This window comes from Dermacentor silvarum, chromosome 9 (assembly GCF_013339745.2).
Source record: "Dermacentor silvarum isolate Dsil-2018 chromosome 9, BIME_Dsil_1.4, whole genome shotgun sequence".
In the NCBI taxonomy this organism is placed as follows: Eukaryota; Metazoa; Arthropoda; class Arachnida; order Ixodida; family Ixodidae; genus Dermacentor; species Dermacentor silvarum.
In genome coordinates, this window is record NC_051162.1 from 72,915,029 (window position 1) to 73,017,939 (window position 102,911).

Genomic DNA, 102,911 nt, shown 5'->3' on the forward strand with positions numbered 1-102,911 from the left:
CTCTGTGTCGTGTACTAAACAGCGTCGCTCGTCATCCATCTTCCCAGAATGGAATGGCTTATGATTAAAAAAATTTGGAAAGAAAAGCACAGGTCTCTGTACAAAGCTCGTGTATAGTGACGAAATTGCGCTGGATATACTACCTGATACATAAAGTTTCAGGCGCAAGTTGGAATCAGCTAGCGCAAGGCAGGGGTAATTGGAGATCGCAGGGAGAGGCCTTCGTCCTGCAGTGGATATAAATATAGGCTGCTGCTGCTGCTGCTGCTGCTGCTGATAATAATAATATAGAGTGTCTGATGCACCGAATATATAAGTCCTGGGTAGATTTCGTGGAGACCTCTAGGACTTATCAAGCGTTTGAGAACTCCTTTGTAGAACTTCGCTGTTTTTCCTGTATGAGAGAGAGAGATAAATGAGATGTGAAAGGCAGGGAGGTTAACCGGAAGGTAAATATCCAGTTTGCTACCCTACACAGGGAAGGGGTAAGGGGAGACAGAAAGATAAAGAAAAATGCACACACTTAGAGAGGGAGATAAAAAAGAAAGAAAAAACACACACACAAAGGAACTCAGGAGCGTCACAGTCGTTCAAACAGGTCGCTTGACCGGAGGAACTTCAGTAGCGCCCTCGTCGCCTTCTCCTGTGAAGACCGTATCAGCCGGCATTCTAAAATCGTCTGCTCAGAAAGCGGCCGGTCGTCAAGGCGTGCCAACTCCGTTACGAGCGACTGTCTCTGGGAGCTGTAGTGGGGACAATGACATAGGATATGTTGGACTGTTTCCTCGCTGCCGCAAGTATCACAGGCAGCACTGTCAGCCATTCCGATGTGACAAGCAAAGGCATTCGTAAAGGATACTCCAAACCACAGTCGGCAGAGAGCAGTTGTCTCGATTCGAGGAAGTCCAGATGGAAGGCGTTAGTCGGAGGGATGGGTCCAGGCGGTGCAGTCGAGTATGTTGGAAACCAGGTGTGTTCCACATGGCTCGTGTGGAATCACGCGCGATTATGCGAAGCTTTGTTACTGCATCGGCTCTTGATAGCGGGATGGGTTCCTTCACAGCATTTTCGTGAGCCCTCCTCGCAGCTTCATCGGCCTGTTCGTTGCCCATGATGCCGCAGTGGCCTGGGAGCCAATGAAAAGTGATGTCATGTCCTTTTTCTGCTAGTTGGTGACAAAGGTGCCTTATTTACAGCATAAGTTGGTCTTTTGTCCACGACGTAGAGCGCATAGCAGTCAATGCAGGGCGGCCTTTGAATCTGTGAATATGCTGAGTGGTTCGGATGGGCATACACCTGCGATCGCTTTCGTTTCAGGAACAACTTTTATGGTGTAAAAATGTACTCTACCTGGTAGTCGAATTCAGTCACTCCATTTCGATTAAATGACGGGGATAATTCTTGCAGGATAGGTCGCAGTATGACGTCAGGTAATTAAGAAAGGTAAGTTGACGTTTTCATTGCTGGTTCTTATGGCAGTAGTCTCAATTACGTAATTGAAATACAGTGGAATCTCATTGATACGACCTTTACGGGAACCAGAAATCAAAGCGCATTATGCGAAAATCGTATCATCCAACGTACCATTCAACCAAGTAGTATTATCGGGAAAAGAAAAAGAAACGTATTATCTCGAAATAACCTATTATTCAGAATCGTATCAACACGATTCCTTTGTATCTCGCTTAGTAGCACTTCCGAGTAGTACTATCTGAACACCTTTGGGCAATGCACTAATCTAGCCGTTAACACTTGTCAACACATGCATTTTTTCACCCGACCTCCACTGTGAGGCCGCGTGGCTCGTAAGGCCAGAAAGCGATACGTGCATCGCTGCGCTTGCTGTTGTCGGCAGATCACAGTGAAGCGACGGTATAGTTTCTAAATGCAGCTCCGAACGCAGCGACAGCCCGAGTGTTCTGTCACCTTTCTGTCAATGCGATCAGCGTTCTTCGACTACTTCACGCCCTTTCCGGTGTCTGTCCGTATGCGCCTCTAACCTAAGCATTTTTCCCACCATCTAGGGTCACTAGGTAGTCCGTGGTCTAATGAGTAGAGCATTGGGCTGCTGTGCTCAAGGAACGGGGTTTGAAACCAACCGTCTGACCAACTCCGGTCACTGCGTACCTGCCACTGGGTATGTGCCGATCTACATTGAACTTTTTCGACGTCAACTTGGAACACTGGATATGTGCCACTGTTACGGTAGGTTAAACTCTTAAATGACAAAAGAAAATAATTACGATGTCCCCTGTGCAGGGCGAAATGGAACCCTCGTCTCGGATATTACGACACTCTCGTCTAAATATATATATACACACACACGCGCCACGCGCGAACTTCACTGCGGCACCGCAAGGAGGCGCAGAGTGCCCAGAAGGAAGCGAGAGTGAGAACACTACTTGCATATACGTCTGACACGTGAGGCGTCTCTGCGATGGCAATACGGCGTGTCGCTACATCGCTTCAATGCTAATCGAAATAACGTCGAAATTCATCTCGAAATTGGTCCTGCTGGAGGCATGTTTCGTTTGAAACCCTAATCCCAGTTCATTGTTCGCGTTAATTAAAGAACCCAACTTGCGTGCGCTTCACCTCTCCGCGTTTCCTGCATTTTTTCTTTCTTTCTATCTTTCACGCGCAGAGAGAATACATGCGAGCTGCGCGGTGAAAAGCATACGGGAGTAAATGACGGCCTCGTGTTCTCAATGACCGCGCACGCGGCGGCAAACAGGTGAATGGCTTTATTCCTTTCGCTTGCAGTCCGAGGAACGGCAGCGTCCGTGACAGCACCAGCCGGGTGTTCGCTTGTCCGGGTGCTAAAAATAGAGAAGTGGTGTGCCTCTGTTAGAATGAGGGTTCTTGCAGTTGAGCAGCCGAACACACAAAGACAGAAATAAGCCCTCAGTACTGTGCTAACTTCCAGATATTGCTTAAAACTCAGTGGTGATTTAGCGGTAAATGTCAGAGAAATGCGTTGGAATTACGTCGCACCTCTATATATACCTGACGAGTATAACAGGTATGACGAGAGTAAGAGCATGAAACTGAAATGGCGACGACGGAACGACCACAACGGCATCTCGACAAGGAGCAGATAAGCAAGTAGACCCCAAACACGTAGACAACTTCAGCCACTGTGTTGACGGTAGAGGCTAGATAGAGGATGGATAGGTAGGCTATAAACGGCTTGAAGAGGTAAAGAATGCTTGTTTGCAATGAAAAATCATATTCATATTAGAGTGCGGAAGCAACTATCCCGAATACATGCCCACTGGCTGAAAATTAAGCGAGTGCGAGTATTCAAAACTTTCGAATAACGAATCTTATAGTGTCCTGTTCGATTCGGTCTTCGAATGGAATAGTCACTATTCGGAAATGCGAATATTGTTCGAATACTTTTCGAATGTTTCAAAATACGTCAACTGCGCCAATTAAACGAAAAACTGCAGCAAACGTAAGTTAAATTCTCACTCTCCGTGGGCATAATATAGACGTAAAACATGAGAACTTGCGTAGTGGAGCTGGCTACGTCGCTTAGGTAGCCATACTTTACAGGCTATACAGCGATGTTTCCGACTCTCTGAAGAATCCTGCGCACGCAAATAAACTACTTGTTTGCTCCGAATGCTCCATTTGTGGTTTTAATAAACACAGCTTCATAACGTGCTATGTAACGACACAAACATGCTAAATTTAAGAACACATGCGGTGTGAACATTGTTTTATATTAGTTGTGACAACGGCTGTTCATTATTCGAAAACTATTCGATTCGATTCGCTTTGGCAGTATTTGATTCGCCTTCGATTCGGTCTCAAAAATCACTATTCACACACCGCTACTGAAAAACAAGCTGCACGCGGCCACTTGCCACTGACAGGGAACCGCATGACTGTTGCCGACGAAACTGATCTTCCCCAAGTAATAACAGTTCCTTGGATAAATAGGATAGTAGATCGGAAGAGAGTCATTCCAGAAGTGGAAACACAGCACGGCGACGATGTTGTGGCGCCACTGCCTCGCATTCCTTGCTCCAGAGACAAAAAGATCCCACAGCAATGAGAAAGCGTGCTAGGTGACCACGCGTGCTGTGACGACGGTAATGAAATCCAATGAAACTTATCTGACGCATAAATGCAAAAAATACATACATATGCTGCCATAAAAAAAGCCAGAAAGGCTTGACGGTGTCTGCACTCAGTTTATGAAACTTTGTAGCTTTCTTGATGAAAAAATTGTGCCGATCCAACGCATATGCTGGATTGGACGCCTTCACGGGCTGTCTTTAAAAAGAGTGCGTTAACTCTGCACTTTGTTTGGACGCAATCTTTGTCCGAAAGCGGAACTTTGAAATGTAAGCTTGGACATATGCGGGGGCCATATGATAACTGTAAAGCTGAAAAGGAGTTGCCTTTGTAACAGGCATTCCAAATATTTGGGTTTCATGTTACACTATGCCAGAATATTCGCTGCTTTTCGAGGCAAGGCATCGTTGAGGAAAATTAGCAACTGCAGCCCTGTGGCCGGCCTGTAGTAGGAACTTACATCTATGCAGCCGTCGTCTGTGCATTATTCCAACTCGGGGCTCAACGCTATCAACATCAAGTGCTATCAGCATAAGTCAGACGCTATCAACATTAATAGACGCCAGAAAATATGTACTTGAACATCTTCACTTCAGGAACAGTGCCGTTGCTTCCTGGCAATTCAAGGGTAATTCAAGACTGACCTTTGAATTATCACGCCCTAGAAAGTTCTGCAAGTAGCTGCTATACAAATTGATGCCACGCACAGCCTGCAGTTAATGACTTGCGACGTACGTTTTGTATTACAGCTACCCATTTGTGCTTTCATTTATTATAATGCTTGCACAGACCTTGTGGAAAGTACACAGGCTATACTAAGCATTCACGACATACGGGTGTGTGGTGCCATTCCTGTCGCGTTTCTGACACTACAGACCTCTTGATGGTATCTGGATAGTGCAGCAAAACACGGACACGAGAAGAGACGAAGACAAGTGCTTGTCTTCGTCTTCGTTTCTTCTCGTGTCCATGTTTTGCTGCGTTGTCCAGATACCTATCCATGATGACCGACCAACAAGCCCATATCGCCACCGTCTTGATGGTGATTGCATTTGGGCATTCTCTTCATTTCCTAGGACGTTCTAAGTTATGGCATACCACAGTAACTGCCAAGCACAGTATGTAGTCGTCCTGGTGGTCACGGGCAACGTAGCCCCTATACAGTTGACGAATAGTGTACTATTTCAACTATAGGCTTAGTCACGGGTTTGGCCACAGTGATATACGCGGCAATTTGTCTGGATCAGCCACACGCGAGTGGGGTTGAGTCGTCACCTACAAAGCCTAGCTTACCAAACATCTGCTGCTGTCTTCGAACACACCGTAGTACCATTCGCTGTTCCTCTTGCAGTAGTGGTGGCAATCCCAGAGATAATTCTTCTGCATAAAAAGAGAGATACACAAATGAGCGCACGAGCATAAGAAGTGAATATGCCCCCGTATTGCTTGCACCGGCCGCGGGCGCTCATTGGATATTGCTTTACGTTACTGATCACGAGGTCGCCTGGGTCGGAAGAGTGATTGTGGAGGACCGACCATTTGCGTTTTGTGCCATAGTGTTGCTCTAGTTCGCTCACAGGCTTATGTCATGGCCATAAGGGTTTCACGATGATGCATAACACGTGGCATCAAGGGGCACCTTCGTCAGATGTAAACAGTCATGTGTGAACGTTATCTTAGTGTTCCAAGGGCAGGTCCAGGAACGAGTGATATCATGATGGCATCACTCATTTATAAACACAGTAATAAGCTCGACGCAAGTGCCATCTGTGCCCGATGTGTAATTTTTACGACGCGAAGCGAAGCGTACCGTGCCCGCAGTTTGTCTTTCCAAACGGCATTCTCCGTGAAAGTTTGCGCTTGGAGTTTATTTCACAATTCCTATGTTCCTTTATTACTAATTGGCTATAGTCTGCTATTGCAGTTCAGCAGGAGCGGGATTTTATCTTGGTATCATTTAATTTAATGTCGCACTTAGAAGTTGGAATGATACGTTGAAAAGGGACAGAACGCAATAACGCACGCGTACCTAGATTTAGGGGCACGATAAGGAACCACAAGTGGTCGACATCGGTGTCTCCCCGATACCGCGTCTTTCACAGCTCGTGCGTAGCCTTAGGTCGTTCAACCTCATAATTTGAGGTACCTGGCGTAAGCTGGCGTAAACAACAGAGTTACAATATGTAAGGCTCCTGGCTCACGTTTGGTTCTATACAAGATGCAGCAAAGCTGTGTGAACACGTGCAATTGAACGCAGGCAGATGAAGCAGCCTGGTTTCTGCAGTGTGTAAAGAGGAAAGAGTAGCGACTGAGGCGAATACTAGAAGATAAAAAATTAGAAGGCTTCTTACCAGACCCAATCGAAAATTTTTGTTAGACACCTGGAGTTGTAAAGCGCCATCTGAGGAGCGTCTTACTACAATAATTATTCAAATTGGTCTGTTATTAGAAGGAAGAAGAAATTGAAATGCCGTGTAGTCCTACTGGCCAGGAGCGCAGCTCCACTTCAAACATAGACACTCTCTCTCTTGCCTCGACTAGCACTCGCAGATGGCATTACTTACATGCATTTTGTCATGCCAAGGCCGAGGGACTGCGTCCCATTTACGTGACGACCCCTACCGGTGAAGCATTTGTTTGACCTAGTCGGAGCCAATGTAAAACGCAACGCAGTCTAACGTCACAGAGTTTGTCACTGTTGCGCGCTAACATCCACGCGCCCGCTCACTGGCCGCTATTGGCTCGGCTTCTCTTTGCTCCACGTGCTTGTGCGCCCTCTCGCACCCGCCCAATCGCATGCCGTTACTCGCTTGGCGCCTCCTCTCCTTGCTCCACTCAACGGTAGAGCTGTGCGCATCAAAAATAGACGTGGCTCAATTGCGCTAGATGCGCTATGTTGCACGTGGGCCTCTACTTGCAGATGCAACAATAGACCCTGGAAAGCATTAAGTGGAAGAGGACCGTAAAAGTGCAAATTCTCTGAAGGGACTACAGCCGCATGTGGTGAAATAGGAGGCGAGGCGACGATCCGACTAGATACGCGGGGCGTGGAGCGCGAGCAACAAGAGAAGCGACGTGCTTCCGAAGAACAGTGGCGTGCCAAGCGGCGCTCATTGGAGGACGGCCACATGCTGGACGCAGACGCGTACTTTCAAAAGAATTTTGTCGAAGACGAATTTGGAAGACGAAATAATTTTGTGAAAGACGAAGACGAATAGAACCAGAGGCGGTCGCAACCGCCTCTGGTTGCATTCGTACGTCGTCAGGGTGTCATGGTCGTTGACTGAGCGTTTCCTCGGGAGGACGTGAATTACTTAAATCTGTCTGTCTGTCTGTCTGTCTGTCTGTCTGTCTGTCTGTCTGTCTGTCTGTCTGTCTGTCTGTCTGTCTGTCTGTCTGTCTGTCTGTCTGTCTGTCTGTCTGTCTGTCTGTCTGTCTGTCTGTCTGTCTGTCTGTCTGTCTGTCTGTCTGTCTGTCTGTCTGTCTGTCTGTCCGTCGTCCGTCCGTCCGTCCGTCCGTCCGTCCGTCCGTCCGTCCGTCCGTCCGTCCGTCCGTCCGTCCGTCCGTCCGTCCGTCCGTCGTCCGTCCGTCCGTCCGTCCGTCCGTCCGTCCGTCCGTCCGTCCGTCCGTCCGTCCGTCCGTCCGTCCGTCCGTCCGTCCGTCCGTCCGTCCGTCCGTCCGTCCGTCCGTCCGTCCGTCCGTCCGTCCGTCCGTCCGTCCGTCCGTCCGTCCGTCCGTCCGTCCGTCCGTCCGTCCGTCTGTCTGTCTGTCTGTCTGTCTGTCTGTCTGTCTGTCTGTCTGTCTGTCTGTCTGTCTGTGTCTGTCTGTCTGTCTGTCTGTCTGTCTGTCTGTCTGTCTGTCTGTCTGTCTGTCTGTCTGTCTGTCTGTCTGTCTGTCTGTCTGTCTGTCTGTTGTGTGTCTCTAACCATCTTCTCCGAGCCACGCCACTTTGGATCACTATTAGTCCGTAATCGAATGAACAGAGCATCGGGCTAGCTGTGCTGAGAGAACCGAGTTCGAAACCAACCGTCGGCCCAACTTAAGTCATTGGGTATATGACATTGGGTAAGTTCCGCTCTTTAATGAAACTCGCTGGCGCCAACTTGGGTCACGGGCATGCGCCAGTGGATATCTGCCACTTTCAGTTACCAAAACAAATCCGCAAAACTTTGTTCAGCACTGAATGGGAATCGAACCCACGTGACTTTTACTCAGGCAAACTTGTCAGATATATGCTTAAACACGCGCCACGCGCGGAATTCTCGGCGGCGTCCCTAGATGGCATAGCGTGTCGAGAGCAAAGCCCACGAGAGTGAAGGCTGGTGGCAGACACACCTCATACATGAAGGGTTTCGGCGGTGGCAATACTGTGGGTCGCGGCACTGCTGCAACGATAAACCCTGTCGAAATTCCTCGTGAGATGGGTTCTGACGAAATTTTTATTTCTCTTCCTTTTTCGTTGCGTGGTGCACTTCCAGTGGTGGTTTTGCGTTTTGCGCAATGAATCATTTGCCGAAATCGCGTGTCATGATCGGTGACGGATGACGAAGCGCCTCTGACGTAGAGGCGCTTATGCGTGTGATCTTGATTCTCCGACAGCTAGTGGGGCTTGGTCGAGAGGAGGAGCAGAATGGCTTTCGTTTGAAATTGCAGCTTTTTTTCTGACCGTGAAGTGGTTTGATACTTTGCAGACACGATAGTAAGATCGTGATCTAGCACTGTAGTTTTGTCTGTTTGCAAGCCCAAAACTGGCGAGGGGCCTTCGAGAGGTAAGGAAACTGAGGAGTGTGATGCTTCACGCCGAAAAATCAACGGTTTGGACAGCGGCGTAACATGGGGATGAGACTTAACTGATGGTGCAAGACTATGTCACTTACCGTGAGCTGTTTCTTGGCGAGACATCGGTGGTACTTGGACTGAAAAACTGTCGCTGTAACCCAACGGCTTCTCACCTCTGCATAGCAAGAAAAGAGACAGAGATAAACTGAACGTTTGTTGGAAGCAAACTTTTGAACACGTGTCACCCATCTGTACTTTCTGTTGTGCCATAGCGCGGTATGTGCGCCTGGGTTACGAGCGCAATAAAAATTGTTATAAGACAGCGCTCTTTCCTCTCACTTCTCTCACTTGCCATGTAGATAGTCGCGCTGCTAACCAAAGACGAAACTAAGATAACTCGTGCTTGTCGCAGTACGAGTTAAAACGCCGATGAAGCGTCGCATCCTAAGTAGTACCCACAAGCCATAATAATGATGGTCACATAGCATTTTGTGTAGCTCCTGAGTGCGGTGCGCTGACGACCACCGCGGAACCCGACCATTTCGGCGATTTCATTTTTTTTTATTTTGACATTTTGATAAATGCCATGAAGAGAGGCAAAATGAGGCTATCGCTCTCATGACTGATCTCTTTGCACAAGTTATACAATGCTTCTATAAAACAGCTAAAGAGCGACGCTGTATGTTTTCAGCTCGTTGGCAGCATTATGATAGGTATACTCGCATCACTCAAAGGAGGTGGCACGTTCAACTAATATCCTCCTGAGACCCGAAACCAGCTCAATGGTATAATCACTTCTCGAGTAAGTTCTTAGCACCGATTGGTATATGTTATGAACCTGAAAAAAACTATGTTTTATTTAAACACCTCAATTAGATGCGAGAAGCCGAACATCCAAATCCGTGGACAAAGTGGCCATCTCATCCTGTTTGATATAATAAAAATTGGTTTTGTTTCCATAAAGAGAGAGATAGAGATGCAACATGGCATGGTGGGTCGCGATGTTGGCGCTGCATCCTAGATTTTAATGCATTCGAAGCACAGTTCATGGTTTCGTTTCGTCATCTGTGACGTCACATTGTCCCATGTCCAATTAGTGTCAATGCTCTTGAAAGCTGGCGGCAAGAACATAACTAACCTACTTACACTTCAGCATGCATATGACTTCATATTCCATATGAATATTTTACGCAATCACTTCTGAAGTAACTTTTGAAGGACACTGGTCTAGACGGGCTTCGGCACTCCAGGCCTTGAGGGCTCTGGTGAAGTTCTTAAGGGCTTGTGAATTGCGCGACCGGCTTTGAACGTTGTAGCGCGTAGGGTGGCGTTATTGCGCGAATTTTCTTACTTCATTTTTTTATTTGTTTCTTCTATCACCTTTTATTCCCTTTACCCCTTTCTCCAGTACAGGGTAGCAAGCCGATATTTACACTGGCTAACCTTCTTGTCTTTCTTTCCCTTTCTTTCTCTCTCTCTGAAGTAACTTTGAAAAGGATTGAAGATGTTTAACATTATGTACGAAGGGCCGCAGAATGATACATCGAAAACTGCATAACTACCTTCTTACCAAGCCACTGGTTTGTTAGCGCTCAAATTTCTGAAATTTAGCAATTCGCGCTAGATTTAATTGCTACATTCGGAAGCAATACTTGCCTATTTGTTTAAAAATTAGGAGGGCATGTCGTCACCAATTTGAATGTGACGCCGTATGTGACTGTAATGGCCAAACCATGGCGCGAAGTGGTTCCTCTTGGCGATACCAGACGGCACCACCTCCCCATTCACCTACACAATTTTTTGTCCCGCATGTATTACCGCAAACGACGTGTAGTTTGGATTTGTCTGGGGCGAAAAAGGCAACAACTCTATCGAAGCGTGGTATTACACAAAACACACCGCGAAACACCCCATCAGCGTGAAATTTGGGTGCTAAGAAGCTAGCGCTTTGGGTGGAAGGACCATGTGCACGCTGTGTACCTATTTACGCGACATTTGGCATACGTAGGAATTTGGCAATTTGTATCAAAAGCAACACAGCGGAGAACTCGAGCAGAGAGCAATGAAAACTTTTATTTGTTGGCCAGAATGGGGTTGTTTCTGGGAAGCTTCACGTGATGAAAGTCTGGCTAAGTTAACAGGTCTCAGAAATCAGCTTGCGCTTATTCTCTTGTCGCAGACCCCCCTCCACCCCCTCCCCCTGAGCATCTGAATCACAACAGGTAATTTTACAGATTTGTTATAACTCACCCAGGTCATCGTGCTCAATGCATTCCCCAGCCTTGCAGACACCTGCAGCGCCAACAGGTTGTCCTTGCCGATTTATGTTCTGAAACCATGGGAAAACATAACAAACGTGACCCACACACTAGGAGTTATATCCGTCTGTTAGATTCTTGTTTAAACAGACATCAAGCGGTTGGTGGTGTCTGCGTCTCATCTGTGGTATCTGCGTCTACTCTTTTTGTCTAATTTTGCACTGGTAACGTGATTCAGGCTACAGACTGAGGGTTGCTGGTACTACTTTGGCTGAATCCATAATGAGTAAGCAGTTATCTGTCACCCTCTGATTCGCAATCCTTACCGGAATTCGTGCGAATCGCAAGCAAGAAGTATCACAGTTTCGCCATAAGGGCGAAGAAGTATGACGTAAACGTAAGCTGACGAAGCAATAAAGACCTGTTGTGCTAGGGGTCCTCGATATGAATCCTGCCATCGGGCAATTCCATTTATGTTAATTAATTAAAGCCAACATCTTTCTTAGCGACTTTACGGGCATTTTTCGGTGTCTGGTATGTTTTAAACCTCTTTCCTGGGCTGATTCCGGAGGTTGTGCACAGCCGCGACAATAAAATTACATTATTTTCAGGTTTGAGCTCCTTTATTGTTTCGAACTTTTAATATTTAAGTCTGAATAGATTTACGATAAAAGGCGTGCACTGTTGGGCTTTTGCTTCAGGACATTGGTTTGTGGGCTTCCATTCTCAAAATTCTGAGAAATACTTTTGTCAAGAATGCTAGACCTGTTATGAGCAATTAGTTATGAATGATGTGGCAATATAACCCCTATATAACGCATGTCATGTAGCGTGGTATGGCATATAGCATACATATACCTAAATATTGTCACGTGGTCATGACGTGGAAGCACGCAGAATCCTAGCTGCTAAAGATCAAACTCTTTATGGGGCGCGATCACGTGCCCAGCGAAGAAAATAACTCACGTTACAATAAGAGCGGCGAGCACAATCGTCGGTCGTCGACCAAAAACTGATCAACGGCGAAACGGGTCGGCTTTTATAGATGAGTCATCGAAGATTCCAGAGTAATCCCTGGTGACCCCGGGTCATCCGAGAAAGTACTACACGATTCGCGTCGCTCATGCAATCATATTACATAAGTGTCGGTGACAACAGACAACGGATAGAAGCATCGATAACGTTCGAGAAACTTCTGATACATGCACGCGCATCTTGCGCTGAGTGATAACGTTTAACATCGGTAAGCCGGTGGAAAGAGGTCCCTGGTGAAACAAGTACACGTGTCAGTATATACGAAACGTCACGGCTGACGCCGACGATGACGACTAGGGCAAAATTTGTTTTTAGTGTCCATATAATTGCTATCGCAATAATAAAGTTTAAAGCACGTTTCTTGCGACTCTCGTGTAGAGGCCTTCATACCGTGGAACGGTTTCTTAGATTTAGAACTTCGCTACAGCGAGGTTGGTACTAGTGTTTTGCTCCTGCACGCCAGGCAATAATAGCTCTCGCCTCCACGTAAACATTGCCTTGTCTGGCATATGATTCTTAGCTTACTGTTCTTTTCACAGGTTTATGCATCGTTTTCGCGCATCTCTGGTAGAAGTTTTGGAGACCATGGCAGCTCTCAGTCGTCGAGTACATTTGCCATTTTGCTGCGCCTGCCGGCCTTGAACAAGTGTGCTGCACCGAAACATCTGTATATGTACGTTTGCTAAGTTGTCGGCCTATTTTTTCACTTGTATTGCCTCGCAAGTGTCGGTGCCGTTGTAGGCGCGACCGCAAAAAAAAAAAAAAAATGCCGTCACGCGCGAGTAAAGGAAAACGGCAGGAAAGGCTAAGAATAGGCCGCTGGTGAAACACGTGAGGTGCGCGCCCGTAACACGTAACCCAATCAGGAGCGGGTACGCGCCGGGGGAAGGGCAAGGGAAGGAAAGGGCATCGCGCGCGTTGTGTCGGGTCTCCTTTTCAGTGCACGCTCGGCGAACGGATGGGTAGGCCTGTTCCACCGCCATTCTAGGTAGGCGGCGGAACAGGCCGCTTACCTCGAGAAACGCCGTCAACGTTGCCGGGAGCAGACTGGGGCTCGCCGTGCGCATCCTGCGTTCAAGGCAGCCCAAGCCCAGCTCGGTTACATCAGGAGGCAGCGGATCCCACGTTAAAAGCCCGTCTTACCGAAGCCCAGTATCAACGAATGCCAGCGAACCCCGAGGCCAGGGAACGCGACACCCAATTTTGAGGGTACGACAAGCTTCGCGTGGCCCCCGTGGTCCCGTTAGGGGAAGGGTCTTAAGTTTTTCGACAACAAGACTGACTATGTAATGGGAGTTCGATAACGCGTCTCGTGCGGCGGCGGCGATAAAGCTGGTGGCGGTAAAAGCCAACGGGGGCGTTCGTTGGCGTGGCCGGTATCAGTTGACAATCAAAGAAGAGCCAGCAACGCAGGCGGTGTTGGCGCCCCCAAGTGGGGTTGCTGTTCTGGACACTGAGAAATTCAGCCGTATTGTTAAATTCGCCATCTGGTAAGCTCTGATTGGCCAAAAGTGCTGCTATGGCCACTCTGATTGGTTTAAAATGCCACCATTACTGATTGCGACAGCAAGGCGAAATTTTAAGGTGTCCAAAATAGCGCCCCAGCGCACCGGCGTGAACGCGCAATAGTATGCGGCGTCGGGGGTCATTGACCAGCAATCACGTGCCAGCAACGCAGCCCTACCAGGAAGTAGGTAGGCTAAGCCAGACTCCTGGTCACTAGAGGCGGCGCAGCTTGCAGGAGCATGCGTCGGATATATTGCTTAGTATCTAACTACTGAGCTTGGGTATAGTGAAGCGATTGAAAATGCTCGAATGAACTTCAGAATGGTGGGGGAGCGCCGCATGGAGTGCTTACATTAAAAAATTTTAATAGAATGGGGTTTTACGTGCCAAAACCAGGATCTGATTATGAGGAACGCCGTAGTGGGGGACTCCGGAAATTTGAACCACCCGGGGTTCTTTAACGTGTACCCAAATCTAAGTACACGGGTGTTTTCGCATTTCGCGCCCCTCGAAATGCGGCCGCCGTGGCCGGGATTCGATCCCGCGACCTCGTGCTCAGCAGCCCAACACCAGTGCCTGCATTCCGTATATACTGTTCTGCAAGCAACCTGCAGACGGACATTTCAAAAACTGTAGTAGAGCAGAACGGCCGACCGAGTCAAGTTGACTTCACGCAGCGGAGTCTGCCCGCCTACGTAACGCGCAAGAGGGCGCCACTGAAAAATCCCGGCGCTAATACCGCTTCAATGTCTTTGGTGTGTCAGTTGGTGGGATTGGTATAAGTCTGCGAAAGTTCTTTTTATTGCTTTTATCGATTGTTTATTGTCCTAAAACCGTTGTTTTGCATCTCGATGTACATGAATTTTACACGTACTAGTCTGTTGCTACGGAGTAATTTTTTTCATCTTGCTGCGCTGTTCTGTACATCGCATTCTTTTTGTCAAGTTTCCAGTTTGCTAACATATCACGAGAAAGAGGTGTAAGAAATCTTGATTTTCGGAATAAATCTTGCTATGAGTCAGCGCTCGACATGTCAATTATTAATCTGCGCTCGTGAGTTTGCTTGTTTTTCTGTTCTTTTTTTATTTGCTGGGGAGGGCCAGTATGTCCTTTTTTTAGCATAACAAATGACGTTGTGAGTGCTCAGAAATGTAGTCTGAAAGATGAAAAAATACTTACAAGGCACGGTGTTCCGTCACGGTATGGCTTTAAGATGGGTGGCCCGTATGGATCAGCACAGTCGTAAGTACACGTAGGCGCGTATCCAGACTAAAAAAAAAGAAGAAAGCATGCTAAAGGGCAATAAATCATGGCTAAGCTCGAGCAGCCGTTACCTAAATACATGGACAACGTCCCCTTTCTCTCCTAAATGAATAGTTGTATTGATTTTAGTTATATCTACTGCATTTAATAAACGAGTAATGCTAGTTCAAGTCGGCAGCACATTTCTATGTGGACTGTGAGCACTGTTATGAGAAGTTTAGAGAAATTGCAATACAGAAAAGAAACAATTTTCGAGGCACCACGTTTCGAGCTTCCATACTCTGGAATGGAAACAAATATATTGGAACTGACTTAACAGCGAGTGATACGTCTACTAGAGGCGAAGAATCAGGCATGTTAACTTATTGGTCACCTAATGTATTTACTTCGCTGACGTTAGTGTTGCGAGGACTTCTATTCACAATATTCTCCTGCTTTGTTATCTGCATTGTTTTGGCCGCTTGGCCAAGGCGCTTGTGAATCAGCAAAGTGGATATCAAAAGCGCCGTATACAGGAAGGCGCCCGGATTAGTTTTGAACACCTGGGTTTTCAAACCAAAAGCTTTCCTTGTGAACGCTCTTAGACTTTGTTAGCCGCAGCTGCTACTGGTTGCTGCGGCTTTCTCGCCGAAGAGGTCATACACAGAAGACTTACATAACGAATCGGTGAGAGTGCCTTAGTGCGATGTCCAATCTCGCGTCGACACATCTCTGATGTCCCATCACGCGTCGCGAATATGCGGCAATAAAGTAGCGTAAGTGCCCGTTCTCTCGACGAAAAAAAAACAACAATGAAACAAATTTACTATTATCCTGATAGGAAATTTTGTTGTCACCGTTGTACGCGTTGCCTGTCGTCATCAATGTAACGTCGGTCGTAACAAAGCATTGCAGTGAGCGTCGACTTCTTATTACCACAGACGATTCGAAGTTGACGTAGTGGCAGGATTTTCGGTTGTCAGCCTGGTGTCTAGCTCTTAAATCGACGGGGCAAACTGCGAGTACCCTTGAAAAACGTTATTGTTACCATGAATTTTCCTGCCGCATTTGATGACGTGTCGGGCTATAGTTTCTTCGACTACATGCTCTTTTGATAATGTTCTCACTGTTCTGAGAAATAGAGGCTTTTAGAAAAAATGTTGAGCCTCGTTACCTTGTTACTATGGTAATTTTTTGTATTGGTAGAAGCTTGGCAGAGAAGCAGCTTCCGCTTCCCCGAGGTTGAACTTCGTTGAGCCTTTGTAATTTTTTTCCAAGCGTTCATTAAACCTTGTGGTAGAGTTGATGAGCCCTTCTAGCTCAATGTAGCACAATCACACCGATTGCAAGAATGGCGCATGCGTTCCCCATTGTTAAAATTGATCTTGAATTCTATACCATTGAGCGTCGCGTCGGTGCTTTCCCTTTGAGATCAGCATTGCTGTGTTCACACTGGTTAAGACATCAAACGTAACACATCTTCGAGGGAACGGCGTGTAAAGTTCAAGGCTATACAAATCTTTATTGATATTTTACGGCGACTATACGTTTTGGAGAAATATTCAGACAACTTCCACAATGACGTAGCCACAAAGGATTATTAAGGTAGATAGATTTAGGGCGCGGCCTACTTGTTGACACAGACTCGCACCAAACGTTCTAGGAGATTATAATCCTCGCTTGCCTTGCCTTCTTAGTAGAGTGTCGCGTGAGACGGCAATGTTGAATTGAATCCAATGCAACAAAAGGAACCTTGAAATGTTCAAACCTCGAATACCGACGTTTTCTTTATTTATAAGCAAAGGAAAATAACAAAGGTTGCGCGATATCTACGTGTCAAAAATGCTTAGTTACAATATTTGGTACATGCATAAGATCTCCGGTCATAACGAGCTTGTAAATGTGACTGATTTAAATATGATGAAAGTCGGCGTGCCAAAGCGACGACGTAAGTAAACACAAGAACAGAATTTATAGATTCACGTACAATGATGCGTTCAATGAAGGGTTTTAGTGAAATACTACAGCAGCATACATTTTTCAGCGAGATGGAAACGCGGTAAGACAGCTAAATACAAATTGTAACGTATAAATTGAGACAGATTCATAAGCTGCCTAAAAGCGAGGCATTCTTAGTGAATGTGTAGAAATTACTGCGCCGAAATTAGCGGCTGCCTCCTAAACTCTTGCCACTGCGTAGTAAATTTGGATCTCTTGCTGCAGAATCAATCGAAACAGTCATGATTTGCGTCAGTATTTCTCCCGCTAAATCTAAATTGTGGTGTCAGAATTTGTATTTGAACACCGTGCTCAAGAAAGTTGCGTTGGATATTGTCGGATCATATAGGAATCAAAGAGCACGAGAAGGACAGTTTGCTGGACGAGTTGCTATTTGAATAACAAGGTGTGAATGCAGGCCCATTAGCACTCTATAATAAACTTGCTAAAGTGCGTTACGCGCATGACTCGGTCGAAGAAACAGGTAAAACAAAGAACGCGCTACTTCGAACCGGCTTATACATCTCGCTTTTGTTTATCTGGCCATATTCTGTTAACCCGCCCATAAACGCCAGTTTGAAGAAGCGCCGTGTTTGTTTCACCTGCTTATTAGAGAAAATCGTGTCTGTAAGCGCTTTAGTAACTTTACTATGGTGTTAGAATCTTGAAGCAAACAGCGCGATAAAAATTCATGCGAGAGAAAGGCGGACACAGCGCCGACTAAAATCTATAGGACTTTAACGAAATCACACAAATATACACATTCGAAAATAAATTACGCGAATTCCACGCACTGTGGGAATCGATGTAAACGAAGCTTTATGTGCTGTTGGCGTTGATGGACGATAATTGGCGATAATGTTTACAACAAACGTATAAGTTCACCAGCATTCAGAGTTGGGAGTTGACGTTAAACGTTACTAGCGTGCACCCCATGTGTTTGTCTACGTAGTACGCAGAACACACAGCGAGACGTGTTTGCTTGATGCATTATTGTCGGCCATTGTTCACAGCCTGAGAGAAGGTTGGCCTTGTCATTGCCTCAGACGGCTCAACACATCGTGGCAGAAGTGTTAAACCAGAAATAAATTATGGTGCTTTGCGTTCCAAGTCCACAATCTAATTATGAGGCACGCTGCAATGGGGGACTACATTTCCATTTTGATCACCTGGGATTCCTTAACGTGCCCCTAAATCTGAGTACACGAGCATTTTTGCATTTCCCTCCCGTCGAAATGTGACTGCCACGGTAGGTGTCGAACCCGGGACCTCGAGTAACGCCACTGTCCCAAAATTACCGCGGCGGGTACTGAAGTGTTGATTTGATTGGCGGGCGCTTCCGAAGTGTCGCATAGACTCTGTGGTGTTTAATGTGGCTTTGCGTTTGCATGCCCTGCATCAGCTGTACGCATAGAAAATTTGCGCGGTGTGTATTTTTCACAAATAGTAGAAAAGTGCCGTAGCGTTCCGTTATTTTCAATTTATCGACTCTGTCCGCGATTGCTGCCTTGTCTAGTAGTAGCGTTTACTCGCCTTCTTAGGTCGCCTTGCCATTCTCCCGCCCTGCCCCCATGTATGCGAGCTGCGAGTGAAGAGGCCGGGGGCAAGGCTGCTATTCTCTCGTTTCGTGACTGCGTCGGTTCTGCCCATTCTCTGCATCCTCTCCCTACCTCCTCCCTGCCATTTTATCTACCTCCCATCTGAACTGTCGCACGTTAGTGCAAAGTAAGCGCTGCAGTTCTGCGATGCTTTTGTGGAGGGTACAGGATTCGAGAGGGTATCGTGGCGATGTGTAGGAATCTCCAGAGATCATTGTAGCGAAACAATAGGAAGCTCCAAACGAGGTTCTTGCGTCTGCTTTCCCCTCTGCCGGGCTTCTGCAATGTATACACACGATCTGAATCACCTCCCGATGCGGCCTGTAAGACAGCACGGAAAAACCGGCAGGAAGAACCAGCAGGATATATACAAGAAAGAACCAGCAGCAGGCAAGACCAAACTTACTCAACGAAGAACCACCACCACCACCAGCTGCAGGAGAAGAAGAAGACGAAGAAGAAGAAGAGCTGCTGTTGCTGCTGGTTTTTCCGCGAACCTCGCGAAGAATAAACGATTCAAATTGTTTGTTAAAGAAAATTTCCTCGATGCTGACGTTAGCGGGAATTTCTTCGTATGTAGTAATATTACACATCATTGGTGACTAATGAATTAAACTGGATTAGTAGTGAACTTACCCCTCGATAAACGCCATCGCATTCTCGTGGTGTTGGTCCTGGAAAAGAAATTAGTCTTGAACTGACAACTTTAATTTTTTATCTAACATGTATTAACGGCTGAGAAAAGATTTGCGTCTTTTAACACTGTCTGTAGTGTCTGATGCCGTGTAGAAGAGGAAATGGCCACTGCTTGTTATAGTTAAAGCCTACCAACTGAGCCATTCCCCAGAACAACTTTGCGTTTGCGTTACTTCTGAAGGATTTGTTTACAAGAAATACCGCACTTTAGTGTTTTGTGGGCTCCAAAATGCCTAGCTTTGGTCCCGGAAGTGTGAAAGTAGACATTTCGTTTGTATCTCTATGAACTATCGGTGCCAATGGTACTTACTATGTGGGCTGTGAGATCTACGAAAAAGCTAAATTTTTGGAAAACCCAGATATACATCTTCGAACTAGAGGTTGTTTTCCCCGGTTAAGACATGCTATTAACATAGTCCCCGCCCTTCTGATGTACTGCGCTAAAATGGAGCCCTGTTAAGGCAACCCACGCCCCGTGAACATTTGTCGCCAACGGCCACACATTCATAAAGACATCCTCAATGGTACGGTGGATAATTATTGACGAACGGGAACTGTGGCTGTAAGCTGTCGGTTGGAGTTGCTTTTTCGACTGCCTACACCGCCCTCATAAGAATGACCTGCCCCTTTTGTTGGCCTTTGTCGGTTCTGATATTACAATGTTCCGGTTTTCGTGTATTTTATGTGGTTATCTCTCTCCCCAGAATAACAACGGTGTCTTAGGGCAAACCTGGGCAAGACAGGGCCTGAGTATTGCAAGCTACGTTCCACCTGCTCCGTCCAGCCAATGAGCCCAACTCATAAGTTTATGAACTGCGTTGAAGACGCTGTTCCAGAGTTTCATATGCTAAATGCAGCACGAAAAATTGAAAAAAATAGGTAAAAATCTCTGCGAAAATCATTGATCCGGATACAATATTCTTCAGCACAGTAAACGAGCTCTACAATGTTCCAGCGTCTCAGGCATAACTCCAGGGAGAATAAAGGGAGGTTCTAAGGTAAAGCTTTGCCTTAGAACCCGTAACAAAATCCTAACTATATGTTGCCGATACTCGAATGACACTCTTGACGTTGTTTAATGTTATGTGAAATAGTCACATTATATATGCGCCCTTTTTGTAAAGAAACAGTTATTAGAGATTTATAGTGCCCGCGAAATCCGCAGCGCTATTGGCAATTTCTATAACAGTTTCATTTTCTCAATTTCATAGGTGTGTTTATAGGACTATTCACCATAGTCCACCACCGGAGCTGCCTAAGGTATAATATATAAAAGAACTATATGCGAAAGTGCAATAACAACTGTGGTTCACCAGACAGAAAATATGCACCGGGTTTGGACATTTACAGATCCTCGCTCTAACAAGAGCGGGAAAGAACGACAGTTCAGATCATTGTAAGTGACGTCATACTTACTGGAAACAGCGATGCACACTCCTCTGAGGCATCGTCCGGAACGACGGGGGAACGTTGGAAGCTGGAAGCGCAGGATTAAGCACAAAAGTGAGAAAACGAATTAAATTCTGAGATTCAGGTGCGAAAACTACGATGTGGTTATGAGACATGCCTTAATGGGAGACTGCGGACCGTGCACTTAAATCTAAGTACATTAGCGCTCTTGCATTTCGCCAACACAAAAGTAAATTGGTTCCAAGGACTTGAAAGTAACGCTTGCCTAAATACAACAGATGGAAACGTAGGGGACGCTATGGAACTAAACAGATACATGGCATGCTTGTAATTTTACACGGCATCCGGAGGTTACATGAAACGATGCTAGAAATGGGTCGCGTTATAACGATAGCAAAGACAAAGAGACTATTAGCAATGTGTCCCAGAGTCCAAAATTCTTCCAAAATTTTACACCAGAATGTTAGACGGTCGACCACATAGACAAAGATCCTGAGTACAGGTCCTAAACCACGATCACCCCAAGAAGTTACTTGTGCACTAACGACTGTCCTATAATTAACGGAACTAAGAAGACGCCTATAGACAGATACTCTAGGTTTACTGTTGTGCACGAGAACTGTTCCTTCTTTTAACCTTTGCCTTCTTTACGTTAATGTTTTATTCCGTTTTTCCCAGTGCAGCGTAGCGGACCGGACGTTCATATGGTAAACATCGCTACTTTTACTTGCTTTCTTTTCTCTCTCTCTTTGAAAACTTTATTTGCACTTGTTTGGCGAAAGGAGGAAGGAATAGTGATTGTCAGCTGGATAAATATAGGCCTAACTTTTGTATAGATGTGATTTATACGGTTGCTGATATCACTGGAAATTGACTAATGTCACACTATTTTTGTGCTTTCGTGCGGTCTCTGCGATCGCATTTTCTCCAAGTTGTGGAGCAGAGCTTTTTTCTTACCTAAAGGACAGCGTGGTCTTCATCGATTGCTAAACAGTAGATAACTAGCTTCAAACTGCCACTGTAAAAAGTCTTGACGTCACAACCGACAGCTGCGGGTACTTCAATGTAGTGCCGCCAGTTGCTGTTTTTTTTTTTTTGGGGGGGGGGGGAGAGAAATTTCAGGTTTGCCCATCTAGATCTCCACAATGAGACGGACCTCTTCGGTAGTTCAGAAGTACAGCCATTCAATATAGACTATCTTGCTATTTGTCTCTACTAGCTCTGTAATTAGCAAGACAGTAAGGGCCACACTGGATGCTTACTTGCTCATACTACGCAGATATGTTTTGGGAAGAGAAGCCTTTGCCTTTGTTGTGCCTTTACAAGCGGGCCGCTTCAAGAGATAAGACAATCAAGTGATGACCTGTGTGGACAGCGTGTATCTACGAAAACTGTAGGGCGTATACGAAGTATACCCATGGTTAACCAGGGCTCCAACTTCGCCCGTCAATAGCACCGCCATAACATAAAGCCTAGTTAGCAGAGGAAATAGTGTTCAGTAGCACTTGACGCAATTTCGCGGCAGGTAATTAACCGCTCATCTTGGTGCACATGTGTGCAGCTCCTTACCTGACGAGGCACCAGCGTGCTATAGAACGTAGGAGCGCTTGCGCTCTTCACAGTGCCCCTAACCATAGACAAAGCTTGGCTTGACAAAATGTAGAAAGGTATAAAATAGATACTTGAATATCCCGTTATGTGTGCTTCAGACGCTCCTATGAGCCGGCATGTGTATACTCGTATATACATTAAACAATATTGATAGGATTATAAGCGCTATGAAACAGTCAACGGGGACGATACTGCACAAAGCCATTATGCAAAACGTACATGACAATTGCTCTTTTTGTATAGAAGTGAGTGAACGATCAAAAATGAAAGAAACTTACGTTTCAGAGTAACTTTCTTACAGCTAATATTTAAAGGACTTATGCTTAATGTAACCGCAACCAAGTGTCACGTTGTCTTCTTAAGCTGCCTTAATAAAAGGCGTCATCTTAAATCCTCTTTCACTGTTGACTACGCTAGCCAATGACAAACAACGAAACCTCTTAATGACAAGTCGTTGCCAAGGCCGTTTTCGTCGCGTCAGGTTTGTCCTTTTTTTTGCAGAAGAATGGTCGACATTTGGCTCATTCATCGGCTGTTTGACCAAAGGTAAATCGTGATTGTCCAAAGCACCACAAGCAGCCAATCTTCAAGAAACTGGGACAGACATCATTGCATTGGTTTTTGCATTTATTTTTCTTTTCACGTGTCTCACAACGTGTTGCTTGTCTTCCTGTTTATCCGTACATTGTTCCTAAATACTGCAATTGTCCTGCAGGATTTTTTCTCACACTATGCGAACACCATTTAAAGATATTTCGGTGAACATGACTCTGTCTTATTTTACTAGCTTCACCTCTGATCTCTGCACTGTTCAGTGTTTAGTTGTGTCTGCATTTCATGATACACTTTTTTCGCAGGGACTCTTATTTGACCTCCTATTTGCTGACCCCTTCTGTAGCTACCGCGGCGCAGTACGGCTGCACTGAGGTAGGGTAAGGAGCTAAACAAATATGCGATTTGCTGTGAACTTACCGGGCAACGTGCACCATCTGGTAATGTCCCTTGGAATGAGCCATCATACGTATAACAGAAGTAGCCGCATGGAGACTCTAGTGTCGGCTGAAATAAAAAAAAAGTTCAGTTATTTTTGCTGTACAAAATATGTTGACACGGATCTTCAGCACAGCATCTTTACGTACTTATGTAAGCAACTGCATGCTAAATCTAGGCGAACACAACTTATACGATAAGATGAATGTTAATAAATATGGAAGATTGTGTGCCAAGTGCGCGCAATGGTTGCTTGTGGCTCGTTTATACTGATTTTGTCGCGAGGAATATTTTTGTGAGCCATTCTTGTATGTCGCATATAAAACCGTGCCACTGCCGCAAGATTTCGGGGTGGTGACGTGGCCCGAGCGTAAAATATTCTCATTCATTTCCGTAAATATTTATAGAAAAGGTTAAATCATGGGCCTGCAGTCGGAATAATGTTTACCAGAGTGATGCAGGTTGCAAAAAAAAAAAACTGACAAAATCACAAGAAAGACGTGCAACAGAGCACGCATGACCCAAGTAGGCAACATCATCGCATGTATTTTTAAGCCTTATATTTTGCTTCGCTTCTCTGTGTGAGGTCATTTCCAATAAACCTCTACCTGTACTAACGCTCTAGGTTCCTGAGCGGTTGGATTATTTCAGTGGGACCTAATCGAAATAATCGGACTGTTCAGGAATCTAGAGCGATATCCCCACAGTGCTCAAACTTTACGAAGAAATTCGTAAACTGGTATTTTTTAAAGTATCAATCGAATACCTACTTATAACGGTGTTTCTTTGAGAGATGCAATTTTCGTGACTGTGGTGCCCATTGAGTTAGGTAGCGCTGAGACGCCCACTGAGAGAGGGCGCCTCAAGCCGCCCGAAGTGAGTCACAGAAGTATTTTAGCCTAAATGGCTCGTACGGGTCCGTCGTGGATGGAATTACTTCCCCTATGGTAGCGTTGTTCACCCACGTCGACACACGATGCGGCCATTTGGTGATAGCTCAGGATAATCTTCTTGTAAGCTTTGCCGTATGTTCCAGACGTACTGAGAAACTTGAAGAATGACCTTCCTAATGCCATAGGGACTATTGGAGATCACGATCTTTCTTGCGAACGTTTATATGTACAGTATGCTTCTTCTTTGTGCAATGTTACGTTCATTTTTTTCTCGTATGTGTAAACTTATTTCTGTAATATATGTCGGTCACAGATTGTAATATGGTTGTAGTGCCTTATTTTTAGAAGTGTACTACTGATTAATGTATTACTGCATAACATGTATTTTGAATAGTATTCTATTTTGTTCAGTTTTTTCTTGTGTGCTTTCGTAATATGCTCTCTCTTACTCAAACTCCGTATGACGAATAAATAAAAAAAAGGCGAAAGCTTGCACTAGGCCGCGCAAAGGTCAAGACACAGCGAAGCTGGCCGATTTATTGCGTCTCTTGGTTGTAGCTAGGATGAACTTGGCTATGTCGAGGTTTAAATTTGGTTGTAGCTAGGCCTATACTCGTGTACGTCACCTGTGCTAGTACTGGAAAGGCTGCGGTAGTACTGGAAAGGTGCGCCGCGCCATCACGCCACCGCCACGCTATCGCCGCCGCCACATCTGGTATGGTATGACGTCATGCACCCCTGCACCGTCGCGTTACCGCCGCGCACCTTTCCAGTACTACCGCAGCCTTTCCAGTACTAGCACAGATGACGCACACGAGTATAGGCCTAGCTACAACAAAATTTAAACCTCGGCATAGCCAAGTTAAATCTGGCTACAACCAAGAGACGCAATCAATCAGCCAGCTTCGCTGTGTCTTGAGCTTTTCGCGGCGTAGTGAAAGCTTTCACCTTTTTTTCTCCTGGCTCATCGCGCCGCTGAGAAAGAGAGGCGGGGGTCGGGAAGGGAGGGAGCTGGCGAGGAGGAGACCACATGCGCATGCGCCGCGCCACTCTCCTGGGTGTCGCCGCCCTCCTGGTTGCCATGGCTACGGCGCTGCAGTTTCTTGATTCGAACCACACATTACGGCTGGCTTAAACAGCTTCGCTGTTAAATAATGGAGTCGTCCTTCTTCACGTGAAATAGGCAATGATAGCAATAACAGGCTACGAAATTTTAGTCTGACTTTGTCTTTAGCCGTCGAGGGGCACGAAAGTGGTTGGAATATGCGGAGGCAATAATAGGTGCACGGCTGGTCTTTCTCGTATCCTTATTCTCCTGGGCTTTGGCTAAAATTTCCTGAGCTGTAGTAAGCAAAACGACACGAAATGCATGCTTGCTTTGCCGCTGCTGATCGCAGAACGCTGAAACGCACTCACGCCAAAGAAGAATCCGCTGCACAGGTGTGGAGCGAAGTATTTTTGGGCCGCAACACAGGAGCTACCTGTCGGAGACAAGATGAAACATTGCTTTTTACTCACACTGGACGCATCCCGGCCCGATTATTGAAAGAAAGAAAGAAGAAAGAAAGAAAGAAATGTACTGAATGAGACAGAGAAATACAAACGCACTTGAGCTGGTGGTAAAACCCAACTGCGCAAGTGCTTTTCGTTTTCACGTTCGCTTAATTTCCCAAACCTATAAACGTCACGCAAGCAAAAGCACTGTAAAAGCATCCCTGTAACCACCTCCCTCCCTTGTGTCATGTCGAGAATTTTATTGCGATAGCAATTATATGGACACTTCCACCGGATTTCTGCCGTCGGCGTCGCCTTCATCGTGAGGTTCCGTATAGATAAAATCTTCGCCGCGCGCCGTATGCCCGAGCGGAAGCGTGCGGGTAAGCACGCTGTCACGGAGAGCGACCGCACTCAATCTTCAACGCGCAAGCAAGGAAGCGGGAAGCGAGCGCCGGAGGGAGCGGTTGGGGGGGGGGGGGCGCATTTCTACTCTGCCAACAACCACGCTCGTCGCTCGCTCGCACCGTCTCTTATCTCCACACGGCTCTGACCTTTATGCGCTGTGCATTCGCCGCTCAGTTTCCGTTGAAGCGATAGACCGCACGTACCTTCGCCCGCTGCGGCGTATATGCGCTTGCTGCCAGCATTTTGACAGTCGTTGTCTGCAGTCATTCAGTGTGATCTATTCATGTTTGTTTGTGCGCGCTCACACCACAGTAAGTAATAGTCGGGCCACATTTTCCAACGCGCGCTACACATGCAATGCTGCCCGGATCGGCAGTGCAGCGCTACAAGTGTGTCCCTTCGCACGCGCTGCCCACGGGCAGCGCTTCTCATCAACACCACCGTTTCACACGCGCCTTCTCGTGGTCATCGAGTCTCTCTTCATGTCGGTCTACTTACGCCGCAGCACACCTGCTTACTTCATCAGCTCATGTTTACTACAATTCATATTGCTACCAAAGCCGCTCACCTTACTTCGTATGACATTGCTGTGTTGCTATCGCATTCATTGCTTCGCCCTTAGGGCGAAACTGTGACATTTTTTATTGCGATAGCAATTATATGGACACTCAAAAGCAGATTTCTGCCGTCGCCGTCGCCGTCGCCGTCGCCGTGAGGTTCCGTATGACGTCAATGGAGATGAAATCGTGGCCGCGCGCCGCCGAACGCTGTATGTGCGAGTGAAAGGGCGCGAGGGACGCGCTCTTTCACGGGGAGTGAACGCACGGCGGAGAACAAACGCGCGTTCTGCGCCGTGCTTCCTTAAGGGCTGCAGAAGTAGGCGTCTCTTTCCTCCTTTACAATCACCATATATGTAGAGCAAACGCGCCTTCTTCCGATGTGCGAGAGGCCGTGGGGGAGGGGGGGAAGGGGGAGGGAAGGGAGGCGACGTTTAGCTGCGGCACCAAGTGCCTATTTATATCAGAGGCTCCGGCAACAGTCACCAACGCCGCACGCATTTTGAGCGAACGCGGGCAAAATGCCGACGGCGTCGACAACAGTTCGGCGCGTTGCCGGTGCTGCTGCATGTCCAAGTTTATACAGCTGATAAAGCTAATATCATTACTCCGTATATCTCTCTACAAATTTGCTATCGCAATTGATGCTTCACCTTTCAGGTGAAACTGCGACAACTTTTTTCTTCTGTGCTTATTTGACAAAATCTGCTACCGATTCCCTTCTCATGTCCTACCACTACATACATTGTTCCCGAATCTTATTGGAGTATATCGTTCGTTCCAAGAATATCCCTCAAGTGAAACCATCTTACAAGATCCGCATTTACCATTACCAAATATGATTTATTATTGCGATAGCATTTATTTGGACACTTCAAGCGGATTTCTGCCGTCGGCATCGTCGCTGTCGCCGTGAGGTTCCGTATAGAGTCCGACGGCGACGAAATCGTCGCCGCGTGCCGTATTCTGTATGTGTGAGTGAAAGCGCGAGAGGGACGCGCGCTTTCACGGGGAGCGAACGCACGGCGGAGCGCAAACGCGACGTCTTCCGTCGCGCGAAAGGCCGTGGGGGGACGGGAGGGCAGGGAGGGAGGGGAGGCGACGTTTAGCTGTGGCACCTAATGCGTATTTATATAAAAACGTTGCGAGGCGAGCAAGTGGTAAAGACTTCCAACGCTGCTCGACGAGTGTACCGTTCTGATCTCGTTGAAAACTTCCGAACCGCCCCCAGAGGCACCGGCCACCGTCATCAACGCCGCATGCGTTCGGTGCGAATGCGGGAAAAACGCCGACGGCGTCGACAACAGTTCTGCGCGTTGCGGATGCTGCTGCATGTCTAAGTTTATACAGCTGATAAAACTACTATCCTTACTCCGTATAGCTCTCTACTAATTTGCCATCGCAATTGATGCTTCGGCTTTCGGGTGAAACTGCGACATTTTTATGTGCCTGCTCTAGCTTGTATATTGTTAGATATTGAAGTGAATGTGATTGCTATCCTTCCTAATGCTCTCGGCCTTGGGGCATTACTGAAATTAAGGAAATAGGTCTAGGGGCAACGTAATACGGTATTTCGCTGGGGTAGTTAGTGCGTATATATTGATTGGTTCGGCCAGAATAACGTTACACGGAGATGACAGAAAGGAGACATGAGCACCGTGGGATAATAACTGAATTACCTTGTTTTTAGCGGTGTTCTTGTTCTTGACAAAGGGGCAAAAGGAGTAGTGTTCGTTTTCACCAAAGAAAACATGAAGGGTGGCTCTTGGCACATTCGGCGCCATAGCCTTAAGGGCTGCTGACTAAAAATCCCAGGATTGAGTACTGTACACATCCATAAATACTCAAGGATGTAGACCTAGGAACGCTGCCGCAGTTGCACAATTGGTAGTGCAACGTACGCGTAAAGCGGATGTTATAGATTCGGATCCTGCCGACGGCAAATTGTTTTTCAGCCACTTTCATACCTCTAGATTATCACTTGCACACTTCACTTAAAAGCTACCAAATAAATGTCACTATGTGAATATAAAATTAAGTTAAAGAATAAAAGAATAAAATTAGGTTGGAGTGCATACGGCAGGCATTGCCAAATCCTGACTGGGAGCTTACCACTGTCGTTGAAAAGAAAAGTGTACAATCATTGCATTCTACCGGTGCTAACATACGGGGCAGAAACTTGGAGGTTAACAAAGAAGCTCGAGAACAAGTTAAGGACCGCACAAAGAGCAATGGAACGAAAAATCTTAGGAGTAACGTTAAGAGACAGGAAGAGAGCGGTGTGGATCAGAGAACAAACGGGGGTAGACGATATTCTAGTTGACATTAAGCGGAAGAAATGGAGCTGGGCAGGCCATGTAATGCGTAGGATGGATAACCGGTGGACCATTAGGGTTACAGAATGGATACCAAGAGAAGGGAAGCGCAGTCGAGGACGGCAGAAAGTCAGGTGGGATGATGAGGTTAGGAAATTCGCAGGCGCAAGTTGGAATACGCTAGCGCAAGACAGGGGTAATTGGAGATCGCAGGGAGAGGCCTTCGTCCTGCAGTGGACATAAATATAGGCTGATGATGATGATGATGATGATGATGATGATGATGATGATGTTTTCCTTGGCTTCATGCTCGTACGTTTGTGATCGACAAAAATCCAGCCCCTCGGTTACTCAAGTTCTCGTTCATTCTCCCACTATCTATCTATCTATCTATCTATCTATCTATCTATCTATCTATCTATCTATCTATCTATCTATCTATCTATCTATCTATCTATCTATCTATCTATCTATCTATCTATCTATCTATCTATCTATCTGTCTGTCTGTCTGTGTCTGTCTGTCTGTCTGTCTGTCTGTCTGTCTGTCTGTCTGTCTGTCTGTCTGTCTGTCTGTCTGTCTGTCTGTCTGTCTGTCTGTCTGTCTGTCTGTCTATCTATCTATCTATCTATCTATCTATCTATCTATCTATCTATCTATCTATCTATTTATCTATCTAATGTGTGTGTGTGTGTGTGTGTGTGTGTGTGTGTGTGTGTGTGTGTGTGTGTGTGTGTGTGCAGAATTGGGGCCTCTGAGGTGGTTCAAATTGGGCCCATTTGTGGTTCAATTGGCCAGAATAAATGCGCCGCCTTGACGCAAGCCGTTTGTAGACTTAAATGTATTGAAGCGATTTTTTCGTTGTCTCTTCCAAAGGGCTTTGCATTAGTCATCGTTTCCTCTCCTAGTGGACCACGTGATCACAGAGAACAGCTGAACATTCTGCGTGAGGACTTTGTAGCGGGTTCACGCCATGAGACCGAAGCGCATTCTGACTGCCGAGGAAGTAGACTCCAAGAAGAGGCGCCTCGCTGAAAAGGCGCGTCAACCTTACGCCGCAAAACGAAATGTCAACTTGCGCGAGGTCAGCGAGCCAGCTTTGGAAGCGAACCCCGACGTGCAATTTGTGATGTTGGGAAGTGAAAACGGCCAATGTTCTTCTTGAGTGCCAACACCTAAAACAAACATCTAAACAACGCCTCACCAATCAGACGCAAACAAATTACTCGGACAACTCGTGAACTCCTTCCAGAAAGATGTGCAGCAACGTAAACGTGAATACCAGTAAGCTGACGCAGAAACATTTAGCAAAGCTTCTCTTCACATAGGCCCGAACATGCGCGTTCGATGTGCATAATACTTTTATTATGTTTCTCCGAGGTCCGAGCTTCGACTCTTTGCGATCCAGCGCTACATACGAACACCCGGCAACATCTGCGGGAACACCTATAGCGCAGTGCAGCAAAATGTGCTTCGAAAAAGACAAAGACTCTTCTTGCCGGGGCGATCGTACTCCACTGAAAGGCGCGGTTTCTCGGCCACCGCGCGTGAGATCATGGCCACACAGGTGTTCTATTATGTATGAGCCGTGCACACAAGGGCCAACAAGTGGCAGGTCTTGTAGCCTAGCCAGGCTGTTTGTTTTTTGTTTTTTGCTTTTGCCGCTGAACGTTGCTCTTGCTCAAACTACGTCTCGCGGGTACAAGAGCGGGGACGTCGTGGCAGCACTAGCAGCTAAAGCATCATCCATGGCTGGTCGATGTATGTGATGCAAACCAAGAGGAAGAACAACTTTACTGATGAATAAAAGAAAATTTTGCGACTTTGCCAAGGCACGAACAAATTGCACGCGTTGGTACCGTGCGCCGGTTCAAACATATATAGTTTCTGCAAACGCGAACACCAGAGGGAGCTGCGTGCTACGCTTTTGTTGTCTGGGGAGTCGGAGACCGCAAAGGGAAGTGGTAGAGCCTCTTGCTTAAGGAACCCCAAAGAAAAACTACCAAATCTGATTTAACTTGTCAGAGTAGTGTAAAATATTGGCCGTTTTTTTTTGCACAGGTCCTGCGTAAAAGAAATGATTATTCGAGGAAGAAAATAAAGTGACTTTCCAATATTGAAATAAATCCCATACTTCCACCCCCCCTCTCCCTTCGTCCCCAAAAAAGCTTACGTTCAGTTACGTTCAGTTAGCTCCGATTTTTTTAGCATTTAGTTAGCGTCGACAACAAGAGGGGGAAATTGATAAAGTCACTTGGAGTTCCAATAATAATACAATGTGGTGACGTCACTCTCTTTCGCTCACACTGACTTTCTACTATGCGGACCCCTTGCTTACAGCAGGTGGTACTTACTTGAAATTACACGCAACAAGTGCAAGTGCGAGCTACCACTCTATTCTAACTTGATATGCTCTTTCTACATCTCTGGGCCAAAAACCTGAGAAAAAAATTTAACCTTGACTAGGACGTTTATTGGCCCATGGCGCACCATATGCGATTTAAGAGATTACTGAATGCGTCGGCACCAATGGATACGTTCGGGCCACGATTTTACCTTCTCTTCCATGTCAAAACCTTCAAGCAGAGCATACTTAAGCACATACGCATTCACATGAACTTACAGGCACAGTAATAGCGCGGCCACTTAGCACTAGAGCGAGCCCTCAAATGGTGACCATTACCAGCAACGTGGCATTATATCAGTTGATGGAAGCATGAAGTGTTCTAGATGACAGATTGGAAATTTACGCCCAAAGCCTTATTTGGAGGTACGGTTTCTTTCCTGAGAAGAAGCAGAAAACATATAACGTTCTCGTTTAGTTCTAGCATGTTCAAGGGCTGCTTTTTATGCATATTTCGTGTTGGCTTCCTGTATCACATTGGTTGACGAGTGAGGAGAACTCTAACAACCGAAAGCGAACTCTCTTAGCAAAAAAAAAAAAAAGAAAAAACTAACGCGGAGAAAGTTTTATGTTGATAATACCTAGAGCACCACCTTGTCGCCTATGAGATACGGATTCTTAACCTCTTTTGGTGCCATTATAAAAAATTTGATTTTGCTCCTTGGACGACGCTACTAAATACTGATTGCAATAATATATATATATATATATATATATATATATATATATATATATAACAACGAATAAACTAGTGGAACCACAATGACGTACATAGCTAACGAACGCGTACTTACCAGCCAGCGCCAAAATGACAAATGCGAGGTAGCGCCCGACGTGCTCCATTTTCCGTCCGCAGCAGGCGTCGCACTGTGACTCGCACTTGCTCGAACCTTGAGCACTATTTTTCGCGCAGTGAGCTGCTCTAAAAAATAAGCATTGTTACGTGGGCCAACAAAAAAAAAGTCTCGCAGTGACTCTATGTCACAATACACAGCAAAAGGCGGTTATTTTCAAGTCGCGGATGACAAAAGTGCGTGCATAATTGATACGCTGCCTAGCCGACTTTCATTCTCGATGCTTGGGTTTCTTTAACGAGAGAAACTCTCCAAGATGTGTCCCGACACCAGATAGTTCAAAGAATAATTTGCTCCGAATATACGTTCTTTTGTCCTGTTATTTCTACAGATGAGGAGAAAAATACCAGACTAAAAAAAATGACTGTGGGATCTTGCTGGGAAGATGCGTAAGACTAGGCGATGTTGACCGTGTTTCTGTTTTAAAAAGCGAGTTTATGTTAGTGTTATTGTGCACGGTTTTTAACGTGATATTCTGGCTGAAACAACAGCAACCGAAATTTGTTGATTAGCGATTACAATCTGAATAAGTGGTTTCTGATTAGGGCTCAAGTATTTTAGCCCTTTCTAACCGATTGTTTCAATTTACCGATGTATCTGGCTTAGGCTCATATACTATTGAAACGGGGGCACATAAGCGAGAGAAAGCCAGATTTGAGCCATGTGCAGTTGCCCAGCAGATTGATGTCGGTGTGTCACTCAATGTCTGCGGCTTCGAGAACGAGGCACTGGGCGCGGAGTTTCCGAAAAGGAATAACTATGCCATGAAACTGGCGGCGCAGCTTCAGGTTGCACAACTGGCAGTCGTCATCCCTGCGATCGTTTTTATGCAGGCTACTCCAAGTTGTGAGGCGCTTAACCTTGCAAGTAAAAGGAAGAACACCAAGGAAGTGCGTGGATTAAAAGGCATCAAACAGCACTAAACGTCCATTTCAGGTGAGACGCTCGCAAATGTCACACTGCACGGTGACAAATGCTAAGACAGTTTTTTAGGATGTCCTTACTTTCTCTATATTTTAAGGGCAAATAAAACGTTCGTCTTCAACCAAAAAAGCTCAGGCAATAGCGAATCAGCCGGCATCTACCCGTAATATTGGGTATACGATGTTATCATTGCTCCCTTACAGGTCGTCGTTACTAATGATGCATCAAATACACATAGTTTTCTCGCTTCTCTCAGTCAGTACCGCATTTGCTCGATCATACCCAAGACTATTGTGCATTGCTCCGTCCAATATTTGTCGAATTGAGCGGAAACAACGCAAGAAAAAAAAAGAAATGACACGACGTGACAAAAGGAGAGGCAGAAGCTGCATAGCCTGTCCTTTTCTCACGTCCTGTTTTTTTTGCGCTGTTTCCGCTCACGTCACGAACCAACTAGACCAAATTGTAATAGTCAAACGTCACACCATTGCACCAGCACAACTCAATGGACCGCTTTAAAAAAATTGTGGCAGCTTCACACTAAGTGGTGCGAAGACTGGGCAAACAGCGAAGCTGGTGGCCCTTACCTAGCTTTAACATTGCTTTCCTTAGCTTAACTTGGTTTGGCTTGCCTTGTTCTTAGCATTGACGCGCGAGCGCGCTCGGCACGGGGACGTCACGCCAGCGAAAGCGCAGCACTCTCTAGTCCGGTGCGAGGCATGGCCGACGAGTAGTACGTAGTAGTAGAGGTTGAGGAAAAGAGAAAAGATGCATGTTTCTGCAGCCCTTATAGGGAGCACGGCTCAGCATCTGAGGGCGGGGAATGAGGAATAGAAAGTAGGAAAAGTGGAAGAAGGGGAGCGAGAGTGTAGTCGTCATCGTCTCGGGCAGGGTGTCCTTAGAGTCAGTCAGCCAGCATCGAATCGGCAAGGTAGCAGAGTACGACCCTGAATACCGTGCTAGGGCTGCGGGCTGGGAACAGCAGGTCCGTGCTGGAGGCTGAAGGTAGGCCCATGCGGCGTAGTTGAGCCACCATGGTGGCTCGGTGTTGGTTGAGTGCGGGGCAGAAACGTAGGAGGTGCTCCAGTGTTTCGTCTGCCCCGCACTGTGTGCAGCCTGGTGAGTCAGTTCTAGCCAGGCGGAAGCTCCGGGCGGCTGTCCAGCAGCAGCCAATCAGTAGGGGTAGCAGGAGGGATATCTCCCTCCTTGTCAGTCCCTGGTCCGGCAGCCGTGTCGGGGGACTCCGCCTCGCGACGCGTGCGTCGGGGTGGCAGCTCAGCAGCAGTCGCTGCAAGGTGCTCCTGGAGTAGTAGTCTGAGGCAACGACTGCCGGGCTGATCGCCGTGTCCATGCCGTTTGCTTCCTATGCCAAGGCATCTGCCTCTTCATTGCCCGGGATTGCCACGTGTGCAGGGATCCAGTGCAACGAGACATCGGTGCCACTGGCGCGGAGGGCGTGAAGCTTGGTTACCAAGAGGGCTGCACTAAGGCCAGCCCTCTCCGGGAGACACACGACCTGGAGAGCTGCTCTTGAGTCGCTGGCCACCACCACAGGTACTCCAGGAGGGTGTGCTGCAAGCAGGTCTGCGGCGAGGTGAAGGCCCGCCATCTCAGCAGCTGTGGAGCTGGCCGAGAAGGAGAGTCAGCAAGTCGATGCCCTGCCGAGCGCGGGGGCCACACAGGCTGCAGTGGCTGAGCCGGTGTCGGGGAGGACGGAGCCGTCCGTGAAGGCGAGCAGTCTCCCTGCCAGCTCTTCCTGCAGCTTAGAGGTGGCCACCTGCAGCAGGGTGGCCTACGAACGCCGGATACGTCGTCCGTGCTTCGCGCTCTGGCGAGGGCAACCTGGGAGAGGGTGGTAACCTCGGCGAGCAATGACGTCACGTGCATCGCCTAGCAACGCCTCGCACCAACTGTGCGAGGCGTTGCTAGGCAATGCGCGGTGACGTCATCGCCAGGCGCAGTTTTCGGCTAACGCTCCACGGCCCAACCAAAAGCATAAACAGCTCCGCTGTTAAAATTTAGAGCCTTTTCACTACTGTGAAGATGGAAGCCAGTGAAGCTGTGACTATGGTGGGTCTGCTATAGTGAGTATTGGTATAGTGAATTTATATATTATCATTATTGAATATCTTGAGCGTCTTCGGCATGTTTGGCAGAGAGCAAGGACACCAGCGTCCTGTTTCGCCCGGCGTGATGGCGAAGCAGTGTGTTTGCACTAAGTCCACCCCATCGTCATAGACTAGCGTATGAGGCGCAGCGTTCATAGCCGCGGAACACTGCGTGGCATCATCAGGCTCCTGACGTCAGGATCCTGGAAGATGTGGTGAAACTAGCGTCCGTCCTATAGCGAGTTCAAAGGGCAACTGCTGATAACAGCGCTAGCGCGATCTCTACGTCACGAGACAAAGGGGCACAACGATTGGTGGGACGTAACGCCGCCGAGTATCGCGACACTTGTGAAAGAGGCATTGGCGGGGAAATAACAATGGGCCATCCATAATCCGTTTTGACACCTATGCTAAGGCAGAACTGGCGGGAAACCGCCACGCACATGGAGCCAAACCCCCACGCACATGGATCCAATGCTGATGATGAGAATTTTTTTGTACACGCGGACAGTTTCGCTGTAAAAAACAATATTTCAAAAGCCTGCTCGAATTTCAACAACCTTTATTTAGTAACGTCAAGAGGGTAGAGACCCTTTTAATAACATGCCTATTTACGGCACGTATTCGTCATTTCGCTGCTGCGGTATAGCAGTGTTTTCATCCTGACCAATATGCTGCTATAGCCCCAAAAATTTGCGACTAAGTGCCGTAGGTAGGCATGCTAATGAAAGGACGTGCCATCTCGACGTTCCTAATTGATAGTCATTGAAATTTGGGTGACGAGCAATAGAATGAAAAAAGAGAACGATTAAAATTCGTAGATGCTGAGTGGAATCGAACCCACATCATAAGGGTTCCTGAAGGACAGCATCCCGACAACTTAGCAGGCTGCTCCACAAATGCAGTGCGCAGGTGCGACTTTTGAATTAACTTCTTTCACACCAGCGCTTTAGTGAGCTGCGCCATGAATGCACAGCTTATGTGCCGCTCGTCAATACACCTCTTGCCAGCTTGGGTTACTCAGTGTGCCACTGCGTGTGCCGCAAACAGGGGACGCACGCACTGGCACGCACTGGCACTGGCACGCACTGGCCGCCACGCTTCTCGTCTTGGAGGCCACGCGCGGACTTAAGTGCGGAAGAGGAACCCGGTTGCCGCATGAAGGCTGTTTCACATGATGCGATTTTCATCGCACCGGAAGTGCGATTTCCGTCGCATGCGACGAAAATCGCAGTCGCACTGTCGACCCCACGATTTTCGGCGGCGACCAACCGGTTGGTCTCAGCGTCCGAACGTCGCAGCTGTCGCTGCGATTTTTCGTAGAAATTGCGCCGACAGCTGTTTCGTGGTTTGTTTTGGGAAATGGCGTCGGTCGCTCAACACAACGTTTATAGATACTTTTTTTGTGTATAAATGTTGGCTCAACAAGCCTCGAACAGTGTACCTAATTGGGTGGAGCCGTGGATTGCGCAATCGGTACGTAAAATCAGCACCGACAGGCGAACAGTGCAGATAAAGTCTCGTAGGTCAGATTCGGTTCTGTGATTTCTATACGTTTGTTGACATTCTACGTTGCTAATCACGCGACGCTTTTTTACGTTGGCTTCAGATGCTGATAGTACGTACTTTTGCGTGCTTTTCCGTTATTCAAACGAGCTGCGAGTTGATAAATACTACGAGGTGTCCCTCACGGGAAGACATGGCCTTCGGATGTCCCAATTTTCTGGTTGTACAATTGCTCGCGATATACGAAAACGCCATAGTTGTAGTGCGGTATGCTTTTACGGACGGAACAATTCAACGAATGTGCAACTACGGACAAATACTGCGGTCAAATGGTCCCGCTATACGCGTGACCATTAAATTGCAGTCGGTTGGTTAGGGCTTTCAGGCGCATTTTCCCCAATGAATGATCTCATTTCATGGTTCTCTTAATTCCGCTGCGAGACCCGACTGCTTGTCAAGCTCGCAAATCGAACGTGCAAACTATATATCGTAACGAATGCTCTAAAATAGCATAATTAACGCTTTGACTGGGAATAAACAGCATCGTCAATTTGTTCTTCAAGCATTATTATAAAGAGTTTTATCTGATTTTTTTGATGTATCATTTTTCTCCTGCACAAAAACCAACAAACCTTCAGTGTGTTGCAGACTTTGTATCCTTATTGCATCTGTATTAACCCTCACATTAAAGGTAATTGCATATTTCATTAACTTCAGTGCATCGAGTTACTTTTGTTTATGCTGGTTGTGAACATATCGCCATACTCTAAGAAACTACTTCGCCATAAACATCCTTGCCTTTTCTTGCTTCTCTGTCTCTACTTCCAGTAAAAGACAGCAATAATGCGATAAAGGCAGACACCTTGTTTTCATAAGCAGTAGATAACTCATTAAACAAAACCAGATCAAAATTATGCAGTGAAGTCAGCCGGTTGCATCCCTTCCTGTGACTGATAGCATCTTTTCAAGTGTGGGTGGTTCTTGCATGTCCACAGCTCATAAAGTGTGCAGACGCATCACGAGGCAATGTTGCCAATGAGTTAGCAAAACATGTGTTACTGCATAAACTCGTATAACCACATTCCATCATTACTCAGCCGCACTTGCTCTTACTCCTATTAACCAAAATTATACTGAGCTGAGCTTGCTCTGACACATATTCATCAAAATTCTACTCAGCCGAGCTTGCTCCGGGACATATTCACCAAAATTCTGCTTAGCCGAGCTTACTTTGACTCATATTCACCAAAAACTATACTCATCCGAGCTTGCTCGGACTCATATTCACAAAGATTCTACTCAACTGAGCTTGCTCTGACTCATATTCACCAAAACTACGCTCAACTGAGCTTGCTCTGACTCATATTCACAAAGATTTTACTCAACTGAGCTTGCCCTGACTACCACGTGACAATATTGACCAAAAGTTTACTCAGCTTAGCTAGCTCTTACTGATATTCACCAAAATTCAACTCAGCCAGGCTCACACAAACTCGGCCTCATGGTTAGGTCCAAGTCTTAGTGAGCCAACGTTTCAGTGAGTTCACCGAGCTATGTATACATTACATTATGTGACTTGTGTGGTGCACAAGCAAACATTGCATGATAACGTGTGGCATGGGATGAAATAAGGACAACTGCACACATTGCAGTTAGTTTTATAGAATTTAATTGACCGTTGCGTGAAAGGTTCGCCTCATGTCGATTCCAGCAAGGGTATTGTATCTGCACCATATTTTTTTTTGCAAATGCTGCTGGTTATCTTGGCCATTACTGAGTGGCCACATTTTGTACATTTCAACACAAAGTTGAATAAATGACTGTGGTGCAATATATTAAAGAAAGATGCCTGTATCACTGCAAGTACAACAATCAGAACATGATACAAACACATGCACATAAGATGACACAAATGCTAAATACATAAACAGATGGAATCAGCTAGCCACCAGCTATTGAAAAAAAAGAAAGAAAAAACACAGGTCAATGCTGCAATGCGACCACGTATAACCATTCCCCTTGCCAGGTAGATGGGCTATAGGAGAAACACACGTGCCACCTAGCAGTTACCTCGAGGTAGCAGCTATGGACGCTGTTGCATTCACAGCTGGCCACTCAACCGCTCAAATGTGTTCAGTCTGTAAGTGTACTTAGGCACACTTTTTATTGTCGATATCTCAAAAATTTAATGTGGCTCCTCATACAGCGTAAGCTGTTATGGGTTCATTCCAATAACTGTTTCGGTTGGCACTCTTGCCCGCCAGGAGTCGCAGAGCTATCGCCAGGAATGAGGAAAAAAAAAAACTTTTTGCCGCCGGGATCGAACCGGGGCACTCTGTGCGGCAGCGAGCTACTCTGCCACTGCGCTACGCCAGCGCTTGCTAACTGCTGCGGAAACATGCCCCATACACGCGTCCTAGCGCGCGAGCAGTAACTTGCGATGTCAAATGCGAGCCGCGTAGCGTCGATACTTGCACACTTTGAATTGCAGGTGCATATTCTTGTACTAGGTGGCACGCCCTGTAGCAGTTGCATAGGCAGCGGTACAAGGTAGATAGAGAAGTTTCTAGGAAGAATAGGAAGATTAAGGAGATGCATATAAATATGCTAGAATGAAAATATGTATAGCATACCTGAATAAATCAAGCAGGCTAGGTGATTATTTGTCACCACCCCGCTTCAAGGCGATGCAAATAAATAATAATAATAATAATAATAATAATAATAATAATAATAATAATAATAATAATAATAATAATAATAATAATAATAATATTATTAATAATCAATTTATTTATTTGCCCAGGAACAACCATGAGGTCTAAGTGCTGGCGCACGCATACATAGAACAAGAAAAAAATACAGTAGGGTAATACCAGTAAAAGATGAATAAAAAGCAATGAATAAGGGAAGTTGAACAATATGTAAAACAAAAACACAACAACGGAAAGCTCGGAACAAAAGAATGACAGCGAGTTGTGAAAAATATCAAGGTCATGAAAGTGGGCGTTACAAAGACTCTGTATTCGGTGGAAGGTTGAGTGTTGGTGGTGACAGGCAGCAACATGGAAAGGGCTGTGTTCTCTCGTGATCTCCCGCGGAATACGAACATGATACAACTGAGGAGTTCGTGTCACATGAGGATACCGTGAAGGAGTCTGAAAAGCAACAGAAGGTCAGTGCGATTACGTCAGCAGCGAAGTAAGGACAATCGAAATAACCCAACAGTGCTAGAGCAAGGCCCAGCGTCCGTGTTAGCAAAGCGGTGATGATATATGTTTAGAAAAATTTTCTGGACTGATCTACAATGTCACTGTTGGATCTAGAAATGCCGTTCCAGACGACCAAAGCGTATTCGAGTTGAGGAAGACAGATGGTTGTGTACAACTTGCGGAACGGTGTAGGAGAATTGAGTTCTCTCGATAGTCGGCAAACATAGCCAACAGTGCACATACTCCGCATTGCAACGCGTTTAGTGTGAGCTTAAAAGTGTAAGGTTGTATAAAAAAAGTCGCAGTTTCGCCCGAAAGGCAAAGCATCAATTACGATAGCAAATTATTTGAGAGTTATATAGAGTAAGGATAGTAGTTTTATCGGCTGTATAAACTTGGACACATTCGCTTACTAATGAATTAACATGCATGGCGTCAGCGCGCACAAGCAAACATGAATAGGTCACACTCTATGACCGCACACAATCACTCTCAAAACGCTGGCGTGAGCAAGCGCGCCACAGCAGCGAGCGAAGGTTCGTGCGGCCTACCGCTTCAACGGAAACTGGGCGGTGAAAGCACAGCGCATACAAAGGTAGGAGACGTGTTGCAGATAACTTTCAAGATGCGGTGCGCGCGACCGCCTGCCGCCGCGCAAAGTACGCAGTGGCTCACAGGGCAGAAGCCGCAACCTCCTCCCTCTCACGCTGCCTTCCCGCTTTCCTCCTTTCGCCTGCGTGATTCCAGTTCCCCGTGCGCCCGCTCGCAACATACGCCATAGCCTCATATATATGGATACGCATTTGGTGCCGCAGCACAACGCCGCCCTCCCTCCCATCTCCCAACAGCCTTTCGCGCAACGAAAGACGTCTTGTTTGCTCTCCGCCGTGCGTTCGCTCCCCGTGAAAGCTCGCGTCCCTCGCGTGCTTTTACGCGCACATACAGCGCGCGGCGATAATTTTATCGCCCTTGGACTTTATACGGAACCATACGGCGACGGCGACGACGACGCCGACGACAGAAATCCGCTTGGAGTGTCCATATAATTGCTATCACATTAAAAGTAGACCGAGATCATTGGTCTCACGGACCTTACGCAATGTTACAGAATCTACTTAATGAGAAAAAGAAATGCTTGCTGTTTTATGGATGAAAGTCATGACTTTGGTCTCAGCAGCATTGAAGGTGAGGTTATTATCTGCGCACCATTTCGAAAAAGAAAACAGGTCAGACTGCAGGATGCGACAGTGATCAAGAGTATGAATTGCCTTAAACATCTTGATGGCATCAGCATATACAAGGAATGAAGAGCTCCGAATGGCGGAAAAAACGTCATTTATAAAGGAGTGGTCCTAAAACTGAGCCTTGAGGGACGCCGCTAGTTACTATGTAAGGAGAAGACGTTTGGCCGTTGACGTTAAGAAAACATGATCTATCAATGAGATAACTCCGCAAGAGATTTACAATTGACGAGTCAACACCAAAGAGCGTAAGCTTGATGAGAAGCAGTCAGTGGCTTACCACATCAAAAGCTTTGCTGAGATCACAATATATTGTGTCTACTTGCCCCCTTTGAAGTACCGGCGCGGAGATCTGTGTCATGAAGCTTGCGAGATTTGTGATAGTGAAGCAGCCGGTGATGAATCCATGCTGACTCGGAATCAATGTGTTCTTCACAGTAAAATACAATATCTTATAAAGGGCAAGCTCAAAAATCTTAGACGTGCGGCACAGAGAATAGATTGGGGCGATAAATTGAGGGATCGGTTTTACAGCCAGATTTAAATACAGGAAGAACACGAGCAGTTTTTGACATGCGAGGGAAAGTGGAAGTATTCAGAGAGGTATTAAATATAGATGTCAATACAGGGGCAAATATACCGCCGTCGGCTTTTAAAATTGTGGAAGGGATGCCATCAGGGTCGCAGGATAGGGAAGGTGTAAGCCTGTTGCTAAAAAGCGCAAGTTATTGCTTTAACTGTTGCTCGGAAAGCTTGCGAATTGTGTTTTCCTTCATCCTGGTTTCGCCGAACGGAACGGCTGCAAAGAGGGGGTAAAGAAACGGTCAGTGGTATGCGGCCACCGGTCCTTGGAATAACCCAATGGGAAAATTGATGGTCAGCGGCGGATGCCTGTCGCGGTGACGGCACCGAGATGAGGCAGGTTCGCGGCTCAGGACACTGCCAGATTATACCCGGCACGTGGAGGGGTGATTAGAGGCAGCAAGTCGTGACGCGTCAACTTGTCGGTTGAGGCGCACGGTTCCGAAATTCTTTCGGCGACACGCTTTCAAGTGGTGTCAAACGTGACGCGTACGCGATTACGGTTAACCAGATGTATACTTGCGAGCAGACTGGCTCTCAGCAAGGACGGGGGGCGCACGACGTCGCGATTAGTGCCCATTAGTGCACAAAGCTGATCTCAAGAAGAGCGAATATCGGTGCTTCGTCACGTACATCTCGTGCGGTCGTTCTGACAGCAAAAGCTGAGAGGTCCATGACTAGCGCTGGCTCCTAATGTGCGCGGGCCAGACGTGTCATCGGCACAGCACGCGTAAAAACCGTACCTACTATTCACCGCGCGCACCTTTCCCATCGTAACCGTTTTGGCAACCCGTTGCAAAGACTGTTGCCAATTGACCGTCGTGAAAAGCTTCTCTGAGCAAGCATTTACTGAACAGGGGCGCGCAAGCCTAATGTGTCGGTTGACAGCTTTCATTGACGCATGACCCGCAGCTACTACGCTGTCGGTTTTTCCAAAAGGTACGAGCGGGGAAGGAGCCACAGCATAGGTCAATCGCTTTACCTTGCAGGTGCTGCCTGTTGATTCGCAGTTTATCGTGCCCGTAGGGTTGGGCGCTGTGGCTTTGCGCGGGAGTAGGCGTGCTATGCATTTGCAGGAATCATACACGCCAACATAATCGCCCCGCTTGAAAGCAAAGCGAGAAGATTAATCAATGACAGTGGAGTAGCTCTGCCTCAACGCTGACACAGAAGTAGTTATCTTAAGTGAAGGGTGAAACTTATCGGGATGCACAAGGGAAATGTCAGAACGGGATACATTTATAACTAGAGCATCCGAGAGGTAAAGGTCTAAAACTTTTGCCATAGGAATTCGTGATCAAGTAGTGGTGCTGAAGGGAACAAAAGGACAGAAAGTCCAACAACAGGCTGCATTTATTCTCTGTATATATGTAATGATTATAATGGGAATAAGTAAGCGTGTTCAAATCAATTCCTGGTGTGGTAATATTACCAAGAAGGATTACTCTGTGCTTGATATGGGAGGATAAGACACTTTCAATAGAAGAGATGACCTCATCAAACAGGACAGGAGCAATATTCGGTGGAACGCAGAAGGTTCCGATAACCAAGTGTTCACAGCGCGCTAGGCTGACTTCAATCCAAATCGATTCCTGTACACTTTCCATGTCGCTGCGCCTAACACATCTCAGTGAACTGTCAACAGCAATAAGAACGCGTCCACCTTTGGGTTAACTCCACTGAAGTTCCGGTCACTGCGAAAGCCGTTGTAATGTGGTGGAAAAAATCTGAAGAGGAAATTTCGCTGCAGAGCCAAGTTTCAAAAATAGGAAAAGAAGTCCAAATTATATTGGCAAAAAATTCACGTGCTTTGGTGCGAAGTCCACGTACGTTTTGGCAGAAAATGTCCAGATTACACACCACTTTGATCTTTTGGGGCTTTCTCGGAGACATGAAGCATGCCGTCGCGTAGCACCCCACGAAACGGCTTGAACAGGCATCCCATTGGCCCATAGACGGGCCGTTCAGGTGCTTAAGCGCTTATAATCGAGGACTTCATTAGCGCAGACGAGAAAGGAGGCGTACGAATTATGCCTCGTCGTGGGGCGTTTGCAGGCAATTGGCGGGGCTCCAACGTTTGACAGGTGAGCAGTCAGACCAGCAGACGTGGTATTATGAGAGAGACTGGACACAGAAATGGCTTTCGGTCGTTCGCCACAGACATTCCGTTGCTCTCCGCAGCTCCAAAATAGGCAGGCCGACATTCACTCCGTGTTGCCTTGGAGAGATGGTTAACGATGGCAGCGCTCGACGAAGCAGTCCGTACGGTCGCAGCATACGTTTTCTTGGACGGGTGGAGCGGCAGCACAGTGGGAGAAATGGGCGTAGACGGCTTGCCAAGCGCATCACGCAAGGAACGCTCCTCGACCCGTAGCGCACCTATAGTCTCACCCTGTTCAGTGGATGCCAGTGCGTTTTCACTGTGCAGACGCTCGCGGTCACTCCGCAGCCGCGCCACCTCATCGCTGAGGAAGGACATTCCCTCGAGCGCCTGAAGGAGAAGGCCACGGAGGGCAGCCATGTCACCGACCGCCTCAAAACCGGTCCCGACGAGAGCGAGGCCCTGTGGAGGGGTCGCCGATGGGGAAGCAGCGGGCGTGTTGGCATCGCTAAGCCTAACCGCTGGAATGTCGGCGTGGTCGACGTTCTGGCACAGGTTACACTTTGCGTACTAAGGTTGCGTACTTTACGCCGAGCCCACCACACTGAGGGTAAGCAGAGGTTAACCTGGGGCATGGCCATTGGCTGCGCACATTTGGTATGCCCTCTTAAGTGCGCAAGCGCTTCAAGAAAGCAAACCCAGTTTCGCACTCCCGCGAAGCTGCCTATATCTTCTAATATAGCGCCACGCCTGCGCTGTATGGTATATAGAGCCCGTTCGACCAACCACCATCACCAGACGCGTGGTCAATTGCCACGACTTCCTTTGTCCACGTGCATGGGAGGTGGGTGTACATGAACCAAGGTGCGGGATGCATCACGAGACTTCAGTGCACTTACCGTTGGGGTTGTGTACTGTGCGCGAAGGTCCGAGTTGGCAGCTTGGAGCGAGCGCCGAGTTCGAACGATGTGCATTAGGGTAATTCCGGAATCTCGGGTTCGGGAGAGCTCTACACGACTCCAATACGGCTCCATATTTTGCACTCCTCGCTTGGACGCAGAGAGGAATGAAGGAAGGTAGTCAAGTGGCCTTTTGGCCCCGGTTGGCTACGCTACTGATCAATATAAAGCATTACTTTCCAGACAGGACATCTGAGGAAGCACACGTAGACAAAAAGTGCAGAACGAATAGCACACTTTGGAATTTATGTGGAGCCAAGCTTTATGGACACTGAAGTGGTTAATTACGTGCTAAACTAATGGCGATTCACGCAATCATTACTTTTTTAATGCGTTAGCATTCTTAGAGTACTTCACGCGCTTTACGTGCCAGTAGGTTCGTGCCAGTAGGACAGAAGTAGGTGCCAGTAGGACAGCAATCCGATGCAATTGCAGGCTGCCCAACAAATGCACCAGGTATGTGCCGCTTTTATTAAACGCATTTCACGCCAACAATTTACCAAGCTGCGCCATGAATACACAGGTTATATGCCACTCTTCAATCAACCTCTCGCCAATTACTTGGGTCACCGAGTATGCCGGAAATCGAAGGAGCAATTTTCAGCGTTCGCGGCCTCCACCACAACACGCTCCTGGTCTCGGAGGCAACGCGCGCACGTCTTGGTAGTGCCACTAGATGGCGCGGTGTGTCCAGAAAGAAGTGCAAGAGAGAAGCCTGGTTGCCGCGTAACCCGTTTCTTAGCGCTCGTACGCACGAGCGTGTCATGCATTTCAGAGTCCATGCGCAGGCAAGTATGTTCTTAGGGAACCGCGAAAGAGGAGTCCCTCTGCAGTGTATGCTTCATTCTAACTCTTTGCGACGGTGGCAATACGTTGTGTCGCCATATTGATTCAATGCGAAACATATTACCATTGACAGTCATCGTGAGATGGGCACTGCCGATCTTTTTCTCGTGCATTTTTGTAATATCACACCGTTTATAAGCCATGTGGAAATATAAACACTAAATCAAGTGTATACCCCGTGTGAGAGGTCCGCACGCACTGATGTCGCGAGCACAAAGGTGATGTAAAGTTCTTGCCGAGGCCAGAATGATGATGACTCGTGTATGCCCTGAGAAATGTTATGCATATTGTCACATGCTATATCGCCGCAGCGGGGCCAGGCCATGAAGACGACGCTGAAATAGCACGCGGGTGGGCAAACAGAGACGACAAAGACGTCGCGTTGTCTGCTCAGATTAAGTGCTGTTATCCTGGCTGTACACCGGGTTTGTCGTCTCCTACTAGGACGGGACACTGGTGGAGGTGCTTAGAGTACTGTCGTGGTAGGACTGCCTCATGCTTGGCACGCCTTCTCGGAGCCATACATCGAATGGTGAATCACCTTCGTTCGTCGAAACCCCTGTTCACGGATACAGTGGTCGCTTGCTAGGCCTGACACCCGAATTCCACCCCCTGGAGGACTCTGCAGGAACGCGTCTACCTATACTTCCGCCATGGCCACTGCAACTCCATCGCAGGCGACGCTGCAGAATCTAAAATTGCAGAAAGTTTTCATGGTGACACCATTAAGATGTCGAAGATTGGCGGGGAGCAGTGCGAGCATGTCACCAGTTATAATGACTGGGGCTCCCAGCAAGAACTTGATAATGCATATTTTGTCCTTCAAGATGGTGCCACTGGTTTCGTGTCCACTGATCGCTGAGTTGGCGCGCCACTTAATTAAGCCAATCGACGGCGGTGATGCGTCGGTCGATGCGCAGACTGGTCGACGACGAGCTGATTCAGTGAATCATAGTCCAGGTATGCCTGGAAGTAGGAATCGCCACAATTTGTCTTGGCCGATGGAAATTGTACGGTGCTGCAGGGAAGGAAGCCAGGCCACCACATGAAGCCGACAACCACGGGCCGATAAGCGCGAGCACAGCCTGCACGATAAAATAATGAAGCCTTTCAGCCGTACCTTTACCACTGGACCAGTGTCCACCGATCGCCCGAGTTGACGCGCCACGTATTTAAGCCATCCGACGGCGGTGATGCATCGGTCGATGCGCCAGACTGGCCGTAGATAGACGAGTTGTTTCAGTAAAGCAATGTCTAATTATGCCTGGAAGTAGGGATCACCACACTTATCTTCAGCGATGCTAGCATTGTACGGTGCTGCAGGGGAAGAAGCCGGGCCACCACATGAAGCCGATTACCATGGTACGATTAGCACCAGCGTTGCCTGCACGACGAAAAAATGAAGCCTTTCGGCCATGCTCTTAAATGGTCCTGTGTCCACGGGGCTCGTGGTAATAGAATCGCACGTCCAATATCAAATAAAAACACCACAAGACACGCACAAATACAACGACAAAAGGAACACATGTGACGCTATACTAACAAGTTAGAATTTCGTTGTACAGTCATAACACTATGCAACACTATACAGATTAATAACAGCTATACAACCTACAAACAAATTTATTAAAGAAAAAAACAAGAATCATCATAGAAGTATAAGGAATAAAACAAAAAACCAATGCACATCTAGATACCAGTTTACACAATGATTACGCTGTAGTACTAGCAGACAGTAGATTTAAAAATTTGTCGTGATCTGAGGTGGTAGCAACGCGAGGAGGCAAAGCGTTCCAGTCAGTTATGGTGCGCGGAATGAATGAATGTGCATAGTTAAATTAACGACATGACACGCGCTTGACATTTAAAGGATGGTCGAGTCTATCATAAATAGCAGATGGCAAACAAAAAGTCGTTATGAAGAGTTGAGTGATAATACAATTTATGAAAAAGTGATAAACGTGCAATTTTACGGCAGAGACACAGTTCTTGAAAGCCAGCACGTATCTTCAATGCTGTGATGTTGATATGACGTGAATAATCAAAATAGATGAAACGAACTACGCGGTTCTGCAGTGATTCAATGCTATTTATTAGATATGCTTGATGAGGGTCCCAAATTGCCAAAGCATATTCGATTTTAGGTCGGATTAGAGTGGTATAAGCACGTGATCGGAGGTGGGAAAGGGCATACTTTAGGTTATGTTTTAAAAGACCTAATGACCGATTAACGGATGCAACAGTAAGGTTAATATGATGGTTCCATGTTTAGTCGGAATAAATGTGAACACCGAGGTACTTATAAGTGTTTACCAACTCAAGTGGATTACTATTTAATGTATATGCGGTTGGAATTCGAGACTTACGGTTAGTAAAAGACATGGATTTTGTTTTAGAAGGGTTAAGTTGCATGAGCCAGGTAGAGCACCATGCTGTTACTGAGTCAATGTCGTATTGTTGGGCAAGGCGATCATTATTAGAATAAATGTTACGGTAAATTACACAATCGTCAGCGAAAAGTTTAATTTGGGACGAAACAGAGTTAGGTAAATCGTTAATAAATGTCAGGAAAAGTAAGGAACCAAGCACACTTCCTTGTGGGACACCAGAATGTACTTGCCTGAAAGAAGAATTATGGTTATTGACAGTGGTAAACTGAAACCTGGAAGAAGGAAAATATTTTACCCGTGCTAAAACAAGATGGTGAATATTAAGCAGTGCTAATTTGGTTAATAACCAATTTTGAGGTACCCTATCAGAAGCTTTTGAAAAATCGAGAAATATCGAGTCGACTTGAACACCAGCATCGACAGATGAATGTAGGTCTTGGATGAATCCAGCAAGTTGAGTTTCGCACGAGTAGCCTTTACGGAAACCATGTTGGTACTTAAAGATGATGTTATGTTCTTCTAAATAGTTAATTACCTGGGAGTGAATCACATGTTCAAGGAGTTTGCAAACTGTGCTAGTTAATGAAATGGGACGATAATTGAGAGGTAATGAACGATCCCCAGACTTGAAAATCTGCACAACCTTAGCTAACCGCCAGTTGCTTGGAATGAAACCAGATGAAACAGACTGTGAAAAAATAGCGGACAAGTTGCGATGAATACCTTCTGATGAATTCACGAGTATTTTGTTGTTGAAACCTAGGTGATCAGAGGCTGATGAAGTTTTAAGTTTCGTTAGTAAAGATAAGATACCGGTCTCACTAATAATTATTTCGGACATTGAGGTGTTGGAAATATTTATTGTGATAGGGCTAAAAAAGCCTCATCTCTGGTAAAAACTGATGTGAATGCTTTATTGAATACTTCAGTGCATTCAGCCGCAGGAATACTGCCTCCTACAGCATCGGTGAGGGTTATATTGGGTTTATTCGAAGGATTGATTGTCTGCCAGAACTTTCGAAGGTTGTTTGTTAACATTGATGGTAGATCGTGTGAGAAGAAATGGCGATGAGTAGATGTCAGCGGCGACTGATATTCCTTATCGCAGGCTTTGTAGCGTTGCCAGGAATCGGATTGCCTGTTTAAGGTATATGGACGTTATGTTACGCTAGACGACGTTGTTGTTTTTGCCCCTGACTTCACCACGCCCCTTCAACGCCTCCGGCATGTTTTGACGTGCCTAACAAACGCTGGCCTACAACTGATCGTAAAGAAGTGCCGATTTGTAGCACGGCAGCTCACGATACTGGGTTACGTCGTCTCGAAAGATGGAATCCTCCCCGATCCACCCAAACCTCGTGCCGTCGCCGAATTCCCGAAACCGACGTCCGTCAAAGAACTGCGCACTTTCGTAGGCTTGTGTTCCTACTTTAGGCGCTTCATTCGTAGTTTCGCCACCGTCATATCGCCCCTGACGAAGCTCCTTGGAAGCAACGGACCCCTTCATTCGTGGTCATCCGAGTGCGACGAAGCGTTTGCTGACGTCTCCTCCCATTTTGCGCCACTACGACCCAACGGCACCTATTGAGGTACACACGGATGCCAGCGGTGTTGGCCTCGGCGCTGTCCTAGCGCAACGCAAACAAGGGTTTCCTGAGTATGTTGTGGCATATGCAAGCCGTACGCTTGCTAAGGCCGAGACCAATTACACCGTCACGGAAAAGAATGCCTGGCGATCATCTGGGCACTTACTAAGTTCAGACCCTATTTATATGGTAGCCAATTTGATGTCGTCACGGACCACCATGCATTATGCTGGCTGTCGTCTTTTAAGGATCCCTCAGGCCGTCTCGCCCGCTGGGCACTTCGCTTGCAGGATTACGATATCCGCGTACTATACCGCAACGGATGCCAGCATGCTGACGCTGACGCCCTCTCACGTTCGCCCTTCCCCGACAACAATGCATTCTGCTCACTATCCCAGCTTGACGTTTCTTCCGTCGACATCGGGACCATCGCTTCCGAGCAGCGCAAGGACCCCTGGATTGCCTCCATCATAGACTTCCTTGCTGATCCGTCACCGCAGCCAACCACTCGTGCGTTGCGCCGTCAAGCTCGCCATTTCGCCATTCGCGGCGACCTGCGTCACCGACGCAATTACACCTCTGACGGCCGCCAGTGGTTATTAGTAGTACCTCGAAGCCTCCGTTTTGAGATCTGCGCATCGTTCCACTATGATCCACAGTGGGCACACTCGGGACTTTTCAAAACCTATCAGTGCCTCCAACAACGCTACTGCTGGCGAGGAATGTATAACTACGTTCGAAAGTTCATTTGCTCATGCCCCGACTGCCAGCGCCGAAAATCTTCACCCCAGCTCTCGCAAGCTGGTCCGCAGCCTCTAACCGGCCGTTCGGCCGCGTTGGAATCGATCTGTATGAACCACTTCCTTTGACATCAGCTGGTAACCGCTGGGCCATTGTTGCAGTCCATCACCTCACACAATACGCCGAAACGGCCGCCCTTCCGCCAGCTACAGCGCGCGACGTTGCCACATTCCTGTTTCGCCGATTCATTCTGCGGCATGGTCCACCTCAAGAACTGCTCAGCGATCGCGGACGCGTCTTCCTGTCGGAAGTAGTTGAAGCCCTTCTCAAAGAGTGCCACGTTGTTCATCGCACAACTACGGCGTACCACCCTCAAACGAATGGCCTCACGGAACGCTTCAACCGTACGCTCGGTGATATGCTTTCAATATACGTCGCCTCCAACCACACGAACTGGGACGCCCTCCTACCCTTCGTCACCTACGCGTATAGCACCGCTGCGCAGACAACCACTGGGTTTTTACCCTATTTCTTAAGGTATGGTCGGCACCCTTCGCACACCATCAACACAATTCTGCCGTACCGGCCGGATGCATCCGAATTCGTGCCTTTTTCTGCCACGGTCAGACATGCAGAAGAGTGCTGCGACCTCGCTCGGGCCTTTACTACCGAAGATCAAGAGCGCCAGAGGAGCACTCGCGGTGACGCCACTTTCACGGTCACCTTCAATCCGGGAGCGCTCGTGTGGCTCTCAGTCCCTCTCACTGCCCCTGGCCTCTCATCAAAACTGGTTCCGAAGTATGGCCCTTATCGTGTCATCGACCGCGTATCTCCTGTGAACTATGTAATAGAACCAGTAGAGCCATCTTCAGACATTCGCCGCCGTGGAAGAGACATTGTCCATGTCGACCGTATGGTGTGCGGTCCACCACCTAAAATAGGCACACGAACAGGCAGCCGCGAGAAGACGTTAGCTCTGTGAGGTGGTCCTATCCTGCTCGGTGCACACAGCATCCGAGTTGACGGCGCCCACCGTCCAAGATGGTGTCGGAGCGCAGGGTGCCAGGCCGCAATACCGGTCAGCCCGTAGCGGCATCCGTGGCCCGCGGCCACAGGGCTCCGGGAGCCACGAGTTCCAAAGTCAAAGAGAAATAAGAGGCTATTTACACAAGAAATTCGGACCACCGACGAGGTTTCCGTACTCATTCGCTTCAGGCTTGCCAATGCTTCGCGGGCGCTAGGCCTCGCTCTCCCAGGATGCAGACCACATGGCTCTCGTACCGACTAGGGATTTTCAAAGCACTCGCGAAAAGGCTTAGCATGTTGAAAAGTTCAAACACTAGAGCAACCGTCGCTTCCCACACCGCCGACACTAGCGATCAAAATCCACGCTAGGAATACGCTATGGTTCAAACAAAGGTCGTCTCGAACCGAGCAAAACTGTCAAAGTTATCGTCCGATGCCCCAAGAGGTCCACGTTGGGCAGCCAGATGTGGGGTCTCACACGTGTTATTGGGAAAAAGGAACGACAACACAGTAGTGCAAACAATCAATATGGTATTTATTGCACCTTTCATATACTAATGCATGCTAGCCGAATTACTACCCATAGAACATTCCCATGGACGCGCGACAAATCTAGGAAGTCGGACTCACCGCGACCAGATAGCGAGCGAATACGTTCGCCCCAAGCTAGACACCATCGCCTAGTCGTTTACGTGTACGGTCAAGCGAACGGTGGCGAGTTCGAACGATCCGTGTTCGTCCATTCCGGTGTCGTGCTCCTAAGCCTTCTAGGGACGGTCCCGCGACGCGGGCCGGCACACGCTCGAAGAGTCCGTGCGTGCTGCTCGCCGACACCACGCCGAAGAGGAAGCGCCTTCTCCCTTTTGCGCCCAAGTAACCCCGCCGTTAGGTGGCGCTAGCCGCGCAACACTATTAGGGTGCCTCGATGCCCAGCGCCGCCATCCAGGGTGGAGACAAACCCGCTGGCGCCGCCATATTGTGTCACACGAGCTGAGACTCAGCTACGCTTGCGTTCATAAAGTGTTACTCGCGGCGCGCTTCCAAGTGCTTTGCCTTGATGAGGATTTTTTTATCGGTGTCCCATCTGCATATCTTTATAACCAATAGCCGTTAACTCGTCGAAGGTCGAAGACGTAAATGTATGGCGCCGGGAACATGCCCCAAGTTGCCTAATTCAATCATATTTAATATGTCGTGTGTATGTTTAAAATACGCACAATTTTTTTTTGCGCTTCGATGCTTGGTATATAAGGTTTGCGACCCCCTGTGTGTGGAAGTTTTTCTTTTTCGCTGTTGTATTTTGGTTTACACGTCACGCCTCCTTTACCGTAGCCAGCCACTCGCGCACGGCGGTTAGTTTCCCTTGCGTTGCGCGTGCTCTTCGCGTTCGTTGCAATTATTTGACGATATCTACGCGCAATTTTTGCTTTTTTTGCCCACAAGACTGTGTGCTGACAGGATTAAGCTGGTGCAAAAATAACTTCGATGTGAAAATAAGGTTTAGTTAGTGCTGTAGAGAAAAATGTAACGTAACTTATCTGTGTCAATCTTGCGTAGTACACACAAGAAATCAAACGATGCACAAAATACATTTACTTACAATGTCTAGTACAATCAATCATGAAAGAGATATGTACATGAAAAATATGTACTGTGTGGAACCTGAAGGTTATGTTGAAAGACGAGATAAAAAAAATCGCAAGGTAGGCTCGACACACACAATTCGGGATAGGGAGAGTTTTTTTTTTAATTTATTCATTACATGGGGGGGGTTCAAGTGAGTACATCAACCTTATTACACACAATATAAATCGAAAACAAGAATACAAACAAGAAAACGCAACCGCGGGTAATATTAATCAAGATATCCAGCCAGAATACATCAGCTACCATCGAATACGTCGCATCAGCCAAACACATCTATGGCGAGTACAGAACATTTCTATAAATAACCATTAGAACACTGATAACTACATTGAAAAAATAAACAACACTGCATACATATCGCGTACAAAAACCGTAAATGAAACTAAGACAGTCAAATACCGATTAGCAATGTTTTTCACTTCGAAAATATAGCCCATGATGATGTAGGGCTGTTGACTTTAACAGACGGCGCCCATCCTGTCGATTTCCCTCGTACTGGTCCTCTTCAAAGTGTTTCTAAGTACAGGTAAAACAACAAAAGTGATTATTGATATGAAAAGTTGCCTTATAAATACAGAGAAGCCATTACAGTGCTTAAAAATAAATTTTAGCAGAAGCAATGCTGTATTACCTCGCTTCACACGTTTCGAAGAAATGCACAGGCTACAACAGACACCATGCCATAAAGCGCCGAAACATTTTGGTCCCATGATGCCCCTAACTCTACTACACCTGGGCATACCGTGCACAGGCATTTAAAGACCTTTACAGTACCCACTACGATCGGGAATGAGCACGAATGACCATCGGCTTACGATCACCACGCTAGAAATATGTACAAGTCTAAAAAATCAGCTATGTAACGTAACACCCTGAGGCCCGCAAGATATCTCCTGAGAAATCAGAGAAAATCACAATGTTTCGCTTACCACGTACAAAACAGCCGCTCTCCCCAGACGAAGCACTGCATTCTTTAGTCCCAAATAACCAGTACCGAAAAAAAAAAGAAACAAGAGACACACACGATGTGTGCTTCCCGTGAAAAAGGAAAATAGGTGGCTTACGTGACGATTCGTAGCTAATGTAAGACTATTTCGCGGCTAAGCATCTTCGTCAGTCCTTAAAATAAGGGTACAGACTGCGCCCATCAAAACGAAAAAAGCCTATGCGACGCGCGCTCGCAAACCATACGCTACTCAGACAGCATCGGTGCAGTGCTTACTTAGTTCGTGAGCGAACGTAGGTACGTGAGCGAGGATCAGAGAATACTTTCTTATTTAAATGAAAAACACGGTGCGGTAGTCTAAATATTCTTGACACTTACCTCGCAAATGCAGGAGTTATCCGTTGCCTTCCAGTGATCGCGCTTTACTTGGGCTTCCCATCTCTTCCGTCGCTCTGGGTCCCGGGGGAAGCGAAAACAACGCAGTCCTTTACGCGTCGATCCGGCGCACTTGGGAACACAACAGCCCGTCATGTCGACACGATGCACTTGATAACTTGTCAGTCATGCGGCTGAACACTGTCTAGCAAGTAGAAGCGTCCGCGAAGCATTCGCGCGCACTGTGCCTCAAACTCAGCACCGGCACCAAGCAATCGCAACGGCTCGCTGTGACACAATATGGCGTCGCAGCGAGAAAGCGGCGGCGCGGGGGCGGTCAAAGGTTGGCACCACCCTGAACGGCGGCGCTGGCATCGAGGCACCCTAAACACTATCGCCATCTCTCGCAATGCGCCACCGCCGTAAAGCCACGCGGCAAAGCTGGATTCCAGGAGACGGGAGCCATGCGGGGAAAACCATATGAGGGGACGCGTGAGAGTCGCTCATCACCACAATCTCCCACACGGGGTATACACTTGATTTGGTGTTTATATTTCCACATATCTTAATAACGGTGTGATAATACAAAAGATCGGCAGTGCCCATCTCACGATGGCTGTCAATGGTTATGTGTTTTGCATTGAATCAATATGGCGACACAATTTATTGCCCCCGTCGCAAAGAGTTAGAATGAAGCGTGTACTGCAGAGGAACTCCTCTTTCGCGGCTCCCTAATAACCTACTTGCCTGCGCATGGACTCTGAAATGCATGACATGCTCGTGCGTACGAGCGCTAAGAAACGGGTTACGCGGCAACCAGGCTTTCCTATCTTGCACTTCTTTCTATTCCATTCCTATCTTGCACTTCTTTCTGGACACACCGCGCCATCTACTGGCACTACCAAGACGTGCGCGCGTTGCCTCCGAGACCAGGAGCGTGTTGTGGTGGAGGCCGCGAACGCTAAGAATTGCTCCTTCGATTGCCGCATACTCGGTGACCCAAGTTGGAGAGTGTTGATTGAAGAGTAGCATATAACCTGTGTATTCATGGCGCAGCTTGGTATATCGTTGGCGTGAAATGCGTTTAATAAAAGCGGCACATACCTGGTGCATTTGTTGGGCAGCCTGCAATTGCATCGGATTGCTGTCCTACTGGCAGAAACCTACTGGCACCGAACCACTGACGCAAGTTAGCATCAAAGAGGTTCATTGTAGGCCAGCACACCCCGTGTGGCACATACCCAGTACTCTAAGTGGGCGTCAAACATATTCTTGGAACACCGGTACCTACCCAGTCCTGCGTCTACAGGGACCAATGTCGGCGTGAAGAGGTTCATCGAAGAGTGTAGCGTATGTGCAAATTGCCACATACTCACTGACGCAAGTTGGTCCGATGGTAGCTTTCTAACCCTGCTACCTGAGCATAGCAGCCCGATGAGCTACCATTCGATCACGAACGACCCAGGTAGGCTGCAAAACCGGCTTGATACAAACCTGCATAGATAGAAACGTAGATCGATAGATAGATAGACGGATAGATAGCCACCGTAAAGCGCGTTAAGTACTCTAAGAATGCTAACGTATTAAAAAAGTAATCATGATTGGGTGAATCGCCATTAGTTTAGCACGTAATTAACCACTTCACTAAAGCTTGGCTCCACATAAATTGCAAAAGTGTGCCATTCGTTCTGAATTTTTTTTGTCTACGTGTGCTTCCTCAGATGTCCTTTCTGGAAAATAATGCTTTATATTGATCAGTAGCGTAGCCAACCGGGGCCAAAAGGCCAGTTATCTACCTTCCTTCATTCCTATCTCCGTCTAAGCGAGGAGTGCAAAATATGGAGCCGTATTGGAGTCGTGTAGAGCTCTCCCGAACCCGAGATTCTGGAATTACCCTAATGCACATCGTTCGAACTCGGCGCTAGCTCCAAGCTGCCAACTCGGACCTTCGCGCACAGTACACAACCCCAACGGTAAGTGCACTGAAGTCTCGTGATGCATCCCGCACCTTGGTTCATGTACACCCACCTCCCATGCACGTGGACAAAGGAAGTCGTGGCAATTGACCACGCGTCTGGTGATGGTGGTTAGTCTAGCGGGCTCTATATACCATACAGCGCAGGAGTGGCCCTATATTAGAAGATATAGGCAGCTTCGCGGGAGTGCGAAACTGGGTTTGCTTTCTTGAAGCGCTTGGGCACTTAAGAGGGCATATTAAATGTGCGATGGCGATGGCTTTGCACCAGGTTAGCCTCTGTCGTCCTGTAGTGTGGTGGGCTCCGCGTACAGATAATGGCACATACTGACCGTTGCCTGTCGGGAACAATCGGGCGCTTGATCTGCCGCACGGCGCATGAATGCGCCAATTAAGAAATGGTAGCTGTTCAGCAGTGAATGTGGCCCTTCATGGACTAATTCGATGGTTGCTTTTGGAATTACTCGGGGAATATAATAATCATCATCAAAGAACAATGCTATCATCTCCCGATGTGTGCCCTCATAGAGAGTTGTAGAAGAGAGATGAAATGGAAAAGGACGGAAGATTTACGTTTGATTACCCTATAGCTTATCATTTATAAACTTCAATTAAACATCGCGACAGAACCCACCTCACGAAGAAGGGCGACGGTAATGCGTTAGCACTGAATCAACTTAGCGGCAGAACGTAATGCCACTATCGAAACCAGTTATGACCCGTGTACTGCATCGCAACTCCTCTGTCGCGCTTCGCGAAGAACATTCGACGACATCTATAGCGCTGTCGCCGCGAAGCGTGGGGTGGCACCTGCAATGCATGGCGCACCGCAGCGTGCGAACACTGAGAAACACGTCATGCGACCTGAGGGCTCTCTCTCTCGCGCGCTTCTTTCTGGACACGCGGCGCCACCTAGCGGTGCTGTCGTGAACTTAGCCCATTGCCTCCGAGACGAGAAGCGTGGCGCACCAGGTGCCTGCGATTGCTGAGAAGTGTTCCCTCGCACGCCGCACACTCAGTGGCAGATACTTAGCGACCCAAGTTGGCGAGACGTACAGCTGCGGCAGAAAAAGGTCAACGCAAATGGCCGATGACCCGAGCAGATAAATTGCGGCACGCGACGCTGTTGTTCCCTGGCACGCCTAAAACGAGAGTGCCAGGCACACCCTCTTCGAAGCATGAATCGTCTGGCACTTTAGATACCAGTGCGCACGGGAACAAGAGGGCCGCGTACTGCAATTTCCCCGCTTCGGTCATCGGTCACCTGTGCTAATATTTTCCCGCTGCAGCTGTACATTGTTTTCCGCTGCAGCTGTGCATACACATTGCATTTGTGGCGCAGCCTGCAAAATCCGTCGGGTTGCTGTCCTTGAGGATCCCTTGATACGTAGGTTCGATTCCGCTCAGCATCAGCTATTTAAGAGATCTTTTCACAGCGCAGCTGTTTAAGCCAGCCGTTTTTCTGTGGTGCGTAGCAAGACACTACCAAGGAAGAAAGAAAATAATTTTCTTGCCGAGGCGGGATTCAAGGCCGCGTACCCCCTAGTCCCAAAGCGAGCGTCGTAATCATTAGGCTATAGAGCCACGCTTGCAGAACGTGCATTTAAGCGAACCGTATGATTGCGTTCGAGCGTCGTCCACTTCTATGAATAATCCAGCGCAAGCGCTAGAATTATGTTTTCCACAACAGGCGATTTATACATTAACGAGAAGGCATTGAGCTACTAAGCCCGAGGGCACGGGATCGAATCCCGGCTGCGGCGGCTGCATTTCGATGGGGGTGAAATGCAAAAGTGCCCGCGTACCGTGCATTGGGTGCAAGAACCCCGGGTGGTCAAAATTATTACGGAGTCCTTCACTACGGCGTTCGTCATAATCAAATCGTGGTTTTGGCACCTAATACCCCCGAATTTACCTAGTTAATTAGGAGGATGTCAGTTTGACTATACTGTACGATGAAAGGAGGACGGCAAATATGAAGAAAGGAGATGGCGATATGCACAGCTGCCGACACAGGTTCTCTATAAGGTACGTTCACTTTAACAAAGTCATTAAACCATATTATTGGAAACAGCGCGACAACAGGACTTAGAATAAGGGACCACCCGATATGGGAGCGGATTTCCAAGGAGTTTCATTGCGCAGCGCCGAACACATAGCCATATAAATCCAATAAAAATGAAAAAAAAAACGATCACAGATCATCAAGTAAAGGTGTGAAAGACGAGATGATTCTAGATACTAAGTACGTGAAAAGGGGGAGGGGGAGTGTAATATCTTATTGTCCAATTAACAAATGGTCGCTGATGAAGACCTCAATGATCTCACGTTTGCCCTGATCACGGTGTGCCTCTTAAAGACCGTGACTTCAGTGAATTTTGTGACTTCACTGAATTAAAGCAAGTGTAGCTTAGTGAGGGTGATTAATTGGGTGCTTAATCTTTGCCTGTGTAGGGATCGACCATTGAATCATTTTACAGTGCTCCTCAGCTACTGTCGTTCGACGTCGAGACGAGTGCACCGGCTGTTGAAATTTTGTCATGCTGCTAGATATGGAGTTCTTGTCGTGCAACTGGATTCACCGCCGCTACCGGCACCGCTAATATTTCTCGTCAGCGCGTTGTGTAGAAATCGCTGCGTCATCTTTTTCCACTGTCCGGGGCTGTGCGCGGCTTCTGGTACAGCTACCATTGATTGATGTTGTCGCAGTCATTCAAGAAATCAGCCTCTGCTGGCCAAAGGCCATTGTTTTCTCCCAAGTCGCACGGGCGGTGGTGGTTCAGTAACGCCGTCGGTAATTGTGCGTGGCATAAGAAAACTGTACGTGCTTTCTACACGCAGTCCTGTGCTGTCGGCGAGTTACGGTTGGCTTAACTCGTCTCAACGGGGTTGCTTATGGAGTGTATTGACCCATATACTTGTTTATCTTTCACCGGTGATCAAATGTTAAACGTTATCGCTTGGCGCAGGAAGCACCTGCATGTATCGGAAGTTTCTCGAGTGTCATCTATGCTTCTATCCGCTGTCTGTTGTCACCGACGCTTATGTAGTCTGATTGTATGAAGGACGAGAATTATCAGGTACTTTCTGGACGACACGCGGGCACCAGGGATTACTCTGTAAGCGTCGATGACTCATGTATAATAGCCGACGCGTTTCGCCGCTTATCAGATTTCGACGATCGCCGACTGTCTTAACCGCTATCCTTGTGCTTTGAGTGCAACTTTCTTTTGTGTGCAGAGGTTCGCCCAATAAGGTCTTTCTTCATTCACAGTTTTGCGACTGTTTTCTTCACCGTCACTACTACGTGAAATATTCCGTCAATACATTATTTATTTTGTTTTGCCTACTCTTATCCCCGTCACATTCTTGGTGGAGTTGCGGGGCACCAACTCGATACAACGGAGCTCCGCAGCGGCCGACGCCTGGCTCTTTCCACAATGACCGAAGAAATGATTCCCAGGTCCAGGGGCGTAGACAGGGGGGTTAAGTTAGGGTTAGGCCCGTTTACTTAGATTTAGGTGCACCTTAAAGAGCCCAGGTGGTCGAAATTGCCGGTATACATTTCCGCCGCTTCCCTTCAGGTGCCGGTTAGGCCGCGCTCCCGCAGGATCTTATTGCGCGCGAAACGTCTCTTGTTTGCGATTGCGCCCCTACGGAAGGCTGGTAGTTACTGTTGCGTTGTTGAATCCCAAACCAGCAATTACTGGAAGGCTGCTGGTTGCTGTTGTGTTGTGGAATCCGAAACCAGCAATGTACTCACGAAGGGTTGATGACAGCAGTGAAATTCCACCGATTCGCAACAGAATGCACGAAACAGACAGCCGACAAGCATGGATTACTGCTGTGCGCAGTACAGCGTAAGTAAACTGTTGTTGCAGGCGCTGACAGTTCTCGTCGGAGTTCACGCGTCCTGAGAAATTGATTATGTGCACTATGCACTGAACAAGACCGGAGTTCATTCCTGCATCACTAGTACACCAATCAGTCGAGATTCTGTGAGGTAGAAGGCCGCTTCCTGTTTGCACCGGCGTAAGTGAAGCAGAAATTAGTTGCACGCACTACTTAAGCCATATCTATGCTGTGCAGTGAAATATTCTGTACAATTCTGAATCTGTTGACGTAAAGGCAAATGACGGCTGCACGCTCGCACACAGCGGAAGACACAGCGGCCCATGCTCTTGCCGCAGGAAATGCAACCCTCTCGTATAAGGAGCAGGGCGACGAAAGCTTCGAAAAAAAAAGCCTTACGCGTATTTGCGCGTATTTAAGCTTTCTAGCGCAAAGACGCAGCGAACAAGCTTATTCCTATGGGAGTAAGGATAGCCTGGTCACACGTGCATTTTCACGCGTATAGCCGTCGTTGACTTGTGAAACGCACTTCGCCCCGACGAGGACGACGCCATGTACGCTTAACGGAGATTTACAATTAATGATGTCTTCTGCGATCGGGCGGGTCGTCTCAATGATGCGTTTTCGAAGACTGGTCTATTCAGTGGCGCTATGAGAGACCGTTGCTCCAAACGCCCGCTGTACCTGTCGTACTTCATGTGTTTACTGAGCTTACTTTACTTCTTACTTAATTTCTTCAGAAGCACACGCACACGCGAGGGGGTGGGGGGAGGTCCCATGTCTGTGATATACATGTAGAGAGTCTGCTTAAACTACCGATAGTTATTATCGATCACGTCGCGTAGAGGAAAGCAGACGCTTGACCCCCCCCCCCCCCCCAGTCGGGCCGGCGACCCCCCCCCCCCCCCCCCCCCCGGAAGAAAATTGCTGGCTACGCCCCTGTTCCCACCGCAACTGTGGCAACGTCAATGGTTGGCGTTGCCCAGTAGAGATCTAGGCACGTTTTGTGGGACTCATGATGTCGACGTTGAAGAGTGGTTGGCGATCTACGAGCGCGCAAGAACAGCCGATGGGATGATACGGTCATGTTGGCCAACATCCTATTTTATCTGCGAGGAACAGCAAGGGTGTGGTTTCAGAATCACGAAGAGGAAATCGGAAGCTGGGATACCTGCAAAGATGCGTGCTTTGTTCGGCAAGTGTCCTAGTCGAAAGGTCGCGGCGAAGAAGGAGCTATCATCACGTGCCCAAACATCGAAGGAATCCTACCTATCTTACATACAGGATGTGCTGGCCCTTTGCCGCAAAGCTGATGACGGTATAGCCAAGTCTGAAAAAGTGGGACACGTCCTAAAAGGGATAGCATATGATGCGTTCAATCTGCTAATCTGCAATGACTGTGACTGAGTAGATGCCATCATTAAGGAGTGCAAGCGTTTTGAAAACGCTAAGAGCAGAGGCATTGCCTCATTTCCCGCGATTTACCCACACCGCAGCAACATCGTCGTGCGAAGACATACCTGCGCCACAGCTGCCGCTAACCGCTGAACACGTCACGAAGATCATACGTCGTGAACTTGAGGCTATGTCACCTGCTTCCCCGTGCTCCCATGCCCGTGAGTCTAGCCCTACCATGGTACCGCTTGTTCAAGCCATTATTCACCAGGAGCTATCCAATGCTGGTCTGGACTCGGTGTGCGCCGTCGCTTCCTCCCGCCCGACTGACCGTTTCCCAGCTTCGTATGCCCAATGCCAGAGGCTGCGTCCCCGCAATCGAGCCGAGTGGGGGACTGCTGACGACCGGCACATTTTCTTCGATTGCCATCGAATTGGTCACGTCGCCCGGTATTGCAGTAACCGGTGGTCTTGGCCTCATGTGCCCTATCAGGGGCGTAGCCAGCAATTTTTTTCGGGGGGGGGGGGTTCACCGGCCCGACTGTGGGGGGGGGGGGGGGGTCAAGCGTCTGCTTTCCTCTAAGCGACGTGATCGATAATAAATATCGGTAGTTTAAGCAGACTCTCTACATGTATATCAAAGACATGGGACCTCCCCCCCCCCCCCTCGCGTGTGCGTGTGCTTGTGAAGAAATTACGTAAGAAGTACAGTAAGCTCAGTAAATACATGAAGTACGACAGGTACAGCGGACGTTTGGAGCAACGGTCTCTCATCGCGCCACTGAATAGACCAGTCTTCGAAAACGCATCATTGAGACGACCCGCCCGATCGGAGAAGACATCATTAATTGTAAATCTCCGTTAAGCGTACATGGCGTCGTACTCATCGGGGCGAAGTGCGTTTCACAAGTCAAGGACGGATATACGCGTGAAAATGCACGTGTGACCAGGCCATGCTTACTCCCATAGGAATAAGCTTGTTGGCTGCGTCTTTGCGCTAGAAAACTTAAATACGCGCAAGAACGCGTAAGGCTTTTTTTTTTTTTCGAAGCTTTCGTCGCCCTGCTCCTTATACGAGAGGGTTGCATTTCCTGCGGCAAGAGCATGGGCCGCTGTGTCTTCCGCTGTGTGCGAGAGTGCAGCCGTCATTTGCCTTTACGTCAACAGATTCAGAATTGTACAGAATATTTTACTGCACAGCATAGATATGGCTTAAGTAGTGCGTGCAACTCATTTCTGCTTCACTTACGCCGGTGCAAACAGGAAGCGGCCTTCTACCTCACAGAATCTCGACTGACTGGTGTACTAGTGATGCAGGAATGAACTCCGGTCTTGTTCAGTGCATAGTGCACATAATCAATTTCTCAGGACGCGTGAACTCCGACGAGAACTGTCAGCACCTGCAACAAGAGTTTTCTTACGCTGTACTGCGCACAGCAGTAATCCATGCTTGTCGGCTGTCTGTTTCGTGCATTCTGTTGCGAATCGGTGGAATTTCACTGCTGTCATCAACCCTTCGTGAGTACATTGCTGGTTTGGGATTCCACAACACAACAGCAACTACCAGCCTTCCGTAATTGCTGGTTTGGGATTCAACAACACAACAGTAACTACCAGCCTTCCGTAGGGGCGAAATCGCAAACAAGAGACGTTTCGCGCGCAGTAAGATCCTGCGCGAGCGCGGCCTAACCGGCACCTGAAGGGAAGCGTCGGAAATGTATACCGGAAATTTCGACTACCTGGGCTCTTTAAGGTGCACCTAAATCTAAGTAAACGGGCCTCGAGCCTTTTCGCCTTCATCTAAAATGCGGCTGCAGCATTTGTTGCTTCATTTAATTGTTGCGCATTTGTTGCTTCAGAATGCGGCCGCCACATTCTCGCCCAAAACCTCACAGAGTGTCAAAGCCTTGACAAACACCGTGACAGTTTTTTTCCATATGCAGACATGATTCGCTGTAAATTACCAATCCAAACGGAAGCGCCCAGGAATGAAATTGTGATAGCAGCACCGGTTCCTTGAATTATGTCAGCGCGAAGCGACGAGAACAAAGGGTGGGTAAGTGGTGGGGTGGGTTTGAACCCCCCCAACCCCCTGGCTACGCCTCTGTGCCCTATGCTCATAACCGCCGCCCTCAGACCAATCCTGACCACTTCTAGCGTTACCGGGAGTCCCCTCAGGACCACTGTGATGACGCTCCAACCATGTCGTACCGTCGTTCACCATCTCCCCGTGGTCACCAGTCCCGTTCACCGTTACCTCGTCGCCCATCGTCTCGCTCCCCACAATACCGCTGCCTTCCATCGCGGGCTGGACGCCTGCCTCGGGAAAACTAGACGATGCAGCTCCCGGAGGTGAAGCTGCATTGACGACTCGCCCCCCAAATCCTCTGACCTCTTTGCCGACAATCGCAACTTAATAGACGTTCACGTGGACGGTGTACTCATCGCTGATCTCGTTGACACGGGCGCACAGATATCTGTTTTGTGTTCAGACCTTCGTCGTCGCTTGAAGAAAGTCCTCACACCGCAGCTGTTATCAACCATCCATGTCGCCGATAGTGGAACACTTCGTGCCCTTGGGATGTGCTCAGTGCGCATAAGTATCGCCGACCGCTCCATGACAGTGCTACTTGCCGTACTAGAGCAGTGCTCCCATGAACTAATCCTAGTCTAAAGGTGTTTATTTGTAAAAGCTTGGAGCAGCGCAACGTCGACGGGCAGGGCAGTTAGAGCTTCAAAGCACGAGAGCCGTTGCTGAGCGAGAGCGCTCGACCCACTAGCGTTTAGATCCAGTAGCGCTGAACCCTCTACAGTCTATCTTCTTCACTACAATCACCCCCGGAAGCAATAAGGGAGCCGTCCGGCGACCTTACAGCTCGTCACGATGAGCAGGTCGAAGTAGCGCTTTAGACGGTCGACATGGACAATGTCTCGCACCACGGCGGCGCATGTCTGAAGATGGCTCAACTGGTTCTATTACGTGGTTGACAGGAGGTGCGCGTTTGAGAACACGATAAGGGCCTTCATACTTCTGGACCAGTTTTGATGAGAGGCCAGGGGCAGTCAAAGGGATACTACTGAGAGCCACACGAGCGCTCCTGGATCGAAGGTGACCGTGGAAGTGGCGTCACCGCGAGTGCTCCTCTGGCGCTCTTGATCATCGGAAGTAAAGGCCCATGCAAGGTCGCGGCACTCTTCTGCATGCGTGACGGTGGCAGAAATAGGGACACACTCGGATGCATCCGGCCGGTACTGTAGAATGGTGTCGATGACGTGCAAAGGGTGTCGACCATAGAGTAAGAAATAGGGTGAAAATCTAGTGGCGCTCTGCGTAGCGGTATTATACGCGTAGGTCACAAAGAGCAGAATGGCGTCCCAGTTCGTGTGGTCGGAGGTGACTTACATTGAAAGCATGTCGCCGAGTGTACGGTTGAAGCGTTCTGTGAGGCCATTCGTTTGAGGGTGGTATGCCGTAGTCGTACGATGAACAATGTGACACTCCTTGAGAATCGCTTCAACAACTTCCGACAGGAAGACGCGTCCGCGATCGCTGAGCAGTTCTTGAGGCGGACCATGCCGCAGGATGAATCGGTGAAGCAGGAATGAGGCAACATCGCGTGCTGTAGCTTCTGGGAGAGCGGTGGTTTCGGCGTATCGTGTAAGGTGATCTACTGCCACAATGGCCCAGCGGTTACCAGCCGACGTCAAGGGAAGTGGCTACAAATCGATGCCAACGCGCCCGAACGGCCGGGTAGGGCAGGGTAGAGGCTGCAGACCAGCTGGCGAGAGCTGGGGTGAAGATTTCTGGCGCTGGTAGTCGGGCTATGAGCGAACGAACTTTTGAACGTAGTTGTACATTCCTCGCCAGTATAGTAGCGTTGTCGGAGGCGCTGGTAGGTTTTGAAAAATCCCGAGTGTGCACACTGTGGATCAGAGTGGAACGATGGGCAAATTTTAGAATGCAGGCTTCGAAGTACTACCTCCGGTGGCGGCCGTCAGGGGTGTAATTGCGTCGGTGAAGCAGGTCGTCACGAATGGCGAAATGGCGAGTTTGACGGCGCAACGCACGAGTGGTTGGCAGCGATGACATGTCAGTAAGGAAGTCTATGATGGAGGCAATCCAGGGGTCCTTGCGCTGCTCGGAAGCGATGGTCCCAATGTCGACGGAAGAAACGTCAAGCTGGGATAGTGAGCAGAATGCATTGTCGTCAGGGAAGGGCGAACGTGAGAGGGCGTCTGCGTCAGCATGCTAGCGTCCGTTGCGGTAGAGTACTCGGATATCGTAATCCTGTAAGCGAAGCGCCGAGCGGGCGAGACGGCCTGAGGGATCCTTCAATGACGACAGCCAGCATAGTGCATGGTGGTCCATGACGACAGCAAATTGGCGACCATACAAATAGGGCCGGAACTTAGTAAGCGCCCAGATGATTGCCAGACCTTCTTTTTCCGTGACGCTGTGATTGGTCTCGGCTTTAGTAAGCGTACGGCTTGCATATGCCACAACATATTCAGGAAACCCTCCTTTGCGCTGCGCTAGGACAGCGCCGAGACCAACACCGCTGGCATCTGTGTGTACCTCAATAGGTGCCGTTGGGTCGTAGTGGCGCAAAATGGGAGGAGAGGTCAGCAAACGACGGAGCTTAGTGAACGCCTCGTCCCACTCGGACGACCACGAATGGAGGGGTCCGTTGCTTCCAAGGAGCTTCGTCAGGGGCGATATAACGGCGGCAAAATTGCGAATGAAGCGCGTGAAGTAGGAACACAAGCCTACGAAACTGCGTAGTTCTTTGACGGACGTCGGTTTGGGGAATTCGGAGACGGCACGAAGTTTGGCTGGATCAGGGAGCATTCCATACTTCGCGACGACGTAACCTAGTATCGTGAGCTGCCGCGCTCCAAATCGGCACTTCTTTAGGCTGTGGGAATCCTCGGGTCCCATGACCAGCGCACGCGCAGCGATCGTCGCGTCAGGCGCATGCGCGCCAGGGAGAGTTCGGAGAGGGGAAACCTTCCTTCCGCGGGCGGCGCACGGGAATCGCAAGCGCTATGAGCGCCACCGGGTGGGTCACATGAGATCCCGCTGACACCGCGCGGGCACTGTTGCCAACCGTGTTGCCAACCCTGCTTGTAGGGTATTTCCGAAATCTTTCGGGCGGCGTAGAGTAGTAGGGCGGTAATGCGATTTTCTTACCAGGCGTAGGGTAATTTCCGCTTTTTTCTCGTCAACAATCAGCTAAAAAAGAACAGTTGACGAGTGATCTTAAAAACTAGCCGATCGACGCGACATCCCCCAAGGCGCTATTCCCGACACTCCTTCAGAGATACGAAAACTAAATCTTTGAATAAAATTGGAGCTGTTCACATCTCACCAGCATAGGGCTGAGCCGAAAGATCAGACGTCACATATCTCTGTGCTAGCTTCATTTTTCCTTCAGAAAAATCAAGACGGGCGCTGAACTCGCAACTGCATTTTATTGTCTTGTTCTTCAGTTTATCCCTGGTTTGCCCTTGCGCTGTCTTTTACATCATAAAACCAAACCACCTCGCCAACCTTTCAATCATTTTCCTATAGACAGTTTAATAGCCGCCAGAATCGGAGCTGTCTGCGACGGCTCGGCGCGGACCGCCGATCCTGTGGTATGGCCGCCTTTGCGTACCTTAATTTGCTACGTCTTATTATTGATACTCAAAGCGGATTTCTGCCGTCGCCGTCGCCGTGAGGTTCCGCATGACGTCCAACGGCGATGAAATCGTCGCCGCGCGCCGTATTCTGTATGTGCGAGTGAAAGCGCGCGAGGGACGCGTGCTTGCACGGGGAGCGAACGCACGGCGGAGAGCAAACGCGCGTTCTGCGCCGTGCTCCCTGAAGGGCTACAGAATTAAGCGTCTCTTTGCTCCTTTACAATCACCATGTATATATATATATATATATATATATATATATATATATATAGATATATAGATATATATATATATATAGGAAACGCGACTTATTCCGTCGCGCGAAAGGCCGTGGGAGGACGGGAGGGATAGAGGGGAGCCAACGTTTAGCTGCGGCACCAAATGCGTATTTATATAACAAATGCTGCGAGGCGAGAATGTGGTAAAGACTTCCGACGCTGCTCGACGAGTGTCGCGTTCTGATCTCGTCGAAAACTTCCGAGCCGCCAGCAACGCCGCGCGCGTTCGGAGCGAACGCGGGCAAAACGCCGACGGCGTCGACGACAGTTCTGCGCTGGTGCTGCAGCATGTCCCAAGTTTCTACAGCTGTTAAAACTACTATCCTTACTCCGTATAGCTCTCTGCCAATTTGCTATCGCAATTGATGCTTCGCCTTTCGGGTAAAACTGCTACGCGGCGACACGACGCAGGATGTTTGCTGTGTTGCAATACATGCGGCGAACGCCGCCGCGCGTTGGCCGCCGTGTTGGCGGCGGTCCCGGCCGCCCGCTTCGAACTGAATTTGGCGTTGTCCTTGTAGAATTCACTTAGTTGGAAGCAAATGACTGCGTAAACGGCTTTCGCTTAGTCTCAGGCCGCTTCGACGACAGAGTATTATGGATAACCTTGAGTAGTTTTCGAGATCGCTTCTCGTTTCGAACGCGTCTAAGCCTAGCGAAAGAAATATCCGATGCCAACGCCATCTATCGGGGAAGTCGGGAGATAGGCATGACGACAGCATGTGGCCTCTGAGATCAGAAGATTTCTGTTGAAGGTTGTTGTAGAGAGCTTGCACTGCTTGTCTGTTTCCTCGCAGATCAGCGGATATGGGATGTACAAATACAACGCGATTCCTGAGAGATCATACTAGGAACTACTCAATCGGTGCAGAGACATGCAGACACGGCAACACCAACGCGATTGCAGACGACGCGAAAAGGCGCGCGCGCGCGAAACACCAGCATGCATTGCGACCGGAACTAGTGCCTCCTGATTGGCTGTCGTCCACCGCTGCGCGCTAGACGCTTCCGGCGGCGGCGTTCGCCCGACGAAAATGTTTGGACAGGCAGATCGGCTGCGGACGGCAAATTTCTTGACGCCGGCCGTCGGACGTTCGCCGCCCGACGAAGTTCTTCGCTCGGACGCCGGTTATTCGCTCCATGTATTCCGGCCTTAACGCGCACCGACAGTGAACGCTTCGGTGGTCTCAGTACTACGACGCCTCGATGCCAGCATTCGAAGGGACGCTGGCATCAAGAAGCACTACCAACGCCACCTAGGTGGCGTTCACCGTACTCAGCACAGCGGAGCGTGGCCTCCGCAATTAGCTCTGAAAATGTTTCTGAAGTTGATCGCGGAGGCTGCAATTACGACGCGCTGTACGCGCTGATTTGACTCGGTGACGATTCAGTCATTTTTTTGTTATCTCCACTTCCTAAATGCAACACAACAACCCACACCGGTATAGGAAGCCACAGCACAATATTTTGCTCAATAAGGACTTTAATTTCTCTCTCTCGCTCCCTTCCACTTCTGCGAGACGATGTGCGCTAAGGCGCGTACGCTCGCTTTTGATATGCGCTTGTTATTTTTATTGCGATAGCAATTATATGGACACTCAAAAGCAGATTTCTGCCGTCGCCGTCGCCGTGAGGTTCCGTATGACGTCATTTGGAGAAGAAATCGTCGCCGCGCGCCGAACGCTGTATGTGCGAGTGAAAGGGCGCGACGGGCGCGTCTTTCACGGGGAGTGAACGCACGGCGGAGAACAAACGCGCGTTCTGCGCCGTGCTCGCTTAAGGGCTGCAGAAGTAGGCGTCTCTTTTCTCCTTTACAATCACCATATATGTAGAGCAAACGTGCCTTCTTCCGACGCGCGAGAGGCCGTGGGGGAGGGGGAGGGAAGAGAGGCGACGTTTAGCTGCGGCACGAAGTGCCGATTTATATCAGAGGCTCCGGCAACAGTCACCAACGCCGCACGAATTTGAGCGAACGCGGGCAAAACGCCGATGGCGTCGACAACAGTTCTGCGTGTTGCCGATGCTGCAGCATGTCCAAGTTTATACAGCTGATAAAGCTAATATCATTACTCCGTATAGCTCTCTACAAGTTTGCTATCGCAATTGATGCTTCGCCTTTCAGATGAAACTGCGACAACTTTTTGCTAAATATTTCGATGACAGTCGCTACCGATTTTAGCGCCACCGCACTGCTATCACGTCGTACTTTGAAGTATCGTCTGTAATTTATTATTATTACGCTGTGATATTTTAGGCGTAGGGTAAAATGTAGGGTAATAAAAAAGTTGTGTAGGGTAAAGTAGGGTAACATTGACTGTGACGTAGGGTATCTCCAAAAAATTGGTTGGCAACACTGAGCCCGGGGCTTTTTGGTCCTCAGCAAGTGGAGATGGCGGAAGTCTCCGCCGCCGCTCCCGTATTCCCACACGTGGTTAGTCAACCACGTTCTTGCCGCGTCAATCGCCGCGGCCGCCCGTATTCCCCCCAGTTGGTAAGTCGGAAGCCCTTCCTTACCTAGTGTATTATTCTCTTCGAGGGAACCCTCAGCGATGTCAACTTTAGCTAGCTGGCCTGCTCAAAGTGTTAGTTGCAGTCGTAATAAATGCTTTCTGAGTGTACACGTGGTTGTCGTCTATTGTTTCCTCGAGCTTGTACCGGACCGCGGTTGATGCGCAGGCATGCGCCAACCGCGGGGCTCGGTGTGTCGAGGCAGAGGGCCGTTGGCATTCCCACCTATGCCGACAAGGTTCAGTTGGAGGCCAGCGTTTTCTAAGCACGTCAAAACACGCCGTAGGCGTTGAGGGTGCGTGGTAAAGTCGGAGGCAAAAACAACAACGTCGTCGAGATAACATAAGCGCGTGTGCGACTTCAAACCGCGGAGAACTGTGTCCATCATGCGTTCAAAGGTTGCTGGCGCATTACAAAGTGTAAACGGCATGACGGTAAATTCGTATAAGCCGTCGGGTGTGATAAAGGCTGTCTTCGGCCTATCGACGTCAGCCATGGGTACTTGCCAATATCCGGAGCGTAAACCTAGCAATGACAAGAATTCTGCTCCTTGTAGGCTATCGATAGCGTAATCGATTCGCGGCAGCGGGTATACATCTTTGCGAGTGATCTTGTTCAGGCGCCGATAGTCTACACAGAACCGTTCCGAGCCGTCTTTTTTCGTAACAAGGACGACAGGAGATGCCCATGGACTGTTCGAGGGTCGGATCACTTCGCGGGGAGGCATATCGTCCACTTGCTCATTAATCACACGACTTTCTGTGGCAGAGAGGCGATATGGGCGTTGCCGCAATGGCGGTTGGGAGCCGGTGTCAATACAGGTGCGTGACAGCAGACGTCCGGCCCAGGGGAACATTGCCCGACATCAAAAGAAGAACAAAATTCTTCTAAGATGCGCAGAAGCTGAGAACGCTGAGCTGGGGTGAGACCATCGGCAATAGATGAATCGAACACACCTGTGGGCAAAAGGTCGGACGTAGAGAGAGAACCAAGCGTGTTGTAACTGGCGCAGGACGTGGCTTCGGGAACATTCGTAATTTGTACGTCGTCGATCGCCTCCACATGGACAAGACATTCGCCTTGAAGCAGTATCACGGGGTCTGAGAAGGGGTTACAGACGAAAATAGCTGTGGAGCCCTGTTTGACGTTCACTGTCGCAAAAGGTAGCAGCAGACCTTTTCGAGTATAAAAGCGGCCAGACGGAGAAAATAGTGCAACGGCGTCAGAGAGGCTGCTGCAATGCATTCAGACAATCACTGACGAGTTGGGAGGAACGCTGGTGTCGTGCCTGACGAGAAGTTTGTTCGCAAAAGAAACATTATCGGCAGGCGTCATATCTGAGATCGGCGACAGTTCTAGTTCGGCCTGTGCGCAATGAATAACAGCATTGTGGCGGGCGAGAAAGTCCCACCCCAGGATAACTTCGTGGGAGCACGAAGAAATCACAATAAATTCGATGGCGTATACAACGTCCTCGATGAGAACACGAGCGGTGGGTGCACGCCGCTAGCGGATGAATACGCTGTGCGCCTGCTGTGCGGAGGGAGAATCCGGCAAGGGGCGTCGTGACCTTTCGAAGGAAGCGACAAAGCTTTGCGTGCATAACTGACACAGCGGCTCCGGTATCCACGAGGGCATAGTACGTACGCCGTCAACTAACACGTCTATCACATTGGTCGAGCTACGTTGAGGACTTTCGCGTTTCGACGGCGTCACAGCCCTTGCCTCATGGACTGCGACGATTAGTTTTCCTCATCCTGTGCTACGGGACGAGGCCGCATCGGTGATGAGGAGCGTCAGCGTGGAGAAGGTGAGCGGCGGATGTTGGCAGACCGGCGGAATGGTGGTGACGCAGCCCGAGATTCGTCGTCGTAATACGGGCGCGGAGAACCCACCATAGCACTTGGCGCATATGGTGTAGCACTAGTGACTTCACGTGACTACAGTGGCGAGCGACGTGGCCTGCGTACCCGCACGCAAAACATATTGGCCGATTGTCCGCCGTACGCCACCGAGTCGCTGCGGCAGGTCCCATCCATGTGGGAGGACGTGTTGGACGTGGCGGCTGGTGAAGTGATTGCACGGCAGGCTGTTGTCGGGGCATAGCGAGGACTTTGGCGTACGTGAGAGGTCCCCGTTGAGGGAGTTATTGAGGCTGGGTGATGACTTCCGCATAGCTGAGTGGCACAGTCGTCGGGATCTGTTGGGGCCTGACCATGACTTCGGCGTATCTGTGAGGCGCAGCCGCAGGAACGTGCTGGTGGTGCTCAGGCAAAACCTCATGCAGTTCTTGCGCTATGACGCGGCGAAGCGGAGGCGCGAAACTCGGCGTTGGCGCGTGTACCGGCTGCGGCTGTGCAAAATCCATCAATGAGAGTTGCCGGGCAACTTCCTAGCGGACGAACGCCTTCATTTCTGCGAGCAAAGCTGTCTGGTTGGACATGGCAGCCAAACCAGCGATGTGTTCGTCACGCGGTAGAGATCGACGGGTCAGTAATCGCTGCCTGCGGAGTTCTTCATAGCTCTGGCACAGTGTGATAATTTCGGCCAGAGAGCGAGGACTTTTGGCCAGCAAGATGTTAAAGGCGTCGTCTTATATGCCCTTCAGGATGTTGCGAATTCGATCAGACTTCGCCATAGTCGAATAGACTTTCCTGCGTAGGTCCAGGACATTTTCAATATAACTGGTGAATGTTTATCCTGGCTGTTCTGCTCGTTCTCGCAAACTCTGCTCGGCACGCAGCTTGCGAACAGCAGGGCGACAAAATACATCGGCGAGAGAAGTCTTAAATTCGCACCATATCTGGAACTCTCCTTCATGGTTGTTGTACCACAGGCTGGCCACTCCAGCGAGGTGGAACAGAACATGGCTCAGTTTGGCTGCTTCGTCCCACTTGTTATGGGCGATTACCCTGTCGTACGCCGTGAAGTATTCGTCCACGTCAGTGTTATCCGCTCCAGTGTAGATAGGCGGGTCGCGATGACAAGTTACCCGGGACACGCAGTGGGTGCGGGATGAGGCGTTTGCTCGGAGGCGTCTTGGGGCATGGTAGATGGTAGGCTGCGGGACCGAAGTTCCAGGATGATTGTCTGAGGTTACCCAGCACCTCCACCAATTCTTAAGGTGTTTATTAACACGAAAGTGTTTTATGCCGGGGTCCACCAAGACTTCACTGACGTATTTCCGTCACGGAAATACGTCATAGAACATAATACAAAGAAAGAAACCAGAAGAAAAAGTTCCACAAACATGCAAAATTTGGAAATCGAACCCACGACCTCTCGGTCCGCGACGATAGATCGCCGAGCGTTTAACCCATTGCGCCACAAACGCATTTGCAGAGAGCTACACAGACGCGCCTTATATATCTAACACTCCTCCGTGTACCCGCGCTCTTGCTCGGGGCGGTGCCGCCGCCTACGAGCAGAAAAGAGAAGTACTGCATTATGACACTAACGCGCACCGACAGTGAACGCTTCGGTGGTCTCAGCACTACGACGCCTCGATGCCAGCATTCGAAGGGACGCTGGCATCAAGAAGCACTACCAACGCCACCTAGGTGGCGTTCACCGTACTCAGCACAGCGGAGCGTGGCCTCCGCAATTAGCTCTGAAAATGTTTCTGAAGTTGATCGCGGAGGCTGCAATTACGACGCGCTGTACGCGCTGATTTGACTCGGTGACGATTCAGTTACGTGCTTTGTCTTGCGCGTTGTATTAGTGTGTCAGTTACGTGCTTCGTCTTTCGCGTTGTGCTAGCGTGTGCAGCGTAGTGCAGCTTCCATATGCACGACGGTTGCTCATGGTCATCGACGTTGGTAGTCGTGATGGAGGAGACGTGCCACCAGGCGTCAGCGTGGGTGCATCAACGCCTAAGGGCGCTTTAGCCACAAAACACCAATAGACATTATATATCAATGTGCAATAAACATTACACTACTTCTGTGAAGACACGTTTCACTTTCGTGTTCTATACCGATTCCTATATAAGAGGGATCAACCACATTTTTTGGAAGAGCTCGGAGCAGCGCAACGTCGACGGGCAGGGCAGTTACAGCTTCAAAGCACGAGAGCCGTTGCTGAGTGAGAGCGCTCGACCCACTAGCGTTTAGATCCAGTAGCGCTGAACCCACTAGTGTCTGTCTTCTTCGCTACACAAGGCATGAACATTTTACTAGCCTATTCAGCCCTGTTTGATTGTGGCAGTGGGGTCCTCCAGCTCGACCTGCCTCTTGACATGTTAAGCGCGCTTGTGCTCCGTCGATCACGTTCGATTGCCACCTCAAGCCGTTATGTACGTGAACTGGACGTCCATGCCTAACATTTCTGATGGTCATTACTTGCGCACTCCAATATCTGAAGTTCTATTGGCCCGAAATATATCCGTTCCTCAAACCCTCGTTACCACCACTAATAACACAGTGTTACTGCCCATCTTGAGCTTTAGCTGGTGCACGCAAATTATCCCGGTAGGCATCGCTCTGGTCGACGAACATGCCATTTCTGCATTCGCTGCTGACGACTTATCGCCTTCCTCTGCAGCCACCACCTCGTCCCGTTAACCTGATGTCAGCTTTAACAAAATGATAGCAACTGACCTCGTCCCAGCACCCGCTGCCATCTCCGGCACCTGCTGATGTCCTATTGCGACATCTTCGACTTTTATGACCCCCCTTTGGGCCAGACATCCGTTGTAACTCATCGGATTCACACTGGAGAAGCCATCCCTATCCGGCGACGTCCTTACCGCGTGTCCCATGCTGAGCGGGAAGTGATCCAGCGTGAGGTCGACAAGATGCTAACCAAAAAAGCGGGCAAGTTTGCACTCGGTCTTGCAAAGCTTAGGCACAGATAAAGTGTCAATCCTCAAGTGTTACTGGCTGCTACTGCTAGGTATTAACTTGGTGGCTGCTAGTTCTTAATTTGGTTTAAGTTAACTACGCATGTAGGGAAGGTATTTTCGAGCGATCATTTTCGGAGGTACCTTCCCTTTCGCGACATTTCAGGTGACTTGCGCTGGGTTGCGTCGGCGCCTACGAGCGACAGCGTTCCTGGCATACCACAAATGCAGGCAGGCAGGCAGGCAGGCAGGCAGGCAGGCAGGAGCCGTGCCTGTGCGGGGCGAAGAGAGCGCGCACCTGCGCCGGCGGTTACTAGGCAACGCGAGGTGACGTCATCGCTAAGCTTCGGCGCATGAGTGGCTAGGCAACGCGGGTGGCCTTGGCAGCAGATCTGCGCGTTGCCTCGTTGGTGCTGCTACAATTTCTCTTTCTACCTCGCTCTCATTTTCTCTTTCCCTCTCCCAAGCATTGCGCGCGCCGCACGCCTGCTCTCCTTTCCTTTCCTTAAGGAAAGGAAACTTGTGCACGGCACAGAGAGGAGGCGAGGCACACGTCGCTGCGCGAGGTGGTTACTAGGCGACGCAGTGACGTCATAGCTCGGCGAGGTTTTCCGAGAGGTTTTTACGGTTAGCTCGAACAGCTTCGCTGTTAAAAACGTCATTGAACCTTCCTGTAGTCCTGGGCATCACCCGGCGTCCTAGTAAAGAAGAAAGACAGCAGCTGGTGGTTCTGCGTCAACTACCATCACCTGATCAAAGTCACACGTAAGGACGTCTACCCACTGCCACGGATTGATGACGCCCTCGACTGTCTTCACGGGTCTACCAACTTCTCATCCATTGATCTCCGCTCAGGATATTGGCAGATTTCTGTCTACGACCTGGACCGCGAAAAGACCGCCACTTGTTACAGTCTTTTCCAATTTAATGTTATGCCTTTTGGCCTATGTAATGCCCCGCCACGTTTGAAAGAATGATGGACTGTCTGCTTCGTGGCTATAAATTGTCGACATGCCTGTGTTATTTAGATGATGTTATCGTTTTTAACCAACATATGAGAGCCACCTGACTCGGCTATCGGCAGTGCTTGGCGTTTTCCGACGAGCTGGCTTTCAGTTGAACTCTTCGAAGTGCAGCTTCGGCCGTCGTGAAATTACTGCCTTAGGTCACCGTGTCAGTTCTCGTGGCGTCCAGCCTGATCCCGACAAAATTCGTGTCGTGAAGCATTTCCCTCTGCCGCGTTCGGCCAAAGAAGTCCGGAGCTTTGTTGGCTTGTGTTCTTATTCTTATAGGAAGTCACATTTTTATGGGGTTCTGAAAAAGCCGATGCATTCCGCACGCTCACCAGCTTGCTTATTACTCCTGCCATATTGGCACATTTTGACCCCACAACGCCTACATAAGTTTGAACCGACGCTAGTGGACACTGCATCGGCGCTGTTCTTGCGCAGTGGTAACAAGACCAAGACCACGTCATCGCCTACGCCAGTCGCCTCTTCTCCCCTTCAGAGCATCACTGAACTGAACTTCTCGATCACTGAACCTGAATACCTTGCTCTAGTTTGGGCAGTCGCAAAACTTCGACCGTACTTGTTTGGCCGCACCTTTTCGCTCATCGCGGACTATCATGCGCTGTGCTGGCTCTCGTCCCTCAAATACCTGACTGGACGACTTAGTCGCTGGGCGCTCAAGCTTCAAGAATACAGCTTTGCTGTCCTTTACAAGTCAGGCGCCATACACCAGGACGCCCACTGCCTATCCTGTCATCCCGTGGACCCAACCGACTCCAGCGCCCACGATTCCGACGCCTGCGTCTTCGCCATCTCCGACTTGAGTGATATACGCAAGCAACAGCTCAGCGATGCAAACTTGCGGTCCACCATCGACCGCCTACGCGCTACTCACTCCGACCCGTCCCTCCAGTTGCTCGTGCTCCGCGATAACATTCTCCATCGTCGCAATACCAACTCCGACAGTCCCGAACTTTTCTGCTCGTCATACCTACTACCCTCTGTTCTACTCTCCTCCACCAGCTCCACGATGCCTCGTACAGCCGGACACCTCGCAGTGTCCCGTACACACGGCCGCGTGCGGCGTTGGTTCTTCTGGCCAGGCCTTTATCGCTCTGTACGCCGGTGTGTTGCTGCATGTGAGTTCCGCCAGCGGTGCAAGCGGCCGTCTTTGTTACCCGCAGGTCCACTTCAGCTTGTCGACATTCGAACTGACCCGTTCTACTGCGTGGGCCTCGATCTTTTTGGATCATTCCCGACTTCTTTTATGGGGAACAAGTGGATTGCCGTCGCCATTGATTACACCACACGATATGCCATCACACGCTCACTGCCATTAAGCTGTGCCACTGACGTCGCGGACTTTCTGCTTCAAGATGTCATTCTCCACCACGGCGCGCGACGACAGCTGCTGACTGATGACGTGTTTCACGCGTCGCAAGCTCACCACTGCCTACCATCCGCAAACAAATGGACTTACCGAGCGTCTTAATCGCACGCGGACCACGATGCTCTCAATGTATGTTTTCGCAGATCATCGTGATTTGGACAGCACTTTGCCTTATGCGAGATACCTATTGTATCTACCCGTTGTTTGCCCCCCACGCAACGCTGCTCTTTGAGACTCTTCTGCCATCAGCTGCTGACGCTCCTACAGAGTTGCCTGCGATGCTGCTGCTAGGGCTCAAACCGCACGCCAGATTGCACGGGATCTTCTCTCTGCATCACAGGTATCCCAAAAGGCCCGTTCTGGCAGCCACCACCACCCAGTTCCCTTCTCTCCAGGCTCTTTGGTCCTTTTTTGGACGCCGTCCCGCCACGTGGACGGTCTTGCAACTCTGGCCCCTACAAGATTCTCTACCAGCTCAGTGAAGTCACATACGATATCACCTCGGTGGACGGTAGCTCGTCCTCGTCTGTACCACTAGTGATATCGTTCACGTCACCCGTCTGAAGCCCTACTTCTCCGTCAACACCCCTTCGGTTACCTAAGCGCCGAGACGGCGCGTCCACCGCTGAGGGTCATATGTTGTTACAAGCCATTCCCATACATTGGAGAACACGCCAGCAAGGGGATGGAGACGACGATTGAAGAAACGATCTTGTGCTGGTTGTTCCGCTATCTCGGCTTCGCTTTGTATATATTCCGTCAATATGTTTTCCTTATGTTTTGCCTACTCTTATCCCCGGCGCAATATTATCATTTTCATGTATTCGTAAACATCATTAGTAGTAAGCTGAGGCTGCGGAAGCCCGGAGCACATGTTCTGCGCCGCCGTCGGAGCCGAGTTGCGTCGCTGCGCGCACCAAGGGGATTTGCTGCTGACGTCAGTGCGCTCGCTGGCTAATCACGGCACAGTGCCCTTCCGTCACCTGCGTCTCTATGGTGATAGTACTCCCACTGCAACCGATGTCGCCCTGTGTAGTTCTTCATGGTGCTGCTGGTTATACAAGTGAGTCCCATTGGCCTCGATTCTCTTTCCTTAAGATGTTTTCTCGTTAAAACGGCAATGGTGTAACATTGAGAAAACGCGTATTTGCATCCGGAAAGAGAGGAGTTTGAACGACGGAAATAGACAAACATGTTTTTACCGCTCAGCTGCGGTTGGTGATGACAAATTTACCATTCTACCTACTCACCAACACTCCACAGGAATACATTGCCGAAGACCCGTTTTCATGATATATATAACGCCTATGACCCTCAAAACTGCATTTTCATTCCCAAATTGCTACATTCACTAAGTTTCACTGAACGTTATGAGTCACAGATCAAGTAGGAACAAGAGGCACGCGTAAGAGGCATCGCGCAAGACTCACGTTGCGCTACCTTAATAAGAAGGATATAGCTAGTGTTAAATGTTACACTGTCGAAACGCATTCCATAGGACACGGTGGACAGGAAGCCCCATCATACAAGCACGTACTTCTCGATACAGGAGCGTTTCCTTATCCGCGATTTTCCCAGAATGTGGCCGCATTTCCCGGAAACCCAATCCGCCAACGTTTGCGGAGCAGTGCAGTGCCGTAGAGACTGACCCACACCACATGTTGCACTCAAAATGAAACGCTTTCGCGATGGCTTACGGTGAATGACATTGGAGACCGTCTAAGAATTTGCATTTAAGAAGATCAACACTGGTAAAAAAGTGCGCTTGACTAATTTTACCTTGCACGTTCTGGAACGCCAGTACAGAAATGAAACGCTGTCTGTCAGAATTGCTGAACCGTATTTATGTGCGCCGTGTCATCGGCTTGATCCCGTGAATTACATAGTTGTCAGCCAAGAGCGGGTTTTGCCGCTCTCGAAGCCAGTTCTGCAATTCTTCGTTAGCGTCTTGGACCAAAACTTGTCTTTCTTCAGCAGCCAGTGTCTGATTTCCTGGTATCAATGCAGTCAGCATTCCTGCGTAATATATAGACAAGTAAAAAAAAAAGGAAAACGCCGTCAAAGCGCACTTAAGCATTGAATAGTTGTAAACAGTGCTGAGGGTGTACATTCTTACGATTCTTTTTAATTTTCTATTCTTTTTGCCTTTCAACATGGACTCACGTGACGCTGCTTTCCAGCGATCGAATAGGTCAGCGATTTGGTGGGAGGGATGATAACATACAGGGTGTTTCAGCGAACACTTTCAAAATTTATTAAAAATTGCCTGTGGCAGATAGCCCGATTCTAGTTAATGAGCTGGTCTACTCGAAGAGGCGGACATTACTTGCACAAAAAAAGAAATGCGTAATCGACCAATTAACGTAAATTCACTAAGTTTAAACTAATTACCTGATGGCCCATATTGCAATTTACAAATTGCAGCCGTGGAGTTCGAAAGGCGGATCTATTTGGAATTAATTCTCAGTTTTGAGATAATACCAGTTTCTATACTAATACTTTCTATTTGAGATAACACCAGTTTTGAGATAATAATTTCCGAACTTTGCGTAGAAATGTATTGGGCGTTTCAGTTAACTTTGTGCTTCAATGCATAAAACTTTTGTTAAGAAACTAACTGGAACACCAATGCGTTTCTCCGCAAACTTCGGGAATTAATATCTCGAAACTGGTGCCATCCCGAGAATTCATTTCAAGTCAGTCAGCCTTGCACATTCCACGGCTACAATTTTTAAAATGCAATATGGGCCATCAGGTAATTAGTTAAAAACTTAATTAGTGATTTTTTGTTAATTATTCGTTAACATACTTGCACAATTTCTTGTGCAAGTAATGTCCGCCTCTTCAAGTAGAGCAGCTCATGAACTAGAATTGTGCTATCTGCCAAAGGCAAACTTTCAGAATTTTTCAAAGTGTACGCTGGAACACCCTGTAGATATACTGAATGACGGGAAAACAAGCCTTACATATTGCAAGGCCTAGAATCGTCAAATGTTTCGTGAGTGTCTGCAACATAGAAGTTCCAACATTAAGATGTATCGGTATAGCAATCGAGATATTGAACAAAATAATCAAACTGAGATGAAAGTAGATTGGTACTCTTTGCGAGAATAATGTTTCATGATAATGTTTTACCCTGATGGGGTCAGTGCATAAAGGCTCAAGCGAAAGTCAAACAATGCCAAAGGTGCAGTTTCCTTTTCGTGAAGATAAACTTACAGGTGTGTTCATGCTGGCGTCATTAGGTTGCGCGGTGATCAAACCAACAATATATTAAAAAATGTTACCCCTTACGATGGAAACTGTTTCCTGGCTTAAAAGAAAATAGAAAGGGATACAGAGAGACGAAGAAAAAAAAAACGTTTTTTTGCAATTGAACTTGCATGCATTGAGCATTTCATGATATCTGAGCGAAGATAAAGGTTTCCTTACTGCAACCAGGAATGAGATTCCCGAGGTTCTTTCTGCACTTTTTTCGTGTGGTTAGCTTATATTATGTTAATGTGACATGCTAAGTGCAGTGCGGATTAACCCGACGTTCGGATTGGTCCGACCTAGCATATGCTAGCTACCCTGCTGCGCATTGTGTGACTGTTGCCGGGGCCCAAACACTCACCCGACCATTGTTGCACGGGGAGATAAATGTGAGCCATCTCGCAGCTCCTCAATACTAGCCCAGCGTCCTTCGCCAGTGATCGGACGTAATTCAGCCTGTCGTCAGTGCTCCCCATGTCCTGTGAAGGCGGAATAAGGCCTTCCCATAGCTGCAACGGTTGGTTGCACAGTTAGTCGTGGCAGTTGTGCTATGGCTAGACGAAACAGATAACGTGTACGTAGTGAAATATCATTACCAGGTGGTGCAGTCAAAAAGCTTTTCATTCGAAAGGGTCCTCTGCTATTAGCCAGCAATCTCCACTAATAATAACGTCCACAGTCACAATTAGCTGCGGCGTCTGCTATTACGAGCACAGTGGTGGTACAGCTGCGTCAATTGCGCTAGTGCTACATTTTAGCAGCGTAGCTGTTGAAGCTCAAGGTTCGGTTACAAATCGTTCGCAAAAACTCCGCCGAGCCATGATGTCACTGCGTTGCCTAGCAACCACTTGGCACAGCTGCGCCTGGCTTCGGACAGGTGTCGTGACGTCACCGCTCCGACTTCCGCATTGCTTCTTCTAGCCGCGCCGCGCTGCGCCTAGCTCTGACGTCACTATGCGTCGCCTCGCAGCCACGTGGCTGCGCGACGTTGCACCACCGTTTACCGCACATCGCCAGGCTTCCACAGCCGTATACGCGGAGAAAAAAAGAAAAAGCCATGAGTTGACTGCGCTCTGCTTCGTTTGCGGCCTTCGTATAAAGCTCCGTGACGCCGCGACAGTGGCACATTGCCTAGTCTCTGTGCGCCGAGCACATCGTTCGCGCCGCCCAAAAACATGGGTCGGCCTAAGAAGTACGTAACCCCCGAGGAAGAAGATGCTCGACGGGAAGCCCGTCGCACCGCTGCTCGTGAACGAATGCAACGGCTGCGATACATAGCATACTTGGTGAAAAAATCTTGGAATAACATAGCATTACATAGCAAAACTTCGTTAACTTCTTAGCATAACATAGCACAATATACGAAAAGCTCGGTAAAATTTTAGCATAACATAGCAATAAATAGCAAAACTTGGTAAAATATTGGCATTACACAGTAATACATAGCAAAAACTTAGCAAAACTTCGTAAACCTTGGTCGACCCTCAGCTACGCTGTTTCGTCAGCCTTGGACAACTCAAGCTTATGGGACTCAATCTGATACCCTTATCAACTCTTTTTGGTCGTTATCGACCTTATCGCAATTGATACGATCCTTATCCGACATAATCCGACCCTTATAAACTCTTACCGGTCTTTATAAACCTTACTGGAATGGCTCCGACGACTATAGGGTCTTATCGTTCTTTAGCACTTTATGCAACCGCGTTGAACCATCATCAACCGCATTGACACCCATATAACTCCTCATCACTCCTTATCATCTTTATTAAGTAACTGGCTGATTATCCGTCTGTGCTGCGTGACGCGAAGCGCATAAGCCCGTAGAGGTCGGTGCCATTTCGGCCGGTGAAGGAACGCCCCAACGCAAGGCGCATACCCTGAACACCGAAGTGCAGCGGGGATGTGGCGTGCTTGGCACTGAAGTTTCTCAATACCGAATTTTAAATGCGTAAGCATTTATATGCTTAATGAACAAGGAAAAACATCCGTCCGTTCCTCAGTCCGTCATGTAAGACGATTGCTTTCAAGGTAGGGCCCGCAACAGCCGGTCCTATCTTGAAAGCAATTGTCTTACGCCTACACTAAGCGGCGAGAACACAGTGTTTAAGAAGCTCTTAGCACTCGCCGCTGTGTGTCCCCATTGCTGATCACTTTCAAGCAGTGTTGTACGGAACGGCGTTCCAAGGAACGGCGTTTCTGGAACTAGTTCCTTTTAGGAGGAACGGAGTAACGCCACCCTTCCATTAAGGGTTGGTAGAACTGCAACCGTAACTCGTTAGGTTTATGAAGGAACGGCAGAGGGAACGACGTTCCTTCTGTAAACGTTCCACGTCATTAGACAGTTTTAGTTACACGCACGTAGATGCTTTGCGTACGTAGAGCTGCTACGTGTAAGCAGTGCGCATGCGCAGAACGTAGCGGCCGCGCGCTGGTCTCACGGACGTACGTCAGATTCGATTTTTTGCGTGCGTTTCTTGCGCACGTAGACCGCTTCGCGCGGGGGTTTCGCGAGACCACGAACAAGCGATAGCGTGCTGAGCGCGCGCAGATGGCTTGCATGGAAACACGGCGACAGGATGACTGGTCATCTATTTCATTCCATGTCAACGATGACAGCAGATAACGCTTGCACAACACACTTCCGGGCATTGCGGAGACGATGACCGGCACGCATCAATGCACTTCACTGGCTTCGCTGAAATACTAATCTTGAATTGAATTGTTCATATTTCCCGATAGATGTAGCTACGTGGTGCGTCGCGTACGTGTAGCTAAAAGCGTTTCAGATGGCGTGCACGTAAGGTACGTAGACTGTTCACGTTTGCATACGTGAAGTCTCCACGTACGTGTAACTAAAACTGTCCATTGAACAGACGCACGCACGTACGCAGCACGTCACGCAGGGCGGATGGGCGACCGCGTCAGGCGCAAAGAACTACCGCTTGCCTGTCACATGACTGTGGGGTATTTTATTTGTGAGTTATCCGTTGTATTTTCTTATTAATTATTATGCTTCTGGATTGTAACGTGGCGCTCCCTCCTGTAGTTTCTTTCCTCCATGCCGGCCGGCCGCAAGTGAACCATGACGTCAGGATCGCAGCGCCACTCGAGGGGCTTCGCGGTGGATGGAAGGTTTCCAGTCCTCATGTCTTCAAGGGCACCGAACCCTTCCAGCGGAGGCACAGAATGAGCTGCCGCAGTACTTGCTGGTACCAATTGACTACCCGCCGTCGCAGATGAAGAACTTCGAGGGATTGAACCAACTTTTCCTCAAGTACAACTTGGCAGTACCCTCAAGCGCTTCGGTGGAGCGGCTCTTCAACATTGCCAACGAAGTGCAAACGAAAAAATCACCAGCCCTTCCCCTGTCGGGAAAATGGGAGTAAGCGAAGCTTGTGGCGAGACGACGCTGTCGCAGGCGTTCCGTTTCGTTCCCTTACCTCAGGGACGGTGGCTCTTCGCTGACGCTTGGCCTGAACATCGTGCTCTCGCAACTTGGGGGCGGCGGCTCTTCGCTGACGTTTCGCCTGGGATTCGGAAGCCCTCGCGCTAAAATCGGCACGTCAGCGACGAGCCCTTTCCCGAGCGAGTTCGCGGCGCCGTCGCTCAAACGCAGCCTATTCCTCGGCGGAACGCACCACGGGCGGGCCTTCATCTCCAGGCGCCGGAACTGATCTGAGGTGAGCGAAGCCTGGCGGAGCGCGCGCCAAGCCCTTTTCTTTTCATTTCCCTCCCCGTGACACACCAAACGAGCCTGATTGGTAGAGCGCGTCACGTGATCCGGCGCCGGCGCAGCATTCCCCGCACCTGCTCTACTCAGGAAGCGGAGTTCAAATGTGCGGCCCCGGTACGAGCCACACGTGATTTCTTTCTTTTTTTCTTCCTTCCTTTCTTTATTTCTTTTTTTCTTTCCTTCCTTCCTACCTTCCTTCCTTTCATTCTTGTCCCTGGTTCATACGGGCAAATCCAATGCGGGTATGCGCCCCACGTGATTTTATTATCTTTAATCGAGACGTAACTGACGAGCATGTGAGGTTATTGATGTCATGATCTATCAATCATGTTAGTCGTACATTCGTACCCTTCCATGCCAATTTTGGTATCATTACCAGGAATCTGGGACATCGCCGAACAGCGCCTCATTCATTCATTCATTCATTCATTCATTCATTCATTCATTCATTCATTCATTCATTCATTCATTTTATTTCGGCATTATGGTACATTATAACATGTACAAAATGCTGGGGGCACAGACTAAAAGCCAAAAAAGGCTTGACGGGGTCTGTACCCGATAATTGCGCTTTGACAGGGGAAAAAAAAAGTTCCTATGCGACAAGCTTACAATGGCAAAACTATACATCGGAAAATAAAACTAACAGTGTTGAAATTAACATTGAAAAGCAAATATTTACTTTTCTGCACGACATCAAAATTTATGAAGACTTGGAGAAACTTTCCAGTACAAAATCAAAACTTGATAGCAGCAGCATTACAGAAAACAGTGCTGGTTGCTTAAAAGAGTAGGCAATGCATATGCGATCATTTGTCGGCCATAATTAGTACGGGTCCGTGGCGCAAACCAAAAAGTGATTCCGCGCGTGTCATAAACATGCAATCTTTCAGTCAAATTAGCAAGTTCTTTCAAGCACAGATTGTTTGTTTTAATGCCTTGTTTGTAGCGTTTCATTAGTAAGGATTCGTACAAGTCGTCAACAGGTATTACGCCTCTAGCGGCCGCCTCTGAAAACAAGCGCGTTTTCTATGGGAGAGTGTCGTTTTTCCCAAATAACTAATCATAGAAGCCATCTTTCAAAATATTACCGTGGAAATAGGCTCTAGGAGCTTAGCGCGACGTCTCATGCAAGCGGTACCATTACTTACGACAGAAAACCCCTTCCAAATTGCGGGCGAAGTTCGAAGTATGGGAGTCTTGGAAAAGACCAAATTTTGGAGGCTTTTTTGGCCAGTAAAAACAATTTGCGATGAGCCTATTGCATCGATCGAAGTATTACCGGGGATTTATCAACTTCAATGACTCAGCTTTCAGCTAGTTGCAGAAGCAGCTCTTGAAATGGCAGGAAAGTCGTTCCAAAATCGCAGTTTTCCTAACAAGGTCGCGGAATTTATTGTGGTACGTATATACACCTAGTTTTTGCCTCCAGCAGCACGTCGAACCGATAGCCGAGCGTTCTGCGCGACCACCGATTAGGATCACCGATACCACGATTGTGAGTTCGCAGGATCGAAGCCAGCAGCGCCGCTATTTTTTTTATCACTTTGTCGCTGCTTAGTTTGGCGGTTTCCCGCCAGATGGCATATCCTGAAATGCAGGTCATTTAGTTACGGTTCTTGTTTCGTTTCTTTCTACTGTACCAACGTCTTCCTAAAAAAATTGCTGGCTGGTTTCGTGAACATGCGAACGTGCTTCCAGACTTCTTTTGCGCTTTAGGTGTAACGCATCTTAGACAATAAATCCAGGTTACGTGTTTTGAAAGTTCATTTCTTGCTTAAGGCAAACATTTATGAAGACATTACTAAGAAATATTTTTGCCTCTTCAGCTATGTCATGAAAAGGCGTGTTTGTGTGACTTTTGATCAGCTTCAAACGTACCACAAAAATAAATAGCGTCCCGGGTGTGCAATTAAAAGAGATAGAAATAGAAAACTTGGCTGCAGCCCCAGACGTAGTACTCTTACAAAGGAATACTAACGCTATTTGACTGAGTATATTTGCATTATATCAAAGCAGAATTTTTGCATGCCCGATCTTCGGTGCAAATGAAGGCTGTCCGAATTAATTCACAAGCTTTTTTGCTTAGTACAAACCGATACCTCGAAACAAACATTCTATCCTCAATATGTAGCGCACGTGTCTTATCATTTGAACCATTCCCATATACCTTCACGAAATTCCAGAAATACTAAAGGTCTTCATATTATTTTACCACGACGTACGGAGAGGAGTATTGGAAATTATGCGAAAAGACACCGGGACGTGTTAATGTAGTTTGTCGTGTAAAAATAGAGAACTATTCCAATCACAGAGCACACCCTTTTTGAGTTATGCCCACAAAGTGTTGCAAGAAGACATTGTTTTCGGCTACAATCACCAAAGTTGCAATGGCATTCTGCTGTTCTGTTCTCAACTAACTCTATTGCTGAATCAGATCGCAGCACCATGATATAATTACTGGTACAATTCTTCAGTAATTCTGTGAGAACATTCTCCTACCATAAATTTACGTGTTTGAACAATTGAAAAAACATGAGAATGGACCGTGAGGGTTCGCAGAAATGTTCCCGTATTAGAATCGTTTATGACCCATATCGGTACGGTGGTATTGTCATGATCACGCCAGCGTCCACTGACACCATTTATCACTTTACTGCCTGTAAATAAAATACAAAAGTGTCGTTCCTTGTGCGTGAGTAGCACAATCGCAGCTGATCCTTTCATTAGAACCCACTAAGCCACACTTTCTCTTTTCTGCCATGGTGCCACCCCCCCCAAGAGATGTCAATTTCACCCTTGAATTTCTCCCTTTCAGTTTCCTAGAAAGCATAGGGACGTACACGAGACGAACAGGCGAAGTTTTGAAGTAGTCCTGAGCTTTGAGTAAAATTTCATACGCGATGTTATTATTCTTTATTTGTTTACATATTTATTACACCTCATTGGTGATAATAATGATGTACTAAATAATAGTTCAGTTCTTCCACTTAATAAGTCATGTCAGAGATGGCTGTCCTGAAAATTAACCAGGTGTAAGCACTGCATGACGTTGGCCATTCATTAAAGAAAATTGTGTGCAGAAGAAAGAAAATGCAGGTGTTAATCGCACAGTCGCCGCCAAAAGTTTACGCGGCCGAGGTTTTGCGAATAAGTTCATTTTCAACGCAGCTACGCCCGCAGCCAGTAAAACTATGCAATGCCTTTGTTTTGTTTACTCTAGACCAGTATACGCTGTAAATAAGAATACCATGATGCGTGCCTAAGGCGTAGAAATATAAATATTTTTTCACCTTTCGGGGTATGAAAGCTTTTGACGCTGACAATACGTTCTGAAGGCGAGGTTGTTTTTTAGCTTATTCGTGATGACAAGCGCCGAGCTCTTGATGAAGGAATATTGGAGCGTAGAATTGTAAAACCTTTGCAAGCTCAGGCGACTTCACGACGCAAACCTAGCGATAGAAGCTCAAGATCAGGAATAAACATTTACTGTAGAACCATCACTTTATGATGTCCGGGCCTAAGCCTCCCGTGAGGGGACGTCGAGGGCTAGCCTCGCCGCCGCCTCACGGCGTGCTGGGTCACCCAGGTTTGGTCGTCGAGGGTGGAGCTTCGCAGAGCCTCACGCAACCTCGACGAGGGGGTCGAGGTGTTAATGTGTGTGTACTGTGCTGGGCACTCCCGCAGCATATGCGGAAGCGTAGCCGGCTGACTGCCACAGCACCTGCAGTTGAGGGTACTGTAAACTTCAGGGAACATAACGTGGAGGCGGGCGGGTGAAGGGTACGTATTTGTTTGTAGCAGACGCAGGGTGGTAGCCTGCGCCCAGCTGAATTTGGGGTGAGGTGGGGGGAAAGATCGGCACAGCATGCGTTTTGTTTATTAACACTGATGATAAATGAATAGTCAGAGTAAATGAATGTTACTGTCCGATTCTGGACAGACTCGAGTGTAATGCATACGTTCTATATCACTGAAGGTTCCATACCAATTCGATACTGCGCATTCCTATTCGAATTTTGGCCTGTCTTATGCCTACCAAGTATTTAGCAATAAAAATAGGTAGGCAATTGCTTCTTGGGATGTAGCCGAGGCCATGGTAGATGTGATTAGTAATTTATTTATTTATTTATTTATTATTACCCTCAGGGCCAGAGGCATTAAAGAGGGGAGTGGGTTACAGCAAATGAACATAAAAACAATAATAAAAAAGCAGTTAGAACGTTCAAGTACAAAGGCTTCTGATTATACAGTTTTAGATAGGGTTAAATTGTCGTAAGAAATTGGTAGCAAAGTACGATAGTAAAACGGTAAATACGAAATGCACTTAGGTTACAAACATATAGTAGGAAAAATGCTTCGATTATACAATGTTAGCTAAAGCCGCTCGAAACCTTTGGTTATCGTGAATGGATATGATTTCAGCGGGAAGGTGGTTCCATTCCGTGGATGACCGAAGGAAAAATGATTGCAAAAAAGTTTTGTGTGACATGATTCGAGACCAACCTTAAAACGATGATCGATTCGAGGCGATATGTATTGTGGCTGAAAAATGAAATCATTGCGGAGTGTTGAGTGATGGTATAGCTTGTGAAAAAGAACTAGGCATGCGATTTTGCGACGAGAAGAAAGCAGACTGAGCGAAAGGTTAGTTTTCGCGGCAGATACACTTGCAGTTCTATTGTAATTACGTAAGATGAAACGAACTGAATTATTTTCAACGAGTTCTGATGAACTAATTGGTTTATCAGTGGCAGGATCCCGAACAGCACATGCATAATATTGTCACAGTGCGTAAGGTGGAAAGAAGAAGACATGGTTGGTGCCCTGGGAGACGACAAAGAAGATTCTGGGTTTTCGCTTCTCTGCGTAGCCATTAAAACCCGTCTGTAAAACCAGTACGTTTCTTCCTTCCCGTAACATTATTGGTGGACGTGCGGGGTACTCACTTGCGCAAGACGGAGCTCCGGAGCGGACGTAACCTGGCTGCCATGTCATCCGAAGGGGAGTCTTCAACCGCGGCCCCGTCGACGCCACCGACGGTCATCCTAACCCAGCCCCGCGACCCTGGCATGTTTTCTGGGATTGACAACGTTGACGTCGATGACTGGTTGGCAAATTACGAACGGGTCTGCGCCAGCAACAGGTGGGATAACACGCTTATGCTGGCCAACGTAATATACTACCTCAAAAAAAAACGGCACGAGTCTGGTTCGAGACACATGAAGAAGAGATTACCAGTTGGGAGCAATGCAAACAGAAGCTTCGTGATTTGTTCGGCAAGCCCGTCGGCCGCCAACGTGCTGCTCAGAAGGACCTTGGGACCCGTGCACAGACGTCCACTGAATCTTACGTGGCGTACATCCAGGACGTTTTGGCTCTTTGCCGCAAGGTGGATAAGAACATGACAGAGGCAGACAAGGTCAGTCACGTTTTAAAAGGCATAGCGGACGACGCGTTTAACCTTCTCGTGTATAAGAACATCAACACAGTCAATGAGATCATTAACGAATGTCGCCGCTTTGAAGAAGCGAAAAGTCGCCGCATAGTTCAGCAGTTCACGCGCCTACCCAACACCGCTGCTTCATCGACGTGTGAAGACCTTTGTCTTCCGCGTGAGCCCACTCCCTCCGAGAACGTCGTACGTATAGTCCGGCGAGAAATTGAAGCAGCGTCTCCTGCCACACAAGTGACGCAGTGCTTTGACGATTCCCGGCCGCTCGTGTCCCTCATACAATCGGTCGTTCGCCAAGAACTTTCCAATGTGGGTCTGCAATCCATCTGCTCCGCCAACCGTCCTGACTTCGCTTCGTCTGCGGCCTCTGCCCCTGTTTACCGGAACCAGAGCGGTCCTTACCCGAGCTATCGCAACCCGGCCGAATGGCGCACACATGATGACCGACCCATCTGCTTCTATTGTGGACGTGTGGGCCACATCTCTCGCCATTGCCGAAGTTCCTGGCCGGCCCTCTCTCGACCAAGCTTTCCCGCCTACCGCCGCTCCCCACTGAATCCTCGCCCGCCTGCGCCCCCAACCGAGTTCGACGATGCACCTGACAACGCCCGAGTCACTGCGACTAACCGCTCATCGTCACCGCACAGTAGCCGCTCCCGTTCACCCCAGCTGCGTCGTTCCCCGTCCCCTGCTTACCGTCGCCGCTCTCCGACGGGAAACTGACTGGAGCAGCTCCGGGAGGTGACGCTGCTCTAGAACCCCGGCCTGAAATTCCTCTGTTGACCCTGCCTACTGATCGGAACCTTTTGGACGTGGATGTGGATGGTTTGCCTGTTACAGCACTCATCGACACTGGAGCGCAAGTTTCCATCATGAGTGCTGACCTTCGAACGCGCCTGAAGAAAGTCCTTACTCCTGCTCCGACTCGACTGCTACAGGTCGCCGACGGTGGAACTCCGGCTGTGCTCGGAATGTGTGCTGCACGTGTCAGTGTCGCCGGACGCCACACGTCCGTTTTGTTTAGTGTGCTCGAACGCTGCCCCCACGATGTGATCCTCGGCCTCGACTTTTTGACCACCCATTCTGCTCTGATTGACTGTTCAGCCGGTGTTGTCCAACTTGACCTACCCCTTTCCATTGACCTTCCTGCTCAAGCCCCAACTCAGCTTTGTTCTGCGGATTTTATTCGTCTTCTTCCCCAAGCAGCAACCTGCATCACCGTTTTCGCCTCTCCACCTGTTCCAGACGGAGACTATGTCCTCACTCCCGCGACTTCAGTCCTGCTTTCCCACAATGTCTCCTTCCCACACACCGTCATTTCTGTAGCGGCCAATCAGACCTGTCTTCCCATCCTCAATTTCGGCCAGTGCCCTCAGGTACTTCCTCGAGGGATGTCACTTGCCACGTTGTCACCGTCCCACGAGTGCTATATTTCAGCACTATCTCTTGCTACATCTTCGACCAGTGCTCGTTCTGCGCCTTCTGCATCTGCCCCGGCCGACGACATTGCCAAGATGATTGCGCCGGACCTCGACCCCCAATCCGCCGCAGAGCTCCATGACCTCCTCGAGTCCTTCGCCGACATTTTCGACCTGAACGATCGCTCTTTGGGTCAAACTACGGTTGTGAAGCATCGTATAAATACCGGCGATGCGGCACCTGTTCGCCGACGCCCATACCGGGTGTCGCCCTCTGAGCGATAAGTTATCCAGAGCGAAGTTGACAAAATGCTTGCCAAAGGGATTATTGAACACTCTTCCAGTCCGTGGGCTTCCCCTGTTGTGCTCGTCAAAAAGAAGGACAACAGCTGGCGATTCTGCGTGGACTATCGTCATCTAAACCAGATCACCAAGAAAGATGTATACCCGCTTCCACGGATCGACGATGCTCTGGACTGTCTTCACGTTGCCACTTATTTTTCATCAATAGACCTTCGCTCCGGATATTGGCAAATTGCCGTGGATGAAATGGACCGTGAGAAGACCGCATTCGTTACACCTGACGGCCTCTATCAGTTTAGGGTAATGCCTTTCGGCTTGTGCAATGCCCCGGCGACCTTTGAACGTATGATGGACATGCTCTTGCGTGGATTGAAATGGTCCATCTGCTTGTGTTACTTGGATGACGTCATCGTATTCTCTCCAACTTTTGCGGCCCATCTTGAACGACTTTCATCTGTGCTTTCCGTTTTTCGCGCCGCTGGCCTGCAGCTCAACTCGTCCAAGTGCCATTTCGGTCACCGCCAAATAACCATGCTCGGACATCTCGTCGATTCGTCAGGCATTCGCCCCGATCCCGCTAAAGTTCGTGCAGTGCAGAATTTCCCTGTACCGACCTCTGCCAAAGATGTTCGCAGCTTTATCGGTCTTTGTTCTTACTTCCGCCGGTTTGTGCAAAATTTCGCGCATGTTGCTCGTCCCCTGACTGACCTCCTCAAGAAAGATGTTCCTTTCTGCTGGGGCTCTGAACAAGCGACTTCTTTCTCGCGCCTCATCACGCTACTCACCACACCACCTGTTCTCGCCCATTTTGACGCTTCTGCTCCGACAGAAATTCGCACTGACGCCAGTGGATACGGCATCGGCGCAATTTTAGCCCAACGCCAACGTGGGCACAACCGCGTTATCGCCTACGCCAGCCGCCTCCTCTCCCCGTCTGAGCGCAATTATTCGATTACTGAGCGGGAATGTCTCGCCCTCGTTTGGGCTGTGGGCAAGTTCCGACCTTACATATATGGTCGACCATTTACGGTTATAACCGATCACCACGCCCTTTGTTGGCTTTCTTCCCTCAAGGATCCCACCGGACGCCTCGGTCGCTGGGCCCTACGCCTTCAGGAATACACATACACTGTAGTCTACAAGTCGGGTCGTTTACATCAGGACGCCGACTGCCTGTCTCGTCACCCCGTCGACGCACCGAACGATTTAGTGGATGCCGCACCGATCTGCGTCCTCTCGCTTTCCGCCTTGAAAGACATAGGGGCTGAACAGCGACGCGATGAATCGTTACGGCAGCTTATCGAACGCCTGCTCTCTGACCCGTCTGACCCATCCCTTCACATGTTCGTACTACAAAATGACACCCTGTATCGCCGCAACATGCACCCAGACGGGCCCGAGCTGCTAATCGTCATTCCGTCTCATCTTCAGCAGACTGTACTCCAGCAACTGCACGACGTTCCCACTGCTGGACACCTTGGCGTCTCTCGGACCTATGACCGAATTCGGCGACGATTTTTCTGGCCCCGTCTCAACCGCTCCGTCCGTCGCTATGTCGCCGCGTGTGAGTCGTGTCAACGCCGAAAACGACCTGCTGTACATCCCGCTGGTCTGCTGCAGCCTCTGGATATACCGACCGACCCTTTTTTTCGCGTTGGCGTTGATCTTCTCGGACCATTCCCTATATCAAACGACGGAAATAAGTGGATTGCCGTCGCTACGGACTATAATACCCGCTATGCCATTACAAGAGCCCTTCCCACCAGTTGCGCTACAGACGTCGCTGACTTCTTGCTTCACGACGTTATCTTACACCACGGCGCACCTCGTCAACTTCTCACCGATCGCGGGCGATACTTTCTTGCCAAAGTCATCGACGACTTACTTCGATCCTGTGCTACTAAACACAAGCTTACTACAGCCTACCATCCTCAAACTAACGGTCTTACTGAACGCCTGAACCGGACAATAACTGACATGCTCGCGATGTATGTTTCCTCCGATCATCGCGACTGGGACACTGCTTTACCATTTGTCACGTTTGCGTACAATTCCTCGCGCCACGACACAGCTGGTTATTCGCCCTTTTACCTTCTATATGGCCGTGAACCGACCTTGCCTTTCGAGACTCTTCTTTCGACCACACTCGACTCGCCGACGGAGTACGCTCGTGATGTTATAACCGCAGCGACCCAGGCACGCCAGATTGCCCGTCTTCGTCTCTCTGCTTCCCAAACACGTCAGAAGTGCCGTTACGATCAGTGCCACCGCGATGTCGAATACGAACCAGGTGATCTTGTGCTAGTTTGGTCTCCATCTCGACGTGTCGGCCTTTCGGAGAAACTCCTTTCGCGATACTACGGCCCTTATCGCATCCTCCGCCAGGTGACGCCTGTCACATATGAAGTGTCTCCTCTGGATGCTACCGTGCCTTCACCTCTATCTGACGTCGTCCACGTCAGCCGCCTCAAACCGTTCCTTTCTGGAACCAGTGAGTCGCACCAGTAAGGTGCTTCTTCTGACGGGGGTAATGTCACAGTGCGTAAGGTGGAAAGAAGAAGACATGGTTGGTGCCCTGGGAGACGACAAAGAAGATTCTGGGTTTTCGCTTCTCTGCGTAGCCATTAAAACCCGTCTGTAAAACCAGTACGTTTCTTCCTTCCCGTAACATTATTCTAGTTTCGGACGTATAAGGGTAGTAAAAAGAAGCATTTTTAGGGATGAAGGGGGAGTGGAAAAGTTACGGTGCAGGTAGCCAAGCATGCGGTTAGCATTGCTAATTACGTAGTCGGTATGAACATTCCAAGATAAGTCAGCAGAGATATGCACACCTAGGTATTTGTAAGAGTTAACTATTTCCAAGGGAACGTTATTTAGATAATATGTATGCATGCTGTTAGTTAGTCGGGATACACGCATCACTTTACATTTGTCAACGTTTAGTTCCATTAACCAATTTTTGCACCAATTAGCTGCAGTAGTTAGATCAGACTGCAGGTGGTTAGGATCTTCTGTATTAGTTATTTCACGAAAGATAACACAATCATCAGCAAATAAGTGAATGTTAGATGATAGAGAGGAAGGGAGGTCGTTAATACAAATGAGAAACAAAAGAGGCCCAAGCACTGAACCTTGCGGTACACCCGAAGTTACGCTTCAGAGTGGTGAGTTATGGCCGTTTGCGGTTACAAATTGAGTGCGATTAGATAGGAAGCATTCAATCCACTTCAGGATGTTAGTGTCAAGGTTCAGCTGACTTAGTTTATAAATTAAAAGTTTATGAAAGACCTTATCAAATGCTTTAGCGAAGTCTAAAAAAAATGCAATCAGCAAATTATGAATGATCGAGAATACGATGTAATTTATGCGTAAAGATTGCAAGCTGAGTTTCAGACGAAAATGTTTTTCTAAATACATGCTGAGCTGGTGTGAAAAATGCATTTGATTCAAGGAAGTTAACAAGATGTTTGAAAATTATATGTTCGAGCAACTTACAGCAAGTACTTGAGAGTGAGATGGGACGATAATTGGCTGTTAGATATTTGTTACCTGACTTATGCAGTGGAACCACCTTCCCAATTTTCCATTGGCTAGGTTGAGCAGACGTATCCAGTGATTGCTGAAAAAGTTTGGTTAGGATAACAGAACTAACGGCGTTAGTATTTTTGAGAAATTTAGCGTTAATAGAGTCGTAACCAGGCGATGAGTTTTGATTTAGAGAATCAATTAGTTTTGTAACGCCTGCAGTTTCAACTCTCACTGGAGGCATAGCTACGTAATCGTACTGGCGAGTAGGAGGTAGGCGGTCACTGCAGGAAATGGAAAAAAATTTTGCACAAATGTGTCGTTAAGAGTGGCAGCGCACTGTTCGTTGGGTACATGGTTGCCCAATGGGTCTTCCAGAGTTATGTGATCATTGCGCAAGGGCTTGATTACACTCCAAAACTTTTTAACGTTAGTCTTTAACATAGATGGAAGCACGTTAGATAGAAAATTAGATTTAGCGTTCTTTAGGGCTGTTACGTACGTGTCGAATGCGGACTTATAAGCAGACAAACGTGTGTCAGTTGGCGACTGTTTTGTAGAACGGTATAGGCGTTTTTTGCGGTTACGTAGGCGTTTTAGATGGGCATTGAACCAAGGAGCATCAGAATTGGAGGTGGTGATGCGAGATGGGATGTACTTTTCAGTTAGTTCCTGAACTTTAGCGGCGAACATGTCCCAATTAAGCTGAAGCGGACGATTTTCGAAATCCGACAAGAAAGTGTCTAGAAATACAGTTAATTCGTTATTTATGGCGGTAAAGTTTCCTTTCTTGTAAATATGTATAGTTTTTCTGAGTTTACTTGCTTTAGCTGTAGAAAGGTTAATTGAAAATGCAAGTAGGCAGTGATCGCTTAAACCAGGTAAGTGTGTAATCTCCGAAATTGTGTCGGGGTGGGATGGCAAAACTAGGTCAAGGGTATTTGCGGCGTTAGAAGATACACGTGTAGGTTGAGTTACTAGCTGTGACAATGAAAAAAACTGAGCACAAGTCTAGAAATTCCTTAGCTTGGGCTGAAAAGGGAGCGAGTGAAGATGATTGATCGTTCCAGCGATTCATATGACATGACTGATGGATGGACGGGTTTCCTTGCTGAGTAGGCATAGAAATGCTTACTCATTTAAAAGTGTAATAGGAAATCGACGAAGCTTTTCATTTATAAGTTCTCTTTTCCATTGACCCATTGCGTCAATGAATAATATGTCCAATATCACAATTGCTTGGCATTACTCTTACGGACATTTATAGCTTAAGAACATTGTGGATGAATACCAAGCACCCCTTGTCAGTATCCTTCACTCACCTCCGAAAATCTGTTCCAGCGTTCCTTTTTGGCCAATGCCCTCCAAATCTCAGGTGTAACGTACCAAGCGCCATAAAACAGAAGACACTCTCCACCAGGCTTCAGTAGCTTGGCCATGTTTCTCCATGCAGTGGGCTGGTCTTTCACGCGGTTAAGGCTGTTGAAGCAGTAGAGGCGATCGAAAGGTCCGTACAGGCCGAGGAACTCGGAGACGTCTGCTGTTATGTCCAGCTGCTCGTACGCTAGCTTTGGGTGAGAACTGTGCTCCCGGGCGTAGGAAACCATGTTTGCGCACACGTCCACCCCTACAATTCTCTCTACATTGTCTGGAACGTTGGGCAGAAGGACCTTCATGGTCACTTGACCACAGCCAGAGCCCACGTCGAGGAATTGCCGTGGACCACATGGACTCACGCTGTCTTGCCCGATGTGGCTGTCTAGCGCATTGTCGAACGTCAAGTTGTAATAATTTAACAACTTAGTTATAAAGGGAAAACAACACGTGACGTTCTCCGAGTACGCATCAGCGTCGTACTCAGGTTTGTTGGGATGGGTCAGTGCTTCGTCAGTCATTGTAATCGACTCACAGTGATAGTGCTGCGCGTGGCTTTTACTTTTGGTTCAGAGATGTGCCTGAAAAAGCGAAAAAAAAATATGGCAACATGTTTCGTTCTCTTAATCGCTCTCACTCCCTTGGTTAAAAGTGAACGGCAACGATATTTCCAACCGCTTAAAAAGCCTAGTTCGAGATGATATAGATAGAGAAAAGCCCTCTTGGTATAATAGACGTTTGAAGTACTAGCGCGAACGTCACGAAAAGCTCACAAATCATGCAGTGTTGCCAGGTCCGACGAGGCGGCGTAGCCAAAAGCTAGAGAAGCTGTAGCCCAAATGTAGCCAAACAGAAAAAAAAGTGCAAAATATTTCGTAGCGAAATATAGCCATTGTTACTTGCAATTTTATTTGTGTATACATATTCACATTCGACAACGCCAATCCTTTTTTGCACAACCCATCGTAACAAAATGTCCGTGCCGCCGTGACGGTCGGCTCTTTACATCAACAACAGTGACATCATGCTTGCACAGAACACTTTTTGGTTGGCCTCGGTAGCTCTTAAGTTCCAGTGAATCGCTGCAGAGGGCGAAATCAGTGCTTTTATTTTATGACACTGCAGATAGTACTAAGTTATTATTTTTATTTATTTACAGTAATATTAACCACGAACTCTGCTTTTTAGCTGTCGTAAACACAAAATAATGTTGAGCGTCATCGATCTCTCACGTTATCTCTGCCTATACGGCATAGAAGTTCAGCTGTCCAGCGATCTGCGAGCGATCTGCGACGGCGACGTGCTCACGGCTTCTTTTTTGATGAGCTAAAATAAGTATTTCGCGCTATCATATCTCGCGTTATTTGTCTCATCGTCCTATATTGTTTGCCCGTTTTGTTTTTCAGTTAGCTTGGCCCAGGTTAGCTGGTACACGCTCTATATACTGTCCAATAACATCAACTTTTCCGCCATCTCCGGCGTCTAGCACGGCAAGAACATGCGTTAAAATAAAGTGTCAGGCAACAGATACCACTCGCTGTCTGAATCGGTGTAAGCGGAGCTTTAAATGATTACTGCGCAAACCGGCACACTAGTGTAAGAAGCGCGCAGTCGTTTTCGGCGACGAGTACGTCCCGAACTCGCTCGAAATGGTAAAAGCTGCGACATCGTACAAAGAGAAATGGTAAACAACAAATTGATAACAGTGCTAATGCTGTGAAAACCGGTTACTGTGAAAAAGCAAGCCATGTTGATGGCTAATAAAGTTTTAGAATAGGGGCCCCTAAAGTTTGGGGCCCCAAAGAGCTTTGCCGGTGTTAGCACTGGGGCATGCAGGAATGAAGAGCTTTGGAATAGGCGTTTTGCGTTTGCGGATAACGTCTTCCGTTTGCAGCGCCACTACGGCGTCAAAGAAAAGCTGTTATAGATATTAAAATAAAATGTACAATTTTATGAAAAGGAAATTAATTTAGAATTTCGTGTTTTCGCCTTTAATTACAATTTACAACTTATTCTATTAGCAGCATGCAACTTGTTGCGCTTAGTGTTGAGCAACCAACCTTACGCACCTTCACCCAGCCAAGTCAATCCGTGATAGGCCTACGAGCCATGAAATCGACAATTGAATTCGGAAACAGCGGCGTTTAATGAATCAATCTTAATTATACATGTTAGTTGAGAGATAGCGATAACCGCAATCACTTCTTCTAGCTTACGAACTTCACGCATTATCACGAATCGAGCCCAGTGTTGTGCTAAATTAGAGCCGTTGCTTCGATGGCCGCCGCCATGTTTGCTGACGAAAGCTTTTGGGGCAGCTTTTGGGGCTCCCGTGAACACAAAATAATGTTGAATCGGTGAAATCGATGAAATAGCGTGCCCGACGCAAAACCCAAACAGCTTCCGCCTTGCGCATGCGCAGTGGCTTCGACGCTATTTCTTTGGGGCACCAAAATGTTTGAGGCCGCTATACTAAAACTCTGTAATAATTGCTAGGGTTTTACGTGCCAAAACCACGATATGATTGGGAGGCATGATGCAGCGGGGGACTCCGGATTAATTTTGGCCACCTCAGGTTCTTTAACGTGCACCTAAGCACACGGGTGTTCCTGCATTTCGCCTTGATCTAAATGCGGCCGCCGTGGCCGGGAATCAAACCCGCGTCCTCGAGCCAGCAGCACCACACCTCACAAGTTAAGCTAACACGGTGGGTGAAGTTCACGTCACGTGGTGCACTGATGTCATCGTAGCAAACATGTTTCGATATTAGCAGAATGAGTATCAGCATCCATGACGTTACGGGCAAACCATCTAGAAGTAAAAGTACCAGAGCCCACCTTTGGCTCGGGGTCTTGCTCCCATTCTTTTTTATCCGTTCTCGCATACTTGGCCCACTTCCCCAAGTATGGATTCTCCTCTCTGAGGAGGATGCGATATTACGTCCAACCTATCAAAATGAATCTCGAATCTAAGCACGAAGAAAAATTCCTCTAGCTGGAAAAGGAAAATGGCACTAAAGCTTCGCGCCAGAAACGTGGAGTAGGTCGAAAACTGTGCCCGGCGCGATACTTCATCCGGAAGACATGGCCATGAACACACTGGAGCGTGTCATCCACCCGTGCTTCCCTTCTTTCATGTCGGCGCCACAATCGCCCGATGGCACTGACCCTATGTTATTGCTCTCCCTTCCTGAACATAGCCATGTTAGTACAGTATACTGTGAAAAACCCACTACTCCCAGGTTCATCCCGATGCCCGGGGATCGGGCGCCGAACGGTCAAGCAGGGTGTAAGTTTAGGTGCATCGAAGATCCAAGCCACTGGCTCAGACAACGGTGCAGAGAGGGAAGGAAAGGCGGGGGGGGGGGGGGAGGGGGTCATTTCGCGCACGCACACATGCACAGCCGCGCGGAGGGCTCAACCAGCTATAACATAGCCTTCGCGATTTGCTTCTACCCGATCAGAGCCACCTCTGGAGCGGGGATTATGGCGCCACTTATAGCCCAAACACAGCCAAGTCGCAGATTTTCAGTAGCCCAAATATAGCCACATAGCCAACTCGTCCAAGTCGACGCCGACAAAATTTTCCCGTAGCCCAATTTGGCTATATATAGCCAAACCTGGCAACACTGGGCCAACACGAACCCTCTCCCCGTGTAAGACGCTCAGACTACCGCGTACTCTGAGTGGTCTCTCTGGTTCTCCAGCCGTACCTACGCGAGTTGGCTCGAGTGCCCGGCTTTCGCGGCTGGCCGTGGTGAGCTGATAAATTGCGGACGCGGCTTGGTGGGCCTTACCTCATAGCAACGTTACCAGGAGCGAGCATCTTCTTTGGTGCTGTTCGAAGGCTCCTGACCATCATATATATATATATATATTGTTACGGGTTATTCTGTTAAGAGAGGATTTATTGGGACACGACGTAACCGACGGTCTTGAGCGCCAGCCTAGGTTCCGTGGTCCCTTGGCAAAAACGTCCTTTTCTTCCACACCTCGTATCTGCGTCCCACTACCGCTTATGGCACATACCCAAATAACACAACACTTTCACGCTTGTAACACATCCCCCCGCGCAGACGAAGCCCACCGGGCAAGTCAAACAGCATCTCGAGGGGTAAAGGGCTTCAAACGGGCAACATGAGTCACTTCAGTCTTTTAAGAGCGTCGACCATTTGAATGGAGGCGCGCTATACGGTAATTCAATTCGCTTATACGCTCTAGAACAACATAAGGTCCAACATAATGTGCCAATAGTTTTTCGCACAACCCACGTTTTCTTGTTGGCGTCCATAGCCACACTAAGTCACCTGGATCATATGTGACGTGTGGGCGTCGGCGGTCGTAACGTGCCTTTGAGCGATCTTGTGAAGCAAGAGTGCGCAAATAAGCAAGCCGTCGGGCTTCTTCTGCACGACAGATGGTCTCAGATATGCAGGCATCATCGTGGTTCATAAATGGGAAAATCGTATCAAGGGTATAACGTGGCGGCCGGGCGTAAAGGAGAAAGAAGGGGCTGTATAGCCGGTAGTTTCGTGCTGGGCGGTGTTGAATGCATAAGTAACGAAAGGTAGAACACTGTCCCAGTTCTTGTGATCTGTTGAGACGTACATGGACAACATGTTCGTGAGAGTTCTGTTGGTGCGTTCCGTAAGGCCGTTCGTCTGGGGATGGTACGGCGTAGAGTGTCGAAAACTTGAACATAGACGAAGCATCTCTTCCACGACATCTGCAGTAAACTGTCGCCCACGATCGCTAATAACGACTTTAGGAGGCCCGTGTCAGAGAAGGATAAATCGTAGCAAGAAAAGGCACACGTCAGCTGCAGTAGCCGATGGTATTGCAGCCGTCTCACAGTAGCGTGTCAGGTGGTCAGTGCATACAACGATCCAACGATTTCCGTTAGAAGACCGTGGAAACGGGCCGAGAAGGTCGACGCCGACTTGTTCGAATGGAGTCCGTGGGGGTGGAACAGGGTGTAGTCTACCAGGAGGAGTACTTGTGGGACGCTTGCGACGTGGACATTCGTTGCAGCTAGACACGTACTGCCGCGTCGTCTGATGCATATTAGGCCAGTAAAATCTTTCTTGAAGACGGCAAAGTGTTCTAGCTGCTCCCAAATGACCGGAGGTTGGGTCATCGTGCATAGCCCGCAAGATGGAAGTGCGTAGACTTTTCGGGACCACGAGAAGATATCGTGAGCCTGTGGTAGAATAGTTCTTATATAAAAGCCCATCACGTGTGCAAAAGCGATTGGCTGTTGATTTCTTTTTGACAGCTAGCAGTTGCTTTAAAGTGTCGTCGTTTTGCTGCTCAGTCTTGAAGGTATTCAGATTAGGAAATGCTGGCTCCAAGGATACGATGTAGTGATCGAAATTGTCCGCGTCACAGTCCGTTGTGGGAAGCGGTAGCCGCGAAAGGCAGTCTGCGTCGGCGTGCCGTCGACCGCTTTTATAGGAAACGGTGAAGTCGTACTCTTGTAGACGGAGGGTCCAACGTGCAAGCCTACCAGATGGATCACGCAGATTGACGAGCCAGCACAAAGAGTGATGGTCTGTGATGATGGTGAAAGGGCGTCCGTACAAGTATGACCGAAAGCGCTGTACTGCGAAAATCACTGCGAGACATTCCTGTTCCGTGACGGTGTAATTGCGCTCGGGCTTGCTTAGAGAGCGACTCGCGTACGCTACGACGTGTTCTTTGGTGTCGAAGCGTTGAATAAGAACAGCGCCGACACCAATACCGCTAGCATCCGTGTGTAGTTCTGTTGGAGCCGCAGGGTCGAAGTGTTTGAGAACGGGATGGGAGGTCAAACGGAACTTCAGCTCACGAAAAGCAGACACACATTCTGGGGTCCAGTCAAATTGAACGCCCTTCTGAAGCAGACACGTCAGTGGATGCGCAATGTGAGCAAATCCGGGAATAAACCGACGGAAGTATGAGCAAAGGCCCAAGAAGCTTCGCAGCTCTTTTACTGAGCGAGGTTGTGGAAAGGCTTCAACCGCAGCCGTTTTCGCTGAATCAGGTCTTATGCCTTCTTTGTCCACTAGGTGGCCTAGAACCAGCGTTTGGCGTTCACCAAAGCGACACTTCTTGGAGTTTAATACCAAGCGTGCTTTGCTTAGGCACTCTAGCACAAGATTGAGGCGTGCGTTGTGTTCACAAAACGTGCGTCCGAAAATCACGACATCATCCAAATAACACATGCAGACTTCCCACTTCAAACCACGCAGAATTTTGTCCATGAATTGTTCAAATGTTGCGGGTGCGTTACACAGCCCGAACGGCATCACACTAAATTCGAAGAGTCCGTCTGGTGTAACGAATGCTGTTTTTTCCTTGTCTGCCTGGTGCATCGGAATCTGCCAGTATCCGGACCGCAAGTCTACGCTCGAAAAGTATGAGGCCGAAGAAAGGCAATCTATGGCATCATCAATCCGTGGCAAAGGGTATACGTCTTTCTTGGTAACGGCGTTGAGGCGGCGGTAATCAACGCAAAATCGCCATGTGCCATCTTTCTTTCTGACTAGAATTACTGGGGCTGCCCACGGACTACTCGACTCTTGGATAACGTTTTTCTTTAGCATGTCACGGA

At 48.4% G+C, this 102,911-nt stretch overlaps 2 protein-coding genes across 2 annotated transcripts; both read right to left on the minus strand.

The window, feature by feature from the left end:
• Positions 1–2,702: 2,702 nt before the first annotated feature.
• On the minus strand, positions 2,703–32,213 carry LOC119465317 (uncharacterized). The gene is made up of 10 exons (XM_037726118.2): positions 32,075–32,213; positions 25,519–25,583; positions 23,192–23,278; positions 20,615–20,675; positions 19,139–19,176; positions 14,844–14,933; positions 11,116–11,194; positions 8,964–9,040; positions 5,380–5,466; positions 2,703–2,819 (listed from the first exon to the last, which is right to left on the minus strand). Exons 1-10 carry the CDS (start codon positions 32,121–32,123, stop codon positions 2,745–2,747), a joined length of 708 nt encoding a protein of 235 aa, XP_037582046.1. The 5' UTR covers positions 32,124–32,213; the 3' UTR covers positions 2,703–2,744.
• Positions 32,214–32,829: 616 nt separating this feature from the next.
• Positions 32,830–96,841, minus strand: LOC119463661 (juvenile hormone acid O-methyltransferase). The gene is made up of 5 exons (XM_037724484.2): positions 96,269–96,841; positions 80,871–81,018; positions 44,099–44,329; positions 34,572–34,683; positions 32,830–32,947 (listed from the first exon to the last, which is right to left on the minus strand). The coding sequence occupies exons 1-5, from the start codon at positions 96,839–96,841 to the stop codon at positions 32,830–32,832; spliced, it is 1,182 nt and encodes a 393-aa protein (XP_037580412.2).
• Positions 96,842–102,911: the final 6,070 nt, after the last annotated feature.

What these genes read in the sequence shown, in the direction of transcription:
- LOC119465317 (XM_037726118.2), bottom strand. Translation starts at nt 32,123, where the DNA reads ATGGAGCACGTCGGGCGCTACCTCGCATTTGTCATTTTGGCGCTGGCT. An exon ending in TGTCATTTTGGCGCTGGCTG is followed by an intron (nt 25,584 to 32,074) that starts GTAAGTACGCGT and finishes TGTCTCCGACAG; the next exon opens with GTAGCTCCTGTGTTGCGGCC. An exon ending in GTGACGGAACACCGTGCCTT is followed by an intron (nt 11,195 to 14,843) that starts GTAAGTATTTTT and finishes CCATGGTTTCAG; the next exon opens with AACATAAATCGGCAAGGACA.
- LOC119463661 (XM_037724484.2), bottom strand. Translation starts at nt 96,841, where the DNA reads ATGACTGACGAAGCACTGACCCATCCCAACAAACCTGAGTACGACGCT. An exon ending in CCCCGTGCAACAATGGTCGG is followed by an intron (nt 44,330 to 80,870) that starts GTGAGTGTTTGG and finishes CCGACATTCCAG; the next exon opens with CGGTTAGGCTTAGCGATGCC. An exon ending in CAAGAGCAGCTCTCCAGGTC is followed by an intron (nt 32,948 to 34,571) that starts GTGTGTCTCCCG and finishes AAACGATCGCAG; the next exon opens with GGATGACGACTGCCAGTTGT.